General features: G+C 33.3%; 9 protein-coding genes, 2 long non-coding RNA genes, 2 other non-coding genes and 1 pseudogene across 38 annotated transcripts in view; 8 read left to right on the top strand and 6 right to left on the bottom strand.

Moving 5' to 3' along the window:
* MAG2 (RINT-1 / TIP-1 family) overlaps positions 1-72 on the bottom strand; it is a 4,417-nt gene extending 4,345 nt beyond the window's left edge. Inside the window, exon 1 of the mRNA XM_085723815.1 lies at positions 1-72. This exon is cut by the window's left edge and continues 351 nt beyond it. The gene's annotated coding sequence lies outside the window, so the exon portion shown is untranslated.
* A 17,427-nt stretch (positions 73-17,499) lies between these two features.
* On the bottom strand, positions 17,500-20,585 carry TMKL1 (transmembrane kinase-like 1). Its single transcript, XM_085723583.1, has 2 exons — positions 19,128-20,585; positions 17,500-18,260 (listed from the first exon to the last, which is right to left on the bottom strand). Exons 1-2 carry the CDS (start codon positions 20,530-20,532, stop codon positions 17,620-17,622), a joined length of 2,046 nt encoding a protein of 681 aa, XP_085579709.1. The 5' UTR covers positions 20,533-20,585; the 3' UTR covers positions 17,500-17,619.
* Positions 20,586-28,519: 7,934 nt separating this feature from the next.
* Positions 28,520-28,638, bottom strand: LOC146907321 (5S ribosomal RNA). Its single transcript, XR_015021022.1, has one exon. It is a non-coding gene; the product is annotated as a 5S ribosomal RNA (ribosomal RNA).
* A 2,887-nt stretch (positions 28,639-31,525) lies between these two features.
* On the bottom strand, positions 31,526-35,613 carry LOC146907322 (uncharacterized). The gene is made up of 4 exons (XM_085723584.1): positions 35,223-35,613; positions 32,953-33,014; positions 32,549-32,653; positions 31,526-31,828 (listed from the first exon to the last, which is right to left on the bottom strand). Exons 1-4 carry the CDS (start codon positions 35,437-35,439, stop codon positions 31,688-31,690), a joined length of 525 nt encoding a protein of 174 aa, XP_085579710.1. The 5' UTR covers positions 35,440-35,613; the 3' UTR covers positions 31,526-31,687.
* A 1,320-nt stretch (positions 35,614-36,933) lies between these two features.
* Positions 36,934-44,898, top strand: LOC146907323 (uncharacterized). The gene is made up of 2 exons (XR_015019964.1): positions 36,934-37,017; positions 43,479-44,898. It is a non-coding gene; the product is annotated as an uncharacterized LOC146907323 (long non-coding RNA).
* LOC146907324 (uncharacterized) lies at positions 38,239-42,090 on the bottom strand. 24 transcript variants are annotated; one of them, XM_085727984.1, is made up of 8 exons: positions 41,793-42,090; positions 40,823-40,897; positions 40,616-40,727; positions 40,455-40,526; positions 40,224-40,323; positions 39,593-39,927; positions 39,412-39,491; positions 38,239-39,064 (listed from the first exon to the last, which is right to left on the bottom strand). In XM_085727984.1, the coding sequence occupies exons 3-6, from the start codon at positions 40,640-40,642 to the stop codon at positions 39,902-39,904; spliced, it is 225 nt and encodes a 74-aa protein (XP_085584110.1). In that variant the 5' UTR covers positions 40,643-40,727; positions 40,823-40,897; positions 41,793-42,090; the 3' UTR covers positions 38,239-39,064; positions 39,412-39,491; positions 39,593-39,901. The 24 variants fall into 24 exon arrangements, with proteins under 24 accessions (XP_085584110.1, XP_085584103.1, XP_085584094.1 ...); XM_085727977.1 differs by having other exon boundaries at positions 40,197-40,323; XM_085727968.1 differs by having other exon boundaries at positions 40,138-40,323.
* Positions 44,899-47,208: 2,310 nt separating the features above from the next.
* On the top strand, positions 47,209-50,315 carry LOC146907325 (uncharacterized). Its single transcript, XM_085727993.1, has 6 exons — positions 47,209-47,342; positions 47,620-47,734; positions 47,896-48,065; positions 48,408-48,684; positions 48,778-48,941; positions 50,021-50,315. Exons 1-6 carry the CDS (start codon positions 47,273-47,275, stop codon positions 50,176-50,178), a joined length of 954 nt encoding a protein of 317 aa, XP_085584119.1. The 5' UTR covers positions 47,209-47,272; the 3' UTR covers positions 50,179-50,315.
* A 10,740-nt stretch (positions 50,316-61,055) lies between these two features.
* Positions 61,056-64,161, top strand: LOC146907326 (uncharacterized). Its single transcript, XM_085727992.1, has 6 exons — positions 61,056-61,189; positions 61,467-61,581; positions 61,737-61,906; positions 62,252-62,531; positions 62,625-62,788; positions 63,868-64,161. Exons 1-6 carry the CDS (start codon positions 61,114-61,116, stop codon positions 64,023-64,025), a joined length of 963 nt encoding a protein of 320 aa, XP_085584118.1. The 5' UTR covers positions 61,056-61,113; the 3' UTR covers positions 64,026-64,161.
* Positions 64,162-68,668: 4,507 nt separating this feature from the next.
* On the top strand, positions 68,669-69,776 carry LOC146907327 (uncharacterized). Its single transcript, XM_085727413.1, has one exon. It carries the CDS (start codon positions 68,827-68,829, stop codon positions 69,538-69,540), a length of 714 nt encoding a protein of 237 aa, XP_085583539.1. The 5' UTR covers positions 68,669-68,826; the 3' UTR covers positions 69,541-69,776.
* A 604-nt stretch (positions 69,777-70,380) lies between these two features.
* LOC146907328 (uncharacterized) lies at positions 70,381-97,512 on the top strand. Its single transcript, XR_015019648.1, has 3 exons — positions 70,381-70,753; positions 97,159-97,284; positions 97,406-97,512. It is a non-coding gene; the product is annotated as an uncharacterized LOC146907328 (long non-coding RNA).
* Positions 97,513-104,911: 7,399 nt separating this feature from the next.
* LOC146907329 (small nucleolar RNA R71) lies at positions 104,912-105,019 on the top strand. Its single transcript, XR_015020885.1, has one exon. It is a non-coding gene; the product is annotated as a small nucleolar RNA R71 (small nucleolar RNA).
* A 12,033-nt stretch (positions 105,020-117,052) lies between these two features.
* LOC146907330 (Leucine-rich repeat transmembrane protein kinase family protein) lies at positions 117,053-121,139 on the top strand. The gene is made up of 2 exons (XM_085725253.1): positions 117,053-120,186; positions 120,497-121,139. Exons 1-2 carry the CDS (start codon positions 117,279-117,281, stop codon positions 120,979-120,981), a joined length of 3,393 nt encoding a protein of 1,130 aa, XP_085581379.1. The 5' UTR covers positions 117,053-117,278; the 3' UTR covers positions 120,982-121,139.
* Positions 121,140-127,891: 6,752 nt separating this feature from the next.
* On the top strand, positions 127,892-128,195 carry LOC146907331 (auxin-induced protein 15A-like; annotated as a pseudogene).
* Positions 128,196-132,250: 4,055 nt separating this feature from the next.
* On the bottom strand, positions 132,251-137,048 carry ABI3 (AP2/B3-like transcriptional factor family protein). Of its 3 annotated transcripts, XM_085726585.1 has the most exons (7): positions 136,106-137,048; positions 134,373-135,622; positions 133,790-133,882; positions 133,600-133,700; positions 133,431-133,483; positions 133,269-133,345; positions 132,251-132,708 (listed from the first exon to the last, which is right to left on the bottom strand). In XM_085726585.1, exons 1-7 carry the CDS (start codon positions 136,227-136,229, stop codon positions 132,550-132,552), a joined length of 1,857 nt encoding a protein of 618 aa, XP_085582711.1. In that variant the 5' UTR covers positions 136,230-137,048; the 3' UTR covers positions 132,251-132,549. The 3 variants fall into 3 exon arrangements, with proteins under 3 accessions (XP_085582711.1, XP_085582708.1, XP_085582709.1); XM_085726582.1 differs by having other exon boundaries at positions 134,373-137,048; XM_085726583.1 differs by having other exon boundaries at positions 133,431-133,477; positions 134,373-137,047.
* Between the last annotated feature and the right edge of the window lie 6,499 nt (positions 137,049-143,547).

Here is a 143,547-nt window from a genome sequence, read left to right on the forward strand (position 1 = left end):
CAGTGTAGGAGGAAGATGAGTCTCCGGCGATGAAGTGGTTTTCGTTGTTTGGGTTGATCCAAAGCAGGTCCTAGTTTGTTTGTTTTTTATTTTTTTTATATATTTGTTTTCTATATTTCTGTATTACCTTTTATTTCTTTGTTGATTACTTGCTTAGCATATAACATTTGAGCAAGAGAAATGATATTTAACTTTATCTCTCATACTCATATTATTTTTTACTTTATCTCTCTGTTGTTTTGGTTTTCGTGCAAATACCTATTTTTTCTTTGTAAACTATCGTTGTCACATAAGTTGTCAACTAAATGGTTGTTCAAATAACACTCCTCTTTGAGTAAATAGGCAATTACCCCCGAAATTGTAACTTTCGTCAATTATCCTTTTGACATTAACAAAACTTCAATTACCCCCTTGAAATTGCACAACGTTAATTAATGTACTCCCTCCGTCAAATTTTTTTAATAGTCAACATGACGTTTTGCAAATACCCTATAATATTAAAATCCAATATAAATATTACAATTAACGGTTAACTTTAATACTTTAAACTCTATAATATTAACATCCAATATAAATATTACAATCCAATATTACAATTAACATTTGGATCCTTTATTACAATCCAATATTTTAGATAACAAAAACAAAACAATATAATAGTTCATAACCACTTTGCAATACTTTATTAGATATGGAAATCCAAACTCAATAATATCACGTTTGTGAATACAATGAGCACGTGACAATCAACATAAGCATTACCCCATGGAGCCTAACACTATTTGACAATATTGATGTGTTTGATACCTATGTTAGGAGTCATAAGCTAGAATTCCATAAAGAATTTCAATTCAGCATTGTTTTGATATAAAAAGAAGCGGTTCAAAATACTCATTAGGTAAGATTGCATACATGGATACAAAACGGGATTAGTCAGCTATATTATGACTCTACTTTGTAGTGTTCTTATGATGTGTTAGACATTTGATTATTATGTTATTAGGATGCATTTATTATGTTACTAGGCAGCAGTTACTATTAAGAAGTTATTGAATAAATAGGGAAATCAATTGAAAAATCAGTAGGCGTTTTATTTGGGACTAGATATTGGTTTGGGAGAGACCAAACTCTCGAATTCTTGGATGGAGAGACCCAAGACTCTCAATTTTTTAGGGAACCCGTTGCATCCAATATTCCTATTGTATCATCAATAAAAATAAGTTATTTCTGTTATATTTCTATGTTTGGTGTCAGTTTCTATCATGATAATTTAGAGAATGCGTCTTAAATAGCTTAAATATTAAAGCTAACTGTTAATTGGTTGCCTTTAATATCTTTTGAGTTAAGTATAAGAAAAAAAATATATAAATTTTCAAGTTCAAGGGGTATTTTGCACATAAGTGCAAAACTTCAGGGATGTATTTGCAAAACGTCATGTTGGCTAACAGAAGAATTTGACGGAGGAGGTAAATTGATTAACGTTGTGCAATTTCAAGGGGGTAATTGAAGTTTTGTTAATCTCAAGAGGATAATTTACTCATTAGCATTTTAACCGTGATTAATCTTCGTTTATAAATCTCTTCTTTTTTCTTTTAAGGTAGTTAAGAATCGAATTCATCATACTCCATCTGTTCCAATATGTGAGTTTTTTTTTATTTATTTCATACTTATTAAAAAAAATGTATCAGTGAAAGAGAAAAAAAATGATTTTGAGTGTATAATTACTAGATTTAATATGTTTTTTGTCCTCGTAAAATTTAACTTTTTGTTTTAATCCCCCTAAAATGTTTTGATTCCTAAAAGTTTTTCACCGCCACTTTGATCCATGTTTTAAGTTAACTCATGTGTATCGATTGAAATTTTGATTTTTTTTCGCAATCATGTTTAAAATATTTTAAGAATTCCTTCCAAAAAATTCAGAATATTTTTAACAACATGAATTAAGTATGAATTAAATATAAATCAAATGCATAATGACGGGTTTATAAGAGAGTCGAGGGTGGAATTGTAGTCATTGTCATCTTAGATGCTTTCTTTTTCGTAGATCTCAATATTATGTGTTTTATCACTGAATTTCACTATATAATGGTCGGTTGGTAAAAGGTTCTAATTGTATGTTTATTGCACTAATACCCAGGCTCGACCTTGGGGAGTGCAAGGAGCTCAACCAGGCCGGACCTCCAAGAGCTATGGGCCTAAAAAAAATAAGTTTAATACCCGCCCCCACTTAAATAAATAAAAAATATGTTACTTATGTTTCTTTCGTCGGTACACGTTTGAGTTTTTTAAACTCTAGCGCTCTTTTCTGGACATAAATTTGAGGCTATCAAACCACCCCCAATTTGTACAATCACTTAATCAGTCAATTTAGAAAGCAATTTCATTAAAAGAATCACAACAATCATTTCTTTTTCGCATAAAGGTGGAGTGACAAATTCAAACGACACTGTAAGGTAAATTTCACCTCTCTATCAGTTAATATTTTTTTTATTTCGTTTCATGTTTTGAAGTTCTTCTGATTCTGATTTTTTAATGAAGCTTAGCTACACAATAAAAATTGTGTTTTTATTTTACTGGGGGCTTATTTTTAAAAGAGTTGAGCCTCCTATTTCATAGGAATGACCCTGTTGATACCTAAGGTGAGTTGTCCTATAAAGTTGTCTGATTTTCGGCCAATATCGTTGGTTGGTTGGTTGGTTGGTTGTACAAAATATTGGCGAAAGTCATCGCTAAGTGTGATTTCTGAAGTTCAATCAGCTTTAGTTAAGGTTCGGCAAACCTGGATTATATTGTTATTGCAAATGAGGTGGTTGGTGATGATAAGAAAAGTTGACTTTGAAAAGGCATATGAAGAACCCCAAAACATTCTGAAGTTCATACGAAGAACACAACTCATATGAAAAACCAAGAAAAACATTATGAAGTTCATATTGAAGAACCCATGAACAATATGAAGTTCATACAAATAAACCAGGAACATTCTGAAGTTCAAAATGTTGTTCCAAAACTTTATGAAAAAGTTGCTAAGCACCAAAACATGTGGCAAAAGTCTATTGGAAGGGTCCTACCAACTACATGAGGTTCGAAACTCTATAAAAATGGTATAACTCTCACCTTGAAGACACACAACTTACAAGCATACTTATACAACTTATTAAAAATGTCTAATCTCTTCAAGTCACTAATTTTACAATCAACTCTCAAGATTCATTACATCTTAGAGTGTGTAACAGTTCTCTCTTGTCTTCTTAAATATAAGCTTCTTGTTCTTGTTCTTACAGACTCTCAAAACACCTTGTGTAGAAATTCTCAACTAGGTTTAAATTTATAAAGCGAGGTTGAGCGAAAGAAAAGTGTAAAGTTATGTGTAAGCCTGCTGAGGCTAGATAATACAGTTTGCAAGCTTGCTGAGGCTAAGATAATACAGGAGGCAAAGTCCCTAGTGGCAGAAGTGTAAGGTGTAGAAGTTGAGAAAGTTTTCTCAAATATCATTTTGAAAATCTCACAGTTGCGAGGACTAACCCATATTGGGTGAACCAGTATAATTCTCGTGTGTTAAGTTCTATACCCTTACTCTTTATCTTCAACATTAATGTTTGAATTCATTTTACACACCGTTATCACTTTGTTCATTATTTATTACATTAACACTTCTGAACGTACTTCAGAACGTTCTAAACTTAGCAAAGTTTTTATTTCTTTCAAGTATTAACTTGAGAATCATTTACCACAAGTGCATGTTAAATTTAAAAAGGGTTACAATTCAAACCCCCCTTACTTGTGCCTATTATTTCCACTTCACTCATCAAGAGAATCAAACATATGTTTCACAAATAAAGGTGTGCAAGTAAAATTGGAAACAACAAAGAACGAGAAGAACAAGATGATGAAAGCGGAATTGGAAACAAAAATGAAAAAAGATAGTTATGGATTTCTTCTCTGCAGAACGAAACAACACAAAAGAAAGAGAATAATTAAGGATTAAGGGTTATAACTTTTAGGGTTATTACTTTGTTGAATGAACAACACAAATTAACTAGGGATTAAACAAAATGGATGAAATATGAATAATGTAAAGCTAAACTAATTTCTTCATGTTTTTATAGTTTTTTTCGGTACTAATTTCATTTGGATTAATCATCAAAAGGGAAGAGAACAAATTGAACTGATTTGGATACAAAGTAATTGTAAGGTTGTTTTTGCTAAAGATAATAGGGGAAAAAAATAAAAGAGGGAAGATTGAAATGTATCCCTTTGAATTTAAAGTAACCAAAATGTATATATGTAACATAAAATGTATTGTTTGTGAAATTGAGAAGAACTCAATGTACTTGACACAAGATTAAACATGCATGCTAGCACCGACTATGTACAACAAGTCTTTGCACTCCTGAAAATTGGTGTAACATATATTGTGAAAATGAAGTCTTCATTGTAAGTAATCGTTATTTGTATTAGAAAATTGCTGTTCACACATTAGAGAAGGCTGAGACACACATGTAAAATACGCTTTTGCCCCTCGGCAGTTAACTGCCGAGGAATTTGAAATCCGGCTGCAGTTAACTACCGAGGAATTCCTCGGTAGTTAACTGCCGAGAAAAACTGTTTCATCAGATGAAACAGTCACCTGCTCCCCCTACACACTATTTTCATCATCTTCCATAAAACTTCTTTCAATCCACCCAAATCCAACATTTTTTTTCAATGAAATCTTGCTCAAAAATGATTCAAGCATCAAGCATAGGATGTATCAACACACTTTTGACGTAAAAAAACAGGTATTGAGCATTTTAATCGGTTTATTTTTTTATTATGCAATGGGTTTCTACGTCAGTTACGTAGAACCCTGTTATGGGGAATCTCGGTAGCTTACTGCCGAGGAAAACCTCGGTAGTTTAGTACCGAGGAAAACCTCGGTAGTTAAGTACCGAGGATTACATAGGCAAAAATTCTGGAGCGAAAAAATGGCAGCTACTGCCATTTTTTCAAATTTTTTTTTCTTTGATTTTTTTTTGTTTTTTTTGTTTTAGTTCATTATGGCATTGATGCTTATGCATTAGTTAGTTGTTAATTCATATTTATGTGTTGTTTAATTATAGTAATGACCGAGAACGCGAAAGATGTTTCGGGAGAGACAAAACGTAATTTTGTCCAAATTTCCGGAGATGTCAAGCCGCCTAAGGTTGAAGTCAAACCAAGCATTGAACAAGCTTCTAAATATGTTAGCCCCGGTGTCGTCCCACTTCAAGCCCACGAAGTGGACACGGCTAGGTTTTTTTCTGACGACATTAAGTTTCAAGATAGAGAAGAATTGCTTGGGTGGGTACGGTGTCAAGCAAATAAGGCGGGATTTACAATTGTTACACAAAGATCAAGCTTGATCCATCCAATATTGCGCCTAGTGTGTGAAAGGAGTGGAGCTCACAAAGTGCCTAAAAAAAACCAAAGCATGCGACAACGGGCTCAAGAAAATGCGGGTGCTTGTTCATGATTAGTGGATATCAAAGTACGCAAACAAAGGAATGGGGATTGAACATTCTTAATGGAGTTCACAACCATGCGATGGAGCCGGCTTTAGAAGGACACATTCTTGCCGGTAGATTAAAGGAGGATGACAAGAAGATTGTACATGACTTGACCAAGAGCAAGATGCTTCCAAGAAATATTTTGATACACTTGAAGAACAAAAGACCACATTGCATGACAAATGTGAAGCAAGTGTACAATGAACGTCAAAAAATATGGAAGGCAAATAGAGGTGACAAGAAGCCGTTGCAATATCTAATCTCGAAGTTGGAGGAGCACAACTATACTTATTACTCAAGAACACATGGTGAAAGTAATACAATCGAAGATATCTTTTGGGCTCATCCAACATCCGTTAAGTTGATTAACAATTTTCCAACGGTTTTGGTTATGGACTCCACCTACAAAACCAACTTGTATAAGATGCCAATGTTTGAGGTAGTTGGGGTAACTTCGACCGATTTGACATATTCGGTTGGGTTTGGATTCTTGATGCATGAGAAAGAGGAAAACTTTGTTTGGGTTTTAAAAATGTTGCGTAAACTTCTTACTTCAAAGATGAATATGCCTAAGGTGATTGTTACCGACAGAGATGGGTCTTTGATGAAAGCGGTTGGAATTGTTTTCCCGGAAAGTTATGGTATGAATTGTTACTTTCATGTGCAAGCAAATGTTAAACAAATGTGCGTCTTAGATTGTAAATATCCTATGGGAAAAAAGGATGGGAAAGAGGTGAGTAATCGCGATGTTGTCAAGAAGATCATGAGGGCATGGAAAGATATGGTTGAATCGTCCACTCAAGAGTTATATGAAAATGCATTAGTGGAGTTCCAAGATGCTTGTAGTGATTTCCCACCTTTCCTAGCCTATGCCATGACCACCTTGAATGACGTGAAGGAGAAAATAGTGAGGGTATGGACAGACCGTGTGTTGCATCTTGGTTGTAGATCCACCAATAGGGTAGAATCGGCTCATGCTTTGGTGAAGAAATATTTAGACAATAGTGTGGGTGATTTGGGTACTTGTTGGGAGAAAATACATACCATGTTGTTGCTTCAACACACTGCGATACAAACAGCCTTTGGTCAGAGCGTTACCGTGTTGGAACATAGATTCAAAGATGTCACTTTGTACTCCGGCTTAAGTGGTCATGTGTCTAGATATGCTTTGGACAACATTGCTATGGAAGAGTCACGTTGTAGGGAAACGTTGTGCATGAACAAGGAAATTTGTGGTTGTGTTCAAAGGACATCTTATGGCCTACCATGTGCATGCGAAATTGCAACTAAACTCCTTGATGAAAAGCCAATTTTATTGGATGAGATACACCACCATTGGCAAAGGTTACGCATGGGAGAAGAAAGTAATGAACTTGGTTTTTCGGTGGATGATGAGTTGAAGGGTATTGTAGAACGTCTCAAGAAACTCCCTTTCCAAATGAAGCTTGAAGTCAAGGAGGCTTTGCGGCAATTGGCATTTCCTGAAACCACCATGATGTCTCCACCACCACAAAAAGCAACAACCAAGGGAGCCAAGAAAAAAATGGACATTGCGAGGTCTAAAGGAAGAATTACATCCACTAGCCGGATCCCTTCTTCTTGGGAGGTTGTTGATTCCCAAAATCCGGATAGTCAACCGTCACCATCACCAACAACATCATCATATAAAAGGAAAAAAGGTGCTCGTCTTGGTAAAGCACCAATTTCCCCACTTCCACCACCTTCTCGGTATCCAAAGCCTAAGGTTATCCCGGTTATGAGGCCTATTGATTATATGCCACGCTTCATGCTTCCATTTATTGAAAAAGTGGTGGATGTTATTGGCGATGGACATTGTGGATTCCGGGCTATAGCCGAGTTCATGGACTTAACCGAACAAAATCATCTCATGATTCGTACACATCTTATTCAAGAATTAAAAGATCATAGAGATGATTATGTTGAAGTATTTGCGGGTGAGGATCGTTATAACTACATTTTAAATGGCTTACATCCTCCCGCAAATACAAAAAGTTGTGCACATCTTGTTGATAAGTGGTTGACTTTTCCGGACATGGGGCACATTGTTGCCAATTATTACAAAAGGTGTGTGGTTGTGTTGACAAATCTTGAACTTGGTAACTCGGAATCTTTTTTTCCACTAAGAGGGCCACCACCGCCAGGTAAGCAAAAAACTCCCATCATGTGCCTTGGGGTAATTCCTAATCACTTTGTGCTTATTTACTTGAGGAATGGTTGTCCACTACCTCCATCATCTACGGAGTGGCACAATCACAAGAAACAAGATGCGGTGACTTGGGAAGATGAGTATTTGGATCAACATGAGTTGTTCCGAAAGCTCATGGCTATTGAAAGTGGAAACAAACCGCCGAAACCACAAAAGGAATCAAACAAAGCGGCGCCTTTTGTTGGACACTCCCGAAAAACCAAAGCAACAATTTGAAGTTATTGCGGAAGATGAGGAAGATTTTATGTCACTTGATCTTCTCCAATCACTTGGCAATTAACTAGGGATTTTTTTGTCGGTGTTAGTCCTTTTTTTTGGTAGAAATTACACCGACGTATATTTTGGGGTCAAAATTGTAATGCCAATTTTTTGTGGCCAATATATAAGTAACATTATGTAAATGATATTGATATATATGATAATATGACTTTTATTGACTTGAAACTAGTGCAATACTTATTTATAGCTTATTAATGTTTACGCATTTGATTTATTCGTTATTACATTCCATTTAATTTTATTCTAATCTATGATTATTTTGTTAAAGCTTTTGTCAAGTGAAACATGTCAGAGGTTGCAAGAATTGAAGGTCGTGTTAGGTATTGCGCGTTTAAAAAGACGGTTAAGGTTATGATAACACCGACGGACTCTATTGATGATTTGAAGACACAACTTAACACTTATTTTGAGCATCTTGGTGAAAATCAATATACACGTCACTTGTCTGCTCTAATGCCAATGATAGACCTAGGAGAAGATAGAGATGAATTCGCATGGAAAACGGCAAGCTATATGCCTTGGCTTATTAAAGACGATAGCGACGTCGGATTTATGTTTAGGAATATGGTGGAAAATAATGTATTATATATATATATATATGTTCGTTCCATATGCAATTGTAATGAATGTAAGTAGGGATTTAATTTAATGATGTGTAATGATGTGTAATGACCTGTAATGTGTTGTTTGATTATGGACACTATGTTCCGTTTTGATGAATTTCAAACTTTTGTGTGGTTTGAACCAAATGTCGGTTTGATTTAATTATGGACATATGTAAAAGATATTGTATTTTTCTTGTTTATGACCGAGTTTCATTGTTGTATAATTTGAATTGCATATGGAAATGCTCTGGTAAAATTACAGGTAAAAACTGGCCGAAAAATGGCTTGGAAATGCTTAGCATTAATGCAGAACCTGCTGTCTGCATAAATGCTTTCCTCGGCAGTTAACTACCGAGGAATTCCTCGGCAGTTAACTGCAGCCGGATTTCAAATTCCTCGGTAGTTAACTGCCGAGGGGGCAAAAGCGTATTTTACATGTGTGTCCCAGCCTTCTCTAATGTGTGAACAACAATTTTCTTTGTATTATGGTTATGGTTGTGGAAATAAGTTTTAACCTTCATTGAAATTTTTATCCCAACATTTTCTTTCATTCATAAAAATTGTTTCTCTATTTTGAAATTGGTTGAGTCCCTTACTCGCAAAGTTGACATACAATATGATGATGAGAAATGATCATCACACATTGATATTTGAGAACATAAATTGTTGAAATCTAGTGGAACATGATTTATATAATGTAAGCGGATGAGCTCCATAGTGAACAACAACAAAATATGATCAAAATAAGCCTCCTTCATGGTATTTATATTGTTATTATTGTATGAGATATAACTGTTTATTTAAAAAAATATTTAAATATTATAAAAATGATAAAATTGTAAATACTAAAGAGTGAAATTGAAAGGAAAATCTAAACCAAAATCAAGTATTTCGTTTATAGCCTACACTAAGCAAGAGAGAGTAAAAAAAAACTAATATCCCACATTATGTAACCTGTGAATTTTTGCATAACTTACAAAGGCAAAACTAAAATCAACATAGGCCAACCTACTAAAAAAAGCCACCAGTATGCAACATCCTAGGAAAAAATAGATGTTAACCAACGTTAAACCATACCAAGTAACCATCTACGACGGTATGCTTTCAACCACCACCACTCATAAATATGACATGCAATTACATATGAGCAAACATAACATACACAAATTACAATGATGTACTGGCATGCACATTAAAATATACACAACATTAATGATGAACTTGCATATAAGTTTTCCCTTACATATAAGAACTGAAATATTAAAAATTGGGTTCATTTGTTAAAAAAAAACATTTGGCTCATTTTTTTTTCTTTCTGGTTGAGAACATTTGGCTCTTTTGTTCATAAGATTAATAGTCATACATACTAAAGAGATATACTAATCCATTAATTCATCCAACAATGTTAAATGTCAAACTCCTATGTCATTATTAATGTCAAAAACAATGAAAAAATCGCATAGAGATCAACTAGAACAAGACTTTTATAGAATGTGAAAAGAGAAAAGAATTTTATTTTAATTCATTCTAATAATGAAAAATGTATAGCATTCGTCATAAAATAAAGAAAAAAGTGGCGTTAACTAAAGAAAATTGAAAGAGAAAAAAAAGACAATATTCTTCATCAAATAAATAATATATCACAAATATAAAGCTAGACAATATTTGTGACATATTGTAATTAAACATTTCTGCGACATAAAAGAGATGTGCTTCTAAAACTGAATCAACTTGAAATTTAAGTTGATAAAACAAATGAGAGCAACAATGTCGAGACATCCAAATTGGCGCCAAACCATCAAACAATTCTCTGAGACATGTTCACCACATTGATTTTACTCAGATTTTGATGAACATTAACGGTCTGTTTGGAACGAGAGAAGTTGGTGCGAGAGAAACAGCTAAGAGAGAAATAGAAGAGAGATGGGGCTTTTCTTCAGTTTGGAACAACAGAGAACTTGTGCAGAGAGAGTAAAAACGTGTGGCCCCCACACATTTTCAAGTTCTCTCCGGACTGCGAAGAAAGGAGTAGAGAAAGAACATTTTCCACTTTTACCCTTTTCAACAAAAATGAAAATTGTTGTGTTTCATTGTATATCTTAACCACCGCCAGGCTTTCCTAACAATCGACTACCACCATAGCCATCACATCTTGAAAAGGAAGATGTGGAGAGGGGTGAATTCATTACAACAGATCTAGAAGACTTGTGGTGTGTCTTTGTTCAATGTTTTTTTATTAAGATTCTTAAGATTAAAAAAGATAATACCTGACGGTGGTGGTACTGGTGGACAAAGGCAAATAGATTTTGTTGCATATGCTGTGAAATGATAATTATGATGAATAAATATACAATAGTCACAGTTCTATCACAAGATAGTGAAAAAATTAGAAATCTCATAAAAAAGTAAACTCTTTACCTCTTCCTCTTATTTTTATTTTGACGTCACTGCCACCCTTTTTATACCATCTATATTTATATCTAATTTTGACACATATTTATATCTAATAAAATCAAATTATTGTAAATTTAACTATTTTAACGACCAAATTAAAATATTTTAGATATCGAAATAAGCAAGTAAATATAATTTTTAATTCTGTTTGAGAGTATATTAATTTCTTAATGAAGTTAAATTAAAATTAAACTACAGTACAAAATTAAACTCAATTATGATAAAATTGTATATTAATTAACTTTCTTAGTATAAAGGATATTTTGGTCTTTTCAAAAACCAAACACACTTCTCTCTTCTCTATTTCTTTCTTTTCTCTCTTGTAACAAACAACCTACTAAATCTCCTCTATTTCTCACCTCTTTCTCTCTTCTCATACTCTCTCTTACCTATTTCTCTCTTCACAACTTCTCTTCTAAACCAAACATACCGTAAGACTTTGTTGATGTTGATTCATTTTTTTAGGTTGTCGTTGGTTCAAGTTGTTCAGTAGACTTTTGGCCATTTGCATGATTAAATCCAAAATCTCTATGTAGCCTAAGAACAGTAGAATTCAAGGAAAAAACATTTGGAATTTACCATTCTTGTTATTGGTCTCATGCAGGCGATACCTTTAGCGGGGTGAACTCTTTCCTAGGCTTGTACTCTCGCTCCCTCCCATAAGGTTGTTTGAAGGTTCCTTTGTCTCTATTTGCCGGTGGATAATAATTCTTTCTGTCATAGTTATTGCCTTTTCTTTCCTTGGTGCCCCTGACTTTCTTTTCTGCATTGCTTTATTCTCTTTTTATGCAGCATTCTGCTCTTGCCATGATTTCCTCCATTGCGTCCGCTGGTTTTTGCGCCAGCGACACGTTGAATTATCCAGCCCCTAAACCGTTTTGGAACTCCCCAACGAATAGCTCTTGATTAGGATTGACAACTTTGATGGTGGCGTTATTGTATCTGGCGAGGTAGTCTCGTAATGATTCGTTTTCTCCTTGAAGTATGTTGAACAGACTAGTGGAGGTTACCTTACGATGTCTGTTTGCTGAGAATTGTTGAATGAGCTTCCTAGTCATGTCCTGGTATGACATGATGGAGAAATGAAGGAGGTTCATGTACCATCATAGTGCTGCTTCCTGAAGGGTTCCTGCGAGAAGTTTTTACATTGGATGTATTTTTGCCACATATCTAACATCCAAACCCCTAAATGGAGCAGACCCAAACTTACTTGTTTCAATCCACACAAGGCCTTTTTTAATTTGTAAACATGATTTGGAAATTCAAAAAATTTAAAACCAGGGGCTGGTCAACATACACCTCTTCTTGAATATAACCGTTAAGAAAAACGCTTTTATAATCAAAATTATATAAACAAACATAATAAAATTTAAAGAAACTCTAGAGCAAAATTAAACCGCATAGATTTGGATGAGTCATATTTTTTTAGGATAGTCATCCAAACTAAATTGCATGTGAATATTTTGTCAAGTCATAAGTTAATAAAAAAATTTAACATCAAGGACTAAATTGATAACAGAAGCGCACATTTAAAACTTTGTGACAGTGAGAAGCAGAGTTAGGAATCCATTTACTCATAAAAATACTATACATTAAAATAGAATCAAATCAAAATTTATTTATTTATTTCATTTCTTAAAAAAAGTGTACATTTATTTGATTTCCCATTTATTTACATAGATACTAGAAACACACGTAACCTTTTGTACCAAATAATAAAAAAGTAAAAAAAAAAACACCCAACATCTTTCTCTTTCTCTCAACAAAAATGGTGGATTCTGTAAGGAATGAGGCGGAGGCGGTGGCGGCAGCGAAGGAAAGCCGTAAGATCCGTCGGGAGAGGCTGAAACAAATTTTTCTTCTTTGCGTAGCTAATCTGAGTTTTATCGGGCCGGTGATAAGTTGTCAAAATCAGGCAACAAATGATCTCTTCTTTCAATCAGATTTTACTCAGATTTTGATGAGCATCAAGACCTTGTTGATGTTGATTCATTTTTTTAGGTTGTTGTTGGTTCATGTTGTTCAGTAGACTTTTGGCCATTTGCATGATTCAATGCAAAATCTCTATGCAGCCTAAGAACAGTTGAATTCAAGGAAACAACATTTGGTATTCACCATTATTATTATTGGTCTCATGCAGGTGATAGCATAAAAACTGCATATCCTACCCATGACATAACATTTAATGATGAATGAATGTTCATATTCATGATCAGATGATTAAAGAGTCTCTTTATAAGTACGGAAGACACCATGTTGTGATTGTGAACCACGACATAACCAAGGACAACAATGTTGTCTACAATCAATCATTATACCAAACCACGAACTCGATTGATTTCATTTTTTGTTATTAAAAACATAATTCGTAAAACATAGAGTACATGATGATGATTGTAGAATAATAGTGAGATGTGTTACACTTGACTTGATAATCGGTGTTGATGTTATGTTGTTGAGGACATGTATGTACGTGTGTATATATAAAGCTTATTATTATTATGATTATTATTCACTTGATGAGAATTATATATCACCTCCCATTAATTGGATTTTTGATTATAATTATAATTATTATTATTATGAGTTAATTTGCTACTAAATATTTTATCACAAAAAAATAATAATTTATTATTAGGTATATTATTTTTGTTAGAAATTTTACAAAATATTTTTAATTAAGCTATTTGACGAGGCGCCAATAACTTAACCAAATAGTTGTTAATTAACTTGTAAAAAATAAAGTTGTCTATTAAATGTGAAATCTTAAAAAACTGATTTTTTTATTTTTTATTTTTAGTTAATAGTTTTTTTTGACAAATTGTTTTGTTATTATATAATAGTACTCTAAGGTATTTATTTGTAGATATACCACAATAAAATAAGTTTTATTTATAGTTGAACAATTCCTATTTCAATATGATTTAACTAATTAATGATTCAAATAAAATTATAAAATGATAAAAATGTAAACACATCAATTTAAATGAAAGATCCTCTAAAAAGAACAGTTTAAATTAAGGATATTGTTGGAAGGAAAACATACCACACTTAAATTGTTGAACCTCTTTATATATAGTATAAATGTATAAGTATAGATAATGATAAAATCTTTAAAATATATTTTTATATCCTTCAAATAAAACTTAAGAGCGTTGTTACACGACACAACATCCTTGCCACATGAATTCACACGCACAATCATCTTTAAGTGATTCTCTCTTTTAATGAGTGTTGACTTACAATATTTAAAAATAAAATATAGTCTAGTTATTATACATACAACAAAGAAGGCAAACAATGATATTTAACCTTGTGAGTTGCAACACATACTCTACAATCTTACAATTAGTGGAGATCACCAACTCACATGCTGCATTGATGTGGAAAAGGTGTATGCAATTTATCATAAACAAACACATTTGGTAAGTTACGACAATCATTTGGATTAAAACCAGAATTAAAAGGGAACTCAAGTTGCGACAAACAACACCTTTATAATTTTTTTATCATGCACTTTACCTTTTTTCAAAACTTAAATATGTTAGGTTAAAACAATCTATTGAATGAATCAATTTTAGTATACTCTATATGATTTTCATCTACTTTAATAATAAGATTCTCAATTTATTTTAAAAAAATAAGAATTCTAAAAATTAATGGATGAAAAGCTCTATATTATACAATATATTACTGTTTTTAAAAAACCTATAGGTTTGGAAAATAAAAAATAATCTCATGTTCTTCAACGACCGGCTTTAATTTTTTTTTTTTATATTGTATTTACATGCAATAAATACGTATACATATTCATTAAATAATTAGGTTGAAATTTTTTAAATATTCTATTTCTATAAATATATTTCAAAACTTCAAAAACTATTTTAAAATAAGTATTTGGAAACTTTGTAACAACTTACAAGTATATTGTGGCATAAAATAACATTTAAGTTCTTGATCAATTAAGACAAACATTTATAATAATTGATGTTGTATGTTACCCAATTGTATAAGAAGTTCATATAAAATAAATTGTACAATCATGAAATTGTTAAATACATAAATATTGTATGAATAAATTTATATTTTTTTTTTGAAGGAATGAATAAATTTATATTGAGATCGTATGATCATATATACAATTTATAAATATTGCATGATCACAAAAATAAAAATATTGTATGATTATAAGTGTAACTAATTCATGAGAAATAATTGTATGAATTGCATAATCATAAATATTGTAAGAGTTAAATGAATTGAATTAAATAAAAAAATACCTTTTAATTTATGAACTTATGATTATTATATTAACAACAGTGAATTTATATAGAGCATGTGAGATACAATAAAAAAAAAAATTAATCACATAGCTTAATTGGTATGCAATGCCACTAGTTTAATTGGTTTGGGTGTTGAAACTTTCGATTTGTTAAGCAATTTCTTACACCCTAAATGTTAGTCTAAGGCTCTGTTTGGATTGATGGAATAGAATGGAGCGGAGCGGAATGGAATAGAGTGGAATGGAATGGAACAGAGCGGAAAGGAATAAAGTTACCATTCCATTGTTTGGATATTTTACAATGAAACAGAGTAGAGTTTCCACTCCATTGTTTGCTAAATCGACGGGATGGAATGGATTATAACTTTCTTCTTCCATTTTTACCCTTATCTAAAACCATTATTATTTTAAAAATAGAACTCATTGTCTATTTGATAACTCATTGTTAAGGGAATAACGTTAATTAAAAAAAACGTTAATTCAAGAAATTTTTATGCACTTAAATATATTACATGTTCGAGTTCGTTTCCCTTCTAATAAAAATGTAACTCACAGTTGGTTAGTCATATATAAGTTGAAATTTTGTTCCTTGTTGTGTTATCTGTGTATTATCAATCAAACGTTGGTACAAAAGAAACATGTGAACAAAAAAACATGAAGAGGACGGAAGTTGAAACACACGAAAAATAAATGTCAGAAAAAAGTAGAAGACGAAGATGTGGAAAGTGATGAAATAAAAATAGGGGTAAAATGGTAATAATTTAATTAAGAAAGTCAATTCCATTGCTTACCTCCCAAATTGGATGGAATGAGAAATAAGAAGAAATGGTGGTTTAGGATGGAATGGATTCCATCATATTCCATTCCACCTCATTAAAATTTTATCAATCCAAACAATGGAATATGACTTCATCCCACTCTATTCGATTCCATTCCACCACATTCCATCAATCCAAACATAGCCTAAAATGTTTTATACTTGTCTTTCAAGCATATATCACCATATTAGATAATTGTAAACTTTTTTAGTGACTAACATAGCACTATGACTATTTCTTACACTAGCATTGTATGCAAATTAGTTATAATAAGAAGTTGCAACTCTCCAACCATAAGTATGACAAGGAGCAACTCTCCAACCATCATCACTCCAAAGAATGACAAAGATACTCATATCCTTAGCAACATTCGAGTTGCAAACCAACCTAACATGGTTTGGTGAATTGTAATAGGTTGATCTCATGTTTCACCCCCCGTCATTAACTTGTTGATTATATATATGAATATGGTAAAGCTGGTCTGTAAGATATTTAGGAAAACATAAAAAGGGAACGGGGTGTAATTGTGTTGATCGATTAATTTTTTTCTAAAACATTGGTCAATTCCTTTCTCATATGGTAAATAAACTTGATACAAAACGTCATTTTGAAAAACATTTGAAGAAAATACAGAGAAAAGGTTGCTACATCTAGTCAAACCCCTACACACACACACACACACACACACACACACACACACACATATATATATATATATATATATATTTTTTTTTTTTTTCTTCATTTGAATGACTTAATCCATTACAACATGTTTTTCTCCGCCTCCAGGCTTCTGAAGTATTCTCTGACGCATTATGTATAGATCGTTCCACTAGAAACATTCTAGTTTTCTAGGTCTCACCACTTCTTGAACCTAACTTGTTGAAGAAACCAATATTTATCAATCTCTCATTTTAAACGAAGTTACTTGCCACTACTGGGGTGGACTACAAAATGTTGAGTTTGTGTCTGTTTTAACACAGTGATCTTAGATTCTAAGTCTTGCTGGAGAAGATATAATAATGAAATCATATAACAATTTAAGTATGTAAAAACATTGGTGAAAATAAAAGGGAACATCATTACAAAATCTGAATCTCTATTTACTTGAAGATGGTTATGACACAAGTGAATTGAAATTCATATAACATGAGCTACATAACTCATATTTGATTGCAACCAATTGGATTTTATAAGCTTTATCTAGACCATATCTCTAGCAAATGTCTTGAGGGTCTTTTCCTAATACTAAATTACCAAATTTGCATGATTGTATAAGTGATTATATTTGATTTTCAAAACATAGAAATAAAACTACAAAATACTTTACTAGATCATAATGCATTTACTTTCACATTCATGACGAAACAGAAAACACAACTTAAATAAAATTCCAATAGTTTTTGATTAAATAAGTTGAATTCAAAGCTCAAAACGGTGTAATACTTCCACTTCTTGTCTCAGTAGGACTGTATAAAGCAGACCTGTTCCTTGGTCTATTCTCCTCCAATTGCCTCACAACTTCTTCCATACTCGGTCTAACCGATGCCACAGGTGCACAACATCCCATTGCTAGCTTCAGTGCCTGAACCAAACCGTCTTCCATCGGACTTCTTATCCCTTTCAACAGTTCCACATCGAATACTTCCATTGTTGTCTCCTCCAGAACCGCTACTTTCACCATCGAAGGTAAATCCACGTACTCACCGCTTCTTCCGTTCTTACCAGGCTTCTTACCGATCAAGATTTCGAGAAGTAATATACCGAACGCGTAAACGTCGGTCCTCGAGTTACATTTCTTCATTCTTTGAAGCTCCGGTGCTTTGTAGCCGTCAGTCTTGGCAAGTGCCACCATCTCGTCAGCTATGGAAGGGATCATCAGTTTATCCAGGGCGAAATCGGAGACCCTGGCAACGAAGAAGTCGTCCACGAGAACATTCTTGGATCTTATGTTTGCGTGAGTTATAGGAGCATCGAGTCCTGTATGAAGATATGCTAGTCCTCTTGCTATACCTAATGCAATCTTGTGTCTCCTAGCCCAGTTCAGCACTGGTTTTCCTGCTTTAATTTCTGTAGAAAATCAAAATCATAACACAATGATCAATCACAAGCAACAGTGCTAATGTTCAAAATTTCAAATCACCAAAACCAAACAGATGTTTAAGTTCACTTGTTCAAATTTTGATTTTCATTTAAACCCTGTCTGTTGTCCAAGAAAACCTTGCGGCATAACGGTGGCACTATTGATGGCCTTCGTGTGTGTTAAGTTCGAGGCCACAAAGATTGATTTTAAATAAATTGATTCAATAAATTGATTATGCCTAAAATTGAGTTGAATGTAAAGTGATTTATGTTTGGATGCCTTCATGAAAAAGTGGATTGAACAATAACTTCAAACCTAAAATTCAATGGTAGAGGCAAAAGCTCAAAAATTCTAGCTTCAAGTTAAAATCAATTCTCAAGGTAAAATAAATTCTACTAGAGAACATTAAAACATGTCAAAATCAATTATACACTTCTAGAATAAACTTTGCTTCCTCCAACCAATCATACAGGCCACTGTCAAATTATATGCCTCAATTGCGGTCTTGTTCGTGGAGACATTAAAAATCACAACCGTCGTGGTCCTGGACTTCCTTTTAATAAATTCTGATCATGGCGGTTTAGGTATCTAGATTGCCATTGTAATTTCTTTTTCCTTAAGAAGAAAGATTATCGGAATTTTTACTCTAAATTTGATTTAAAGGGTTACAATAGTTTTCAGTTTGATGAAATCATAATTAATCAAATCAGACACTAACACACTACAAAAAGAATTTGAATATGAAATTATGATGACAGTTATAAATATAAAGTGCTATTTATATAAGCATGTGATTGAAATATAAAAATCAATAAAACCAAATGCATAAGGAGAGTGTTAAGTATTCAACAAACCATGCAAAAGATCATGAAGAGTTCTGAGAGGCAAATAATCATAAATAAGCAGCTTCTCCCCTCTTTTCCCTTGATAGAAAGCTCTCAAAGGAATCAAATTCTCATGTCGAATTTTCCCCAACTGTTTTATAACCGCCAAACACGAAGTCCTATCCTTGCAAGTACCTTCCCTCAACAACCTCAAAGCAATTGTTCCACCATCAGCAAGCTTAGCCTTATAAGCTGTTCCATAACACGTCTTCTCCATAACTTGACCGGTCGCATTCAACACATCATCAAGTGTCAAATTCTCACCACCAGGAAACAACATAAGCTTCCCTTCACCATTTCCACCAACCGAATTCCCACCACCGTTTTCTTCATCATCTTCTTCATCATTCAACTCATCTTCACTATCACCACTCCCCTTTTTCTTCTTGTTTTGCATATAACCAATCAACAATGAAGCCAAAACCACAGCACCTGTCATAAGACTGATAACAAGACCAGCAACAGCACCAGAACTCAATGAAGAATTCTTGCCACAACTTTGCAAAGGTGTACCACATAAATCAGGACTATTCCCTTCAAAAACATCAACACCGAATTTCGACGATTCTCCGAAAAATGGCACCACCCCACTAAAGTTATTATGAGAAAGATTCAATTTTTCTAACCTAAGTCCAACTAAACCATAAGGAATAACACCACTAAACATATTATTCCCTAAATCAAGCTGTTTTAAAGCACCAAAACTAGTAACAAAATCAGGAAAATTCCCAGAAAATTTATTCCCACCTAAATCAAGAAACTGCAAAAATTTACAAGATGAATCAGGTAATGCAGGTTCTGAAACAGACCCAGATAAAGAATTTCCATGAAGTTTAAGAGAAACAAGTTTATCACACAAATTCCATATAGAAGGTGGAAGAACACCATTCAAAAGATTATCACTCAAATCAAGTTCAGAGAGTGAAGAACCATAACCAAGTTCAAGAGGAACAGTACCAGTCAATGAGTTAATATTAAGGTAAAGACTTTGAAGCATAGGAAACTGACCAATCTCTCTAGGTAGAGAACCAGAGAGATTTGCAGAAGGTAGTTGAAGAGAAAACAAATGCAAAAAAGGGTTTTTGAAGAATGAAAGATTGTTCCATTGAGGTGAAGATAAATCAGTGCATGAAAGTGATGAACCGTTTGTGAAGACCCATTTGAGTCCTCTCCATTGACAAAGTGGGATTGAAGTGTTCCATGATGAGAGAACAAGGTTTTCAGTTTTGCCTTGAAGTGAAGGTTTGATTTTGAACAAGAGAAGTTCTATGTCAGAGGAAGTTGAAGGTGGTGTGGTTTTTGTTGAGGCTTTGTTGCAGAAGAAGAAGATGAAGAAGAGAAGGTAGAAAGAGGAAAGGTTTTTGAGAGAAGACATGAAGAGAGAGAGAGAGAGAGAGAGAGTAGTGTGAAGGAAGTGAAGTGAAGTGAGAAGTTTAAGAAAGAGGCTTTGTGTGTTTCTCTTTACTGGGAAAGCTGACAAAGTGTTGACTATGAATGAGTGTAACAAGGAATAAGGTTTTTTTTCAAAGTGTCTTTCACTTTGTTAATTCAACGGTTGGGATTTGATTGTACTACTCAATTGCAAGTTTACAAATAGAATGATAGAAATTTTGAATCATGAGCTTTATCTCATTTGGTGGACACACTCCATTTTTTCTAATCACATTACTTACTAACTAGTAATAAAAAATAACGAGAATGCTAATATGTGCCCTAACTATAAATACACAGAAATGAACTTTATGTAGTAATATTGTTTTATGTAAAAAGATGTTTATATCAATGTAAAATTGTTTCTTTTGAAATCGTTAACATGTGTCTTTAAAATGCAGATTAACAAGACTTTAGAAAATTAGATAATAAATAAGGTGTAATAATAATTTGTACCAAAAAGATTAAAATACTTAAGGATATTACAAGCAAAAGGCCAATAATTTTATTAAAAGTAACTAAATTTATTTGTTAGGCTAAAAAAATGACAATTACTCATTCAAAATTATAGATTAGAGACAAACATGAATTCAACATAACCGGAAAAGAAAATGATGAATAGAAAAATGCTATCAATAATGTGACAAAATCAAAGTGACTACAAATTTATATCTTGAAAAGGTGAAAATTTAATCATTGATTAAATAACGAATTAATTAGAATTGATATGTTATGTCAATATAAATCAAAGGAACACTTTATACTCAGCTACCCTCCATTGTGAATGATTTGATCAATAACATGCATATACAATTCAATGTTGCCTTAGACGATGCCTTCATCTGGACAAGTAATCAGAACGGCACTTACACTATAAAGAGTGGTTATTCTTGACTTCTCTCCCGCACAACTCTGATCATCACTGATAATTAACCCTTCTATTTCATGGTCTTAGATTTGGAAGTTACAATTTCCAGAGAAAATTAAATTTCTCATTTGGCTGACTTATCATAACTCTGTGCCTACGCAATCCCTGCTTAATCATATAAATATTACCCAGTCAGCTATTTGTTCTAGATTCGGCCTAGAGGGGGAGACTTTTCTTCATTGTGTGAGAGATTGTAATCTTTCTCTAAGCATATGGCACCACTTCGGATTTAACGATCCAAACTTCTTCTCTAACACGGTTGTGCATGATTGGCTTAAGGTTGGGTGCATGGGAGTAACTCTTTCTTGTTCGTTGCCACACTTTGGTGGACATGAAGAAATAGAAACTTCATATGCTTGAGTAATGAAAATTGGTCTCTCTTTCGTCTCGTTTCCAACATAAAGTGTATCGTAGACAATTTCAAGTTTGCTTCCCTTCTATTTCCAATGTTGTCTCCTCACATAGGCTCATCAAGGGGAACAACAACAACCTTACCGGCGTCATTCTCAATGTCGATGGTAGTTGCATGAGCTCCCCGATTAGAGCTGGCTATGGAGGAGTCTTACAAAATAATAAAGGTTTTTATTTATCAACTTTTCTGGTTTCATTCATGATCCATCTGATATATTGTGTGCCAAGTTATATGCAATCTACAAGGGACTCTTGCTGGCCAAATATTTGGAAATCACAATCTAGTTTGCTACTCTGATTTGCTTCACTGCATTAATCTCGTTAAAGGCCCCTTCTTCAATTCCATATTTATGGTGTGATTCAAGACATCAAGGCCCCTGCTTCATTGCATTTACCACACTCTTCGAGAAGAAACCAATGTGTAGATTTTATGGTTAAATTTGGAGCTATGGAGGCTGAAACCTTCTTTTCTAAAGAGTGGTTTTGGTTTTGTTGTTTTTCTTCCGCTTTTGTTTTTGATTTTAGCTTAGTACACACAAAAAAAAAAAAAAAAAATCAAAGGAACACTTTAAAGAATAAATGACTAAACAACACCACTCTTTTTTCACCAAAAAAAAAAAAAAACTAAACAACACCACGTTAAACTAACTAAATTGATTGGCTGTATATATATATGTGTGTGTAAAAAATCTAGAAAACTAAAATGAGACTGATAGAGTATATCATGTTTCATGACCATTATTCCACTAAATCAGACTCACATGTTATATCATAAGTTTCACATCATAACGAACATCTTTCTCATCCTCCCCGTTTTTTTTTCTTTTGCACTCATTTGCTGCTGGTAGAGTTAAGTCGGGGAACCAGACAATACGCAAAAGTTCTTTGACAAATGAGGATAAATCGAAGTGTAATTCTCATATGTGGGTAACGGAGTCCCACATTGGGTGATGCAGCAGGTTTTAAACAACATATAAATTAGAAAACACATGTTTTAAGCTAAGTGTTTGCATGAATATTGCAATATAATATGATCAATATTGCAATGTAGTGATCAATTTACATATGGTGATAATTGTGCAAACTTTTTTTACCCATACATGACGGTGATAATTGTGCAAACTTTTTTTACCCATACATGACACATAATTTACTTTTTCATTCAATTGAAGTAGTTAAGTTGCTAAGAGTTACACTTAATCCGTCCCAAATTATGTTGTTTTGGAAAAAAATTGTCCTAAATTTTACGTTTTATAATGATATCAATAAAGCATTTATGTTACTTTTTCTATTATATCATTAACTATTTATATTACTCTATCTTATTTCAATTCTTTAATTTATCTTTCTCATACTATTCTTTAAGGACAATTTTTGTAAAACTACTCATAATATCTTTATTTTTAAGGAACTACTCATAATATCTTTTTTCCATACAAAATTAATTACATTTATTATACGAGTGAAATTATAATTTGAGACGAAAGCAGTATATGTAACTCACTTTCTTTCATTTTTTTTATGGAATTTATGTAAATCACTATCACATAAATGTATTTTAATATAACAATTTAATTAGATATTTTTTTAAAATTTTTTAATTTTTTTTAAGTGTATAATTATTTTATAATTGTATTGATGTGTTGTCACTTCAATTAATGAATTTGAAAACAAATAAGTTGTCACATTTAGTTATTTGTTTGGTAAAAAATAGTTGATAACTGATAAACTACATTAAAACGAATAACAAATAATTAACTAATTGAATAAAGTAGATGGTTAAATTTATAGTGTTTGTAGAATTGACCGTTGTAATTTATACTTAACTTTTTTAATTAAAATAACAAGAGTAAAATTTGGGAGAGAAAAAATACAAGTTATAAATTACTTAAATTAGCTTATAAAAAGCACTATAAACTAATTAAAATAAAGTTATAAGCTATAAGCTAACTTACGAAACAAACCCTTAATTTCAAAATCCAATTACAAATTATTGAAAATTGTAGAAATTTAATTACAATTGTTTTATTTTATGTGCTTATTTGAGAACTCTCAAATACCTTTTTTTTTTCTTTTACAAAAGCAAAATTAAGCAATATGGCTGATAATTAAATTTGTAATTCAATATAGCAAAATTGATTTCGATTTTGGAGGAAAAAATTGTTTCTCTTGTAACAAAAGAAATATATTACTGATGTAAAAAAATACTACTGGTATAATCAAATCTAAACAACCCCTCTCACAAAAAAAAAAAAAAAAAAAAAACCTGAACATCCGTTTAATATGTAATCATGAAAAACAAACTATAATGGTTAACGAATCTCTGGACAATTTTTAAGCTATTGAAAAATGATGTTTTGGACAGTTGGGATATTCAATGATTTCCCTCTTTTGCTTTTAACAAGTCTTGTGTGATTATTTATTTGTTTTGTCTCTGCACGCTTACTTTTGTAAAATGGCCTACCAATTTAATATTGCACTTTGCAATCTTTGAGAATGAAGGTAACGTTTTCTATGGAGGAAGCCACTACCCTTCTTTGTCATCTTATGGTAAATATTGTGGTCCAGCAGTAATATATGGTACTTCCCTAAAAAAAAGCAGTAATATATGGTACTCTTAACAAAATTTAGTGATTGTATTTGTGCAACTTTGAGGAGTCCAATTGTGATAGTGGGTCTTCTTGGAACTTATAAGAACATAAGAGATTTGGATATATTGAATAAAGGAAAGATAAAGGAAACAACTTCACTCTTTTGTATTAGAGAAAAATAAGTGGAGAAAATATATTATTTGGAGCTCTGAAACAAACAATGAATCAATAATCAATGATGGTCAAAATATCACTACACTTATGAACCTCCTCTCTTATACATTTAATATTAGTCCATTGACGATCAATGTATTACTAGTCACTTATATCACACTTAAACCCAAAAATCTTCCCCAAAATGAGTCTTTCAAGTCATGACACAAAAAGTCAAGAGGATTTTTGATACAATAATATAATACACAATGATCCAGCTCTTACTCTCACACCAAGCCAAACTAGACTGTGATATCATGTGTTTGGGAGTCAAGGGAGTGTCTTGAATAAAAATAGTTAATGATCCAAGACCAACACGAGATTTGGACACCACATCTTCACCTAAAATTTTAAGTGATTAAGTGTATGAGTTACATCTATTTATATTCAACACTTAGTTCATTCATAATATATTTATGATTAATCACTTGACTCAACAATCTCCCATCAAGTGTAAGTCTCCTTTTGTTGGAAAGTCTAGGTGAGTGTCGGGAGCAACAAGTCAATAATCTAGGACCAACATGAGATGAGAACACCACATCTCCACTCAAACTCAACACATTAAGATATCAACTATATGTCTCTCATATCTTATATCAACATTTAGTCAATTCATAGTTAATATGAAACAAACCACTCACACTTGAGCCCGACAATCTCACAGTCAAATGTGAGTCTTCCACATCTTATACTTGCATCATTATTACAACCAACAAGTCACGCCTCTTAACTACATTTCCAGATAGAGCTTTGATAAACAGATCCAATTATCATAATCTCACTCCCCATCAAGTTGAATCAAACTTTGATATCACTTGTTAGAGTTTGGAGGATCGTCAAAAAAACAATAGACTAATTATCTAAGATTAGAAAGATACCAGAACACCACATGTCATCGGCCTTAAAACACAGGGCATATGAATAGCATCTCCTATGTTTTACCTTATCCATCGTCGATGCAAGACTAACCATTTGCACCTTAATCCAACACATTCAAATATAACTATAAGTTTGGTTAGATCGTGACTCTAAGTTGGTCGTTGACGCATTTAATAGTATGGACTTTTTGTGGGATCTTCATGTTTGATGAAATAATTGTCTTGTTCTTAAATTTATCAAATTTTGGTTTCTCACATTTCTAGGTAAGACAATTGTTGTGCCTATAAGTTTGATCCATTTAACATCTCTCCTCATTATTATATTTGGTGGGTTAATGTTCCTAGTTTTTTTTATAGGTTTGTTATAATTTGAAGGTTACAAACATCTATATCTATACCTATAATAAAAATCAAAGTTTTATAAAAGAAAACACCGTTTATAATCTACAAGTGTTAGCACACTAAAAAGAAAGGAAAAACATATATGTGGTAAATATAGTAAATGAATATGCAATGACTAACATAAGTCATGGTAAGAGATGTCTCACACGAATCAATAAATGGTTCAAAATTTTAGATTATTGTAGATGATTATTGCTGATTGAGGTGGCAGAAGAATGAGACATATCCTAGAAGTTTATTTGAGGGAAGAGACTTAAAGATAGATATAATATTAAAAAGATTTAGGAGAAGAAGAAGGCCAATAAACGTGCTTAAAAAAAACCAAAGAATTGTATTAAAAATTTATTCTAAGCATGAGATGTGCAAACAACAGAAATGAACATGTACAATACATCAAAACCAAAAGCCAAAACCAACAAAAGAATAAAAGCCATCAAAGATCAAAGCTAGTATAACATATCAATTGGTTAAGCTGCCATTGATTCAAATCATAAGAAAAATAATAAGGAATACGACCTACATCAAAAATTTAATGCAATCAATTGCTGGATAGTTGATTCTTCATGACCTAAAACCATGTTATCTTTTTTCTTCTTTCAAATACTTTAGGAACAAGTCATCCAAAGTACATGTAATAAAGCACAAAACTCCCTCCAACTTCCAAGAAGTCCATTGAATTGAAGAGCGTGTAAGTAAACTGATTATGTAACAAATAAGATATACCTAGCCACTTGAAAATTTCTACCCACATCTTTCCAAATACAAAACTATCAACAAGAATATTATGTTGAGCTCTCATCCTTCACACATACACCAACATAGTCAATCGATCTAGAATTAACAATACCACGAAGCGTCAAATTGTCCCTAATTGGAACCCTGTTTTTAAGCAAACACCAAACAAAAAGAAACATCTTCAATTAAACAATTTTGTTCCAAATTATCTCTATAGAACTCTTATTCTCATTAACCGTGGTATGAGTCAACAAAATATGCGTATTTGACGAAATGATATTCACTATCATCAAAATTCCATATCCACTTGTCTAAGAACACTAGTCTCCAAATAAAATTATGTAACAAGCTACTACACTCTCCCATCAATTTTTCTTCTCCCACAAAAAGAGTATGTTTCCACCACCATTGCCCCCACTTGTGCCTACACATTTTGCCACTGGCACATTTTTGTCTAAAGTTAAACACAAAAGTCTATTGAATCTCTCTCTAAGCAATCCCCAACAAGACATTATGCCAAAAAAGGTACATTTCTCATTATCGACCATCCGAAAAATAAAACCGTTGGATATGAGGGAAATGACAACGTTGGATATGTCGCATGACTTATTGAGTTTTTTTTTAATTGTGCACATTGAATGGATAGTTCGCGTTTCTCATAATAAACACGAGTTCTCATCGAATACCCTCGTTATATTGCATAAATCCATTCATTGTAGCAAGATTTTCATGATGAGGACGTATTTCTCGTATGAATATGAATTATATACTTATGCAAAGACTAAACTAAAAACACAACATTCAAACACTTTAAAAAAAAAAAGGATATATCCTTTTTTCACTTCTATTATGTTTTTAAAGGAAGGTTGTTTTATTGATGTTTTTGCATTTTCACAAAATAAAGTTGCACACAATAAAAAGTCAATGTCAATGAACTTGAAAATAGAATGCATAATTACAATTTAAATCAAAATATGAGAAATATTGATTGAGAAATCTTGCAACTCATGATCTTTTGTCCCTTTTTTCATCATTCATACTAGTATACTTTTTAGAAAGCCTAAGAAGAAGATACTAGTAGGAAACCTTTATAAGCGCCTATGGGCTCCTTTAAGTTCATAAAGTGAAGGCAGAGGATATAAATAACATTGAGCGGTCCATGTTTCATTCAATAATGATAAGCAATAACATAAGTACTTATTTTAATTGATCATGACTTACGCAAATGTTTATTACTAATTTACTATTCAATCTCACGCTAGAGAAAGAGGTTAATTATTCTCTTTCGTTAGTACTAGTCCTAAACTTCACTTTTTTGTACTTAATTACTTGTTGTTTTCTAGTCTTATTGTATTGTTTGAAACTTAGTGTTTGACTAATCAATCAGTTAGTTACTTTTTTATAGTTCTTATATGAGAAATGAATCGTCAACATCGGTATGGTTCTTCTTTACTTTGGCAAAATTAACAGTTTTACTTTTTTTTTTACTCATTAACATTGTAACATTTTTACTTAAGTGATCATTTTATCTAGGGTCTTGTTAACCAGTGCCCCCGGGGCACTGGTTAAGGAATCCAAAAGTAGAAAAATTGTCTTGGAAATATAAACTGTTACTTTTGACTAACTAATTATTACATCACTTTTTAATAAAATCTTACCTCTTTTAACTGCTTAACCAATGCCCCGGGGGCACTGGTTAACATTCTCCTTTTATCTTTAATCGCAAGGAATTACTACCATCTTAATCTTTTTTTTCAAATTTTTTTTTTTAAAGAGTTGCAACACAAGGACTTCCCAGGAGGTCACCCATCCTAGTACTACTCTCGCCCAAGCACGCTTAACTGCGGAGTTCTGATGGGATCCAGTGCATTAGTGCTGGTATGATCGCACCTAATCTTTTTTTTCAATTCATTTGATCTTTGAAATTGACAAAATTCTACAATGATATCTTTTTACCAATGTTATTATACATTGCTTTATCTGAGGTGCTATTTTTTGAGTGAATCATTATTTTAGTCTTTAAAATTATAAAGTACTCGATAAATTTGATTTTTGAAATTAATGAAATTTTCAAATATTCTCCAGATTACTAGCATTATTAGAGATGAATCCGTAAATTTTGGCTAGTCGCAAGAACATGTGTTATACATGTCGACAAATAGTCATTAAATAAAAATTCCACATCTAAAAGTTATAGTTGCTTTCTTTTTTTGTCTTCGTCTTGATACCCAAATATTTGTTTCTTCATTTTCTGTACTATAAAAAATATAACTCTATATACGTGTTTCGATACATAGATATATATCGAAACATAAATCATTTTATTTACAACTCACTTTTAACAAGAATAATTTTATAGAATTAATGCACTCAAAGCTTTTATTAAGATGAAACCAAACATATAGTCTTTAAAATTATAAAAGTCGGTCAATTTGATTTTCAAAATAAAATAAAAAATCAACAATAACTTTATAAATTAAAATATTCTATCACATTATCCCATTTGATTTTCTCAATGATTCACTCCAATATTTTATTTCTTTTATTTATATCAATGTTGTATATTAAGATCGTTTCTGCAAAAAATTCTGAACCCCAAATGATAATGTTGTTATCTTATAAACTTATAAGCATGTTAAAAAACAGTAAAGCCTTCAGAAATTCACAATTGAAGAAGTGAAAAGAGTACAGACAGCATTGTTAGGCATGGTGGAAACATACTTTTACATGCTGCAGAACATCTGAAGAATTTTTTGTTTGCAATTCACTCCTCAAACTTTTACTTATAGAATTTTTACACCCCTCTTTACGTCACTAAACCTTTCTGCATGCATCTACATGATGATGTTTTGGTAATGCTTGGGTTGAAAATGACAAAGACAAACAATGCTTGTTACGTTGGAATTGAAAATGACCAATGATGCTAGTTTCAAATATGGCGGCAAATGTAAAAGTAAAAGCAAAATTGCATCATAATAGTATGGAGATGGAGATATTTCGTGATGTGCATGTAAAAATCTTCGAGAGTAATTCAATTACCTTGGGCGCATTACATTCCTTAAGTTATGGGTATATTATAAGAAAAGTTACGGAAGATTTAGTACTAGAGAAGTTTGTTATTATGATGATAAACCAAGGTGTTGGTAAATTTACAATGATGAGAGGAGAAAAAAAATCTGGTCAGGTTGACCATTTACTAGTGTCAAATTTTTTAATTTTTTCTTCTTTCACTCGGATAGATCCTATTACCACTTGCCGATAAATTACCAAGCGCGCGTTTGGACATCTAGGATTTAGTCGTTTTGATGGCCGAAAAGTCATGGTGACTTTAGTGTATTTTGATGTATTTTATGAAAGAGAAGGATGAAAGAGAAATGATAGGCAAGATGAGAGAGAGGGAGGGAGGGAGGGAGAGCAATATAGGAGAGATATTGACAAAATCACGGCACCTTTCCTGTCTTAAAGGTAACTACTCTAAACATTTGTGTGGTCCACCGCATCCGCAGTTCGGTCACTACTACAAAATTCAACTTTTGGTGGAGGGAGATGGAGGGAGAGCAATATAGAAGAGATATTCACAAAATCAACGTATCTTTTCGTTCTAAAAGGAACGACTTTGGACATCTGCGTGGTCTACCACAACCGCAGTTCAGTCACTGCTACAAACTTCAGTTTTTCGGATAGGGTGAGGGAGAGAGGGAGAGGGAGAGAGAGCAATATAGAAGAGATATTGACAAAATCATGGTACCTTTCCCGTCTAAAAGTAACGATTCTAACCATTTGTGACTGCTACAAAGTTCATCTATTGGCTAAACATAAGTTTTCACCGTGATTTTTAACAAACACAAAAATGCTCTAATTAGACTTATTAGAGTTTAATCCAATCGTGTATATAGGATATCTAAGAAAATCTCTAACGTGAGACTTTAGCATATCCTTTAAAAATATGTAAAGTCAGTCGCTTGTAGTTTCTCACAATTGGAGCTGATCTAAGTGACAACAAGGATATCTTAAAATTAAGAAAATGCCATGTATATAAGCAATATCAAAATATAATTCCTTAACTTCAAAAAGTGAATTTATGCAGCAATCTAGATCTTAGCGCGACAACATAGCTGAAATATTAGTAGTTGCAATGATATTTTGCAGTTTGCACTTCCTTCTCACTTGGTTCCTCACCATGAAATGCTCTATGCAACCAATGGAATACACACACACTAGTGTGACATTTAGTTAGTGTAACAGTTTTTTGTTGAGGATTTAGATAGGGTAACATTGTTCAATTCTTATTTAACGGATACATATTTGGTTCAGATTCCGTGAAACGAATACTACCAAACCAAACCGACTATTTTTAATTGACTCGAGTGTTTTTTTCTTAAAAAAACTAAAACACACACCAAGGTTGCGTTTGATCTACTAAAAGGTAAGTATTGGACATAACAACACAAGACAAAAGAAAGTGTTGTTTCTTCTCAGTAGAAGCCAAAACTAAAACCAAACTCATTAAAAGATAATATTAAACAGAAATAAGTGCTCGACTGCTCGTTCCAAGCACCCGTGGAAAAACGGCGCTGGTTATTTAAAAATTCAAGATGAAACACTGTTAACTTTTATGTTCACAATAATAGTTTATCAAAATCTACCACACATAACTAAACAAAGCGATTAAAAAAAATGAAGCAAATGCAGATAAGCTGTATCTTACACCTGTGCAATAGAAAATGTCATTTGCACCCTGAGGCTTTGTTAAAGGCTATAATATGATCAAAGAAATGAAAAACAAAATCTGCACTCTGCACGTATGATGACAATTCCATTCTGTCAAAGTTTGTTTTGATTGTTTTTCCTTTGTCATCAAAACTAACAATATTACAACTTTACATCTAACATATGTATAATATGAAATTGATTGGTTCAAAAATAACTTACTCTGATATGCTACTTGTATTTATCCATTATCCTATTAGCCTCTTCCAAAGGATCATCCATAGGTTTGGTCGTAGTTCCTCCATTCCCGCTAGGTGGTTCTTGATCTTTATTGAATGCTAGGTATGCAAAGTATGCAAGTCCTATGGTAGCCTATGAACAAACAATGTACTTGTGTTAACCACAAAATATAGCATTGATGTTTAAAGCTTAGAACTATCCTAAAGTCTTAACCATTGGGAAACTTGTTGTCAATTACGGATTGCAGAAATTAGTGATTTGTTCAAATTTTTGAGACACTATAGTGCACAACTATAGCCGTTGTTTGACAATACTTTGTATTAAATAGCGTATTGCAGAATAGTGATTTGTTCAAATTATGCTATAATCATAGCTGCTGTTTGAAACAGTGGCTTTAAGTAAAAAAAATTCAACCCTACAAAAGGGAAAAGACATATTCTTTTCGATGCACAAGTTCCCTTTAATAACATAATATGGCCAGTACATGAATGAACATGGCAATTGGTTTCATATGAATATATACTGTTATGAATCATGGAATCCCAGGGATAAAGGTCATAATGATCAGCAAGAAAGATAGCATAGGTGTATTCATGTGGGAGATACCCATAGTGACTCATAGTAGAGTAAACTAGATTTGATAAAAGATGAAAGATAGTACAATAGTTGAGACTTATTTATAGGGGTGAGTTAGTCTAACTAACTCACAACTACCTAACTAACCAACTAACCATAGTTTACATATAACCTAACTATGGTTTATTCACTATACTCTAATATATACTATAGCAATACAAAATTTTAAAACAATAATCTGATATTTTAATATGATATGAAAAATGGATGACTTACCAAAATAAAGAAAGCTGTAGAGAGGAGAGACTTGAACACAAAAAGCAAAGCACTCAGAGCCACAAAAGTTACTGAAATCCTTGCTATTGGTCTTGGTACAGAATTCTAGCATCAGCAAAAAGAAGGGAAGAAAAGAGAAACATGAAAAACTAGAAGGTATTCTAGTACTTGTAAAAAACTTGAAAACAACAGGCAGTTTTTTCAATCGCGGATCACAGAAAATGGCGATTTGTTCAAATTCCGCTACACTGCAGTGCTATAACGCCACTGTTATAGCCACTATTCGACAAGACTTTGTACTAAATCACTTATTGCGGAACAACAGGAATTTGTTAAAATTCCGCTACCATATAGCACAAATATATGCTATTTGACAATGCCTGGAAATGGTAATTGTGACTTACAGGGACTAGATTTGTGCCTGCATCAATTCCATCCTTACCAACTCTCCATGCATTCTGCAGAACTATCTCGTAACCACAAAGATAATAAAAAATGAAAGAGCAATAGTTAGGCTTTCTGGACAGAATTTATACAGAACAACTCTTGAAAAATTAAGGCTTTGTTTGGGAGTTTGGAGGGGAAGGGAGGGGAGGACTTTGGGGGGTTGGAAATATATAGAAAAATGGACAAAAAGTTCACGTTTTTTGAAAGAACAGTTTTTTAGAGAATGATAAACTAATACTTATGATTAATATACTTTTAATTTTAAGAATATTATAACAACATAGATTGAATTTGAAAAATTCATATAAACCCTCCATAACCCCCCAAAACCCTCCCCCAATGCAATTTTTGAGTTCCCCCAAATGAGGGGGATTTTTTATTATGAGTAAAAAATTAACCTCCAAAGCCCTCTCCTCCCAATGTCTTCTATTTCTTCCACTTGCTCCTTCCTTTTTTCCAAAACCCTCCCCTCCCCTCCCCTCTAAACTCCCAAACAAAGCCTAAGTGTTCCCAATTATGAAGGACATAAAATTGACACAAATAGCAACATATGTCATTGTTCAACAAGTCTTAGGCCGTGTTTGGATAAACAACTTAACTAAGCGATTATCATATAAGAGTTTATATACAAGTTATTTCTGTAACAAAAGAAAAAATAAAGTCAAATTGTTCTCTTATAAGCTATAAGCTGTTTTCATAAGCTATCCTAGAGAGCTAATGAAAATAAGCTGAAAATAGCTCACAGAAATGTCATAAGTTTATTCTATAAGCTCTTCCAAACAGTCTTAAAGTGCTTACATCATTGGACAAGCTTAAAGATGTCAATCCAAATAAAACCTTAATCATACATGGTGTTTTCCTTTCAAAATAGGATGCCTCATCACAAATGCATAAACTCAAGACAAATTGTTAATCTCGTGATTGATCCCACATGAATTTCCAAAAGACAAAGCAATTATCAGGTTTAATCAAATACAGTAACCATCATGAAAGGATCATATCTTCCAAGTGGTCATCGACACACGAAAACTAGGTACATTTTAGGATTAAATTTAGATTTGAATATTCTCTGTGAAATTTTCACTTGGCATATACAAGGATGTGACACAAATGCATTCATCAAAGAAACATCAACGCCAGAAAATGGTTACTAGCCATCTTACATCCCAAAATAAACTTTTTCTTGAGATTTAAGAGTTTGATGCCATCTAGGTCAAGCAATCTTTAGCATTATTTTTTTCTCATTTTTATGCAAATGCATGAAATCAGAAAATAGAGCTTAAGATCCTAAACATAAAGACCTTAATCAAGGTACAACATATTTTAAAGGTTTTCGGTGACCTAACTCGCTAATCCAAGATCATGCTAATGTAATGTATTGAAGTGTCATTTGAGAAAAATCCAAATGAGTGTCACTTCTACAAATTGGTAAAGATGATGAAGCATATCCATTAACCAGTTCAATTTAGAATAAGAATTAACTAAGACTATTTAACTTCTTTTTTTTACGAAGGAAAACCCTAGCTATGTAGCACCGACACTTCATATTGGCAAATGAATCCCCTAGCTATGTAGTACCCACATATTATGCACCATGCAGGTGCCATAGGGATCCAAACCCGTCTACGTGTGAGTGTCGTGTCAGGTGTGTGTCGTTGCTTGCTTCACTGGGTTAAGCAAATTAGTTGAAGTTGTTACTAGGTGACTAGGAGAGCACCTATTCAATTAATATAGTTCCTTAATGTCCCTCTATGGATTGACTTATCTTCGAGCTTATGAAAAATAACTTATGCAAATACATAAACTTTTATGATTATTCATAAGTTCCCACTAACGAAAATTGTATCTTCATAAACTGGTTTTTCATAAACTACCTTTACAAATTTATGAATAATACATAAGAGTTTATTTATTTGCATAAGCTGTTTTGCGTTAAAAAATAAACCAATCCAAACAGACACTTAACACCAAACTATTCTTTACTTCAATAATATCGAAGTTTCTTCAATTTATCAATCACTTTTCAACTTTCCATAAAATTTATGCTAACATCAATACTAGAGTTTTCCACAGGAAAAAACAATTGCAAGGTATTATTAATAAGAACCCATTAACATCCCTTCACCTCTTTTAAACATTACAACCTAAATCTAATTAACCAAACTAAGAGAAATGCATCAATCCAAAATAACTTGTTTAAAAACAATAAATGAAAGTTGAGCCTAACCTTTAGATAAATTCGATTGTTCTGCAAAAACTACGAAATTGGAGCGAGGTTTTTGGCTTTTGGAAATCTTGAATTGAGTATTTGACAGTAAAGTTTGCTTCTTTAACTTCAAAACCGAATTGGGTGAACGAAATTGATGATGGGTAGGAGCCAAGTTTCGATTTTGAAAGCAACATGGAACAGAACTAAAGTTGTGAACAAAACCATTGGCAAACATTTTTGTTCTTTAAATGTACTAATCGAAGAGACTAAACAATGTTGTTTTGATTGGTTTTAGGTGCACGTGGGAATGGAAGAGGTATAGTATGAATGAAACACAGGAGAACAAACATTAGGATGAAGACAACAGAAACAGAGTCGCATGTCTTTGTTGCCTCAGAAAGCTGAGTTCAAAGTTATTGGGCCCTTAAGTTAGTCTTGTAGCCCAATAATGGCCCAAATTTTTCTGCATAATTGACTCTTTTTGAATTCTGCTCTTCTCCTTGCACTTTTTGTTCGCACCTAGATGTTTGGACAATTATACCCCTGCGTGAGTTAACTCACGCTGCGTGCCTTAACTCACGCACCTTATAACCTATGTGTGACTTAGGGATGGCAATTGGACCCAGGTCCAATGGGTACCCGCAAAAAATATCCGCAATGGATAGGGTAAAACCCTGCTTTCATGGGTATGGACATGGATCCGGGTAGTTACCCGCAAACTTAAAAAGGTACGGGCACGGGTATGGGCACTATACTACCCAGCCCCGCAACCCGCATATATGTATTTATATAATATAATAAATAATTTATATATATTAATTAATTAATTACAAAACTTAGAAGTCCCAATTTTTCTGAGACTCATTATAAATCATAAATTCCCAGAGACTCTTTTATGTTGGACAATTTAACGCACTTTGTTGTTTCTATGAGGCCTAAGACCTTGTGTAATTTTTACTACGAGGCATTTAGTTATTGTGTTTTTTCATCTTGAATAGCTTGCCTCTTTGTTCGATAGCTTGCTTACATGCCCTTCTATTTGAGATTTAGTTTAGGCTATGAATAAGTTGGTGACTGAATCTTGTGAGGATACATGAAAAAGCATAAGAAGAGCTCGACAAAAGGTGTGGTTTGGCATTTCTATTTCTTGACTTTTATTTGGGTGGATTTGCCTTTTAGTAATGAAGCAATGGATAAAAACAATTGTATTTGCTGAAATGTTTGAGAGCTATCCCTTGCTGTGAATGGGCATTTTGAGTGGTTTTCTTTTTTCATTAGTCATCGAGTTAACTGCCTTAAATTCCAAGAAAATTGGAAATGTTATTTTAATGCTATGCATCATCTCTTTTTTTTCCTTAGAAACGTTAATAATTTTTGTATGATTTAGTGATTTATAGAAAAAACAAATCCAGCTTTAAACTTTAATTTCTTTAGTTTGAATTTCACTTTATTTAGGACATTCAAATAATCATGTTCCTTATGGAATTCATCATAGGATTAGTGGCCCTTCATCAAGCCTGATGTATAATTCTTCAATAATTAATTTCTTCTTAATTAGTAAGTACTGTTTTATTCTATGGTGCTTGTTTAAATTCATTTTGATTTTGTTTTAATATTTAATATTTTTGCTTTGTAATTTAGCAATGGATATCATTGAGTTTGAAGAGTTGCTTGTTTAAATTCATTTTGATTTTGTTTTAATATTTAATATTTTTGCTTTGTAATTTAGCAATGGATATCATTGAGTTTAAAGAGCTGGAAGAAACAATAGTTCTGCAATGAGTTAAGAGTAGAAATGATGAAACAAAAGCATGTAAGTTTTCATTTTCTATCTAACTAGTTACAAACCCGTGCTTCGCACGGGTTGAGTAACGTATTTTGTAAAAAAATTGTTAAAAGGAAAAATAATCAAATTAAGGGAGATAGTTGCATTTTTCTAAGAGATTGTTGTTGTTTATAAATGTGAAAATCAAGCAAGCATATTACACAAACATTAAAAATGTGCACCTTTCAGATCAAAGATGAGTTTACCACCTACCACTAACACACATTCTCTGCAGAAGTTCAACCATTGGCCACCCAAATACTTTTCATAACTTGCTCTCTCCGCGATATTCAAATATATAACAAAAATGATTTTAATGAAAAGCTATTTGAAATAGCATTTTTTTTAGATATTTTTTCAAAACTTTAGTATAAAAAAAAAGTTATAACAAAATGATGAAATATTTAGAATGACATTTTAATATAATTTATTCAAACTAATTTTTCATTTGTAGCTTTCCTAGAAAATTTCTTGGTTAAAAATATTATAACAAAAACATATTACATTACAAAAATCTATTTTAAAAAAGCTATAATAAACGGGACCTTTATTTGGAATAGTTGGATTATGGTGCAGCAAATTAAGTATCAGTAAGTAAAAGATATGAAAAGGTAAATCCATATCATATGTAAAGCGAAAAGGTAAATCCATATTAAAGCCATAAAGCTGATTGCATTTTTCTGTGAAGTTAAATAGATAAAGCAATATATAATAGGGGCGGTATAGGGCGGTTCCTATATATCTAACTAACACAAAAATGACTAAGTTAAGCAAATTATGCCAAGAAAATCAACCACATAGGGAGGGAAATCCATATTCATGTCCAATATATGATGTTTACACTAATTTGTTTAGAGGAACCGTTCAAATGGATTGAGTGCCAGTGTAGTCATCACACCTGTCTTATGCAAACCCTTCCATGAACAATCATTAGTGTAATTTGTTGGACTTAGTTTAATAATATACTCATACTCATGTAGCAACGGGGATGATGTCGGTGCATGTGGAAACCCTCTATCAACACGAAAATTATTTACAATGGTTACCTAGACAGATAAAAATTCTAAAACACCAAGCAAAACTCAAATTATAAAACATCATAAATTTAGACATAACAGCTCTATGGTGACTTCATCTGCAAGTAACCAACACACAACGAACTCAACGGAAAAATGGAAATTAATATGGCAAAACTTCAAAAGAACAGTATACATGTAAATGGGTTAGTAGTTTATCTCATATTTACCAAAAATTTAAATAACCTGATTCTACACTTAAATTTCAGAATAGTCTACACCTGATTAGTTCAGAGAGTGCAGCAATAATTCAAAGACAGGTTCCATTACAATAAACCATGACACAACAGTGAACATGTGGTCAGTTTGAAACATAAACTACACATCCAAAACAATTCAACAAAGTGCAGCACCAACCCTGCACACCATGACCCTAAATATGATAGTAACTAATTTATCCTGCTCTTCACTGGACAACGAATGGGATGCAGGTTAACCTGATACATGTATCTCCTATTGGCACCGTCAATGGACTTCACAAACACGTGATGATTATTACACTGAAGTGGTGTATGCCTCACCAAAAGCAAAGTATTGTTCTTCTCTTCATAAATTTCAACTCACATCTCCACTCGCATCCGACATGATCAACAATAGTTAGCATACTATCTTCCAAGGGAAATGCATGCTGACACCACCAAGCTAGTTTCACCATTATAATCAATGAACGTTGGTGTAGCTGGAATGGAATTTGTTGGGTAGGAAATTTCGACCCCTTTCCTGTTTGTTATAGCCATAAGGAGTAGATTCGGATACGCATATGTCAGGCAAATCCAGGCACCCAGCTCTATTTTGTAGAACTCTCTGAGTCTTAACCAACCATGCCGAAAATAGACCTTCTCGTTTTTCTTATCAACCTGAATGACATTGATATTCTGGTTTGGATCTTTAACTATGACATAGTCATCAAGTGCAACTCCACATTCTTTGACAAAACAGTTGGCCATTCTAGCCTTGTTCTACGAAATGATATACTACCATGTCAAAAAAGCTAGCCTATATAGTAATAACAAATAAAATAGCTTGCCAAAACCAAGTTAAATAGATACACATGAAAAAATGAGGGTCGAGGGATACACCAAAACATATAAGCAAATTACATTTATTACTTGATGGGAAAGTAACTGTCACCTTAATATAAACCAAGAGTGGAATTTGGATAGTCGAAATCAAAATTAAAATCGAAACAACTGAAAGATAATTCATCACATCATTCATAAACTGACCTAAACTAATTTAGAAGACTTCAAGATGATAATATATCATTTATATGTATCTGCATATGAGAGAAAAGAAAACTACTCACAGTCTCAACTTCAAACTCAACCATTTATGTCTTAAGCTAGTAAAGGTCTTGTTTAACCAAGTCAATATCACCACCAAGTTCTGGTGCAAACCGGAAAAGGATATTAGTGTCATATAATATATCCAACATATCAGAACCAAAAAATAATAAAAAATTGACAATGTAGAGAGCAAGACAAAACCTTCCCGGAAGAACACAGTATCCTCAGCTTGCCCAATCATATGGTTATTCACAGAACTAAGATACTCTCCATCATCACATGGTCCACGAACAAATCACAGATAGATCATATTATTATCCCTCTCCTTAGTAACAGCAAGAATTAGACATTGCCATTCGACAAACCTGCGTGCTTTGCAAAGCACCCCACTCACCTCCAATTTTACATACCAGAGACTTGTGTACTTGCACAACTTCAAAATCACACTTTCAGACAAATCCACAATAATCAATGAAAGTGATCTCTGTTAGCTGATGAGACAATATTTTTTCACAGAAGCCTGACCATGGCAGGAGCTGCGTTGAAAATAATAAAAAAACCATTAACAGTTATGATGATGATTGTCAAGTACTTACTAACACAAAAAACATAGAAAAAGTAAGAGATTAGCCATCATAGATGTACACCAGTCTCATAACGCTCATAAATGAGAAAATTAGAAAAACTCAATTTTTCTAATTGAAAGAAAGAAAAAAAGGTGAGAGGCGAATTGAATAGAAACTAACAAATCTGCAAAGGTTTTGCAAAATGCCAAAGAGAAGACTAATATCGTGATGGTGTTTACAATTAGATGCAACAGATCCTTTCCGACCTCTAGTGCTTGGTTTTGAGCTTGATGTTGGCATGGCATCTTCATCATCGCTAAAGGAAACCGGACTATCAGCTCCAGCTGCACTTCTGCCTTGAAAACCCTGTACGGAATAAAGAAATAAGCTAAGAATGAAGGTCATGAATAATATCACCTGCCCAAAACCCTGCTTTTTACATAATTTTCAAATTGCAATAGCAAGTATCAATGTATAATATCATTTGCTGGGTTTACCTCAAAGGACTGAGCACCAAGAGTGAATTGTGAAGATTCCTTGGAGCGCGTAGATCGCTCCTTAACACGTTCCTAGAACAAAAAGAAGAACGATACCAGTCACTGATCATACTATTCTGTCCATAAAATAATTCTGATCACAATGCACACTAAAATCTTACCTTAATGAAACCAAGCCTTAATGTCATTTGTTGGCTTTACCACAAAGGACTGAGCACCAGGAGTGAACTGTGAATATTCCTTGGAGCGTGTCGATCACTCCTTAACACGTTCCTAGAACAAAAAGAACGTTACCAGTCATTGATCATACTTACGTGTATGTTCTGTCCATTAAATAATTCTGATGACAATGTACACTAAAATCTTACCTTAATGAAACCAAGCCTTAATGTCGCATAGTTCAACTTTGTCACAGATCCATAAAATTGCTTGAAAAATGATTTCTGAAATAAAATAGCTTCTAAACCCATGATTGTGATCACATTTTCAGAATACCTGATTCCCTTTTTATCAAAACAACACATTATGCAAAGAAACTCAAACTATTCTCTACAATTGATTTTTTTTCATAAGCAAGATTCAACAATCTAGATCAAACAACAGAAAATTAAATGGCATCTCCCAAGCACATAATTTTCATCTCATCTTAAATTTTAAGAGTGATCGACCAAAGAGATTAAAAATCGATCAAATTTTCAGCATGTATCCAACAAACAATTGATAATTTCTTGCTATAAAAACATCAACAACCTCATAAAAAATCTCATATTCAGGTCTCATCTAAATTTTTGTAAATTCATCGACCAAAGTAACCAAAATCCAAAATAATTCTCAATTCTGCACAAAGAAAACTCATCTGAAGTATCCAGCAAAAATTTGTACACAAAGAAAACTTATCACCGTTCTTAATTCTCAACAACAAACATATAATACTTAAAATATGTTCACCCCAGAAAGAAAAAAAGTTGAAAATCATAAATTCCAGACACATCCATTAAGGATTAGCAAATTACCTCCTTTTTATTCTAAGAACAACAATAAAAATTTCACTCTCACAACAAATTCATTGTTCCCTTTCTCTCATATTTTTAAACTCATAATTCATGTACACAAAACGGAATCAGGAACCAACAAAATAAAACCAAGAAATCAAAACCTCAACTATAATAAAAAAAAAAAAAAACCTTTTTGTGAAGACATGCAAGCAAAGTTCAAACATAACCCTAAGAATTTCTGGAAAAATACATGCAATAACAGATACATAACAATGATAAAATAGGAAACACAAAAATTTGACTGGATCATGATTTTCAATTGATCAAAGGATGAGGAAATTACCTTCCAAAACTGCACCACTACATGACTATGAAGAATCGCAGATCAACCAACAACAGCAGATCAAAGAACCCAACTCAAACCAATCTCAGAACCCTATCGCATTACTGTTCATCGATTTCAAAATCGAACTGCAGAGAGACACAATTGAAAGATGCAGTGCTTCAAATTGCTGCTTCGATTTGAATTTTGAAACAAATTCGATTTACTGTTCATGGGGTTTCTAAAGACTGGTATGTTTTGGTTTTACAGAGAACGCGTTTTTTGTGTTCTTTTAGAGAGAGAAATGAAACCACAATCTGAAGAAGGAAATGAAATCACCATATATATATATATATAGCCCAAATGTTAGTGGAAACAATGAGGTGTCACCAAAGAAATTTCATCAATTGAAAAATACCAAAATGCCCCTAAAGTGCCCAAAATGAGGGCAAAAATGGAATTATCTAGGGCTTGTTTTTTCTGGTATAAAACATTAGATACCTCTTTTTCTATTGTAAGATAAGCATAACTAACTCTTCATAAAAGCATCGAGAAAGAAAGGGGTTTGGTTTGTATGAATATGTTTAAAGAATGCATAGGGGTTTTAATTTTTCCTAATAAAGTCTTCTTTCCATATACTTGCTATACAACTTAGAAATTTTAAAAAGTTAAGTGTAGATGTGACTTGTGAGCATCTAGATGGTGAGTGCAAAAACTTCCAATAAAATAATACTGTTTTAAAAAAAACCATACACTTGCCTCTTCATTAAGATGTTATAGATTAAACTTCTCAATTTAAAGAAGATCTATCATTTTTTTTTCATATTGAGAGGTTCTAACTGTAAAAATGAAGAGGGTGATAGAAATTTAATGAATACCACAAAGAGGTTAAAAAGTGAACTTATATATCCACTTTGATGTAAATTTGATTAATATCTCTGAATATGTGAAAACAAAAGAATGAAGAGGTTAAAAAGTGACTAGCAATATGTTCATTATATTGCAGTTTGGAGTAATTAGTGTATATTTTACAGCATTTTATGAAGCCAGATCTTGATGAAATTTAATTTTTATTGTTTATATTTGTGTCTTAATACCCATGATGATGTTGGGGTTTTTTTTGGCAGTGATCTTCCTGCTGGTCAGTACCATCATCTAATGTTTCCTTTAGCATTACTTTAATTATGATGTTGTGATTTGGTCATTATTTGAAGAAAAAAAAATTCCAACTTTGTATGATAATATCTTTATGTATGATAATATCTTTAGTTTGAGTTTAACTTTTGTAAGATTTTAGTGGAAAAAAAACCAGATTAACATGATAATTTCTTGAGTTTGAGTTTAACCGTTGTATGATCTAGTGAAAAAATTCAGCTTTGCATGATACTTTCTCTAGTTTGAGTTTAAATATAACTTATGTATGATTTATAGAAAAGAAATCCAACTGTAAATTTTAATTTCTGGAGTTTGAATTTCAGTTTAAGTTTTGTGTAATTTAGTGATTTAGAGAGAAAAAAAAATCCAGTTTTATGTATGATTTAAAGAATACCATAAAATGATCTATAGCAGAAATTTGATGAATACCTTGGCATATCTAAAAATAATAGAATGAAGTGGTTGAATAGTGTAGTTGGTTCACATTTGTTGTTACTTTTAATCACCTTCTTTATCTAATAATCTCCCCTCTTTCTTCACAATAATGTGCAGGAAAAGGAAGCACAATGGGATCAAGGGAAAAGAGTAAGATACTGCAAAGCAATAAAAATCAAGTGGAAAGAAATGGAAAGGAAAAAAAGGAAACATGTTGAATCCAACGCAATGAAGATTATGGGAGAAGACTGAAGAGTAAAGATATGGCAAATCAATAAAAACAAAACAGTCTAGGCTTTAAGGGGGAAGCTACTTTATACACCTTGTTCCCTAGGCTTTACTCGCTCTCCAATTGTAAGGAGGCTATGGTGAGGGATGTCGTGATGGATCATGAAGGAGTGAGGGTGTGGAATATACCTTGGAGAAGACGACCTTTTGTGTGGGAGGCTAACCTTATTTGTAATTTAATGGTTTTTTTGGAGGATGTGGTCTTCAATGGGGATGCGGATAAATGGGTGTGGATTCCCAGTGAGGATGGGATGTTCTCGGTTAAATCCTCTTATATCATATTGGAAAATATCTTCCTAGTGGTGGACGAAGTGGAGGTTTCAAAGGAGGAGGTCTTTTCTTTAATTTGGAAGAGTCCGGCTCCGTCCAAAGTTGTGGTGTTCTCATGGTCCTTGCTCCTTGGTCGTATTCCGACAAGAGATAACCTTGCAATTCGCCATATTTTACAACCGGAAGCGTCTACCCTTTGTGTGTTATGTGGTAGGCTGGAGGAGACACCCTCTCATCTTTTCCTACATTGTGATTTTTCTTCACTTATTTGGCGTGGAATCTTGAATTGGCTGGACATTAACTTTATTATTCCGCATAATTTATTTTCTCATTTTGAATGTTGGAATGGTGAAGTGAAATCAAAGAGACTTGTTAAGGGGTTTTGTTTGATTTGGCACGCAACGATTTGGTTGATTTGGAAAGAACGAAATGCGAGGGTCTTCACGGATCAGAGAAAGGAAGCGGAGGAGCTACTGGAAGATATCAAAGCGGTCTCTTGGGTTTGGTCTTTGAGTAGGTTAAAGATAGCTTCTTTCCTCTTTTATGAATGGACTTGGAATCCTAAAGAGTGTTTAAATAGAAGATGATTGCCGCTGTTTTGGATCGGCTTTGGAGTTTCTGTTGTTTTGGGCATCAACCAGCTGGTGTGTGATTGTTGTTCTGTTGGTTTGCTGTTTTGCGAGGGGTTGGTATTTCAGGATTTTGGGTGTTTTTGGCCTTTGTTTTAGCCACTGCATGCTGTTGTTTTAATTTTCTGCTCTGTTTCTTGCTGCTGCACGCTCTTGTTATCAGCTAGCAGGGCCATCTTGTTGTAATACCTTGCCATATATATGCCGTTTCAAAAAAAAACAGTCTAGGCTTTAGTGTATAAAATAGTTTTTTTTCTTCAGGAACAACGGTACAAAAGAAATCTAACCGATTGTCAAGGAACATGACTACTATTCTTACAAACCATAATTTGTTTACTTTTTTTTGTTTATTTTGTACAACTAAATATATCATATTTATAATACTCCCTCCGGTCCTATTTATAAGCAACATTTGACTTTTTTGATTCATTGTATAAATGATGTATTTTATCTATATTCTAGACTAGATATATTAATTACTCAATGAATCTAAAATGTCAATTTTTTCTTATAAATAGAACCGAAGGGAGTATAACATATGTTATAGATACAACAGCAGCCTCTATAAAATAAGATAAATCCTGCACCGGACCATTTTCCCATTTTGAATAACCTCAAAAAACTAAAACCATCTAATCAACTGATTATTAAATTAAGCTCTATTATTATAGTCAGGCTATAGTTTTCATTGGGTCATCCCCTGTTAAAAACTACTCCCTCCTGTACTATTTATAAGCAACATTTGACTTTTTTGATTCATTTTATAAATGATGTATTTTATCTATATTCTAGACTAGATACATCAATGTAATTAAGCAAAAATTTAATCAAATATTAAATGCCACATAGGATGAATAGTTCTCCCCCAATAAGTGGAAAGGCACGTTTTGTGATTAGTCAATTACAATATGGAAGCCTAATACTAGATGGACAAATAATAAATGGATCGGATCAGAATTAGTATTCAATAAGTGGAACATTATGGTTTTTCCCTTTCACACCAATCAAAGCTAATGGATAAATTCACTAAAATGATAAAGTGATCTTCCACCTACATTTTTCATTCACAATACATATAATTAGGTAAAGTGTTAACTCTTTCCTTTCAATAAAAGAAGTCCTTGTAATCTGGAGTTCGAAGTTAATTATAATACGGTGTTAAAATATATATATATATATAGGGGAATGCTACAACACACCCACTCACTTTTGTGAAGGTGTGTTTTAGCATGATGCACCTTTTTCATTTAGACAAAATGACCCCTTAGTTTATTTTAAAAAAGACAAAATTAAGGGACACAATTGTAATTGACATTCAAATGATTATTTTTTATTTCTAAATTCCATATTCATCCAATTCTCTTTTTAAGTCCCACTGTTTTTCACTCTTCCCTCCCTCTTTTCACGTTTCCTTCCTGCACCCAGGAAACTTGCAACTGATTTTTTTTTTTTTTTTAATTATAGAAATTAAAGTAAAAACAGAAGAAGAGATTATGAAACAAATTCCATATTTATGGCATTAAATTTGGCTCAAAAACAATAAAATATGATAATGTTAACATTCGAATTTTCTCCTACCTATTGTTAATTAAGTGTTAGGGAATGTTCATTCTAGAGAGCAGACAGACCATACCAATTTGGAATCCATTCCACCCATTATTACTGTGGGAAACGAAGTGAGGAAGAAGAAAAAATTTGGACAATTTTGACTTAAATAAATAAATTAAATACCAATTACAAAACTACCCACTACTTAAAACAACTTTTAAAAAGGAAAAGTGGTTTTTTTGTCCATTTCATAAAGGTGCATCATGCTAAAACACACCTTCACAAAAGTGAGTGAGTGTGTTGTAGCATTCCCCTATATATATATATATATATATATATATATATATATGATTGGGTGGTACCATTAAAGGTGTTCCTAGTCTGTACTTGAAATTATTAAAAAAAAATTAATTTTTTTAAGATAATATCATTTGAAAATAAATAATTCTTTAAATTATTGAAAGGAGATAATTTGGTCGCAACAATAGAAAAGAAATGTAAATTTTCCGACAACTGTATTCTAATATTGCGACCAAATTAGAAAACCACATAATGATTTTCAAGAATTATTCATTTTTATCATTTTAAGATGCAAACTGGTATGTAAATCCAAATACATTTTAACACATTGTGAAAACCACACAATATAATCGCAGCATTAGAGTAAAGAAACCACACAATATATGTTTAAAGAAATGGTTTAGATGATATCATGAATATTAAAGGAGATAAAATAGTCGCAACATTAGAAAACCACGTAATTATGCAACGAATGGTAGCAGCATTCTTGGTTCTTTCCATGCTTTTATTCTTCATGAAATCATCTTTGTTGTGGTTAGTCTTTGTTTGAAAGAATGAGAGCAAATCCAATTATGGTCAAGTTCAAGGAAATGATTTAATTATCATTGAAGAAAAGAATATGTGATTCATTTGAAACAAGCAAAGAATTGTTCATTGTGTAATTCATTTGAAAATGTCAAGTATAATTAAGGTATGTGCAACCAAATACATAAATCACAAACAATCCCTTCCTTGTTGTAACATAAAGGTGAATAACTTATAGGGAATCAGTGAAGGTTATAAATTATAATCTTTGAGAAACCTCAAAATCCAGATAAAACCCTTCATTAATTAGTTATTTTTTCTTAAGGGTTCATTAACTAGTTCTTCATAGCAATGTTTACTGTATGTTCTACCAGGGATATGAATACTGTTTGTCCATTGTTGTCTACCACACCCATGAAAGGTGATTCATATAAACAACAGTTGGTAACACAAGTGTGTTTATTTACAAATATATGTCTATATATTTATTTATTAAAGATAAGATTGAAAACAAAAAGTAAGAATTGTTTCTTTTAGAAAACCATCTCTAGTTGGTGTGCTTGCCCTAAATACTAAATCGGAAAAGTTGAAATTATTTAATTGTTGTTAGATTAGATTAGATACATTAAAAGAAGGTGGATTCAATATACATATCATTTAACTGATATAGTGCTAGTTTATATTGATATCTTTTACAGGAAGGAAAGCTCCGCCAAGTCATTACACATTCAAAATACAGTCCTTCTCTTTGCTTTCTAAGGCCTCCATTGAAAAATGTGTCTCGGAAGAGTTTGAAGCTGGAGGTTACAAATGGTATGTAAATGTATTTAGGCCTTAAATAATGGTCAGCAAGAACACTTAGATATCTACTTGAATGTCTCATTCAATAAATTTGAGAGCTCGTTCACAATCATGATACAATTATTTTAGTAAAAAAAAAATGATAATATTATTAAACTTTCGTTCATGCGTAGGAGCTTGTCTATATACCCATCTGGGAACACAGAGAGGCATGGACATGGCCACGTTTCTATTTATTTGGCAATCATGGACCCAATTTCATTACCTATTGATTGGGAGATCAATGCCATTATAAACTTTTCAGCATATAATTTTATTGACGATGAATACGTTACAACTCAAGGTACAAATTTTAATTGAGAGTAATTGTAAACTTAATTTTAAAAAATTGCATTATATGTATGATATAAATTTTAAGGTTGGTTATATATTCTGTTAGGTTTGGTAACTACAAAAAAAAAAAAAATCTTGAAATCACAAAGTTTTTTTTTTTTACTAATTGAAATCACCAAGTTTGTGATTAAATATCATGAAATTTTTAATGTTTAACTTGACATGAGCTATTTTATAGGGATTGAAATCATATTTATTGCTATAATTTTTTAATATCTTTTCAGGCAAGTTTAGAAAATTAGAAAAATACCTTATCTTATACTACATTATAAATTAATTAACAAACATGCAGATGCATCTGTTAGGCGTTTTCATGTCCTGAAAACAGAGTGGGGTATTCCAAATTTCATCAGCATTGACACATTTAAAGACCCTACAAAAGGATATTTGTTGGATGATAATTGTGTTTTTGGAGCTGAGGTTTTCGTTGTGAAGACTGCCAATAAAGGCGATTGCTTATCCATAATAAATCCTGTCACTATTTCCCATAGCTGGAAATTTTGCAAATTTTCGTTTGCAAATTTAGACAAGTACGAGTCGGAATCCTTTGTAGCTGGAGACTATAAATGGTACTTAGATAAACTACTTCTAATTAACTTTCTTATTACTAGCTTGCTGTAGGAGTAACAAATTTTATGTTCTCTGGCTATTTTTTTTAACAGGAAGCTCCTTTTATACCCCAATGGAGTCGTTGAGGGAAAGGGTACCCATATTTCATTATTTTTAGCTCTGGATGTCTCAACTCTCCCATCTGACACTAAAATTCTCGTGGACTGCACTCTGCGCGCCAAAGACCAAATCTGTGGGAAACATGTTGAACGAAAGTGTAAGTCCATATATAGGTTATCTTCTGCGAAGCATGGATACGAACACAGACATCGGATACGACACATACACTTACACGCCGCCACCGCTAATAATTTGAGAAAATCACATAATTCAGTGTAATTATACGTGTCTTTGTCGTGTCGGTGTCGAACACGAGATGTGTGTCCGACACCGAAACACATATAACGCGAGGAGTGTTCGTGATAGGTTATCTTAAAAATTGCTGCTCCTGTGATAATCTCTTAATTTTTTTAATTAGTTTTCCAAAAATATGTGTTAGTACCCATCATATTGAATTACTGTCATACATTGGAATAAAAAGATACATTTGATTATTTGGTAAAAAAAAAAAAAAGATACATTTGATTAAGAAATAGGTTCTAAATTTTTTATTTTTTTTTGAGGGAAAATAGGTTCTGAATTACTAATGCATTGATATTACGCTACATATACATGTTTTTTAAAAGTATTTAACCATTAGTATATTCAAAGCATTCACTAGTGTACCAAAGAGTCTTAGGTCATTAGGAATGTAAAACTATAAAAGCATTCACTAGTGTACCAAAGCATTCACTTGGTTAAGCTTTTTGTTGCCGGAGCCTTGCGTTTATGGGTCAATTGATGTGAAAAACGTGAAGCTATTATTTCTAGCTTTATAAAAAACGTATGTTTGATGCACTCTAGACGTAGAAACAAACGGTCTTTGGACCACGGTGGGAGACTTATTCGGGCTATAGGAATATGTTATCATTGTTAGTAGAGAAGAACATAATGTCATATCGGGTTTTCGGGTTGAACAATTTGAGTGACAAAATAAATTTAGAATGAATAGAAAAATAAATTAAAATTTATTTACTACATTTATAATTTTCAGCATGTGTTCAAGTATATACTTGTCATTGTTGTTTTTTAAGTTGTAGATTTAGTTCTCTCAAAAAAAGTTGTAGATTTAGTGAATATTGCCTAAAACTTGTTATGTTTTCTAAGTTGTAGAATTAATCCTCTAAAAAGACGTTGTTGATTTAGTAAATATTGCCTAAAATTTGTCATTTTAACTCAATCTAATTCATATTGCAGTTAATCGCAAGTTCTCCAGCTCAGATTTAGTGTGGGGGTCCAGACAACTTGTGACATTGACTAAACTCAAAAACCTGAATAATGGAATTTTGGTGAATGATACTTGTATATTTGAAGTTGAATTTTTAGTTATTGGGCTACTTACACCCCAAAAATGATTGATGTCGATGATACATGCATTAAATGAGGTGTGATACGTTGTTAAAATTGTATGTCACTTTAGAAAAAAAAAATTGTTTTAAATTATATGTCGCTTTACAATACCAATGAAATATTAACATTACTTTTCCTATTATATCCTTAACTATTTATTACTCTCTCTTCTTTCAATTCCTTCAGTTATCTTTCACATATCATTTATTAGGGACAATTTTGTAAAACAACTCATAATATATCTTTCCCACACAATATTAATTACATTTCTTAATATGTGTGAAATGCTCAAAACGTCATACAATTTGGGACGAAGGGAGTAATATGACTAAGAGATGGACACCATCATTTTAGTTTGCTCAGGACACAAAAAATCTTAAGATCGACCATAAAATGATTTTTTTTGTTACAAAATTAGTTTGATCTTTTTTGACCATTATTTTCTCTCTCTCCTCTAAAAAATCTATTTTTGAGAAGCTACTCTTAACAGTTTTTAATTTGAAGTTGTTTTTTTTTTTTTTTTAGATTCTGATTTTTTAAAAAGTTGTAACAAACTTATGCAATACTCTTAAAAGTGATTTTTTTTCCTTGAAAAGGTTATATTAAACGACTTTTGTTGAAAAGAAAATGTATTTTCCAAAAAAAAATGGTTTTTATTGATGGATTAAAATGAGGGTATGATAGACGAATAAAACACCGAAAATCTACTTCCTTAATTTTATGTTATTATTCTAAAACAACAGTTAAAAAACTGAGGAGTAGTAATCAATAAGATACATTTAAAGAAAATATATACAATAGTTTTTTGTTTTTTGCAATACACTTATATATAATATGTGTGTGTGTGTGTGTCTGTTGAGAGACCTTATAAGGTAACTAGATCGTAAACCCAAGCTTCGCACGGGACAACGATGATCCCAACATGTATATATGAAAAATGCATGGTTAATTGACATAAAAAACAACAAAATATGGTAGTCAAAAAGAGATCGTACACGAAGCGTCATTAGAATAGATAATAAGTAGCAACAACATTAATTAGCAAACATGTTGTAATACTTCTTTGTACACTACATTTGAGGTTAGATTTGTATCTGAACCCTCATCACCAGTCCACAATATCTTTAGCCCTTTTCTTAATGTAACTTTGGACATAGCAACATATAATTGCCCATTCAAAAAGACCGACTGCGGAAGATAGACACCAACGTGACTAAGTGATTGTCCTTGACTTTTATTAATGGTCATAACAAATTAAACAACAATGGGATATTGTCGTTGTTGATATGAGCATTATACTTTAACTATAGATATTTGGCAATGATTATGAGGGACATTTTTTATATCAAAGTGCTGCTATCTTGGAATTTATAAAAAAAAGCTAGGCAACCTCCCTCTCGGCTAATAATGAATTTATCAACAAATAAAAAAAAACTCAGACTATTATACAAAAAAAGTGTACATACAAAAATAACAATATAATAGTGTGCATTTTGGAAGGATCAAGTTCAGGCTGATAAGTTTGCATATTCAACACAGCTCATAGACTTCTTGTACTCATCAGTACCATACATTGCTGTTTTAGAATGAAAATTAAAATTAGCACCATAAATTTTTTCTGTTGCAATCTGATCAGAATTTAGAAGTATGAGAATAATTAACTCTGATGACATTAATTCAAATATAAAAAATTGATACAACTGGATTAAAGCAAGTCTTGATATGGTTCTCAACCAATAACTAATGTCAACTGCAATTACATAAGAGTTTTCTTCTTAAACTATACAATTTCTTTTGTGGTAAAGAGAGAATGTTGTAACTTTAAATAATATGAAACTGGGAGGCATTATCTACGTAGAGCACACTAACATATAGTGTTTTTTCTTCCTCATTTTCCATGTCCATGGAAGCCACGATCTAAGCTTAGTACACTTCAGGTTATGAGGTTCTGTTCGTTCTCAAATGTCACACTACCTTCATAAAATAGTGCAGATAATGAGTAAACAACCATATAGAAGTGATGAAATACTCTTGTCTTGGTTGAAATCATTGGACCATAAGATAGAGAAATAAATACTTTGTAACCTCGTTATTATTCATTAAGATAACTACAAACTAACTGATCATCTATTTAATAATTTGATGAGAAAAATTTCTCCAATAGACTCTAATAGTGACCAAAACGCAAAGTAAAGGAAAACCGGTCCAAAAGCCTTGCGTTTATGGGTCAATTGATGTGAAAAACGTGAAGCTATTATTTCTAGCTTTATAAAAAACGTATGTTTGATGCACTCTAGACGTAGAAACAAATGGTCTTTGGACCACGGTGGGAGACTTATTTGGGCTATAGGAATATGTTATCATTGTTAGTAGAGAAGAACATAATGTCATGTCGGATTTTCGGGTTGAACAATTTGAGTGACAAAATAAATTTAGAATGAATTGAAAAATAAATTAAAATTTATTTACTACATTTATAATTTTCAGCATGTGTTGACGTATATACTTGTCATTGTTGTTTTTTAAGTTGTAGATTTAGTCCTCTCAAAAAAAGTTTGCCTAAAACTTGTTATGTTTTCTAAGTTGTAGAATCAATCCTCTAAAAAGAAGTTGTTGATTTAGTAAATATTGCCTAAAATTTGTCATTTTAACTCAATCTAATTCATATTGCAGTTAATCGCAAGTTCTCCAGCTCAGATTTAGTGTGGGGGTCCAGACAACTTGTGACATTGACTAAACTCAAAAACCTGAATAATGGAATTTTGGTGAATGATACTTGTATATTTGAAGTTGAATTTTTAGTTATTGAGCTACTTACACCCCGAAAATGATTGATGTGGATGATACATGCATTAAATGAGGTTGATACGTTGTTAAAATGTTCGCTTTTATTAATTGATTCAAGCAAGTTGATAATCAATTCACAATATTAAATATTGTAACGACGGGTTTCTTAACATGATTTAAGTTATCTATTTTTTAGATCATTTCATATTAACAAAAAAAATGAATTTAGTTATTTATTAGGATCGATGCTTCGTCAGTTTTCAGGAAAATTGTTTGTGATATTATTTGGGGTTGTTTATTGAGATGTTTCTTAGATTTATTTGTTGCACATGTGAGGAGGTGTCTTTGTTTATATTGACCGGTTGTGCACGTATCTCTGCTAGCGCTATTTTATTTTATTTTTGTAAATTTATAACTTATATCTTTTTATTTTCACTTTGACAACCCAAGTTTTTTGTTCAAGCTCTGACATTGTGCACAAACAAAACAAATCTAATAATATGACTAAGAGATGGACATCATCATTTTATTTTGCTCAGGACACAAAAAATCTTAAGATCGACCATAAAATGATTTTTTTTGTTACAAAATTAGTTCGATCTTTTGACCATTATTTTCTCTCTCTCTCTCTCTCTCTCTCTCTCTCTCTCTCTCTCTCTCTCTCTCTCTCTCTCCCCCCTTTAAAAAATCTATTTTTGAGAAGCTACTCTTAACAGTTTCTAATTTGAAGTTGTTTTTATTTTTTTTTAGATTCTGATTTTTTAAAAAGTTGTAACAAACTTATGCAATACTCTTAAAAGTGATTTTTTTTTTCTTAAAAAGGTTATATTAAACGGGCTTTTGTTGAAAAGAAAATGTATTTTTCAAAAAAAAATAGGAATTTATTGATGGATTAAAATGAGGGTATGATAGACGAATAAAACACCGAAAATCTACTTCCTTAATTTTATGTTATTATTCTAAAACAATAGTTAAAAAACTGAGGAGTAGTAATCAATAAGATACATTTAAAGAAAATATATACAATAGTTTTTTGTTTTTTGTCTTTTGCGATACACTTATATATAATATGTGTGTGTGTGTGTCTGTTGAGAGACCTTATAAGGTAATTGAGTGAACGTTGGGTTTTTGGTGTGAACTATGTGACTTAGTGAATGAATAAAGTGAACGTTGTTTAGCGTTGCGTCACTTTCTAGTGTGTCTACGTATGTTATTTGCAATAATGTAAATGGAAAAAAAAATAATCATGGAAATTTAATTGAAAATATAATTTTGATTTTAGGAATAAATTCAAATAGGTCGTGCAAATTGGTTGTTGTAAGGAGGGTAAAAGCTGGCTATAATTCCAAAAATTGGTTTATAATAAATTGTGATGGAATATTCCCTGAAAAAAAAAGTTGTGATGGAATATCTTGATCAATTAATGTGTTTTTTCAAAAAAGATATCTCCGTTATGAATTTAAATAAATTTACGATCTTTAACTTTTTTGACGGTTATGTTTGATCTTGTTTTCAATAAGATGATCTTTGTTCTTTTTGAGTCAAGGAAAATTCTATATAACATTAATATTTCCGTAAGAAAAAGCATTGCACATATTTTTTACATTATTTTTTTATCAATAATAATGTTTGTCAATTATTTGTGGCTTAATTGCACTTTTCCCCCTATCTTTTGTTAATTGTGCGATTTTGCACCCCCTCTTTTTTTTGAGCGATTTTGCACCCCATCTTTTTGCCTCCTTTTTGATTTTGCACCCCATCTTTGTGTTCAATTGCACTTTTGTCCCCTATCTTTTTGTTAATTGTGTGATTTTGCACCCCCTCTTCTTTTTTTTTGGATCGATTTTGCACCCTATCTTCTGTCCCTTTTCCCATCTTTTAATGATGATTTTGAACAAAACACGATTTGCAAAAGATGGGGTGCAAAATCGCTCATAAAAAAAGTGGGGGTGCAAAATCGCACAATTAGCAAAAGATTGGGGGGGGGGGGGGGGGGGGGGGGAGGTGCAATTAAGCCATTATTTTTTTGTTGAAAATAAAAAAGCATATTTTGCCCACAAAAAAAAAAGCATAGTTTGAATGCAGGTGTTAAAAAGTCTCGCAACGGATATTTTTTTTAATGTAGTAGTTAAAAGTCTCACATCCACGAACGGATGGATTCAAGGGCTATGTGTGGTTAAAGCCACACATATACTTTCTCTCTGTTTTATTTTTATTTTTATAATAAATAAAACACATGCATAATGCTCAATTTTATGTTATGCAATTGTGTTGAGCTTGCTCGAAGGTTTAACTACATCAACATTCCAAGGTTTCCATGTTACATTATTACACCAAAAGTTTGCCAAACGGAGTAAATATACAAAGTCGTACAACACGTCCTATAATATAACATAGGCATCTCTAATCTACATCAAGGCAAATCCATGAAATCACGATCATTCCAAGACTTTTTCTTTACCTTTTCCTTGCACAACCTGTGAACCTGAACAAATAAGGAGTTGGGTGAGACATAATGCCTCAGTGAGTTCTTTCTAGCCCTAGGCTAGTGATAACCTCGGGGGTACTATGGTTATCACGTGTCTACATTACAACCTGGCGGTTGATTATACGTGTGTGGTCATGAACCTTTGATGGTCGTGCAAGCTAAAACCCGTCATAGGTATCTCTTATCTTGTTATAGGCTTACTAATAACATACGTGCCATGATGGTCGAGGGTTCCTAAAAACCGATTTGCTAGATACGCTAAAAGTATCCAAGCCTACTCATGAAACAATCATGGCACAACCTATACCGGACGAATAGGGTAACCTAAGATCGTCCTTGGCATTCCTTCTTAACTTGTTTCACATCTAACATTATATAATAATCATGCATGAATACATTCATTTAAACTTTATGTTAGCGTTGAACATCAAACATTAACTTGATTCGTTTTACGGAGAGTCCCGGGTGGAGTAACCCCGAGTACACTCCCATCATGACCGATGTACGTACATCGGACTCCCTCAGTGTCGTGCGGGTCCCTTACGGCTTGAACCGTTCCCCTTGAGTCGAGAACCTCCCGTATCCCCCTGATGTGGATAACAAGAGACACGAACACCTACATCTTGTGTTAATCATAAACTTATGCATACATGAACGGTAAATCTATAACCACTTGAGTTAATTTCCTTAACTCGGATCCTTGATCGATCCCTTGGGGTATAACATGTAAGTTCTTGAGCGTAGAAAAGTATTCTTCGCACCTTGACATAAATATAATCAGGATCTAGTTCTCGACAACTACACCGAGGCTCTAGTTCATTCCCACGTTAGTTATTGCTTGCTACTCGTTCAACTCATGTCATAATTCTCTTACGCCATGCTTAATTATACAATACAAATACTTGTTAAATGATCAAGAAAACATTTTTAAAAATCATGCCTTGGAGTTATGTATTGAGGGGTTTATTACTGTAAAAGACTGCTCAAAGAAAAACTAGATCGAACGGTGGTAAAAGGGCCTGAAGCGAGCAAACAGGGTGTTGTCACCCTGCTACTCGCCATTGCGAGTTCACCTACTCGCGACTGCGAGTTCACTTACTCGCCACTGCGAGTTTGTTGCGAGTTGGGGGCGAGCAACACCCCCTTGCTGTTCCCAGCTCGCCTCGCAAGCAATTCTACTCGCCGTTGCGAGTTATGACAGTCCAGACCTGCAAAAATGGTGTTTTTGACCCAAAAACCTCAATACAAAACATCCGAAGACATATCATGGTACTAGAAGTCATATGGAACCTGTGAAACAGCCATTAAACAAGTATTCACAAGTATAAAGAGGCATAACATGAAAAGGGGTAACTTTCTACACATAAACCCTAGAAAAATATATAGTTTTTCCTTGCAAGCTTAAACACATCCCATGGTTAGGTACTAACTAAGAACTCACCTTAAAATAACTTGAAAATAGGCTCACAATCTCAAGACCTTGACAGCAATCTCTAAGAACCAAAACCCTAGAAAAGTGATAGATGTTTGGTGAAGCTTGCTTCCAACTTGTCATCAACAATTAACCAACTCTAACCTTGCTTAGATTCTAACTTCTTGAAGGATTTAGGAGAAGATTAAAGGAAGATCATGAGTAGAGAGGAGTAGAGAAGGATGCTTCAACATAACACTAACCAAAAACCATAAACACTAACCAACTCATGCTTGATTCCATAAAAGAGAAGAATGAATCAAAGATTATGAGTGAAGGTTGATGATGATGACCGATTTTCTAGAGAGAAGGGAGAGCAAAATTTCTTACAAACCCTAGTGAGAGAAAGTGAAGAGAATTGTGGGATAATTTTGGACTAAAGTCCTTAAATAGCCCCTCCATGCGCATTTACCATATTACCCTTAGTCTTAACGTGCTTACTCTATCGTTAACAGGTAAATTTTCGTATCAAGAAAAGTGGGATATTACATGAAGCATGTGATATCTAGTTGAGAATAATAATACTAAGTACTTTAGTTGCAAAATCTAAAATCTTCTATTCTTTGGTAGTAATGTACAAAGTGAGATTAAATACATATTCATATGATCATTTTTAAAAATATGTTTAGATTCTCGAAAAGGTTAAGCCGTTAATATTTGTTTGTTTGTCAAATGTCAAGTGTTGAACGTGTTTTTCAACTATGAAAGTTGTGAAGAGTAACCTATGTAACAAAATGGGTGATCAGTGGCTAAACGACTGTTTTGTAACTTATATAATAAAGAGATGTTATTTTAACAATTAGCATGGATGTCATTTTAGTTCATTTTCAACAAATATATAAGAGACGATTTTCATTGTAATGTATTGTATCAAACAATGTTACTTCTTATTTTTAATATAGTTTGCATTATTGTTTCTTTAAAATTTTAGCCCCACATGTACCAAATATCTAGATATGTCCCTGCTCACATCAGATAAAAATATCATGAACATGTGTTTATAAGTGGGACAATAATCACATCACAAGCTGGTTTTGTACAATTGTGTAAGACACAACCAGAATTTCTAAAATGATACCAAAGCCTGCTCCAAGATCTATTTAGTCACATGCTATCAAGTTTCTGATATCTAACCATCCACTGTTTATATCCACATATGCAAGATACCTTAGTGAATACCAGAGAAATTCAAACTAGAACTGTTGGAAGGAAGAAAGAGAAAAACTACTATAAGGATTGTAAGAGAACAAAAGATTAGATATCATATGTGCTCAAATGTGAAGACAATTCATCGAGTTTTTGTTGAATTCAAATGTGCGGTAAAGTTTTTAACGGTATTGAATGGTCAAATTGGAGCTTCAATTCTTGAGTTTGATTAAGAAGTGCTTTGGTTAGAGCTCTTTTCAACACACTCCTCTAACACTCACTTCATTGTTTGTTTAAATTTATGACTTTCACCACTTTATATGAGATTAAATTCCAAAGTATAAAAACTTAAATTGATTTTAGTAAGTGTTAGGAAGATTGTTGAAAAATATTGTTCCCAACACTCTCACATTGCCACACTTTATAAATAAATAGACTGACTTATAAAACACCTCAAGTTATATAAATAATTTTTAAAACGATCAAATAAGTCATAAATAGCTAAAACTTAGCACGGGCCAAACACACTTTATATAAAATAACTATAAACAAAAAACTGTTACTAAATTTTTTTTCCAAGTTGTCTAGTGATTAGAATTCAATTTAAAATAAGTGGGATGTCGGGGTTCGAATCCCGACCCCTACATATAACAATGCATATCCCTACCAACTGTGTTATGCTCAAGGGGACACCGTTACTATGTTATTTGGTATATATTTCTTTTTTGAAAGACTTATTTGAAATATTATTGTGCACCGATCTATTTTCCTTCCCCGGCAATACTATGCCTGAAAATGACAGCGTCGTGTACAAAGTGAAAGGCACTCTGTTGCAACCATTTTAATTTTTCATTTTCATCAATAATTAACTAACTTTCAATTTCAAACTATATATATGGTCTGATTTATTGCATCACAGTAGAATAATCGTAAGAATATACCAAGTTGGCTTGATGGTATTTTTTTTCCTTCTTCCACAATACTGTAATCATTGTTATCAAAAACCCGACTTAAGTCCCAAAATCCTAGTTTTTGCGACTTTGCGTAGCTTCAACGACTCAAATCATAGCAAAGTCCCAAAAACAGGCAAAATCCTATCAAAATCGCACAAAATCGCACAAAATCGTGAAATCCGTTCAAAATCGCAGGATTTTGATGGATTTTGAAGGATTTTGTTCATTTTTTGATAAGGGTCAATTTTTAATCCCATTCGTAAATTGACCCGATTTGAATCTATGACCCGGTTCTATAAATACCCTAAAGGCCAAAAAATTCCATTCTTTCACTTCCCCCACACTTGTGATCAAGTATGTATATGTATTATTAAGCCTTACTCACTTGTATTATTAAGCCAAATTTTTTAATAGCCTTACTCACTTGTGATCAAGTATTTTGTCACGTATATAGGATTTGTCTTTAAGTATTTTGTTTAGGTTGTTTAGCATTATTATGACTACTAAAGAATATTTGCATCTAGGCTTTGAGTCATTTATGTATATGTATTTTGTGGACTTTGAATTTTAGTCATTTATGACTATATGCAATTTATAACATATATTTAGCATTTGTTTAGGTAGAATCCTCGATTTCAATTGCGATTTTACAAGTCCCGACTTTGCTATCCTATATCGATTCTACAAAAGTCCTCGAGTAAAATCCTTCGACTTTGATTGCGATTTTACGAGTCCCGATTTTGCTACACCCTTTCGACTTGAAGTAAAGTCCCGATTTTGATAACCTTGACTGTAATCAAGCTATAAAGTCCAAGATACTTTACTAGATGTCAGATGTTCTCAACCATCATTTTTGTTCTTTTGCTTAGTTTTCCAGTTGTATAATTAAGCAGTTTTGATTTTAGGTTTTGTGTGACCAAATTAGTCAATTACAATATGGAAGCCTAATACTAGATGGACAAATAATAAATGGATCGGATCAGGATAGTATGCAATAAGTGGAACATTATGGTTTTTCCCTTTACACACCAATCCAAGCTAATGGATAAATTCACTAAAATGATAAAGTGATCTTCCACCTACATTTTTCATTCACAATACATATAATTTAGGTAAAGTGTTAACTCTTTCGTTTCAATAAAAGAAGTCCTTGTAATCTGGAGTTCGAAGTTAATTATAATCTGGTGTTAAGATATATATATATATATATATATATATATATATATATATATATATATATATATATATATATATATATGATTGGGTGGTACCATTAAAGGTGTTCCTAGTCTGTACTTGAAATTATTAAAAAAAATTAATTTTTTTAAAGATGATATCATTTGAAAATAAATAATTCTTTAAATTATTGAAAGAAGATAATTTGGCCGCAACAATAGAAAAGAAATGTAAATTTTCCGACAACTGTATTCTAATGTTGCGACCAAATTAGAAAACCACATAATCATTTTCAAGAATTATTCCTTTTTATCATTTTAAGATGCAAACTGGTATTTTTAACACATTGTGAAAACCACACAATATAATCGCAGCATTAGAGTAAAGAAACCACACAATATATGTTTAAAGAAATGGTTTGGGAAAATTTGGTCGAAACAATAGAGGGTTAGATGATATCATGAATATTAAAGGAGATAAAATAGTCGCAACATTAGAAAACCACGTAATTATGCAACGAATGGTAGCAACATTCTTGGTTCTTTCCATGCCTTTATTCTTCATGAAATCATCTTTGTTGTGGTTAGTAATTTGTTTGAAAGAATGAGAGCAAATCCAATTATGGTCAAGTTCAAGGAAATGATTTAATTATCATTGAAGAAAAGAATATGTGATTCATTTGAAACAAGCAAAGAATTGTTCATTGTGTAATTCATTTGAAACTGTCAAGTATAATTAAGGTATGTGCAACCAAATACATAAATCACAAACAATCCCTTCCTTGTTGTAACATAAAGGTGAATAACTTATAGGGAATCAATGAAGGTTATAAATTATAATCTTTGAGAAACCTCAAAATCCAGATAAAAACCTTCATTAATTAGTTATTTTTTCTTAAGGGTTCATTAATTAGTTCTTCATGGCAATGTCTACTCCATTTCCTACCAAGGATATGAATTGTGTTTGTCCATTGTTGTCTACCACACCCATGAAAGGTGATTCATATAAACAACAGTTGGTAACACAAGTGTGTTTATTTACAAATATATGTCTATATATTTATTTATTAAAGATAAGATTGACAATAAAAAGTAAGAATTGTTTCTTTCAGAAAACCATCTCTAGTTGGTGTGCTTGCCCTAAATACTAAATCGAAAAAGTTGAAATTATTTCATTGTTGTTAGATTAGATTAGATACATTAAAAGAAGGTGGATTCAATATACATATCATTTAACTGATATAGTGATAGTTTATATTGATATCTTTTACAGGAAGGAAAGCTCCGCCAAGTCATTACACATTCAAAATACAGTCCTTCTCTTTGCTTTCAAAGGCCTCCATTGAAAAATGTGTCTCGGAAGAGTTTGAAGCTGGAGGTTACAAATGGTATGTAAATGTAATTAGGCCTTAAATAATGGTCAGCAAGAACACTTAGATATTGTCTCATTCAATAAATTTGAGAGCTCGTTCACAATCATGATACAATTATTTTAGTAAAAAAAAATAAATGATAATATTATTAAACTTTCGTTCATGCGTAGGAGCTTGTCTATATACCCATCTGGGAACACAGAGAGGAATGGACATGGCCACGTTTCTATTTATTTGGCAATCATGGACCCAATTTCATTACCTATTGATTGGGAGATCAATGCCATTATAAACTTTTCAGCATATAATTTTATTGACGATGAATACGTTACAACTCAAGGTACAAATTTTAATTGAGAGTAATTGTAAACTTAATTTTCAAAAATTGCATTATATGTATGATATAAATTTTAAGGTTGGTTATATATTCTGTTAGGTTTGGTAACTACAAAAAAAAAAATCTTGAAATCACAAAGTTTTTTTTTTTTTTTTTACTAATTGAAATCACCAAAATTAGTGATTAAATATCATGAAATTTTTAATGTTTAACTTGACATGAGCTATTTTATAGGGATTAAAATCATATTTATTGCTATAATTTTTTAATATCTTTTTAGGCAAGTTTAGAAAATTAGAAAAATACCTTATCTTATACTACATTATAAATTAATTAACAAACATGCAGATGCATCTGTTAGGCGTTTTCATGTCCTGAAAACAGAGTGGGGTATTCCAAATTTCATCAACATTGACACATTTAAAGACCCTACAAAAGGATATTTGTTGGATGATAATTGTGTTTTTGGAGCTGAGGTTTTCGTTGTGAAGAAGACTGCCAATAAAGGCGATTGCTTATCCTTAATAAATCCTGTCACTATTTCCCATAGCTGGAAATTTTGCAAATTTTCGTTTGCAAATTTAGACAAGTACGAGTCGGAATCCTTTGTAGCTGGAGACTATAAATGGTACTTAGATAAACTACTTCTAATTAATTTTCTTATTACTAGCTTGTTGTAGGAGTAACAAATTTTATGTTCTCTGGCTATTTTTTTTAACAGGAAGCTCCGTTTATACCCCAATGGAGTCGTTGAGGGAAAGGGTACCCATATTTCATTATTTTTAGCTCTGGATGTCTCAACTCTCCCATCTGACACTAAAATTCTCGTGGACTACACTCTGCGCGCCAAAGACCAAATCTGTGGGAAACATGTTGAACGAAAGTGTAAGTCCATATATAGGTTATCTTCTGCGAAGCATGGATACGAACACAAACATTGGATACGACACATACACTTACACGCCGCCACCGCTAATAATTGTAGAAAATCTTATAATTCAGTGTAATTATACGTGTCTTTGTCGTGTCGGTGTCAAACACGAGACGTGTGTCCGACACCGAAACACACATAACGCGAGGAGTGTTCGTGATAGGTTATCTTAAAAATTGCTGCTCCTGTGATAATCTCTTAATTTTTTTAATTAGTTTTCCAAAAATATGTGTTAGTACCCATCATATTGAATTACTATCATACATTGGAATAAAAAGATACATTTGATTATTTGGTCAAAAAAAAAAAAAGATACATTTGATTAAGAAATAGGTTCTGAATTTTTTTTTTTTTTTTGAGGGAAAATAGGTTCTGAATTACTAATGCATTGATATTACGCTACATATACATGTTTTTTAAAAGTATTTAACCATTAGTATATTCAAAGCATTCACTAGTGTACCAAAGAGTCTTAGGTCATTAGGAATGTAAAACTATAAAAGCATTCACTAGTGTACCAAAGCATTCACTTGGTTAAGCTTTTTGTTGCCGGAGCCTTGCGTTTATGGGTCAATTGATGTGAAAAACGTGAAGCTATTATTTCTAGCTTTATAAAAAACGTATGTTTGATGCACTCTAGACGTAGAAACAAACGGTCTTTGGACCACGGTGGGAGACTTATTCGGGCTATAGGAATATGTTATCATTGTTAGTAGAGAAGAACATAATGTCATATCGGGTTTTCGGGTTGAACAATTTGAGTGACAAAATAAATTTAGAATGAATAGAAAAATAAATTAAAATTTATTTACTACATTTATAATTTTCAGCATGTGTTCAAGTATATACTTGTCATTGTTGTTTTTTAAGTTGTAGATTTAGTTCTCTCAAAAAAAGTTGTAGATTTAGTGAATATTGCCTAAAACTTGTTATGTTTTCTAAGTTGTAGAATTAATCCTCTAAAAAGAAGTTGTTGATTTAGTAAATATTGCCTAAAATTTGTCATTTTAACTCAATCTAATTCATATTGCAGTTAATCGCAAGTTCTCCAGCTCAGATTTAGTGTGGGGGTCCAGACAACTTGTGACATTGACTAAACTCAAAAACCTGAATAATGGAATTTTGGTGAATGATACTTGTATATTTGAAGTTGAATTTTTAGTTATTGGGCTACTTACACCCCGAAAATGATTGATGTCGATGATACATGCATTAAATGAGGTGTGATACGTTGTTAAAATTGTATGTCACTTTAGAAAAAAAAATTGTTTTAAATTATATGTCGCTTTACAATACCAACGAAATATTAACATTACTTTTCCTATTATATCCTTAACTATTTATTACTCTCTCTTCTTTCAATTCCTTCAGTTATCTTTCACATATCATTTATTAGGGACAATTTTGTAAAACAACTCATAATATATCTTTCCCACACAATATTAATTACATTTCTTAATATGTGTGAAATGCTCAAAACGTCATACAATTTGGGACGAAGGGAGTAATATGACTAAGAGATGGACACCATCATTTTAGTTTGCTCAGGACACAAAAAATCTTAAGATCGACCATAAAATGATTTTTTTTTGTTACAAAATTAGTTTGATCTTTTTTGACCATTATTTTCTCTCTCTCTCCTCTAAAAAATCTATTTTTGAGAAGCTACTCTTAACAGTTTTTAATTTGAAGTTTTTTTTTTTTTTTTTTTTTTTTTTAGATTCTGATTTTTTAAAAAGTTGTAACAAACTTATGCAATACTCTTAAAAGTGATTTTTTTTCCTTAAAAAGGTTATATTAAACGACTTTTGTTGAAAAGAAAATGTATTTTCCAAAAAAAAATGGTTTTTATTGATGGATTAAAATGAGGGTATGATAGACGAATAAAACACCGAAAATCTACTTCCTTAATTTTATGTTATTATTCTAAAACAACAGTTAAAAAACTGAGGAGTAGTAATCAATAAGATACATTTAAAGAAAATATATACAATAGTTTTTTGTTTTTTGCAATACACTTATATATAATATGTGTGTGTGTGTGTCTGTTGAGAGACCTTATAAGGTAACTAGATCGTAAACCCGTGCTTCGCACGGGACAACGATGATCCCAACATGTATATATGAAAAATGCATGGTTAATTGACATAAAAAACAACAAAATATGGTAGTCAAAAAGAGATCGTACACGAAGCGTCATTAGAATAGATAATAAGTAGCAACAACATTAATTAGCGAACATGTTGTAATACTTCTTTGTACACTACATTTGAGGTTAGATTTGTATCTGAACCCTCATCACCAGTCCACAATATCTTTAGCCCTTTTCTTAATGTAACTTTGGACATAGCAACATATAATTGCCCATTCAAAAAGACCGACTGCGGAAGATAGACACCAACGTGACTAAGTGATTGTCCCTGACTTTTATTAATGGTCATAACAAATTAAACAACAATGGGATATTGTCGTTGTTGATATGAGCATTATACTTTAACTATAGATATTTGGCAATGATTATGAGGGACATTTTTTATATCAAAGTGCTGCTATCTTGGAATTTATAAAAAAAAGCTAGGCAACCTCCCTCTCGGCTAATAATGAATTTATCAACAAATAAAAAAAAACTCAGACTATTATACAAAAAAAGTGTACATACAAAAATAACAATATAATAGTGTGCATTTTGGAAGGATCAAGTTCAGGCTGATAAGTTTGCATATTCAACACAGCTCATAGACTTCTTGTACTCATCAGTACCATACATTGCTGTTCTAGAATGAAAATTAAAATTAGCACCATAAATTTTTTCTGTTGCAATCTGATCAGAATTTAGAAGTATGAGAATAATTAACTCTGATGACATTAATTCAAATATAAAAAATTGATACTACTGGATTAAAGCAAGTCTTGATATGGTTCTCAACCAATAACTAATGTCAACTGCAATTACATAAGAGTTTTCTTCTTAAACTATACAATTTCTTTTGTGGTAAAGAGAGAATGTTGTAACTTTAAATAATATGAAACTGGGAGGCATTATCTACGTAGAGCACACTAACATATAGTGTTTTTTCTTCCTCATTTTCCATGTCCATGGAAGCCACGATCTAAGCTTAGTACACTTCAGGTTCTGAGGTTCTGTTCGTTCTCAAATGTCACACTACCTTCATAAAATAGTGCAGATAATGAGTAAACAACCATATAGAAGTGATGAAATACTCGTGTCTTGGTTGAAATCATTGGACCATAAGATAGAGAAATAAATACTTTGTAACCTCGTTATTATTCATTAAGATAACTACAAACTAACTGATCATCTATTTAATAATTTGATGAGAAAAATTTCTCCAATAGACTCTAATAGTGACCAAAACGCAAAGTAAAGGAAAACCGGTCCAAAAGCCTTGCGTTTATGGGTCAATTGATGTGAAAAACGTGAAGCTATTATTTCTAGCTTTATAAAAAACGTATGTTTGATGCACTCTAGACGTAGAAACAAATGGTCTTTGGACCACGGTGGGAGACTTATTTGGGCTATAGGAATATGTTATCATTGTTAGTAGAGAAGAACATAATGTCATGTCGGATTTTCGAGTTGAACAATTTGAGTGACAAAATAAATTTAGAATGAATTGAAAAATAAATTAAAATTTATTTACTACATTTATAATTTTCAGCATGTGTTGACGTATATACTTGTCATTGTTGTTTTTTAAGTTGAAGATTTAGTCCTCTCAAAAAAAGTTTGCCTAAAACTTGTTATGTTTTCTAAGTCGTAGAATTAATCCTCTAAAAAGAAGTTGTTGATTTAGTAAATATTTCCTAAAATTTGTCATTTTAACTCAATCTAATTCATATTGCAGTTAATCGCAAGTTCTCCAGCTCAGATTTAGTGTGGGGGTCCAGACAACTTGTGACATTGACTAAACTCAAAAACCTGAATAATGGAATTTTGGTGAATGATACTTGTATATTTGAAGTTGAATTTTTAGTTATTGGGCTACTTACACCCCGAAAATGATTGATGTGGATGATACATGCATTAAATGAGGTTGATACGTTGTTAAAATGTTCGCTTTTATTAATTGATTCAACAATCTTCCTAACACTCCTCTAATTTTGCATCCTAAAAAATAAATATCTGTGGGTTGAATTTGATGTGAAATTTTAATTGTTACAAGCCCTATAGTGTAAATTAATTAAGATTGTATACCTAAATATAATTAAATAAAAATTAAAAGTTACCTTATTAAAATTGTTTTTTTCTTATAGAAAAACTGACTCATTTATTTGACATTTAATGTTACATTTGTATATTACATTTTGATTGGTTGATATCTTGAAAGGGTAAATACCCCCTAAACAAGAGAGGGTAATCTAGGCCTCACCATTTTTGAGAAGCTACTCTTAACAGTTTCTCATTTGAAGTTGTTTTTAATTTTTTTTTTTAGATTCTGATTTTTTAAAAAGTTGTAACAAACTTATGCAATACTCTTAAAAGTGATTTTTTTTTCTTAAAAAGGTTATATTAAACGAGCTTTTGTTGAAAAGTAAATGTGTTTTCCAAAAAAATAAGAATTTTTTGATGGATTAAAATGAGGGTATGATAGACGAATAAAACACCGAAAATCTACTTCCTTAATTTTATGTTATTATTATTTTTTTTTTGGTGGTGGCCGGGGTTTAAACCCCGGACCTTGCATATTTTATGCATTGTCCATACCAACTGAGCTGAGCTCACGAGGACTTATGTTATTATTCTAAAACAACAGTTAAAAAACTAAGGAGTGGTAATCAATAAGATACATTTAAAGAAAATATATACAATAGTTTTTTGTTTTTTGTTTTTCATTTTCTAATCGGATAATTGGGTGCGTTTATTTTAGAAATAAAAAAAATCACTTTTGTCATTTTAAAATGTTTGTTTAGAATATTTTTTAAAATAACTTTCATAAAATATATTTTTTACTATAACATGCAAAGTTATTTGACTTTTTCCAAAACTTTTTTTTTTTGGTGGCCGGGGGTTCGAACCCCGGACCTTGCATATATTATGCATTGTACAAACCAATTGATTTATTCTCTGGAGGACCAAAACCTTTTTTAAACAAGGAGGTAAAATATGAAGGGTTTGTCTAACATGTGCAACATTGCACATGTTAAAACAACTAATAATAGTAACTTTTTTTTTGGAAAACAACAAGTATTTATTCTAAAGTTTTATATTAAATACTATTAAATATACAAGTTTCAATACAAAATTTCTATTTTAAACTTCTTAACATGTGCAACTTTGCACATGATAGAAAAAACCAAATATGAATTATTTTTAAAAAGTTATTTTATGGGTTGTAAACAAACAGAAATGGATTTAAATTCTTTGTAAATATTTTTAATAATTAATACAAAATATTTTTTGAAAAGCTTAAACAAACACACCAAATATCTTTTATGTCAAACTTTTGTCAAAAAAAAAAAAATATCTTTTATGTCAAACTGTTAGATAGAAATTTCTGAGAAATACAGCGGACCATGTATTTTACACGTTTTTCATTTTATTTGGGTACAAACACTACACGTTTTCAAAATGTTGAAAGTAAGGAAAGTTCAAAATGAAAAGCTCGAAATGTTTGGGACTTCCGTCATCGTTCATATCCACATCCATGTTGATTTATACAAACTACATACATACATAATCCAACAAGTTGCCAACAAGGAAGTAATAAGTTATCATTAATTACCAACACATTTCCTTACGTGGAAACTAATTATATTCTTCACCATATGTAGCATATGTTAGTTATCATTAATTTCATAATCCAACAATTTGCCAACAAAGTAAGTTAAGTTATCATTCTAAAAAACAAGAGTAAGTTAAGTAGTTAGTTATCATAAACTACATATATCATCATCATCATCATCACCATATTTTTCTCGTTGTCACAATTTCCATTATTATTTTCCTTTCCATTCCATTGTTCTTCTGAAAATGATGCAAGTGCAAGTTCCTGTGACTCACATAATCAACCATCTCTTCAATTTTCTTCATAACCAACCTTCTTCAATAGCTCTCAATCTCTGCAAATATTGCGCTCTTTTTCTCGCTCTACTCGCAACCTTTCACACCATTTTCATCATCAAATTCCCCAAAAAAACTCCTTCTATTCCTCCTCTCATTACTGAAGATGATTTCAGCGACAGCGATGACGAAACTTGCTCGTTGTTGTCCACGTCATCCAAATCCGAAGACGATGAAGAAGAAGATGAAAATAGATCCAGTGAATATTTCCGATTAAAAGGGTCCGGAAACGGTGACGAATTTCTACGCAGTTGTCGTCGTAGCATTACCGATATATTTTCGCTATCGGAAATCGCCAACAGCAAAAGCGTTGTGAAGCTTTGGGATACAATAGGGTTTGGATTAGGATTTGGATTTGACGATTTTGATTCCTCTGTGGTGTCTGTATACGGCGGTGCTGACGAGAAACAAAGCGTGTTATCGTCGGCGATGATGGTTTCCGCCGGAGAAAACGCGTCAGAGAATTTGGCATTGAGGATTTGGGATACGAGACTCCGGAGACGGATGCCGACGGTGGTCACGGAGTGGGTGCCCGACAACAGGAACGACAGTGGAATTGTTTTCGGCGGTCTGGAGAAGGTTTACGTTAGAGATGACGGACGTTATGAGTTGGCAATACTATGATGCCACCGTTAGAAGGTGTAACGAAATCTCAATGAGATTTGTGGTGGCCAAATTCCTAAATTCTAAAATAGGAAACTATTAATGGTGGATTCTAGGGTGAGGGTCCAATTAGGTCCCTCAGCGGTGAACCACGAGAAAAACACCAATAGATTAAATAAGTGGTTCAGATTTATTTAAATTAAAAGTGGGAACATGTAGAACTGCTCACATTCAATCATGTCCTGTAATAGTTTCAACCTGTGAAGCCCGGATACGAGATACGATATGGATACGATACTGCACCGATACGTCAATACGGAAAAATTTCAAAAATCAAGATACGATATGGCTGGGATACGTTAATAAAAAAATTTATATAATTAAATGTAAAATATAATTATAACTATTTTTTTTAATATGCAAATATATTAACAAACAAAAGAAATCACTCATAGGCTTGTAGCACATCAACATAAATATAAATATAAATAATATTGACGATTAAGAGAGTGATGATTAGTCAATTACATACATAATATATCCCAAAAAGAGCACCATCAGTGTTATACTATAACTGTTAGTGTTATACCTTATCGATCCAAAAAAGAAGCACTATATCCAAAAAAGAACACATCGGTACTCAACGGTTAAGTTATTTTAGTTAACGTTAATTGGGAAATATTGGGGCAGGTATCGGTGCATGATAATTATCGGATACTCTCCTGATACGTATCGGGAAGTATTGGATAATTATTTTTTTAAAAAATAAAATTTAATCTTCGGATACTCTCTTGATACCTAAGTATCGGGCAGGTATCGGTGCAGATACGTCATCCATTTTGAAGTATCGGGGCTTCACAGATTTCAAACGAGTTACAATTCGTGTTTTAATTCTTCCTCAATAATCAGTTTCCTCTCCAAAATCAGTTACCACTCTTACACTCAAACCATCAAAATTAGAAAATCAAGTCATAAACCCTAAAATTAACTAATTTCTTCTTCTTCTTCTTCACTAACAAACCGTAATTTCCCCCTTTCAGTCAAAATCAGAAGGTAAAGTAGAAATCAAATATCATCAAATTGAAAGCATTTGCAACCACCCCAACAATCTGTGAATCGTTTAATTTTATGATCACGTTGTTTCCCTCACTTCACTTCACGCCGCAATTGTGCTAAGAATCTGTGGCGGAAAGGAAGAACGATCAGTTCCATTTTTCTTTCTCGTTGGCCACCGGTGAGTTTACCTTTTCCTTATCTTCATATATGGTTTTGAATTTGGTTTTATAATGTGAGGGAGAGATCGAGCACGAAATTGGGTTTCCTTTTACCCATTTCTAGTTTTAATTTCTGACCATGTTGGTTTTTGGTTCCTTGTAATTTATGGTTTAGATTCCTTTTGTGTTCAATTTTGCCTTTGAAATTTGTTAGAGTTTTTGCTTCAGACCTTTACATTGGATTAGGTTCGTGAAAGGTGCAAGTTACAACAAGCTCACAAGTAGCCATCTCTAATGTCTATTCAATTAATTTAGCATGCTTCTTTTACACTGTTCACGTTTGTTGTATGGACAAATTTTTTTTCCAAGGTCCATGACTACAACTCTTTGTTTGTTTTAAAGAAATTTATTTTCTCATGAACTAGGTATAACAAATTTAAAGAGACGCTACATAGACTAACATAATCGAAGCATCATAAACACTAAAGAGATCATAGACCATGTAAGATGCAATACATAGTGTTGTTGTTACTTGTGGCTGTTTTGGTTTTAGTTCAGCAATGGAAAGGGATTTCATATTTAAAGAAAGTTGGAGGGTTAATACCTTTACGAGATGAATTGACTATCTACTCTAGAATATTTTGCAAGTTTGATTGCATCAGCATTCATACATACATATATATTTACACACACACACACACTATATGGACTTGATTTTTGTGGGACTTCAAGGGCTCAGTAGATTAGTTTGTTTGTGTTGATTGATTGAGCAGCCAATGGTTTGTGGATGGTATTTGTTCACAACTTTCTAGAATGTGTCTTTACTGATACAAGATAGTAGATACGACATTGATATGTAGACACCATTAATAAATTGTGAAAGTGAACTATTTGAATATAACCATGTGCGTCGATGTCGACACTGACATGTCTCAGACATTGTACACAACTTCAATTTGAAGTGTTGGTGTTTTTTTTTTTTTGACAGAACTGAAGTGTTGTTGTTACATATATATCTCGGTACTGCTTGCAGAATCATGTCCTTCACATGGGAGTTTTTCGGGTTGTTTTGTTTGTGTTCCTTTAGCTTTTTAGAGTTGTTGGAGTTCTTAAGCGTCGCTATTGATGCATGTCCTTTATTTTTTTTTTCTGGTGTATCTTTCTCTATGTTAACAGGGTGAATGCATTGGTTTCATAGTCTCATGTTCATCTTGTTCTTGAGTTTTTATAATAAAATTCATTTCTGTTAGGAAAAAACACACTAAAGAGCCAGAAATATAGGTGAAAATAAGAAGTTATATGGATATAGAGATTTAGAAGCCATACATCACAATGCACTTTGTTAAACTCTACTTTAAAATGTTCCCTCATATACAGACTCATCTTAGATAGTGACAATTTAGCCTAAATTGAGATAAGTTACAAATAGGTTCATGTGCATAAGTAACTTTCTGTTGGGTCAAAGTTAGAGGAGGAAAAATGTCAAATGCATATACATTGATGCTACATGTTCCAAAACTTTGTTGCATGAATATCACAGACTCGTTGCATGGCTAATGGCAACCAATCATATTTTTCTTTGTCTAACAATATTTTACATACATAAATTATTTAAATTCAAACTCTTGCACTAACTCTTGCACTGGTGTCATTATTGTGTCGAGTTCCATTATACTCACATCATTTTACTCGCACCAAAGATAAGTACTATTGAACATTCTACACTTAATTTTTGTTGCAAGTATTTCTTAATATTTACTCATTTGCTTTAAAATTAGATTTGTTATTAAGTGCTTAATAAATGTATTTTGTAGATTTATTATTATTATTATTTTAATCTTCTAATTTTATTAAGCAAAACTTGGTGAAAAAGACACCACAGTTTGCAAGAAAAAGAACAAGAGGTGCCATAATAGCAGAACACCTTGATAACAATGAGGAAAAAAGACAGTAAACTAGGTTACTACCCCAAAAGAACTCCACACTCTTAAGTTACTAACACATTTCATGCCACACACACAGACATAAATAACGCACACCACCACTAGCCCTCCTAGATAGCACTAAAATCTAAGCCTCTAAGTCCTACTGTCACTGCATAAAACATCTAACGGCAGACCTCCACAATTACTACCTCCCTCCCGCACCTCCTGAAATGTAAACAGCCCCAAACAGCACCTAAAAAACACAGACCGGCTTGTGTCTCCACCTTTTTAACACCAAAAGCAGTCCTTCGGATTCCAACACCATTCGTAGAACAAACGCGCCTGAGTCTTCAGCCGAGTTAGACCCCACCGCCAAGATACGACCTTTATTTCCTCCACTATAATTTCACCATTGTTGAAGATCCTATTATTTCTCGCTTTCCATAGATTTATTATTAAACGCAATCTAAGACATCTTATCATGCATACACTTAGTTCATACATATTTCTTACTGTACCTTGAGACTCATGCCTCTTACTTACATTACTTATCTTAATGATTCTACAAGTCTCTCATCTCTTTTCAAAGTCTTACGAAACCTTTCTATCTCTTCACAATCTCATTGCACCCGAAATCATGGGTAACTCATATAACTTGGTATAGAGAATGAATTCCAATTATGCCGATACACATGTGTTATACCCTAATTTTGGACCTAAAAATACTAGCTCCATTCTTCTTTCCTTGCATTTCAAGTCATTTGAACTGTCTCTGATCAATTACATCTTTCTCTGCATTTTATTTCAATATTACTTGCAAAATTCACATGAAAGGGCATTTTAGTCATTTCCTATGTTAAAATTTCTTTCAGTCTTTTAAAAATTGTTTGAGTCCTTTCAAATGGTTTGAATAAGTCTTCATTTCAATTCTATGTCAAAATCCATTGCAAAAATTGCATTTGAAGTCATTTTGAGTGAGTTTAGCCCCTAGGGGTATTTTAGTCTTTTCATGTGTTAAAACCCTGTTTAAATTCTAAAAATTGTTTCTGAGTCTTTTCATTTGGTTTAAATAAGTTCTTGCTTTAGTTCTCTGTTAAAAAATCATTTTAAAAATTTGCATTTGCGTCATTTTAGGTCGATTTAGTCCCTAGGGGCATTTTGGTCAATTCACATAAAATTTTTGATTCATTTTAATTTGCTTTGTTGTTTTTAATCGTCTCGCTTTACGTTAATTTTCAATTTACTTTTCAATTCAATTTTAGTTTTAATTTTCATTTTGGTCCTTGTACTTTTGTTATTTGCATTTTAATCCTTTTTCAAGTTTGTTAGAGTCAAAGTCAATGTTAGTTACAAGTCCAGTCCACGTGGCATTCCCTCATTGGTTCAACATCCCTTTCATCACCTATAAATAGATGAGTCATGGTCAAGGATCAATTAACTAATCATTTTTTTTACACTAATCATTTTCACAAATACACAAAAAAATCATAAACTTCATAATTATTTTCTCTCTATTTTTCCCTCTCTTCTAACTAACTTTCCACCACCCTAACAAATTTTCTCCACCACTCTAACCACCATAACCAACTTCCACCACCATCTTCAACAACCATAACCACCACCTTCAACCTCCACAACCACCATAACAACCTCCATAACCTCCCAAATTCATCACAAATTCACCAATTCCACCAATTTTCACCTACTTACAAAAATTGCACAATCAAAAACCGCAATTCATTGCAAATCCTCACAAGAATCACAAGTAACTTTTCAGCCTTCATTCTCGCCGTAAATCGACTCAAGCTTTCAAATCGCGTATTCAACCGATCCAAACAAACAGTTCAACAACAACGAACCTATCATCAATGGAAAGGGATCGAAATCCAGCCACAACAGTTCGAAACCGTTCGTGTTCAAGCAAGCATCTTAGTCTGGTAACAAATCGGATTCAAGTGTGAACGCGCGAAGCTCCGGACGGTGACGAATCCAGAAGAAGCAAGAAGACGAATCGGTTAACCAGATCTCCGAAGAAGATGATGATGTTCGATCAGCAACCACCGCATCAACAAGGTAAACGAGGCTACACAAGTATCAAAAGAGATGAAGTTGAATTGGACATCGAATCTGGAGAAACCCTCTACCCAGGTCTCTCTCTCTCGGCGAAAAAATCAACTCCGTTGGGGTTTCATTCGCAAAGTCTACGGAATCCTCTCCGATCTAATCCTAGGGTTTGCTTCCTTCAATCTTTTGTTTTGAATTGCTTTGAATCTACCTGTGACGTGTTTATCCTGCTTCTGTTTGTGAACAATGTGTTTGAAATGGCTTTCTAAGATCAGATTGATGCCTTGTTTTTTTCATTTGAGATGGTTCTGAATTTTGGACGAAGCTTACACTTGTGTTTTCGCGTAGCCTTGCATCATCCTCATCCATGCTTTGTTCGTCCTGGTTAGAAGAGTGTTGTTTGTTCTAAGATTTAGATAGATTTGAGAGAAGAGAGGATTAGAGGGAGTTTTAACGTGTTTGAGAAACAAAGAAAAAGTGTGGAACGATTGGGAAGACGAGGAAGAAGGGGTTATAACCCGTTTTTGCTCCATAACCCGAACCCAACCCGTTTTCCTTTGGGCCTATTAGCTTATCTTGTTTTCTGCATCTCTACAACTTTACTTGTTAAATCCCTATGTGTGCTTCTGCACCCCCCTGTTTGATTGAATCTTGCACTAGAATCTTTCTAAAATTTGCAATGCCTATTTCTTCTTAATTCTAATTGTCTTTAGTATTAATACATGATTAGTTTGGATCTAAAACATGTGAAAATATATTGATTTCTTTGTTAATTCATTGATTCTCTTTTTTTTTTTTGTTAAAGTGTTGAGAAAAATTCCAAACTAATCATGTATTTCTTGCATAGTCCTTTCTTGTGTGTGTTTCTTGAATTTGTGCATATTAACTTTTACCTCCAAAATGTGGAAAATACATGTGATTTTCATTCTTGTTCGTTTGTTAAGTTTGTACTTGAATCTTGATAAAAAATGTAGAAATAAAGTGATGAATACACCTAAAATCTTGCTATGATTGCTTGGCTTGATTGTTTTCACTTAATTTCCATGTTATGGCTGAAGGAAAAATGCTCTATAAAATTGCCATAATATGGGAATTATAGGTCCTACACTTGCCACTATCTTGTAGTGAACTTTTAGGTGTATTTAGCATCTTTTCTTTGTTAATTCTAGTTACGTGTTTAATAGCCTTTTGATTGCTTATAATCATCATGATATTTCTCTATATTGTGTTTCTAACCTTTCATTTCTTGTTCTATAAGTACTTCATAAGCATCCCCATCTCATCTCATATTCACCTTTATTTTCTTGCAATTTAATTTTTTGCCAAGAACTAGTATGTAAATTTAGGTATTTTGTAATATTACTTTTAATTCCTTGCAAGACCATAGAATGTATCTAGGCCAATGATGTAATAAGGACAATGGACTCTAATAATGTACACCGACACAAGCACCGACACATGCACACACATCACATAGATATTTTAGATGTATGGCTAGGATATGCATGTTTAGATGTATGTTTAGGATTGTATGTTTAGATGAATGCTTAGGATTTACACTTAGAAAAATCAATCTTCCAAAAAAAACTTGAACAACATCACTTGAAAACCTTTTCCAAAAAATATAGGAGTCAAAACTCCTTTGCATTTTCTCTTTATTTTCTTAATCAAATTTCAATGGAAATTAATCATACTTTGACTTTCTTTTGAAAAATAACTAATTCAACCTCACAATTTCACAATCTTATGCCCTTGAGGCCTCTCTCTCTCATTCTTCAAAATTCCATTTTTTAAACTTAAAATCAACCAACAAAAACAAAAATATTTTTGAGAGAGAACTACGGTGGATTTGATCCCTTAAAAGGGTACGTAGGCAAGGAATCAAAATTCCTTCAATTCAAATAAAATAAAAATTCAAACACATTCTTCTCCCTCCAATTCTTCACTTAGAATACTCTTAGGCTTAATATCATCTTTCAAAATAGCATTTAAAAATAAAGCGCCCGCGTAGAAAGTAAAGACGGTTCCTATAGGATACTATAGTCGTTATGGGTGCCTAACACCTTCCCGTAGCGAAAACAACTCCCGGACCTCGATTCTCAAGGGTTTTGCTTACTTTTTCCCTTCCCAAGAAAAAATAAGATATCACCGGTTAAAAAGGTTCAAACGTAATCAATGTTTGACACCCGAAAACCAAGATAAAACAACATGACATCCATTAATCAGTTTCGTAGTTTACATGCTCTTAAAACTTCCGACTTAGTCCATTTGCACTTGAGTATTCTAAACAAACCTTAGTTTCTATACTATCATACATACTCTCAAGTGTCACATCTTGTTAGATAATAACGATACTTGTTTTAACATTCTGCTTCAAGGAATTTTCTAAACATTGGTATACGGGTTCTTGGAACAAATTGGTGCGTAATCTTTTAAAATAATTTTGCGAAACTGAATCCGTAACAGTACTGTAGAACCATAGGACGAATCACTATATTTTGAAAAAAAAAAATTTACATCTCGTCCCAAGCTCACCAATGACGAGTTGGTCCTAAAGTCTGCACGTCTTATATGAGTTTACACGCTTACGACGTGGGTCATCAATTTTAGCAATATAAAAATATCATTTTTAAAATAAACTTCGTGTCCAAGTCCCCTACTACCTTTCTTAATTCTACAAGTTATTAAAAATCATAGCTTGACATATCATAGCAAGTATCGTCATCACTTAACAAGCATGACATAAGAGAGTATGAATCTCATCATGCATAACTCGAGAATCGTATCCCCTTTTTTTAATAAAATTCTTAAACTTCAACAGTGGATTTCTTGTTATCATCATGCATTGCTCTGGAGATTTCTTGTTATCAGTCAACTGTATATATTGCTGCAATTTATGCTAGTACTTATTATGTGAAGCGTCGACAACTTTGGGCTTATCTTACTCATTTACAAGGCTGTTTCCAAGGGCCGTGGCTATTTATGGGAGATTTTATTGCTATTTTGGGTGCCCATGAGAAAAGGGGAAGGCGCCTGCCCCCTCCTTTATCTTGTGGGGATTTTTTGAACTGGACTAATGCTAATATTCTTTCTCACTTGCCAACTTTGGGTTCTTTTTACACTTGGTCTAATGGTAGATTTGGTGATGATAATGTTGCTCTAAGACTCGACAGGGCGGTTTGTAATGAAGATTGGGTTAATTTTTGGCGCAGTTCTAATTGTTCAGCTCTTGTCCGTCATCAATCTGATCACAATCCTATTTTGTTATTGATGTTTGTAGTTTTTGCATCAAACAAGATAAATAAGTGCGTTATCACAAGGGTTAATTTTGTTATTGATGTTTGTTATTGACGTGGGTTAATTTTGTTATTGATGTTTGTGTATCGTCTCCACAGGGAATAGTGCGTTATCAATGACAGTTTAACATCAATTATCATTCAAAGTATTAAGAGTACTTGTTTGTTTGAAATGTGATTAGCTAAACTAATTTGCAAAAAGTAAAAGTTGAGATAAATAAGGATTGAAACTTGTTAGGAGTATCGTTCCTTAACCAAGCGTCACACGTAACCTAATGATCCATACGAATTCTAGTTTTATAAACAACATTATCACAATCAATTCTAAAATATCCTTCGTGTCCAAAGTGATATAATTAACTCTAAGGTATCGTTTAAACATTCGTGTCCAAATCCCTTAAACGATAACAAAGTCGATCAAATAACCTAATCGACTGTGTCCAGCCTGATTAAGTATCCGAAAGCATTTAACTCTTGATTATGGTGATTATCACAAGATTAACAAAGATGTCAAGTAAGTTAACCTAAGATATATTGCTACTCTAGCTCTAGATTCAAGAGTTTGTGTCCAAAGCATCTTGAATCTCATTGAAAGCATTAACACAAGAATAACAACAATATTGAATATAAATTGCTAGAACCATATATTGCAAGATCAAAAGATTACATGTTTAGCAAGGATCAAGTACCTCTCATCCCAAAAAAGGGTATTTAGCTACACATCATCATGGAAGCCTTGCAAGAATGGATTGAAAAGGAAGGAACCATTACACTTGTGATGTCTCAACAAAGGAATAAAGATCCAACTTCCAAAACCACTCTCACTCTATATGATCTACCCTGTTTCTCTCTATAAAATATCTAAAACTAAAACCTAAGAGAAAAACTAAGAAAATATCAAGCCAAGATCCTCTTCAAAGAGTAGCAAGTGGCTATATAAAGACTTCTGCCCTGCCTGAACTCGCAGCTGCGAGCTACAACACTCGCAATTGCGAGTTGCTTCTCTGGACCAATGATATGCTGCCATGTCATAAATGAGGAGGTCAAACCGCCCTAACTCGCAGCTTCGAGTAAGGGAGCTCGCAGTTGCGAGTTGCTCGTATTGGCACTCGCAGTTGCGAGTTTGAGTGCGAGTTGCTAAGCCTCCTGGATCAGCTTCTTCCCAAATAGTACTTTTCATGATTTTTGGTCTTTGATCAGTGTCTTGAGGCTAATTCCTGCACAAAAGAGTAGAATAAGATATATAAAGCGTAATAAGGCATTTAACACTTATTTCTCGGCTTTTCCTTCAATAACTTGTAAAACAAGTAACAAAAAGTGCATGAAATACAACATGAATTTAACACTTCTTGGCAGTTATCAAACTCTCCCCAACTTAACCCTTTGTTTGTCCTCAAACAAAAGATTGAAAATCAAACAAGTAAATGACAAGACACAAGTACAACAGGCTTTGGAAACATCTTCAGATGAATGATTTAAAAGTGAATGCGCGGGCAAGTCTAAGTTTCCAACTAATCTAAAATTCTACTACTAACATGGGATGAGTCCTAAGTACAAAGTTCATGTCAAATATTTCAAAACAATAATACATTTATTTAAGAACCACACCTACACTTCTTTGAAAGTAGATAAACAATTGAAAACATATAAATGAGGGTTATGAACACACATCCGGAAATCAAGTTAACATTCCAATCAAGTTATGTGTCCATCCAAATATCATTTCAAAAGGCATAAAAACATGGATCAAAAGGTCTTTGAGGGTTATAACTTGGCTTGGCTACAAAAGAAATGTCATATGTGGGGCAATTGAAATCAAAAAGCCTATCAAAGAGGAACATTCCTTGTATTAACCATTAAAATTCACAATCTTATCTACCAATCATTACAAACCCTTGGTGCTTAAACATGACAAACTTTGATCTTGACAACTTATTTTCTTTTTGGATTTTTCTTTCTTTTTCTCTTTTTCTTTTTCTTTTCATGTACACATTGTTTTTCTTTTCTTTTTGTATTTACAACAACATGTTGTCTTGATCAAAGATAAAATTACATCATTATACTTGACATAAGATTTACATCTACCTTCTCTCCCCAACTTGAATCAAAATACACCCTATTTGAATGTTCCCTTACTCTAAGGCAAAAGGGACAATTAAACAATGAAATTTTAGGGTTCAACAATTAAAAACATATCAGAGTCCTAAAGTGCGTCAAAGATGAACTGAATTTTGAAAAATTTAAAGGCAACTTCATCAAGCATTATGCTTATGAATTGACAGTTCATAATTGATGACTCCGATTTATTTGGCTCAAGTGGGTTAGCAAGTACTCGCTCTACTCACAAGGTAGGCTATTTGTGGTCAAGTATGTTTCACTCATTAACAAAAATGTGCCTTGATCACTTCCATGCCTTCACACAATTAAAAACAATTATTGGATTTAAAATAACACAATTGAGTTAAACAATGAATCCGGTCTCCTTGCATATGTACAAACACTTAAGGTTTCCTCACTTTTAGGCTAGAACTAAGTGGTTCACAAATAAATAAATTATTGCGAAAAACTAAATGAAATGAAATTTGTACAAAGTACTCGTTCCATATTCGAGTAAAAACCTAGAAAAGCTGGAAACTTGTACCTTGGCCTTGCGTTTTAATCACAACTATGAATCATTATCAATCATCTGAGATTTGAAATTAAGCAAGGGTGATACGCAAGAAACTTCCACAGTTTTTTTTTAAATTAAAACCAAATGAAGTACTTGAAAAATGCTAACACATTATTATACTACAAAATAAAATTAAACCATACTAATATAAATACGAACATCATAATACTAATTAAAACGAAACAAAAGTTACCATACATCAATAACCAAAATACTTAACAAAGTACTGACTAAGTAACAAAATACAAGTTCATGTGCTAAAATAAAAATAACCAACAAAATATTGTTCAAAGCTAACAAAAGAGAAAGCAAAATAAAATAAGGAAGACAGCAAGAATTGATCGAAAGCTTGATAAAATATCACTCAAAAAGGACTAGCTTTCAAATCTTTTCTTCCCCCTCAAGACTGCATGTCATCATCATCTGACCCATGGGGGGTTGAAGTAGCACTGTGGACCAGCTCTGGATCATCCTGCTCATTACCATCACCACCAACATCTTCCTCCATGTTCGCATCCTCATGACCTGCAAAGTAATTACCCCTCCATAGGGACCTGGCATGCCCTCAGGCCAATTCACGTAACTCTGAAAAGCAGGAGGTGTCATAAACTGGTCCATGATCTCTGGAGGGTACCCGAACTGCTGCTGCATCAGATACTGAGACTGCTGGAAGTACATATTAGCTCGGTTGGTGGCTTCCAGCATCTTCCAAGTGTGCATGTTACTCTGATGTTCCCACTGAGCAAAGCCGGCTAAATCAAAATCAGCAGAGGGCTGCTCGGATTGTGAGGGAGGTGCCCTAGAAGATGAAGCTTGCTTACCCTTACCCTTATCCTTCTTAGATTCACCCATGATGTAACGGGTAATGAAGGCATCATCAATGGGGTTTTTGATTATTTCATGATAATCAGAGGGCATCCGCATGTGGGTGTCTTTGATTAGACGCATGATTAAACCAGGAAAGGAGAGGCGGGTTTTTGGCTCACCATGGCCTTGAAGCACGACCAACTTCAGTTGCCAAGCAATGGTTCGGGCTATGTCTACCTTGATGCCTTTGAGAATATAATAAATTAGTGGGCAAACATCAACGGTGCAATCGGCCATATGACTATTGGGCTTGACATTGTGTAATAGGAACCGAAAGATAAGTTTGGCCGGTGGTTTCATGAGTTTGTATTGGGCAATGTTCTCTCTCCCCGCATCACTTTTGTCATAGGTTTCCACCTCTAACATTATGAACTTTTTAATTTCATCGTGGTGCTCATCAAGGAGAAAATGGCCTAGGTTTTGCTTGTTATGGAAATCATCAATCCCATTCTCAGTCTCAACATCTAGGTCGAAAGGATTTCCTAGGAATGTGTTTATGGCATCACGATCAAACTTGATTGTCCTACCCCTCACAATGGTTTCAAAAGTGAAAGGGTCGGTTTGAGGGTTTTGAGGAAGGGCATTGGCATATAATTCTCTCACCAATTCAGCATTGATTTTTGTAATTGGGTTAAGAAGTCTGGTCCACCCTTGGTCAAGGAAAAGTTTATGAAAGTGGCCATATGGTCCCTCGGGTTTGATTTGAACTACCCTTTCCATCCACAAGGACTGTTTTAGCAGTGCATTGTACCTATTTTGGTGGTACCTAGACAGGAATTTCTCCCTATCATAGGACTGGTTTTGGGGTGGGGGTTGAGGTACGGATGACTCGCCTTGCTTTCTCTTACCCGTATTAACTCTTTTAGGTGCCATGCCTGCAAAACAAGCAGAAAAATACCATACAACATAGAATATACAATTAAAACCAGTATGGAACAAAATAAAACAAATGCAGGTTCAAAGAGTTGAAAATCACAGAAACATGCAGCAAGTTCTGCTGCAACTCACAGTTGCGAGCAGATGCACTCGCAGTTACGAGTTCAGGTTGCTACTCGCAGATGCGAGTTAATTCACTCGCAGTTGCGAGTTGCCCAGAAATTGGCAAAACTTGAATTTTTTTTCAAACTTTGTTCAGTACCAATGTGTTCTAACCCTCAACAAAACATTTACGACCCCTGTATTGATAATTAGATGAAATAAAACATGCATTGGTTCATAAAATCGAATTTGTCCCACAAAACCCTCATTTTATTTTTTTAAAAAATTTACAAAAGAGTTATTAACAGATGTGGCTTAGAGTGAAAAACATTACAAACTATGCAAGATTCTATTTCATCACAATAATATGGGTGACATTTGTACAGATTCAGAATTCCCAAAACAATCTTCTACCCTAGGGTTTATGTGCATTCACGTATTTACTGTTAAAAGGTACAAGCAACAAACCTGAAATTGAAAAGAATACAAGTGCAGAAATGAATTGGAAGATGAAATTTGACTTGCTTTGGACTTGATTGAAACTTTGAATGATTTGGGGTTTGTGTTGACAAGGGTTTGTGTTGAGAGAAGAAAGTTTTGAATTTTTTTTTTTTGTGGTGAGAGAAACAAAACTGAAAAAATGAAGAGATAATGAGTGGGTGAGGGGAGTTATTGCTAGTTAGTGGCATTGATTTTCGTAACTGGCCAAAACTGCAGCTACTCGCAGGTGCGAGCAGAGTTACTCGCAGATGCGAGTGTTTTGGTGGTCAACTTGGTCAAAACCCACTCAGCTCGCAGTTGCGAGCTATTTTACTCGCAGTTGCGAGTAATTATGGTTCAGACTTTTGCCCTCTGTTTGGCTTCTGTTTTTGGATGTTTTGATGCATGCACATGACTCTAATATCTAATTATGTATTAAAAACACAATAAATAGACTTACAAAGTTGGGTTGCCTCCCAACAAGCGCTTGTTTAAGGTCGTTAGCTCGACGCCTTTTTCGTTAGGGTGGCCAAAATGAGACGGATAACACATCATCTTTCGAAACCCTACGTTTTGGTAGGAATTTCATGAACTTTAGGAACAAATGACTTGGAGTCCATGACCTCCCTAGCTTTGGTTTATTGAACAAGGTGCAAATTTGATCATTTACCCGATCAATTTCTACCTTGTTCACTTTCTTCCTCCTTACTTCCATTAAGTCTTCCTTGATTAGTAACCGTTCCTTTTTCTCAACCACCATTACTTCTTCAATATCAACAGTTGTAAATTCCTCATTTTGAACAACAACTTCTTCAACAATCTCTCCAACTTTCTCAAACATATTTGGATTATTTTCTTGTTGTCCAAGAGTGGATTGATTGTTGGCTTGGTTATCCATGATTTGTGCTTGAATCAACTCAATTTGAAGTGATAAAGTCTTCAATCTTTGGTTGGTATCTTGCATGTTTATCATGGATTGTTGCATGAAGATATTCAAAGTATTTTCTATCACCGAATATCTTTCATCTTCATAAGAATGTTGCGGATATTGTTGATAGGATTCATACTCGGGTGGAGTATATAAGTTGCTATAACCATGATCAGCCATGATTGTGGCTAGGTGATGATCCTAAAACGGAAACAACTAACAAGAAACTTTTCTGTGTTTATCAACAAGGGGTTAGTACAAACAACTATCAAGAAATGAAAACTATTTACGGATTATGTACGAATGCTTAAAATGATAAATCATTCATTCTATCTATGATAACTAAACACCATTCCCCAGCAACGGCGCCATTTTGATGTTTGTAATTTTTGCATCAAACAAGATAAGTATTTGTGTATCGTCTCCATAGGGAATAGTGCGTTATCAATGACAGTTTAACATCAATTATCATTCAAAGTATTAAGAGTACTTGTTTGTTTGAAATGTGATTAGCTAAAATAATTTGCAAAAAGTAAAAGTTGAGATAAATAAGGATTGAAACTTGTTAGGAGTAGCGTTCCTTAACCAAGCGTCACACGTAACCTAATGATCCATACGAATTCTAGCTTTATAAACAACATTATCACAATCAATTCTAAACTATCCTTCGTGTCCAAAGTGATATAATTAACTCTAAGGTATCGTTTAAACATTCGTGTCCAAATCCCTTAAACGATAACAAAGTCGATCAAATAACCTAATCGACCGTGTCCAGCCTGATTAAGTATCCAAAAGCATTTAACTCTTGATTATGGTGATTATCACAAGATTAACAAAGATGTCAAGTAAGTTAAACTAAGATATATTGCTACTCTAGCTCTAGATTCAAGAGTTTGTGTCCAAAGCATCTTGAATCTCATTGAAAGCATTAACACAAGAATAACAACAATATTGAATATAAATTGCTAGAACCATATATTGCAATATCAAAAGATTACATGTTTAGCAAGGATCAAGTACCTCTCATCCCAACAAAGGGTATTTAGCTACACATCATCATGGAAGCCTTGCAAGGATGGATTGAAAAGGAAGGAACCATTACACTTGTGATGTCTCAACAAAGGAATGAAGATCCAACTTCCAAAACCACTCTCACTCTATATTATCTACCCTATTTCTCTCTATAAAATATCTAAAACTAAAACCTAAGAGAAAAACTAAGAAAATATCAAGCCAAGATCCTCTTCAAAGAGTAGCAAGTGGCTATATAAAGACTTCTGCCCTGCCTGAACTCGCAGCTGCAAGCTACAACACTCGCAATTGCGAGTTGCTTCTCTGGACCAATGATATGCTGCCACGTCATAAATGAGGAGGTCAAACCGCCCTAACTCGCAGCTGCGAGTAAGGGAGCTCGCAGTTGCGAGTTGCTCGCATTGGCACTCGCAGTTGCGAGTTTGAGTGCGAGTTGCTAAGCCTCCTGGATCAACTTCTGCCCAAATAGTACTTTTTCATGATTTTTGGTCTTTGATCAGTGTCTTGAGGCAAATTCCTGCACAAAAGAGTAGAATAAGATATATAAAGCGTAATAAGGAATTTAACACTTATTTCTCGGCTTTTCCTTCAATAACTTGTAAAACAAGTAACAAAAAGTTCATGAAATACAACATGAATTTAACACTTCTTGGCACTTATCAATTATCTCTTGTTTACTCCACGGTGAAGCATGCATCGCCCTTTAAATTTTTTAAGGCATGGACAACGCATGAAGGTTGTAGGCAGCTGGTGATTGATTCTTGGTCGAAAGATGTGCGTGGTCAAGGCATGGTTCGGTTACATTCTAAATTAAAAAATGTGAAAAATGCTTTCAAGATTTGGAACCGGACAATTTTTGGGGATGTCGACAGACAAGTCAAGTTGGCTATGGATGAAGTTAATCAGATACAACAGTTGATTGATACTGGAGGTTTTTCTGACAATCTTTATCTTCAGGACTTGGAGGCGCAATTGTTACTGACAAAAGCTCTTAATATTCAGGAACAATTATGGATAGAGAAGGCTCGTCATCAGCAGTTTGTTAGTGGTGACCGTAACACTGCCTACTTTCATATGGTTTCTAAAATCCGGGCATCGACAAAATCTATTTCTCTCTTACAGGATGGTGATAATGTTATAACTGATCCCATTGCTATCGAATTGCATATTCTTTCTTATTTTCAGACAATTTTTAGCATGGACAACAATTGTGCTCAAAATACTCTGGTGGATGAAACCATCCCTTCTCTGGTTTCCGGTGTGGATAATAATATGCTTTTGAGTCTTCCTTCTCATGAGGAAATTCGAGAGGCGGTGTTTGCTCTTAATGCGGATGGCGCACTGGGTCCGGATGGATTTGGTGGACATTTTTATCAAACTTTTTGGGACATTGTCGGTATAGATGTGATTAATTCGGTGCATGAATTTTTCTTAGGTGGTGCTCTACCTCCTAACATTAATTCCAATATGATTGTGTTGATTCCCAAAATTCCAGGGGCTAAGACTATGGGTGACTATAGGCCTATAGCTTTGGCGAACTTCAAGTTTAAAATTGTTACTAAAATTGTGGCGGATAGGCTTGCCGGCATCACTTCTCGGATAATTTCTATTGAACAAAGGGGATTCGTCCGTGACCGTAACATTTCTGAGTGCATTATTTTGGCATCTGAGGCAATAAACTCGCTAGACAAAAGGCAATACGGTGGCAATATTGCACTCAAGGTTGACATTTCCAAGGCCTTTGACACTTTGGATTGGAATTTTTTGATCTTGGTGTTACATAATTTTGGTTTCGCTGATATTTTCATCAACTGGATTCTTGTTATTTTACAATCTGCGAGGTTATCTATTTTGGTCAACGGAAAGGCAGTGGGTTTTTTCTCTTGCTCCCGTGGGGTGCGCCAAGGAGATCCACTATCTCCTCTTTTATTTTGTCTTGCAGAGGAGGTCCTTAGTAGAGCTATTTCGGCTTCTACAGCTAGGGGGCGGCTTATCCCTATGTCTTTCTGTCGAGGAACTGTGGTTCCGACACATGTGTTGTATGCTGATGATATTTTGATTTTTTGTACAGGGCTGAAGAGTAATGTTCGGGAGCTTCTTAGTATTTTCAAAAGATACTCAGAGGTCTCGGGGCAAATTATCAACAATGCAAAAAGTCGTTTCTTCACAGGAAATATGTCTGGATCTCGGACAAACATGATTGCGACTATGTTGGGCTTCTCTTTGGGCGCGGTTCCTTTTCAGTATCTTGGCTGCCCCATCTTTAAAGGAAAACCTAAGGTAATTCACTTCCGTATGATTACAGACAGGATAAAAAATAAATTAGCTACTTGGAAGGGAAGAATTCTTTCATTTATGGGCAGTGTGCAACTTGTGAAATCAGTCATTCATGGAATGATTGTGTACTCTTTTCATGTCTATCTTTGGCCTCGAAGGCTGCTCCGGTTACTTGATTCTTGGATAAAAAATTTTATCTGGAGTGGTGATGTCCTTACAAAAAAAGTGTGCACGGTTTCGTGGAAAGTTATGTGTCGTCCGTGGGATGAAGGTGGGTTAGACATCAAACCTACGCATTTGATTAATGAAGCTTTAATTCTGAAACTTTCTTGGGATCTAATTGCAAGGGAGTCACAGTGGTCTAATTTATTTAAAAGGCGTTATTTCAAAAATGGTCAACCTTCCATGTGTTATTACAAATCCTCGGTTTGGTCGGGTATTAAAATTCATATTGGTACCGTCTTGAGGAATTCTTTATGGATTGTGGGAACGGGAAATAATATTCATTTCTGGACGGATAATTGGTTAGGTGAACCTCTTGTGGATTTGTTGAGTATTTCTGCTGGTTTACACAGACAGTTGAAAGGTACGGTGTCGGAAGTTATTGTAGATGGATCCTGGACTTTGCCTGCAGTGATTGCTGATTTTGGGGACATTAAACAGCGTTTAGAGGCTGTTGTTATTCCTCGTACAGAGCTCGATGATGTGCTGGTTTGGAAACATTCATTAAATGGAACATTGACTTCAAAGTTGGCTTGTGCTTATTTGCGGCCGCAAGCTACAACCATGCCTTGGGCGGCCTCCATTTGGAATGCTGCTATACCTCCTTAACATTCTTTCATTTATTGGAGGCTTTGGCATAGGAAGATGCCCACGGATGATAATCTTCGATCCCGTGGCTGCGTTGTTGTGTCGGTTTGCAGTTTATGCATGAAAACATCAGAATGTTCGGATCACCTTTTTCTTCAATGTGATTTTGCTTCAAGGCTTTGGGACTGGATTGGGGGTAAACTTCATTGTGTCATTGACTCCTCATCGGTAGATTCTCTTCTTCATTGTCGGCCAGCTAGATGTTCATCTCAAGTGTCGGACATTTTCCTAGCAGCGATCTTGCAGACTCTTCATACGATTTGGTGGGCTCGTAACGCGGTGAGATTTTCAAATGTGCTACCATCTTTTCATTCAGCCAAAGTCCGTATTCATTCATTTATCGCAATGTCAGGTAATATTTCAAAAGGTAAGTGTATGTTCTCGAATTTTCCTTTTCTTGATTCATTTGCGGTTTCACCTAATTGCCGAATTGTCAAGGACATAATTTCGGTCTTATGGAAGGCTCCTACATCTCCTTGGCTGAAGGTTAATACAGACGGATCAGTTATAGGTGGCCATGCGGCTTGTGGGGGGCTGTTTCGTGATTCTTTGGGTACCTTTTGAGGTGCATTTTATTGTAATATTGGCATGCAGACAGTATTTTATGCAGAGGTTTTAGGCATCATTCTTGCTTTTGAGTATGCTGCCCAGAAAGCTTGGAGTAATATATGGCTAGAGAGTGACTCCACTAGTGCTCTTCTTATTTTCTCTAAGCCTTTGTTGGTTCCTATTATGTTACGGAATCGTTGATATAATGCTCGTCATCTTGGTATTCATATCATCGCTTCACATATATCTCGTTCCCTTGCTCCAGGGACACTGAACTTGATTCTTCAAAACATTATATTCGGATATGGCTCAAATGTTGTTACCTTTTCCTGTATGGTACTTCTTCTTCGAATACCGGTTAATTCACTTGATCACTCGATCTTTACTTTGAGTCACAAGAAGGAACCTTTCGACTCCTACGTGAATCTCTCTTGTCATTGTACAAACTCTCCCTAACTAACTATCAGCTCTTGCACGTACTCGTCATCACCAAATAGGTAACTGGATTACTTCATTTGTGGTGACTCTAGTCTTTCTTACCTTACCTAGGTGAAGGCACATCCTTTAATACTTTTACCATAACCAATACCGACTGTATTATTACACCAAACATTCTTTACGAAGATTCTTACTAGCAAATGTAACACCCTAATTCCCGACGATAATTTTACATAATAATAATCATGGTTTTAAGTAAAAAGGGTGTCACACACATTCATTAATCTTACTATGTAATAAAATGATAAAGAATCAGATACAACAGCGGAAGATCCTTCATAAAAATTTCAATATTATAAAATATCTTGTCTTCAAAATTATTTAAGAAAAATAGCATAAAACATCAAAGTGCTTAAACTTCATAATTCAGGGACATTCAACGTTTAACCCAACCCAGTGTTACAGATCAGAGCACGTATTTATTCGACTACTTTATATCACAAATAATAACTACATGAGTATATCCCCGTTACCACCTTCTGAGCGTCCCGCAAAGCTAAAACTCCTTGTCCTGAGTGTCTGTACCCCAAGGATACAGACACCAAAACACACAAACAACAACAAAGGGGTGAGAATTCACAACATAACATATAATTGGGGTACATGAATAATAAAGCAGATAATCTTATCATCATTGGTCCTTCATTCACATCGTCATCAATTATTCATCATATCATCATCAATCATTCCTCATGATACTCATACAATTTATTTCATAAACATCATTAACACATACATCTTATGCACACCTTTAACACATACCATATTCACATCATTAGCACATATCACAGTTCACCTATCATGACCTATATGCAACGTACTTCATTCCTAGACCTACATGCATGCCGGTACCGGATCCTATCGTCATAATAATGTAGTTCAGAGATGTGTTACTGAAACATACATTTCGTCATTCGTCATTCGTCATTCGTCATTATGCAGTATGATATGATGCATGAAGACTCACCAAACATCATTTAGAAAGACACATAAACAACACATCATCTTTACGTCATAGTCATTCGTCATTTTTCATCATTCGTCATTATTCAATTTCGTCATTCTTCGTCTTTCGTCATTTTAACAATCATAACGTCGTTATACATCATCATTAACACATTATCGTTAATTAACATCATATGTTCATCTGATTATATCTAACTCATTCTCTTATTAGAACTCATGTCATGTTTAGAACCTACACTCATCCTTGGTTTCTTCTACATTCTTTGCACCATTTACTCCTAGTAACCTACCTTATCCTTCATCCTAGGTCTTTATGATTTTTACTACTCCCTCGTCTTTCCTCCTAATAACTTCTGTCCATACAACTAGACTTATTAAGTCATAAGACCCTATCATCAGTTATTAAATTCATCATTATTATCGTCTATTACCTTAGTCCTCTAACATTATACACTAATTTTACTTGGTTTGTACCTTTAAAAGTATAGTTTAAATCATTAGACTCAATCTTTATTCTAAGTTTCTTCTTTATCTTTGTCTCTTGTTTATGAACTATTCCTAAAACAATCATCTTTTCTTATCTTATCCCTTACCTTCCTTCTCATTCATCTTACTCTCCTCTATTAGGTTCATATCCTGACTCACCGCTCTTACTACCCCTCACGCTGTTCATTTCATTTGTTCACAACTTCCTATCTCAGTTTACATTTCATCCTAATAACCCCAACATTGTAATCAATTCTCTAAATTCATCCTCGTTATTTCTACTGTTATGATCTTGTATCATAAATCATAAGTAACTCGATATTTATCACATCTTTCACCACATCTCTTTATTTAACCTACTCCTCTCTAATCCTCATTCACCTACGCCTCATCGTGTCTTTATCTTTACCCTTTTACCTTGACTCCTTTCCGCATCAACCAGACAACTTTCCTAAGTTCACACTCTTCATAAAGCCTCGTCGCTATATTCATCCCTTACTATAATTTACTATCATTTTCATATTTATTAGTTCATGAATAACCCTCTTACATCTCCCTCTACTTTCCCGTTAAGTCTTTCATAAGCATCTTTATTTACGTCGTTCATCATCATCATTCGACATTTATACTATCATCATACCTCATCATCTTATAACGTGAATATCGCATCCATCGGTTAACATCATATGTACATATTAGTTTACATTTTTGTCAAACCAACATCATATTTAGATCCCACCTCCATTCTTAATTTACCCTCGTTCTCTTCATCTTTTACTTCTATAGATACATTATATCCTTCATTCTCATTCTTTACGACTTTCACTATTCCATTCCCCACATAATGGTTTTCATCTATGCGACTAACTTATTCAGTTTTCAAGATCTCATCGTCATGTATTAGTTCATCTTTACTGTCGTCTACTACCTTAGACTTCTATCTTAGTATTCTTGGTTTGCTATAGTTCTTGATTTTCTAATTATTCTTATCTTCACCTTTATTCTCCTCTAATACTCTTGATACTGGTCTTATTTTGAATATATTATAGCTTATGAAACTACTCTCATGACCCTTAATTAAACCCCTCTCATCTAAGGATCACTTCTTTTTATTTTAACTTATGTTTTGATAGCAAAACTTTTTGACACTTGCTGTCAAAATCGCCTCATGATATGTGAAATCGCTTCATGATTATGACAATATCAGACATACTGAAATTACAGATTTCTGTCAAAATCGCCTCATGATCATGGGAATCGCTTCATGTTTTCGACAGCATCAGACATGCTGTAATCACAGATTTTTCTGCGATTTTCTGCCAAGGGAGCCTCCTTGGCTCCGTTTTTCTATCCTAAATTCACCAAAAACATCCCTAATCTTCACCCTATTATTACTCTATCATTAGAACATTAATTCTTCATTAACCTACCGGATTATCCACTCTTTTAAGGCTAAAAACTCCATTCAAAACCTAAACTAGTTCTCCCTCAATTCTCATCTTTCAACATCGTATTTTAATTCATTCATCTTCGTTATCTCATTCAAATTTACACAATAACAGCAACAACATATTAAAATTTAATACAACAATCCCATCATAGATTAAGATACCCTAAAGTGCAAAGAATCTCCCCCTTACCTCGAATATTCGAAGTCACAGCTTTCCGGCTCTCTTCTCCGAAACTAGGGTTTTCTCCTCCTCTTCTCTCTTATTCTCTTGCTTCTACGTTTCAGCAAAAGAAAGACCTCTGATTGTTAATTCTCTATTTATACTTGGGCTAGCCTCGTACTATTATTCTTTCTATTTTATTTTCCATTATTTTTACTTCTCCCTCCCCCGCTTAATTAAAACTTCTATTCTACACCTTCCGCCGCCTCTATATTACTTTATTTATTTTTCGCTTTCATCATAATAATCCTCTTAGCACGTCATTAATCATCATAAATCTATTTCTTCATATCTAACATAATATTCTAGCATCATAACACCATTATAATAAACAAAATCAAGAATTCTTCTAATTAACTTCATTAAATCAATACATGTAATTTTCGGGGTGTTACAGCAAACTCCTGGCTCCTTGGATACCATCAAAACTTAACGATTAACTTTCGTTGCGCTACTCTGATTCCCACCGGTTGGCTTTAACCAATACTCTAATCCGTTGAGACGAGTGAAACCTCACACTCCTTCTATCATTTCATTAATATCTTCTTGAACTCTTCTCAAGACTTTCTATGTTGCAATCAACTCTGCAACCTTGATCTACCCTTTGCTTGTAAGATTAAATCTCAAGGTAAACTTACCTCTTGACATATCAATGCCATACTTACACTTGTTCTCGTGCAATCTTAACTCATAGAGCACATCTTTGTATTCTCGCATACTATATTTTGCTTAATCATACTAATGCTTACTCGTTCTCTCTTTTAAGAAAACTTCATAAATTAACACACGGGTTATTGGCGTTGATGATTCTCCATCATTTATAAAAACATAATGAATCTGGGTCCAAGTCGTTAACCTAAAGCCACGGAATGAGTCGACAACACAACCATGTCATCAAATTTTGGTTCCAGTGAGTTTAGCCCTCTCTACGCGAGTCGTAACAGACCGGTACCTGCAGAATTTCATTTAAATTCAAAATGTCAACTTCAATCACCCATATGCGTATATCTTTCTAAAATCATGTAAACTTTATGATTCAACATCCTAACGAGCCTTAGCAAGTCAATCAAGCAAAACATAGGTTCGAAGGATACTCATAACTCCGTAAAATCTGAGAACTTTGTGATTTCACATAACTCTTCACCACTTTAACTCCTTACTTCATGTCTTCATATCCGTAACATCCATTCCAAATACCGAAACCTCTAAACTCTTGGTCTAAGCTCCTTCTTAACTCTTGACACATTAACTTCCAAAGTTACCTTAAACCGAATCGATTTTGTTAATAGTTGCTCATGTCTTTTCCTTTGGAAACCTTAGGATGTGATATGCATTCGTTACCTGGTGATATAAAGGGTGTTTATTGCATAAAATATTGTGAAGATAACTCCCCAATAGTTGTTACAGACCATAGAGACAAACTGACAGTTTTCGGAAAAACTGAAAATTTCGGCCCAGGTTTGCTATCAGCGAATGTTTCTGGAGAAATTTCGCTATTAGCGAAATTTTCGCTGTTGGCGAGTTTCTTCAGCTCAGTCTTCCAGAAAACATCTTTTCCATGAAAATATTATTTCTCAAGTAACCCAATGCACATCAGTCATTCCCAAAATCATAAAAACATTTTATAACATATGCATGGCAAGCATCAACATCATTCGATGCAATTCTCAGCACGTTAGAAATTAATGCCTTAGTCGTTCTAACTCTTAACCTAAATCCTTAACTTTTCCACTACAAATGGCTTAATATATTTCTCTGTCGTCTCAATTAGCATCCAACATTAAAACCTTATCCATACTACTATCCCTAAGAGCTTACCAATTTTCTTCATCTTATGTCGGCTTCTCCTATTCCTATAGCCTTATATTTACATTCCATAATAAAATTCCTTTCTATAACACTATCCCGTTCCAACAACGACTCTTATCGTAGCTCCGGGTCATACTTAGATATTTCCCAATTCTTCACTTACGGGTATACAAAGTATCATCAACATCTCACCCAAGTTGTCGGAACATTCCATCTTAACATGGCCTTGCATTCCCGGAGGACTTGCACTTCTACTTGCTTAGTTCACCGGCTACCTACTGACACGATCAAACTCTTACTATAACTCGCTTTGAGTTCTCACTTCTTAGTTCAACTTCATCACATACTTCATTCCTCCTAGGTCCTATACGGCCCTCAGGCATCCTTCCTAACTGTCGAATGTTAAATTGAGTTGATCGGGCTCATCTAACAACAACAATCAGAACATTTACCCGGATCCCAATGGTCCCCCTACTTTAGTTGTAACTTAATGACCCAAGGCATGATCTGAATCGACCTGCTCTGATACCTAATGTAACACCCATACTAGACGTATCTAGAAAGTTTAGCATGAGCGTTATCTATAGTACTGGATACATTAAAATTTACAACAATAATTACTTCGAATGAATAATAAATACAAGAATACGCGTTCATGCAAAACAATACAATACATCTCATCTAATGCATAGTGAATACATCCTTGAAAATTCATATTCCCTTTTCAGCGGTACGAACGAGCATCTGCTGAAATATCCATCCGGCTACTAGCTTGCATTCCAACCTGTTTATCTGAAATAAATAAGGATTGGGATGATACATAATGTCTCAGTGAGTTCTACCTAATCTTAGGCTATAGGTAACCTCGGGGGAAAAACCTACGGTCACCACGTGTCTACAATACAACCTGACGGTTGATTATACGTGTATGGGACTTGCATACTTAGACGGTCGTGCATTCTAGGGTCGTCATTGTCTCATCTTAACTTGTTATAGATCTTGCTATCACTATACGTGTCATGGCGGTTAAAGGGGAACTAATACCGTAATGCCAAGGTACGCTTTACGCATCGAGGCCTACACATACTATAATCATGACACGATTCTAAACCGGACGATTAGGGAAAACCTAAGATCGTCATCAGCATAACCTTCTCTACATGCTCTATTGCATAAATACGTTGAGTCTAACAACATATCATTTTGCTATCATACTAGTCCCTGACGATCTACGTCAAGGCTTCGCTAGTTCTTGATGATCTACGTCAAGGCTCTATAACATAACATAAACATTTCTAACTTCATATGAAAATCAAGTTCATTCATTAAGTTAGAGGTTAGCGTTGAACAATAACAACATTATCTGAGTTCATTTTACGGAGAGCCCCGGGGTGGAGTAAACCCGAGCACAATCCCTATCTAACCGATGAAAACCTATCTAAGGTAGTATCGGAACTCCCTCAGTGACGCACGGTTTCCTTACGGCTAATCCTGTTTCACCTAGTGGAAACCCCCTGAGCCAACTTAGTGTGGAACATAAGGGACACGACACCTACATCATTATTAAAGTCTTGGTCTGCACATGCATGAAGGATAAACTTATACATGCTATCTCTTTTACCTCAGATCCCTAAACAATCTCACTAGAGGTAAACTATATGCTTGCTAAACTTCCTATATGAATAGATATCTAATCGTTCACATCTTAGTATAAATAAATTCATGCTAAACTATCTAGTTCTCGAAAAGCTATGTCGAGGCTCTACTTTTGATCCCTTTCCTAGTTCATTTCTACCTGAGTATTCGGCTAAAACTCTCTATCCCAACTTTGCCATTCATGTTAAGATTGCCATGATTTTCTTTTCAAGAATCAATTGATGTTATGTGCATCGTTTAGATGTTGTTTTGGGGTTATAAAGTTGTATATTGATGAAAGAAAGAGTTCGGATTGCACCATCGGCCCTAAAATAGGCCAACCAGCCAAAAGAAAGTAGGCCAAAATAGAGAATTTTGCTATTAGCTAACTTTTTCTGAGCAGGTTCTGGAAATTTAGCTATTAGCGAAAATTGAGCAAATAGCGACTTTCATCTGGGTAACTTCGCTATTAGCGAAAATTGAGCTAATAGCGAGTTTCTTTCGGTCTGTGGTGCAAATTTTTCAATTTTGACCCAAAACTCGTCCAATTTGATCCTGCAATGCACCATAAACATCCAGCAACATATAAAGACATTCATAAACATATTTCATGACAATTTAACATCTAATCAACAAGAATTGGAAAAAAGGGGCATTAGGGTTCTAAACCCCTAATTAACATAATTCATTCATTCTTTCAAGAATTTACACAACCCAAAGGTGGTAAACTATCTATAGAATTCACCTAAACAAGTTTCTTACAATTCGTTCAAGCTTCAAGCTCAAACCCTAGCTTGTGATTCATTCTTGATCCTTAACTTTTCATCCAATCCATGCTTTAATCTCTTCCTCCACTAGTTTCTTGCTTGCTAAGTCACCAAAAACCATGCTTGATCACATTAGAAGGAAGTTTGGAAGATTATGGTAGAGAGAGAGGCGTGGCTAGAGAGAAGGAGGAGAGAAATTCTTTCTCTCAAAACCTAGAGAGAGAAAGTGAAGTGAAAAATGGTAGGAAAATGGCCTTTTTGGCCTTATATAGCCCTTGCGGCTTAATTGCGTCTGGCCTGGCACTGATACATAACCTCATACTTGACTGATATCGTTTGATAATCATTCCCCGTTACTTATTTTTCAGGAACATTTGTCCTCTGACACGTTTGACTGATAATGTTCCATTAGCTGACGAGCGGGATGTTACACTTACAAATTCTACCACCTAAACAAAATGCTTTCATTTGTGGAGTGGGTTTAATAGAAACTGTATGTATATGAGGTCTTAGTTTGCGTGAATATTTTTATGCTATTTGAAAAAAAATAAGGTTCATATAGGATTAACTTATGACAATGGTTGTATTTAAGAAGTTGAGTAAATTTATTTGTAAATTTTTGTTTTGAAAATAACATGGATGCCATAATATGTGTAGGCAATAGAAAAGGAGCATCAATACATTTAACTATTCGAAAGGTGACATTCTTGTTTGAACATATTTGAGATGGAAAATAATGTTGAAGAGAATATGCAGATGGATGAATCTGTTGCATCTGTGGAGGTATAAGAAATACCAATATTATTGTATTTTCTTCTTCGTATAGTATAAAAAATTTGTTAAATACCAATATTATTGTATTTTGTTTTTGGTACTTATATTGAAGCTTTGTTTGTTGTGGCAGGGACTAGAAGGCTTGTCAGATGGGGTAAGTGATGAAGCAACATTTGAGACTGTTGACGATGATGCTGGTAGTGTTGAGGCTGGGGAAGGTACCGAAGAAATTACATAATTTACCTAACTATTTAAGCTTAAACCTAAACCTAAAAATTGCTTATTACAGTAACCTAAACCTAGCCTCCCGTTGTGTTGAATCTCTGCCGCCTGCATGCCTTTTGTTGCTTTTTATTATCCATCTTTCTGCTTCTAGGTAACTATTTCTTGAATCTCGTACTTCTAAAGTGATGACAATTTGACCATGGCCCGATGGGTACTCGCAAAATACTACGATTCATACTATTTTATGAGTTGATTTGAACTCTTTTGGATCATAGTTTTATTTCAATTGTGGTGTTTTTTTTTTATTGTCTTTGCGTAGTTAAAGTGGGGGTATGGGTGCGGGTATGTTCACTTAGGTGCCCACAAGGGTACGGGTATTTTTTACAAACGCGGGTATGAGGATGGGTAATATAGCACACTGCCCATTGGGTACCCATTGCCATCCCTAGCTTGACTTAAGTCACGCACCACTGGCATGTGCGCGAGTTAACTCACGCACGTTGGCCGATGGTCAGAATTGAAGAACAAACGTTTTTTTTGTCTTTGGTCAGTGGCATACCCCAATTTTTGACCTAAGGGTCCTACATTCATACACCGACAAGTGTCCTTTGACCCTGATTAAGTCTTTGACTTTTCAGAGAAAAATTCGGCAAAAAGGCATTCCAAAATACCTCATTTTTGATTCCGTGTCGGGCCCTCTTAATTCTTTATTTTATTTTTTAATCTTAATTTCCATCTTTTATTTTTTTTAATTAACCTTAATTAATGTTAATCTTCTATTATTATTTTTATTACTATTTGTTTTTTTTTTTCTATTTTTAACTCATTATTATTTTAGTCATTGTCCTATTTCTTTTTTATTTTATTATTATCCTTTTGTCCATAAGTCCAAAAAGCAGTCCCAATTCGGAACCAGGCTGTCACGCGCTCATTCCATTCATCCTCATCCTCATCCACGCACATCTGCATCCAAATCCAGCACCGGTTTCCTTTCATTCCTCTCCAAGTCACAAATTTTCTGCAAAGTTTTAACAAACCCTAGTATCAATCCTTCACTATAAATAACATCTGCAGTCACAACACAAGGGGGGGCGATAGCAGTTTTTCTTTGGCACATTCATTTTCGTTTTTTCCTTCAAACAATAGGTTCAAACCAACATATTTCACTCATCCATATTCTATATACATGCTTTTTTTTTTTTATTACTTCCCTGAACCTTTTCATATCATTATTATTCACGCTATGAATTTCAACACACACATATTCCACTCTTTTTTCTTTCTTTCTTACATTCATACTCCATATAAATGATTTTTTTTATTACTTCCTTATGATCAATTCTCTCTTTTAATTTGTTTGCTTTTCCTATTATTTTTTTCAATTCAAAATCCAACCGGTCCTTACCCTTTTGTTTACCTTTTTTTTTTCTTTCTTTCTTTTCCTTTTTTATTTGTTGTCTAGCTCATGTTGCTGCCTTAACCATGAATCAAATTTGCATGGTTTTCTTTGGTGTGTTTTGTTGGAAATGAAGATGAAAACCGAAAATACTTATTTATAGAGGTCTCTAGACGTTGTGGACCACAAAAAATATTGGTGCATTGTGGTCCATACAAAAGAATCCTATACTGAGGGATTTCAGATTACATAATCCGAATTTCACATACACCCTATAAAATTGATTTGAATTCAGATGATTTTAGCATCTAAATGAACACCTTTGGCGTAAAGTAACACACAATGAAAATTTATATAATATATATTATTTAAAACATAATAAAACATCTTAGTTGAACAACATCTAACTAACATGTAATTAAATAATGCATAACACATCATCACAGTCCATTTAAACTAATCTCTTCGTCTGTTGCGTCCATTAGTACCCTGAATTCTTCGTAGTTCCTTGGCCGAATCAAACTTTGACGAATATGTTCAACAGATCTGACCAACAAAGCGTGCAACTCAATCAACCCTCTAGTACTGAACTAACCAAAGATGGAGAACATGGTTCTCATGTCGTCGTCGTTCATGAGCTTCATCCGGCTGAACCGCACACTCCCAGCTGAGTCGGTCGACGGACGTCGATACTCAACACCATCCACCCTCCGTGTGTCCCTGTAGTTGAGTTCGAGGTTGATTTGATTTAGCTGACTCTTCAACTCGGAGGGGGTTACATCATTGGGAATCCTGAACAAATGAGGTGGTTTTCCCCCATTGTAGTAAAATGCAGCTAGCTTGCTGTTCGGATCAAAGATAGAGTTTTCCATGATTTTTTTTTTGGTGTGATTTCTAGTTATGAACTGATAGAGCCAAACCGCAAGTGCACGGCCTATCGAAGTAATAGTAGTAAGAAGAGTATCGTTCCGCTAGGGAGTTGTGAATTCAATTAACTTTTAGAGAATGATTAGAAGATAGAGAAGTTTATAAAAAAGGGGGTTTAATTGCTGAAAGTAAATAACAATAATATAAAAGAGCCTTGGGATTATTGGTTTGCCATAATAATAAATCCTTCACTAGACAAGACTTAAACATCTAATTTCATGGTTTACACACTAACTTCTAAAGACCGGTTTCCCTTAGCCCCTCACATTTCCGATGAAAGTCCGGTGAGAGTTTACTTCTAGCAACCAAGCCTATTTCGCTGACATGATTACTAGAAGATGCATAGAGGATTGAAACTACTCTTTGTCTCAATAATTGCAAAGACTATTTCACTGTTTTGCAATTATTGTCTAGATTCACTTGTTCTAACATCGAGACTCCGCTCTCGCTTTATGAATTGATGTTTGGGTTGATGGATTAACGATTATCAAACCCTCCGCTTTCGCTTCCACAGTTTGATAATTGTTAATCCACGTTAAGACGGTGAATCTAGATTAGAAATTAGGGTTACATAGAAATTAGGGTTTAGGCTTGTTTTGTTTAGGATTGAGTCATTAGACTCCCCAACAATCCCAAGACGAAGAAGTCTACTCACTCATGTTCATCATAGACATGGGGGAAGAAGAGAGAAAAAACAGTAAAATAAATTGCAAAGAAAGTAAAAGAGAAATAAAGACTTTTTATTAAAATAATACTTGAAATAAACAAAGTAAAGGTCAATGTTTTATGGTGGAGAGCTACTCTATTTATAGCTTTACAATCGACTTAGAAACTAAGCAACTAAAGGGATAAAACGGTAAAGCTGCAACAGGGTAACTTGGGCCCGAAGAAAAGCAGCAAAAGAGTGTTCTGGGGACGGGCACGGCCGTGCCACATGTTGGCACGGGCCGTGCCAAGCTTCTGACTTTGAGGGAACATATTTTTGTCCCGTATCTTCGTATTCTTGCTCTGTATTTGCTCCAGTCCTCTTTCTTTCGCTCCAAGGCACCTTCCACCATATATTCATTCCTAAAATAAAATAAAAGACAATTTAAAGTAAAATATTCTAAAAGGAAATAAATTATAATAAAACTAAATCAAATCTTATTTAAAACTAAACTAAATAAAGCATTAAAATAAACTAATCTATGACTCATCAAACTCCCCCACACTTGAATCTTTGCTTGTCCTCAAGCAAAAGGCAACAGACATAGCAGCATCAAAAGATTATTTTGGCAATATTAAGAACACATGTCTCAAAAGAAAGGCTTTGCTTCAAGTACACTAATTACAATTTCAAATACTTCTCATGAACCTATTCTACCCAACATCAAGTCTCAAGTGAGTGTGTGTGTGCAGTCCAACCCTTTTCTTGCTCCTGTATAAGACAGATATTATGAGGAATAGGTTATATCCTTAATGCTAAAGTAACCGAGAAAAGTCCTTTCTTCATTTCATATAAGAGTGATGGGAATTTAAGTTTAAAATTAAAGATTAACAATTAAGCACAAGGGGCTGCAGATACTTAGGGGCTATCTATCCTCGTAGGAAGTCTTCTCGGATGTAATTGTCCTTTCCCCCTAGATTCAAAATCACCCTAAGTAGTGCTGCAAAATTTTCTTTTATTTCATCTCCACGTAGGAAGTCTTCTCGGATGTAATTGTCCTTTCCCCCTAGCATTGATGAATTTGTTTCACTTTAAGTTCAAATTAGGGAGTCACCACCACAATTAGGAAGTTAGGGATTGTCCTTTCCCCCACATGTTGGTGCCATTCTCCCGCCCCATTTAACATTAACAAATTAATAAGAATATAACAATTAAGAACAATTTGATTAATTTCCCACACAAACTTATACTACTTTTACTCTTAAGACTTTAAAGGGTCTAAGTTAACACTAAAGATAGAACGTGTTCCTTAAAATACCTATTCATACATTTGCTCAAGGATTGCAACCGGGTGCTTTTCTCATTGGAGAATTTCACAATAAAACAAGACATGGGTATAGCAAGTACAAAAGAAACACAAGAAACTACTTTTATGTACAAGAAACAACAATTAGAGAAGAGACAAAACAAAAAATTTTATGCCATATTTTACATTAAAAACAAGCTACTAGTCATGCCTCTTGCTATAAAAACAAAACAAAAGAATAAAGTTCAAGGGAGTTTGGGAACACTACGACTCTAGACACTTTATTAGGCCCCCCCACACTTAGGGGAAGCATTGTCCTCAATGATTCAAAAAGAAAAATAAAAGAAGAAGAAGAAGAAGAAGAAGAAGAAGAAGAAGAAGAAGAAGAAGAAGAAGAAGAAGAAGAAGAAGAAGAAGAAGAAGAAGAAGAAGTAGTAGTAGTAGTAGTAGAAGAAGAAGAAGAGTAGAGGAAGAGGAAAGCTCACAATTTTATTGAAGTCCATAGTGGACTTTGGATGTGAAGGTGTTGCATCATGTTTCGGAGCATTTGATTGTTTTCTTCATTTATTCTATTGCTCCTTTGGACATTGTTCCTTTCAACACCTTATCTTTGATGCTCGGTGCTTATTCTTTGAACTTTGGTTTGCATCCATGCCCGCCGTTCATCATTATAACTTCCACCAACTTCTTGTTCATGGTGCAAGTTTGCACCTACCTCCTCTTTATTACCATCATCATCACCATCATTATGTACCTGTGGGTTAGTACCAACATAAAGCAAATTTTCCACCACCTCCAGAATAGTTAAGTCCGGATTAGGTAGAATAATCAAACAATAAGCTCTAATAATTCTCCATTCATATTGGTAATTATGAGTAGGGCCATGGGTTCTAAGGAAGGAGAAAGTAGTATATAAGTCTAGATAATAGTTCCCCTCTATCCTCTTGATCCCTTGATTTACACTCACCCCAAACTTCCTAGCAATAAAAGTGATGATTCCACCTACCATTATATCACCCTTATCGTCCGGTTTCGTTTTAACAATTGAAACAAGATAATCAAGCAAATAATAGTAAATGTTAATATGATGGTTATAAAGCATAGCCCACAACATAAACAGCTCTCATCATTCCCTACCTCTTTCCTACTCTATACGGTGCAAGCCATAACCCTTTGAAGGTACCTAAGCACAGGGTTGTGTTATTCAACAACCTAATCACATGTTCATCTATTTCTAGTCTATCCATAACATTATCATCAGGGTACCTGCAAGGAGAGATATTTCTAGAGATTTAGAGATTTATACCTATTTAATTGCTCAGAATCCTTGAATTGGATCCCATGATTGCGGGCTGATGATTGCTTCTTGCTTGCACCACCTCCAGAGGCTTCAATCTTCTTACTTTCTTCATTGATGTCATTGACCTTAACTTGACTTGGTGTGGATTTTGGGTGAAGGTTAGGGTTAGGCAAGGTTTTGGTTGGGAAGAGTTGGTTTAGTGATGGGGTTGTGGTTTAAGTGAAGTTTAAGAGTTGAATGATGGAGATTAGTGAAGAAGTTTTGGTTTTTGGGTTATGGTTTAATGGTGTATGAATTTGGTTTAGAGGGTTATGGATAAAGGATGAAAGAGATTATTTTGAATGAGGGAAAAAAATAATTTTTTTTTTTAATTTTTTTTAAATTTTTTTTTTAATTTTTTTTTTTTTTTTGCTGAAAAGTTGGCACGGCCGTGCCACCACCGGCACGGGCCGTGCCAAGCTTCTGGAGGAGAGAAGGAATTTTTTTTTTTTTTGAAAAACTTTTTTTTTTTTTTTGTTTCAGGTCAATGACTTCAACTTTCTTTCACTTTTTTGTATCATATTGGACAAATACCTACAAAATAAATTAAAATAACACAAAACAAACAAAAATAAAAGCAATAAAAATCATGGGTTGCCTCCCACGAAGCGCTTGTTTAGAGTCACTAGCTTGACGGTTAGAAGGTGGTTTATCTATCCTATACCCAATCTCTCAGAAAGGGATAATGGCAACAAACTAACATGCTCTCCCAAATCACACATGGCTTTCTCAAATGTTTTATATCCTATGACACAAGGTATGGAAAATCTCTCTGGATCCTTAAGTTTAGGTGGCAATTTGTTTGGAAGTATTTCAATAAAATTTCTAAACTGCTCATCTAACTTGGATTTAGCAAACTCTTGTGTTAAATGAATTTTAGGCTCATGAGATGGTGAAACAAATGGCTTGTCATTCTCTCCTATAGCTTTCTCACTTTGAGGCTCATCACTTCCTATCTCTTCTTCATTGCTATGAATTTTACCAACGGGGTCCTCTAATTGGTTACCATCCCTAAAAATAATAGCACTTATATGGTCTTTGGGGTTGGTTTCAATTTGGCCTAGAAGGACTTCGGAGGTTTGAGAGGGATTAGCCACCTGTTGGGGTACTTGAGAAGTCTGAGTCTCTATCATCTTACTGTGAGTAACTATGGAGTCTATGTTCGATGTATGTTTGGCAAGAGAGTCCTTCAAAAATTCAGTTTGATTTTTAAGCTCTTGGAGCTGCTTGGATTGATCAATAACACATTTTTCTAGTAAAATTTCCAAGCTGGATTTTTGAGGAACTCCTTGGTTGTTTGCATAACCGGGTGGTGTTGTTTGTTGTCCAAAAAGATTTTGAGGGGTTTGAAAAAAAATTTGATTGCTTTTAAACCCTTGATTATATTGAGCATAGTTTACTTGCTCAGGACTTCTAACAACACTACCTAGTTGGCAATCAATGCCAATATGGCCAAATACACCACAAACTTCACAAAGAGGTGATACAGGGGGAGGTGTGACAGCACTAGTATTTATTTTATCAAATTTTTGTGTGAGTGCGTCAACTTTAGCAGCTAGATGATCAAGGGAAGAATTTTCATACATACCTACCTCTTTCTGAGAGGGTGAAGGAGCAACATTAGTGGTGTCCCTTCCGTAGGTCCACTGATAGTGGTTTTGTGCCATGTCCTCGATCAAAGCATATGCTTCTGTGTATGTTTTGTTCATCAAAGCTCCACCTGCAGCTGCATCAACATAAATTTTCGTGGGATACAAAAGGCCATTATAAAAAGTGTGCATAGTAAGCCAATTTTCTAAACCATGATGGGGACAAAGTCTAAGCATTTCTTTGAAACGCTCCCACGCATTGTAAAGAGATTCTCCATCTTTTTGAGTGAATTGTATGATTTGTTTTCTTAAGTGAACAATTTTAGAATGAGGAAAGAATTGGGCAAGAAAGTCTTGCTTCATTTGATGCCATGAAGTGATAGAACCAAGTTTCAATGAATTAAACCAAGCACTAGCTTTTCCCCCTAAGGAAAAAGGAAAGTAGTGCAGCCTTACGACCTCTTGGTTTGCATTCACAGTTCCACTGAGTCTTAAAAAAATTGAAATATGAAGATTCGGATCCTCAGTGGGTGATCCGAAAAATTGATTTTGCTGCACTAACTCAATAAGTGCAGGTTCTATTTCAAAATTGTCATCAACCGTTGGGTACACAATAGCATCGTATGACTCATTTGAAGATGGGATTGCATACTCTATGAGAGTGCATTCCTTAGCCATATCGTTATTATCTTCCCAAGAAGTTAAAGGCAAAAGAAGAAATAGAAAAAGATATTTTTTTTAATATATAAAATAAAAAAAGATAAAGAGAAAGATTTTTTTTTTTGAAGTAAATAAAATAAAATAGAATCAAATAAAGATTTTTTTTTTTGAAAGAAACAATAAAATAAAATAAAATAAAACAACGAAAAAGTTTTTTTTTTTTAGTCTAATCACTATTAAAAAGTTAATCAAATTTCAACAACTCCCCGGCAACGGCGACAAAAACTTGATAGAGCCAAACCGCAAGTGCACGGCCTATCGAAGTAATAGTAGTAAGAAGAGTATCGTTCCGCTAGGGAGTTGTGAATTCAATTAACTTTTAGAGAATGATTAGAAGATAGAGAAGTTTATAAAAAAGGGGGTTTAATTGCTGAAAGTAAATAACAATAATATAAAAGAGCCTTGGGATTATTGGTTTGCCATAATAATAAATCCTTCACTAGACAAGACTTAAACATCTAATTTCATGGTTTACACACTAACTTCTAAAGACCGGTTTCCCTTAGCCCCTCACATTTCCGATGAAAGTCCGGTGAGAGTTTACTTCTAGCAACCAAGCCTATTTCGCTGACATGATTACTAGAAGATGCATAGAGGATTGAAACTACTCTTTGTCTCAATAATTGCAAAGACTATTTCACTGTTTTGCAATTATTGTCTAGATTCACTTGTTCTAACATCGAGACTCCGCTCTCGCTTTATGAATTGATGTTTGGGATGATGGATTAACGATTATCAAACCCTCCGCTTTCGCTTCCACAGTTTGATAATTGTTAATCCACGTTAAGACGGTGAATCTAGATTAGAAATTAGGGTTACATAGAAATTAGGGTTTAGGCTTGTTTTGTTTAGGATTGAGTCATTAGACTCCCCAACAATCCCAAGACGAAGAAGTCTACTCACTCATGTTCATCGTAGACATGGGGGAAGAAGAGAGAAAAAACAGTAAAATAAATTGCAAAGAAAGTAAAAGAGAAATAAAGACTTTTTATTAAAATAATACTTGAAATAAACAAAGTAAAGGTCAATGTTTTATGGTGGAGAGCTACTCTATTTATAGCTTTACAATCGACTTAGAAACTAAGCAACTAAAGGGATAAAACGGTAAAGCTGCAACAGGGTAACTTGGGCCCGAAGAAAAGCAGCAAAAGAGTGTTCTGGGGACGGGCACGGCCGTGCCACATGTTGGCACGGGCCGTGCCAAGCTTCTGACTTTGAGGGAACATATTTTTGTCCCGTATCTTCGTATTCTTGCGCTGTATTTGCTCCAGTCCTCTTTCTTTCGCTCCAAGGCACCTTCCACCATATATTCATTCCTAAAATAAAATAAAAGACAATTTAAAGTAAAATATTCTAAAAGGAAATAAATTATAATAAAACTAAATCAAATCTTATTTAAAACTAAACTAAATAAAGCATTAAAATAAACTAATCTATGACTCATCATGAACACAAAGTCGCCTATTTATAGAGGTACATGGGCGTCCTGGACCACATAAATTGTCGTTGCAATGTGGACCACATGAAAAAAATCATGTTCCAGATTGTATAATCCGAAATGTCCCTCACCCCACAAAAGGTGCGCAGCTTCCTTCAGTTTGGCCCTATATCGTAAAAATTCGGATTACACAATCCAGAAACCATGGGAGCTGTCCGGATTATGTAATCCGAACTGTGTTAGTTTGTTTTCGACGGTGGTCTGCACCACAAAAAACACATTTTCAAAGGTTTTTACCAGCATTAATGGCTGGTAAAACTCCTTTGAACACATTTTTTGAACATTTTTTGACCAAAATTAATGGCTAGGCAAATTGTTTTCCTATAAATAGCTTCCAAAACCTTCACATTTCTCACACCATTCCTCAAACTCTCTCATCCTCTCCTCATGTTCATTATATGCAAAATGTGTTTCCATCGTTGGCCTTTTATAAAAAGAGGCTACTTTGGAAACTCAGGGATTATATGGTCAACGGGGAAGGCAACGCGCTGCATAGAAACACGATTTGTCTGGGAGTCAGGTTGATCTGTCTTAGTGCAAGGTTGACCATCAAGGTCTCTTTTGCCCTAGACAAGAAACTTACCTTACCTCAGTCCCCTTCTCCCCCTCCCTCGGACCAACCTTCTTGGGAGGTTGGTTTTCTTGTGGTTTTTTTTTCTTCCGTAGATTTAGTTTTACCCAACTGTAATGTAAATGTATGAATAATTATATTAATAAAATGAGATGTTTGTGTATTATTTTTGTTCGTATTTTTGTGTTTTTTTTTTTTGCATTTATTCTATGAATTTAACATCTAAATAATATAAAATAAATCAAAGTGTAAGCAACGTGTGAAATTTTGGTAAAAATGTTTTCCAGATTATATAATCTGGAAATTTCGGAAATTAATTATTATCCAGATTATATAATTCGGAAGGGTTTTTTGTAATTTTGCAGGGTGCGCGAACTTAAGAGGGTGGGAAAAGTAATAGTCTTCCTTTATTCAAGCTAGTGGGTTGGGGAGTTTGGCTCGTTTCAGATAGTGTTCATTGGGGAGTTAGGCCACTTGATTGCTTGTTGGACTATCATAGCATCTATTAAACCACATGCTTGAATCAATACTATTACTTTTTTTTTATACCATATGTTTCTCCCATGTCCTATTTTTTTCTTTGAAAATACCCTTTGTTCAGATTATATAATATGAACTATGTTTTGGATCATATAATCCGGGCTGTTCTAAATTGAAGGCATGAATGAAAATTTGCTCATGTCCATCCAAAACTTGTAAATATACAGTTTGGATTACAGAAACTGAAACCTTTCAAAGTTGTTTGGACAATATAATCTGAAATGTGTAAAACTCCAAGAAGACCATTTGATGAATATTGTAGTGTATAAATTAACACAGTTTAGATTATATAAATTGAACTGTAACAGCACAGAGACATATTATGTGTTGTTTAACTTACATATAGTTTGGCAAAATGAAGAAACCATATTGATTTTAACATGCATACAAGCAAATTATAAGGAAAAAAAATCAATGAAAGCATATGAAACAACACACATGTAAAATAAAATATAAATAGTGTCACAAATATGCAAAGGTTACAACCAGAAGATTCCAGCAAAAATTAAAAGACATAAATTATCCAAATGTTACGACACAATGAAACTATTGGGTAGCATGGTCACCCTACCTCTCGTAACACGACTACAACGATAGATTGACCCTCCCTGAATCTTTTCAGCACCGCATGGAAACTCTCCCATGCCTTACTTCCTTGCTCCACCACACCGCCACCCATGATGCTTAAGACATGGTTTCAGATACGACATAAACGTCCATTCATGTCTAACCACTTGCGGTCTCCCTGCTCCTAAAAAACAACCCCATCAACGACCTCCTCCTTAGGTGGCATCGAGATATGAAAATTATTCGACAGAGGTATGATGCATAGATGTGAAATGGTAGTGAACTCTCTCATGTATCCAACTGTTGGCTCTACACCAGTTGGGGCAGGCATGCCCAAATCCTGCTCAGACAACACATAATCAAGATATTGTACGACGTAGCTTTGACTGATCTCATGTCGGGTCTTCGTGGGATGTGCAAAGTCATGTGGATGTATGAGGACGATGTGGACGTAACCAACTGGCACAACACCCGCTTCGTCAGATATCAGTGCCTGTGAGGTTCGTATCTGAGCCATCTAGAGTAAAGACTTATTCAATAGAGCATACAGTCTCGTGGTGGCCTTGATACGAGTTCATAACAACAGAGCTATGATCTATGTGATCCAGATGCGATCTTGTGTGATCTATGACATCATGCCACACGAGGTGTCGATCTCCCTGTATCCAACCCAATAATCCCCCCCGATTGCCAGAAAATGCTGAAATATAATAGAAGATTTCAACTAAGATAATAATATAGTCAAGTGCCATTACTTTAAAGAGTTTAGTCAAATGCCCAACATTCATGGAAGATCTGGGTAGCCTAAAAGAGAAGGTGGAAAATTTGAAGAGTGCTTCTTTTCCAAACATGGTTAGTTTATGATAATAATTTTATTTATTTATTTTAATTTGTGAAGATGAAATTGATAACAAAGTGAATAAATGTGAGACTTTGAATGAATGGAGGATATGTTGCATACAAAATGTGCATTCATTCACACCTCACATTGAATAGTGAAATGAAAAAAGAAGTAAGAAGTTTTGTAAATATGGAGAGTTAGTTTGAGATTTTCTATAGGACAACAACCTTATTATTTTGGTTGTATTTGGTATTTGAGCAGTTGAATTTGAGACAATTTACAATTTTTTCTTGCAAAAATTGTACAAGAGCTTGCAATTTTCTTATAAATTTTTTATTGTGAGCTATCTTTTGTTTTTTCTTTATATTTTTATTGTTTGTGATATTCTCTAGTTCCTATTGAACAAACCTAACTCACAAAAATGGCTTGTAAAATGAAGATGTGTCTAATTATGTACGAGTTAGAATTGAACATCTTGAATGTGATTTGAGTGACATGATAAATATTAAATAAGCTTTAAATTGATCTTAAAATTTGGATTATGAAATGAGAGATGTCTCTCATTTTTAAACTCATTTTCAAGTTATATTCATTAATGTAAGATTCTTAACACCATGAGCAAATCTCCCTACAGGCCAATATATTTTCTTTCACAAAACTCAAACCAAATACATACTTAAAGAAAATCAAACTCCCAGTTACGTATACTATAAGAATATTAATGCAGTCTTATAATTTTAAAGGAGATCCCTTATATATATATATATATATATATATATATATGGGTTATGTTACAAGCCACCCTTTGGTGGTGTCTTTTATCAAGTCACACCTTAAGGTGTGATTTTCACTTTTTAGTTATAACTTTGCTAAAAGACACCTTCATAAAAGTAAGTTGGTGTCTTTTCGCAAATGCTCATAGAGTAACTTGATAAAAGACACCTTCACAAAAGGTGTCTTCTATCATAACCCTATATATATATATATATATATATATATATATATATATATATATATATATATATATATATATATATATAGAGGACATATCTAGTGAGAATGCCTTTTTAATGTGAGAATGGTGAGAATAATTAACAACCCTTAGATTAACCTTGATTGGCTGAGATTAAACGCCTCATTTTAACAACACATATGTCTCTCTCTACACTATCATATCTTTTAAACCTAGTTAGTTCTTCCTTGCAGCTTCATCTTCATCAACTCACGACATCTCTAGCAATTAACTTGTCTCTGGAAAGTGGAATCTATGAATCTCATTTCATATATAAATAATTTTTTTCAACAAGCATCTATATCCAGTAATTTCCAATTCATTTTTTGTTGAAATTTTAACTTTCACCAAATTTTCTCCGTATCGGCTTCTCTCAAATTAGTGCACAAAATCTTCTCCCTAATTTTAATTTGAGGAATAAAATGAAGCTTTGGAAAATCAGCAAAACATTAAGAAAGGAATGAGCTTTTGAAAATCAATTCTATCTCAAACAAAAAATTGATGTGTACTGCACAAAACTCAAAATTATAATTTATGGATTTTCAATTGGATTCAATTGTAAATTAGGTTTTGCCTCAATTTACTATCGAAGCACCGGTCAGACAATATACGGATAATGCCGGAAACAATGAAGGTAATGATTTGGGAGACGTGAGAGATAGAGATCTGAAGGTTGAAGAAGATGAGAAGTTGAAGGGTTGAGGATAACATGTGGAAAGGAATATGTGTTATCCAAAATAAGTTTTTTAATCTAGACCAATTATTTTGATCTTGATGGCTGAGATTCATTCTCACCATTCTCACATAAAAAAGGCATTCTCACTAGATATGTCCTCTATATATATATATATATATATATATATATATATATATATATATATATATATATATATATATATAGTGGCGTTGCCAGGACCTTGGATCAAGGGATTCGATTTTTTTGTTGTTGAGCAAAGACAATATTAATGCATTTCATTTATAAGCAAAGAGTACAATATTCAATTTACATATTGGATCCTTATAATAATATTATATTCAAAGAATTACATTGTATTCAATTTACATATTGTACTAAAAACATTCCAAACATACTCTACGGATGTCTCCTACCGGGTTTAATGTTCTAAAATTGTTGAATAATCAACTCATCATCAATGTTGCCGAACACATATCTCTCGTATAAATTCGTGAGACAATTGTTTATTAATTCTTATTAAAAAAAATGGTCATTAATTCATCTCCATTTTATTATTCAATTTAGTTTTCACAATATTCATAGCAAAAGAGGTCCCTATGAAGTTTCATGTTAATTGAAGGAAATAACAAACTCCAGGTTTCCAGCACATATCATACAAACAAAACTAATCTTTTATGAATCACTCCAAGAATCAGATAAAGATTGCAGTGCATAATTTCATAAACTTGCTTCAAACAAGGACTTCTTTTTTAAGTTGCCTACGATGCATTCTTGATAATTAATGGCATTTTCACACATAAACATCATAAGATCAGTCCATAGAATTCATCAGTGTAATCAACAAAACAACAACTCAATTTTGACTATATAAAACAACCATTGCATATCCACAAAAATCAACATATTGATAATTTATTACAACTCTAATCAATTTCACAACACATATCATTAGGACCCCAAATTGCATATAGGTTAGAGAGAAGTTAACATGTGTAAATGAATGAAGAGAAAGTTGTTAGGGTTTTTGGCTAGCTGGTGCAAAAAAAAAAAAATGAGGAGGTTCAAAATGCAAAAACAATAGGGATATATGTGAAAAAAAAATTTAATTTGAGGGTTGGCAAGTGCATCCCTTCACCACAATGTGGCTCCGCCACTGTTATATTTCAAAAATAATTAGAGAATAAGAAATTATTATTAATACAAGTAACACTAATAATCACTTTACAACTATATCAGGTAGGATTTGAATCATGATCCTTTAAATTACAAAAGCCAAAACTCTTAACACATCGAGCTCACACCTCATGTACAATTGAAATATTCTTTTGGTAAAAAGAATAAAGAGTATTGTCACAAGATTGTACCATTCCCTATAATAATTAGAATAGCTTTTAGGAACAAAGGAGTTGATTCTCATCTTGTAGACTGTGTTTACAGGTATTGCCTTCAGCTTCTTAATGATTTTGGCCATGACTGCCTGTTTTAGAGTCCATCAACAATGATCATTAAGGTAAAAGGTGAGGTGAATAGTGGAACGAATACATATCCAAATCTGCCTAAATTATATCACCAAGAAAAGAGGATTCCCTTATAATACCATTGTTAATTATCAACAGGTTTATAAGTAGGATTGGTTGTTGTGTTTTCAAGGAAAATGGAGTATGGTTTGGATACTTAATTAAGTAAGGGCATTAGATATAAATTTACATAGGAAATAGAAAGAATATTTCATATTCCTAATAAAAAATAAACCCTTAGCATGGAGAGAAATTCTTAGGTGGTCCAGGACCAAGAAATTTTCTTTGGTCACAACCAAAGAAAGAAGAGAGAGAAGAGAGAAGAGAGAAAATAGAAAGTATTTGTTTATCTGTGAAGAGAGAGAAGACAAAAACTCTATGTGACCAAACCAAATTTCTTGGTCCTGGTTCACACAAGAGTTTCTCTAACATGGAGGTGCCATCGTTCAATTTTACTCATGGCTGTAAATATTGAGAGAGAAAAAAAAAATGGAAAGTTGTGATGAATGGTGGATTTTTTAAGTTATTAAAAACCACAAGGCAGGGGACAACAACCATACCCTGGTTAGGTAAAATTACTTGGCTAATTAACCAAAATATTCTAAAATATGAGGCATATTTAGAGGAGAAAAATCTTCATTTCTAAAAAAAAAGTGGAGTATTTTAATACTATAGTTTTGGGTGAATAAATATCCAATATTGATTTTGAAAATATGTTTTTTTTTTATATACAATAAATTATTCTTTAAAAAATACCTAAAATTATAGAATGAAGCTTTTAATTTCTTTTGAGAAATGGAGGGAAGCTCTTTAATAACAAAACACATATCAACATTTTCTTAGATTTTTAACAAGAAAAGCATAAAAATAATAATATGTTTGTTGTGCAAATAATAGAATTATTATTTTTTGTACAAACCTAATCTTCCTAAGCTTCATTAGCTAATTTGAGTAAAAAAAAATTCAATTAGCTAAAAGGTAGTAAAATGTAATTTTATGCAACTATGAGAAGCTAAGGTGTTGATATTTGGACGTGCTTACGAGATGAAGATGACAATTTCATTCAGGCTCGAGTAACCCATTTTTCCCCACATTTAGACTTGCATGAAGGAGTCCTCTGAGTTTAACTTAATTTGTAGGGATATTGCATTATATATGTAGTGGTCAAAGTTTGAACACCGAATTTTTCACTTATTCACTTCAAAAGATGAATTTCTAACAAATAGACTTCTTAAAAAAAAATTGCATAAAAGTGAAGCAAAACGACTTTGCGAAGTTCTTAGGTGAGCTATGGAGTTGTGCATGACAACATTGATTTTGCATCGGATTCCAAATTAACTATGTATAATATTTTATTTTTCGTTGTCAAGTAATATAGGGTCTAGAAAATTCACCTCTTAAGTGGAGATCAGAGTTTGAGATTCTAACCATAACCCATGCATATAATGCAATTTTCCTACTAACCAAACTAAACTCATAATAACAACGATGTATAATATTTTTTTTGGACAAAAACGGAGTATGATTTTAATAAGTATATAGTTGACGAGTTTGATAAATCGCGCTAACCTTCTGGCAAATTTTATTCAAAACTCCACCATACTGTATTTCAGATAAGATACAAGTTCATGTAGTTGCTCACAAGTTAGCTAGAGTAGTAATTTTTTTTTAGGGAGTTGGCTAGAATAGTTATAGCTGATTCTCAGAACTTTGATATTATCCCACATTGTATCATGCATGATATTGCAAGTAAAATGTCATAAGCTTGATTGCACAAAAAAAAAAAAAAAATCAGCTAAAAAGCATTAGCATAATTAATATTCTTTGGACATGTAGTAAATAAGAATCAATAATATGTCAATATTTTAATGATTATTCATACACTAGGAACACTAAATTCATGCACCAGTATCTTTGTAGACTAATTTGTTGAACATATTAGTCAATCGAGGACTAAAATCCACATATATGCATTCACTTAGCGTAGGTAATTTGTGATGAAATTTAGATTAGAAAGACAAATTATCCTAGGTACTAGTATTATTTTGTAATGGTAAATTGAACCATTAAATATGATTTCATGTGACAATTTTTTATATTGACGCAGATGCTTACAAAGCAATTCTAATAATCCTCAAGCAGCTATATCTAGGGGAATCTGCTTTGAATGAAAACTTTGAAAACAATGGCAAAATGCCAGAAAGCAATGCAACCAACCACTCTTTCAAATTAAAGAAGCACCTCGATTATCAACACAAATAAATATATAAATGGGGGGTGCAGACCATATTAGTGACTATTTTGAGGAAAACAATGCAATAACACATGGGGGGGTATGAGCTAGTTTTAGTGTCAAACAAGGTATACATGATTCAATGTTGCAGAAAATATATATAAGTTTATGGCAAAAGAACAGAACCCCGAGGTAGAGGAGGTGGTGGTGTTGGTTTTCACTCCAAAATCTTATTAAAAGAAAAAATGTATTGTCTTCTTTTCTTGCTTCTCAACAAAGCAAGTACTCCATGATCTCATGTCATGTCATGTGTCCTATTCTTAAAATTTGTTTTGCTCCTAAATTAGTTTAATTAGTGCATATTTAGTATCATATTGGGATATTGGGTTAGACAAAATCACAATAACACCGTAATTTTTGACCACTTAAAAGATTTCACAAAGTCTAGTTTTTGTAAAAGCTCGGTTGATAATGCTTTCTTTTTGTTAAGCTCAACTGATGATGTTAAAATTGTTAGATAGGATGCATTCGTTCAGATTCAAATCTGAAACCTCACAATGTGTGAGTTTTAGTGATGTCAATCACCTTGTCTATAAAGAAAAAAATATTATGGCAACTCGTCGTAAAATGGGAGGGTAAAAAAGATGTTCTATATTTGTAATATTTTCGGTTCATTCATTACAAGACATGTCATTTCTAATAATTTTTTAATTGATTGTAATTGATGATTATTTTTGGAGTAAATTACATTCCCCTTCCCTCAAAGATGCTTGAATTACACTCCCCTCCCCTCTTATGTTAAAATATACACTCCCCTCCCCTCTTATTCAAAACATATTAGAAAAATTTTCACTTCCCTCCCCTAAGAGAAGCTTGAATTACATTCCCCTCCCCTCTTATGTTAAAATCTACACTTTACTCTCTCAATATATTTTTTTTATTTCTAATAATCTAGCAAAAAAAAATAATTTAACACACTTCAAAAAATAGTATTGAGGGTCTATTTTAATATAATAAAAAATTGAATACATATTTTTCAATTTTTATTCACAATTTCATTAACATTTAGTTTTAAACCCTATTATAAAATATGAAACAACCCAAAATAAAATTAAAACATGTGAATAAATTACTAAAGACAATAAAGCATGGTTATTTAAAAGTTAATTTTACACTCTAAATTATTAAATCAATAGAAAAATATTTAAATTTAATTATCATTGATATTTAAATTATAAAGAAATGAATTAATTTTTCTTAATTGGTGGTTCAAAATTAATATATATATAAAAATATTTATTTATGTTAAAATAGATTAAAGTGTAGTGCATATTTAATTATTAAGGGAGAGGGCTGTAATTCAAGCATCTTATAAGGGAGGGGAGTATAAATTTTATTTTTCAAGGGAGGGGAGTGTATATTTTAACATAAGAGGGGAGGAGAGTCTAATTCAAGCATCTTTGAGGGGAGGGGAGTGTAATTTACTCTTATTTTTAAAGATGTAACTTTTGAAAGCTTTATAGGGTCTTCTAGTCTGTTTAAAAGTCTATTTCAATTGATCTTCTTTAAATAAGTAATGTGATCAAAGTTTAAATAAACCAATGAACTAATAAATCAATAAGATTTTTTTTGAGGGAATAAATCAATAAGATTATACCCTCTTTTGATATTTAAAATGAATTTTTGAAGAATTTGACAATATATTATATCACATTTATATTCTAGTTTATAATAATACATTTAAATTAAATTAATGTATACTAAAAAGGTTAAATTACTGAAAAGTTTAACAAATTTATAATTTAATATAATAATATTAAATAATTTTTTTGAGGGAATAATATTAAATATTTTTTTTGACAAAACAAATAATATTAAATAATATTATTCATATTTACTTAAGTGGGCCGATCTGATTGACTTAATAGACTTTTATTTTTATTTTTTATTGTATGTGACCCTATCTATTTAATGAATATTTTTTATTTTTTATTTTAACCTAACGTAGGTTAAACTGTAAGTCCTTTTGCCGATGTAGGCCGACCCGACCTTTTACCATCCCTATTCACCGTGATTCTCAGCATGCATGTAATGATAGAAAAAAAATGTAACAAATACTTTATTTAAATTCTAAAGAAACGAATAGTGTGTGTGAGAGAGAGAGAGAGAAATATTTCAAACAAGAGTATGAATGAGACTGACATGAGAGACACAATCAATATAATAGTCACCCCAGTTCAAGAAAGTAGCTTGAGATAGAGACACAAACAATGAAAAACCAAGAGTTGATATATACCTATAGACATGGTTGAGTTTTTCATGCAAAATTGCTAATGCCAATGCAAAATTGCTAAGTCATCTTGAGTTTACCACAACCAAATGTCTTCTCAACCTTTCATCACAAACCACCATCTTCTCCTCCTCCTCTTCACACTCCTCCCATTTTCCTTTGCTTCCACCAATGAAGTCACTATCTTACTTTCATGGACTCACACTTCCACCAAACTCCCTTCATCTTTTTCCAACTGGAACCCTTTGGACTCAAATCCATGCAAATGGTCATTCATAACATGCTCATCACAAAACTTTGTAACTGAAATCAACATCCAAAATGTTCAACTAGCCCTTCCTTTTCCTTCTAATATCTCTTCACTTTCCAACCTTCAAAAGCTAGTCATTTCAGGTGCCAACCTCACTGGAACTGTTCCCTCTGAAATTGGTAACTGTCTTAACCTTATTACCATTGATCTTAGCTCAAATAGTCTTGTTGGTGAAATTCCTTCAACTATAGGAAACCTAAAAAATCTCCAAAACTTGATTTTAAACTCTAACCAATTGACAGGTTCAATACCAATTGAACTTGGTGATTGTGTTAATCTCAAAAACCTTGACATTTTTGATAATAACCTTAGTGGAAACCTTCCTATTGAACTAGGGAAACTTTCAAATCTTGAAGTTATAAGAGCTGGTGGGAACAAAGATATTGTAGGGAAGATTCCAGAAGAATTAGGGGAATGCAAGAATTTGACTGTTTTAGGACTTGCTGACACTAAAATTTCAGGTTCATTACCTAATTCATTAGGTAAATTAACCATGCTTCAAACAATATCTATTTATAGTACTTTAATTTCTGGTGAAATTCCTCATGAAATTGGTAACTGTTCTGAGCTAGTGAACTTGTTTTTGTATGAGAATGATCTTTCTGGTGAGATTCCTTTTGAGATAGGTAAGCTTGTGAAACTTGAAAAGATTTTGCTATGGCAAAATAGTTTTGTTGGTAGCATACCTGAGGAAATTGGAAACTGTAGTAGTTTGAAGATTCTTGATTTTTCTTTGAATTATTTTTCTGGTGGAATACCGAAGAGTTTAGGAAAATTATCGAATCTTGAAGAGCTTATGTTGAGTAACAATAATATTTCTGGTTCGATACCAGCTTCAATTTCGAATCTTACAAATTTGATACAGTTGCAGTTAGATACAAATGAGATATCAGGTTTGATTCCAGTTGAGATTGGAAAGTTGACGAAGCTAACGGTTTTTTTCGCTTGGCAGAACAAACTTGAAGGTAGAATTCCATCAGAGTTAGGAGATTGTATAAGCCTTGAGGCTTTGGATTTGTCTTATAACTCACTCAGTGATAGTTTACCTTCAGGTCTTTTTAAGCTTCAAAACTTAACAAAGCTTTTATTGATTTCTAATGATATCTCTGGCTCTATTCCTCATGAGATTGGTAACTGTAGTTCTCTGATTCGACTCCGGCTTTTAGATAACAGAATCAGTGGTGAGATACCAAGAGAAATAGGGTTTCTTAACAACCTTAATTTCCTTGATCTTTCTGAAAATCATCTTAGTGGTTCGGTGCCGTTAGAGATTGGAAACTGTAAAGAACTTCAAATGCTGAATCTAAGTAACAACTCTCTTTCTGGTGATTTGCATAGTTTCTTGTCTTCTCTTACAATGCTAGAGGTTCTGGATGCTTCAATGAATAATTTTTCTGGTGAGGTTCCTATGAGTATTGGTCAATTAACTTCACTTCTTAGAGTTATTTTGAGCAAGAACGCTTTCTCTGGATCGATTCCTTCGTCACTTGGGAAATGCTCAGGTATTCAACTTCTTGACCTTAGCAGCAACATGTTATCGGGAAGCATACCTCGAGAATTGTTTCAAATTGAAGCACTTGATATTGCTTTAAATTTGAGTCATAATGCATTATCTGGAGTCATTCCGGAAGAGATTTCGGCTCTTAACAAGTTGTCTGTGCTTGACCTTTCACATAACAATCTTGAAGGTGACTTGATGGCATTTTCAGGCCTTGAAAATCTTGTTTCTTTGAACATTTCATACAACAAATTCACTGGTTATTTACCAGATAGCAAGTTGTTTCATCAGCTAGCAGCAACAGATTTAGTTGGAAATCAAGGTTTGTGTCCTAATGGTCATGATTCATGTTTCATCGGAAATGCTGCAATGACAAAGATGTTAAATGGCTCTAATTCTAAGAGGTCAGAGATAATTAAAGTGGCCATTGTATTGCTCAGTTCTTTGACTGTTTTAATGGCAATCTTTGGAGTTGTTACAGTCTTTCGAGCGAGGAAACTCGTTCGAGACGACAATGATTCTGAGATGGGAGGAGGAGGAGGTGATTCATGGCCATGGCAGTTCACACCATTCCAAAAGGTAAACTTTTGTGTGGAGCAAATCCTAAAATGTTTGGTGGAATCCAATGTAATTGGAAAAGGGTGTTCAGGGATCGTTTATCGTGCAGAGATGGAAAACGGCGATGTCATTGCTGTCAAAAGGCTGTGGCCAACAACAACGGCAGCCACCGCCACTGCTGCAAGATATAATCATAGTCAAAGTGACAAGTTAGCAGTTAACGGAGGAGTTCGCGATTCCTTTTCAGCCGAGGTAAAAACTCTCGGCTCAATTCGTCACAAGAACATTGTTAGGTTCTTGGGATGCTGTTGGAACAGAAACACAAGACTTCTTATGTATGACTACATGCCAAATGGGAGTCTTGGAAGTTTACTTCATGAAGGAAGCGGTAATTGCTTGGAGTGGCACGTTAGATTCAAGATAATACTAGGAGCAGCTCAAGGTGTGGCTTATTTGCACCATGATTGTGCTCCTCCTATTGTTCACAGAGATATTAAGGCCAACAACATCCTCATAGGTCTTGAATTTGAACCATACATAGCTGATTTTGGACTTGCAAAGCTTGTCGATGATGGAGATTTTGCACGATCTTCGAGTACACTAGCTGGTTCTTATGGTTACATAGCTCCTGGTTAGTACTACTCTTCCAAAAACATCAAATTCTACTATTCACTTTTATTTATATATCCAAATGTGGCCAATGCAACTGCAATCGCGGTCATTTGCATAAACAATCACTTGATAAGCGCTTATGCTAAAATTCTAGCGTTTACTTAAGTTGTTTATCCAATCAAAGCTTAGGCGAGGGGAGAATCTATCCTCATAATCAAGTACCAAACTAAATAAAGGTTTCACATGCATGTTTTTGTATTTAGTTGATATTTTTCTAAATGTTCTTTTAACTCACGGTTACTTGTTTTTCTGCATGCTAAAATTTGAAGAGTATGGATACATGATGAAGATTACCGAGAAAAGTGACGTATACAGCTATGGTATAGTTGTATTAGAAGTACTAACAGGTAAACAACCAATTGATCCAACAATACCTGATGGACTTCACATTGTTGATTGGGTTAGACAGAAAAGAGGTGGAGTTGAAGTGCTAGATGAAAGCTTAAGAGCAAGGCCAGAATCTGAAATTGAAGAAATGTTGCAGACTTTAGGCGTTGCATTGCTATGTGTAACTCCAAGTCCAGATGATAGACCAACAATGAAAGATGTGGTTGCAATGATGAAAGAGATTAAACAGGAGAGAGATGAATGTGTGAAAATTTTTGATGGATCTTCTACAAATGATCAACATGAAAGTAATCGTTCGAATGAAGAACAAGTCGAAGGGATGAAACGTTCATGTCCAACATCAAGCAGCAGCAACACAAATATGAAATTGCATTACTCTCCTAATAGTTCTACAATACTAAAGTAACTTTGAAATAGTTAATAAGAACAATATGACTAGGGAATTAGAATTTCTTAGCATGAGTGATTTGGTTTCTATTTGATTTTAATTGCTTCAGCTTCATAATTATGGTTTGATTGTGTATAAGGATATTTTAGTTTTAATAATTGTGAGATTTGAAGTAATCTTTCTTCGTTACTTTTCCTTTTCTTGCAAACTATATCAAGGAGGATATATAAACCTTTATGATCTCGTTATATATGTAAGAGTGCAGTTGGCTCAAGTGCCAAGATATATCTTAACTTCATAAGGGGTTTGATCCATATACTATTTAAATCAACCATAGGCTATAGTAAACAAAACTTCGAAGTAAAAACTGATAGAATGATGTAGGATGAAGATTTTCAGCTGAACAACTTTATATCTGTTTGATTTCCATTTTGGAGTTAGATAGGTTAGTGAAATACTTGTCATGGATTTGAAATTAAGTTTGGGATTGCTCTTTGGAATTAGCAACATTCTAAGTTTAGGGTGGGGTACTAGTAGAACTTGGTTATCAAAAGAAAAAATGAAAAAGAAAAATGTAGATAAAACATCAAAATGATGGTCTACAAAATAAAAATAAAAATAAAGAGACTTGAACAAAAGTTTGGTCACTTAAAAAAAAAAATAATAAGTTGTTCTACTAGTGCCCAAATTCTTTGAACTGCCTACATAAATGAAAGCTAGTACCTCATAACAATGGTTGTGACACAATTTGTGAATGAAGTTACAGGTTTGGATAACAAAAGATCTGCAAAATATTTCAAATAGGGAATCCTTAGGAACTAATTCCAAAGTGCTTGTTAGCCTACTTTCCAAAATATATCCTAATCTAACCTCACTCACGCTATAACCTTGAAAAGTCCTCTGTATGTGTGTGTGATGATATATACCTTGAATGTCTATTTAGAATTGCTTCAATCTCATAGCAAGGTACAATCACACAATGACTGGGGTATGGCAAATGCCTTGACCAACCCCACTGGATTTAGGAGACACATACGTGTATCTTGGAATTGTATGTGGCTGAAAGTAAGAGTATCCTCTCTAAGTTTGATCCGCTTGCATGAAGGTGGTAAGCTAGTCAAGTTTGATAGTGGGAGGAATGACAATCTGAGCAAAGCCTTCGGAAAGGTATGTTTTATTCTTTTAAATTCATGTGAATTCTAACTTCTTACTATTGTGTTGCTTTAGGACAAACAACAGTTTAAGTTTGAGGTTGTGATGACAGAGCATCATATGACATTTTGGCTATGTTTTTAGTACTTTTTCTTTGCATTTGAAGACGAATAACATGAGATTTAGAGAAGTTGTCAATGGTTTGAAGAACATATTGTATTGTTTTCACTCCAGTCGTTGTAATTTTGTTTTATCTTAGATCATGTAACTCCATAGGTGTTTTGTAGTGAGGAATCATGTAAATCAAAAAATCATGACATCACGTGAGGGATCAAGGATGAAGAATTGAAGATCAAGGGTTCTTAGAAGGTTATTGAAGACAATACAAAGTGAAGAAATTCATTTCAAGTTCCTAGGAGTTTTCATACGGAAGAACGATCGAAAATGGGACGAAAACGCAAGAAATCGCACCTGAGGGGCTACCTTAGGCGCCCCTGCGCCAGTACCATTTGCCTCTGCGCCTGGGATATCATTCTTTGCTGCCCTAGGTGCCCCTGCGCCCTGTGCTATGCGCCCAGAAGTGGGTAAAAACTGCTTTTTGCTTGTTTATCAAGCTGGATCGGCGGATAAATCCCATTTTTCTTATCTTAATCCCTAATTAACCTCATGCCGTAAATAGAGACCCTTGCACACTATTTTATTCATTAAGAAACTTTGACGGTGAAGGCAAGGGCCAAGCATCAGAGTTCTAAGGCAGGGATTCCTTCTTCTTTTGTTCTCTCTAGGATATGTTTTTCTATTGTTTTCATATGAAGTATGTTGCCATGAGCAACTAAACCTTTTGAATTGGGTTCCACGATGAACCCCTTCTTATTTGTTGGAATTCATTAATAAAGTTTTCATTCAGTTTATGCTAAGATTTAAATTAGATTATGCTCGTTCATTAATGTTTCATCAATTGGTTAACTACGAGTGTAACCTTGAGAATTGATTTTTAGGATTAAAGTAGGAACTGAAAACCCGAAATTTTATCAGTTCATTGGCTTTTCTAATTACTACTTCTTATAGAGGCTAGGAAGTTAAAGTTTGAGATCTTTCCGTCATTACTCATTTCTTTAGAAAAACTTAGTACATGAAGGGGGGATTCATTAATTCAATGATGCACCGCATAAGTTGTTTGGTTTCTTAAAAGATAATTTCAATAAAGACGAAGGGGGGATTCAAGGAAACCCTAATCGCCGTTAATCATCTGAATCACAAAAACCTAATCTTGCATTGGGCAGGGCAATTAAACTCTGCAATTTTATTCATTTTTATTTCTTTCGCTTTTGAAATAAGTTTTATTAATTACTAAGTTAAACGATAATCCCTGTGGAGAATGATAAACTTACTACTTTATTACTTGTTACGATTTGGTGCACTTGACAATTTCATCCATCAACAACCCCACAAAATTGGTTTGTGAGGTGAGGATTGCCCCCACTTATAAACACTTATTCAGGGCATCTCTCAACCGATGTAGGACTCTTCAACATTGAGCTCCTATGCGTTCCATTGCCTCAAAGCGTAATCAACTTCTTTATAGCTAGCTGGCCCTTCCTATGTGCCAGGACCTCATCTAAACTTGATAGGCGCATCTACCTATCTCGCCATCAGTTATTAACATATCCTCATATATGCACGAGTCATTCCTACTTACAAGGGACTAACTTAAACCAGATAGGAATCCCCGCCTATCAGGGGGGATGGCACCTCGATATTCGAATTAACCTATAACAAACTAAATCAAAGCTGATAAGAGAAGATAACAAACAAAGAGATTATCACCAGATTCACTACTATAAATAGGGGGTCTCTCTCCATGGTATGATCATGGTATCTCACTTATACTCATTGAATAACCACTTTGATACCTATTAGCAGCCAATCTTACTTGGACGTCAGAGTGTGATTTGCAAGCATATCCCTCCTCTTTGGAGAAAGAGAGCACGACCAGTCACAGAAGATTCACTCACCGACAAAGAAAACACACATCCTACTCATGAGGTAAACCACACTTATGCATACATAAACGTACACAATTGGGGTAAAATTAGAGGAAAAACAATAATGAATTGTGTCTTATAAAAATATATAGTTAATTTGTTTTCTATAATTTTCTAAAATGACATTCATTTATTCAGAGATGATAATATATATATATATATATATATATATATATATATATATATATAGAGTTAGGATCCGTTGACACCAGGTGTCAACGAATTCGTTGACACCAAATCTCAACCGTCAATTTAATTTCATCAAAGGCTTATATATTTCTATTTTGTGTGTACTGTTTCTCACAATCGCATAATATTTTTCTTTTCAATCATTGAAAAACTGAAATTGAAAACGGCATCATGATACTCTTTATTATCTTCTACAAATTGTAATTCTCAGCTGCACATCCATTGATATTTATTTAATGTTTGCATCTCTATAATCTATTTCCTCTTGTTAATTCAACGTTTTGAATTGCAGACAAAAGTAGTTTAAACAATGATGGACTTTGTAATTTAGAGCATTATGGAGAACATCAATTTTTCAACAAAATACCATAAATAATTGAGTTTACTAACATCACGTCCATTTATAAATCGATGAAGAACCTTCATTCTCATGATAATTTGTTTGTCCTTGAAATCAATCATTTCCAGCAAAAAATATTACAATTAAAGAGCTAAGATTGGTTTACCATAAAAGAAATAAAGAAAAAGATTCACCTACACCAAAAGAATTGAAGACTTCTTAGGGTCTTAAATGAGTAATTATGAACCTTTGATTAAATTTAAATGGAGGGTTGAGATTTGGTGTCAACGAATTCGTTGACACCTGGTGTCAACGGATCCTAACTCATATATATATATATATATATATATATATATATATATATATATATAGAGAGAGAGAGAGAGAGAGAGAGAGAGAGAGAGAGAGAGAGAGAGAGAGAGAGAGAGAGAGAGAGAGAGAGAGAGATCCATTGACTCCAAGAGTAAGTATGAATTGTTACTCCACATCTTAACCATTGATTTTAATTTTAATTGATGGTTGAGATTAATTACTATTATTCTCTAACATAAGGTTTTAGTGCTCCTTCTTCCTAAACAACCCAACACCTATACGGCAATCTCTGTTCTCAAATAAATGGATTACTCTTTGGAACGTGTGGTGTGCAGGTGATTTTTACCTTCAACCTCTTGGATCTGGCATAGAAGATCATGCAATTCGGTGATACGATACCGTTATGATTTTATTCCATAATTTTCTTGCATGTTAAAATTCTATATTATCAATATGAATAAGCGAATACAAAGAACATTTATTCAATTAAATCATAAATCATATATTTCTTGATGGCAGGTGGTTTGGATTTTAATTTAAAAGAAAAAGTTTCCGATTGCATAGTCCATTTATTTGGATTGTTTTCACCGGTGTATTCTCATGGGTTATTTAGGAAGGAGTAGTAAAACCTTATGTCAGGGATTAGTAGTGATTAATCATAACCATCAATTAAAATAAAAATCAATGGTCTAGATTTGGAGTAACTCTTTGTACTTACTCTTGGAGTCAATGGATCCCACCTCATATATATATATATATATGGGTTATGTTACAAGCCACCCTTTGGTGGTGTCTTTTATCAAGTCACACCTTAAGGTGTGATTTTCACTTTTTAGTTATAACTTTGATAAAAGACACCTTCTTAAAAGTAAGTTGGTGTCTTTTCGCAAATGCTCATAGAGTAACTTGATAAAAGACACCTTCACAAAAGGTGTCTTCTATCATAACCCTATATATATATATATATATATATATATATATATATATATATATATATATATATATATATATATATATATATATATATATATATATCGTACATTTGGACATGAGATAACCAATCATGAACAATCTTTGAAATATTTTCCAATTTTGAAATATGAGATAACCAATAAAAAATAAGATTGACGTGTTTTCTCCATTTGGTCATGATGTATCCAATAGGACGCGAGTTTTGACGTGTTTTCCTTTTATTGTATGAGAGTGTCTTGTAAAGGGATTTATATATATCCTCAATGATGTAGGCTCAGGGAGATACAAGTTGTTGAGCTGATTAAAAAGAGATCAGGCATGCCTTTATCATCATCATCATCCTTTAGTATGATTTCAGATATCTATATACACCATATTTTAATTAAGTTTATTTTTGATGTTGGTTATATATAGTCGTCATATTTGTCCTATTATCGTCTAAATAGAAGTATAAAGAGTCATATATATATATATATATATATGGGGTTGTTAACTTGCACCCACCTAAAAACACTAAGGTGCAAGTTAACAAGCTGCACCTACCAGTGATTATCACGTACATTGAGCTTTTTTAGGTAGGTTGAAGAACTCTTCATCTGTCATTTGATTTAATTCATTTACTTTTCCAAAACATTCTAAATACATATGTTTCTTATATTTTTAATTTATACAATTGTTCTTGGCTATTTCGTGACAACAATAATGTGGTTCAACTCTTATATTGTTAGTAGATATAGCTGAATTTGCCACCTCTTTTTCACTCAAACATGTGCGTTCCTCCCACAAATCAAGTAAGTCACCTTGTGTTATTTTGAAATGTATTTTGAAGGAGTAGTATTTTTTTTTATTTTAGTGAGGTTTGTGGTTGGAGTTCTTTAAGCCTTTTATTGAATATTTTGTTTGGTTTCATACTATTTTTTTCAATTTTTTTTTTGTTTTTATTTTTTGGAAAATGTATTATGTATATATATAGAGACCATAAGGAAAGGAGTTTGATTTATTAAAATATGAAGAGGAAATCACAAACACGAGAACGAGTAGCCGAGTAGTTTGGAAAAGAAAGTTAGCATTAGTATTAGAAAGAAAGAAAGAAAAAAAAATCAACAATATGAAAACCACAAACAAAGAAAAAGGCAAGACAATGATCTGTATGACTTGGATAATTTTAATGAGGATCAGAAGTATGGTTCATCCAAGAAGTTGTGTATGAGGTAACCAATGAGAAACAATCTTTAACATATCTTTTTTATTTTGAAATATGAGATAACCAGTAGAAAATAAACTTTGAGATGTTTTCCTTTTACGATAAAAGGAAAACACGTCAAAGTTTATTTCCCAATAGCTATATATCATATGTCAAAACAGATAAATATGTTAAAGGTTGTTCCTCATTGGTTTCTTCGTGTCCAATCTCCTTTAATATAAGAAAGGAATATGCTGTGGAAAATATATTATTACCCCATCCTTATTGTCTGCCACGTCAAAGAATCAAGGGTAAATAAAGTCTAAAATTTACTTTAGCTGACTAAATGACCTCACTTAACTATTATGATGTCAATCTAACTACAAAATGCTTAAAGTTAGGTTCATTTGCCCCTCAAAATTTGATTCCCATTATATTATAACTAAATAAGATAGATTCGGTTGACATAGAAATGAAAAAGTTGTCATTTGAAAGTACTTTTGTTTTGCTCACTATTTCCAATGTCATCAGTACAGCTATTACCTCATGAGAAAACTTTTTTTTACTTTAAACAAAACACTACATCCAATGACTGTTGAAAACTTGTCAAATCACTAAAAAAATATGGGGGGAAAATCCATTAATTTTACAGTCCAACATACACCGTAACACATAGCGTTTATTCTTGCATCCATAATTTTAGGACCATCACAGAATCATTCACATCCCAAAACATTAACATACATACACAACAATGGGCTTTCGTCTACCTAGTATCATTAAAAGGGCATCATCTTCAAAAGGCGTGAACGTGCCAAAAGGATATCTAGCGGTGTACGTAGGAGAGAAAACAATCCGATTTGTGATCCCTGTATCAAACTTGAACCAAACTTCATCCCAAGAATTGCTAAGCCAAGCTGAGAAACAATTTGGATATGACCATCCAATGGGAGGTATCACTATTCCTTGCTGAGACGAAGTTTTCTTAGAAATCACTTCTAACAATTTGGATATGACCATCAATTTTGTGTGTATTTAAGTTGAATTTGTAGTTGTGATGATATAAAAATTATCCGATCTTTTTAAAAATATAATATAATTAAGATACTAAAAGATATAGTCCAAAATCTCATATAAATAAAAGGCTTAAACGCACTTTTCACCCCCTAACTTTGCATAAGTTGCAATTTTGGCCCCTTATTAAAAAAAATAGCAATTTTGGCCCCTTTCGTCCAAAAACTGCTGAGAAGACGACACGTGTCCCCAAAAAGGGGCCATAATTGCAATTTTTTCTAAAGATAAGGGGTCAAAAAGCATATTTCCCTAAACATGGGGGGTCACTTTTGCCATTTTTTTTAATAGGGGACCAAAATTGCAACTTATGCAAAGTTAGGTGGTGAAAAGTGCGTTTAAGCCTAAATAAAATGATGTGGGAAACGTAATCGGTAATATTTCCTTCCATTCCTTTGTTTGTTATTATAAATAAAATAGACGAAGTCAAATAGGTACATGTATGACTGAGGAATGAGGATCGTACTTACATATACGGCTTCATCATTCATTACCTTATCGACATCAACAATCCAACAATACTCTACTTCTTTACGTCACGGACACGTTATAGACCTTTTTGGTATCCTATTTTTTTCTATTAAAAAATATGACTTTTCTATCTGTTTATCATTATTATTTCATGTTTGCTACATGCAACCTTCAACTTATGATTGTCTTTTTTTACTGGAATCCAACAAATATTAAGCGGACAAAAACACAAAAAAATAAACAAATATTAAGTGGAATAATAAATAAAATACATCTTTTTAGATTAAACTTTTGTTTTTTAATTTTACCCTTTCATTTAAACAATTTTATTACTTTTTTCATCTTCGTATCAATATATAAAGGTAATACACTTTTTTAGGTTGAATTTTTTCTTTTCAATTTTACCCATTCATTTAAACAATTTTTCATTTATCAATTAAAAATTAGTTAAATCTCATTCAAATAGGAACAATCAACAACAATAAAAGGAACAATTCACAACAATAGACTGCTTCAGCTTTCTTGTTCGCCAAGTTTGAAATGCTTATATATGAGGTGTTTCTTCGGTCTTAGAGAGAGGTGAAAGTGAGTCAAACTAGAGTTTATCGAAAGAGAGAATTTTAAGAAGATCAAAAGCTGAGAATTGAGTACTTTTGAATTATAGTCTAGGGTTGGGAAGCATTATGAACACCTTGATGAATGAAATCATAGAGTCATTTGTTCAAGGGAAGACCAGAAAATGGTAGAAATAAACCTCAATAGGGTTAGCCTAATGGTGTTGGTTTGGAATCTTGGAGTATGCACCTCTTAAGGTCTCATGTTCGATTTTCCCCGATGCCAATTTCAGTGGGTTAGTCCATACGAAGTTTTGCTTTGGCTTTAAATGTTCTCCTCGCAAGGGAATGATGGGATCATACAGTTCAGATTAGTCGGTCCTTAGGCTGAATATTGAGTTTTTTTTTTTTATAATGAAGTTAAGGTTTATTGTTGAAGCCTAATTTCTCTTAAATTTATGTATCTATTTATATGAAACTCGTTGATAATGAATTGAAGAACTGCATTTTTTCACATATGTAGGTCAATCTGGACCGAACTTAGTAAACAAATATTGTGATGATCATTCACTTTGGTGATTGGTTGCTACAATTTTTCCTACACACATCATAGCATTGGTGCGATTTTATTCAAATTCACCCCACAATTTATTCAACTGGTGCTTTCATTTTATGCTTTTTCTATCAAAATAATATTATTATATTGCAAATGACAATTTATAAGTGTAAACGGTTTTTTTAAAGAAAAAAATAGAAGAAAAAGGAACCATGTTTCAATCAAATAACACAAAAACAGGGGTATGTCTCAAAAATTGAAGCATGAGGTAAAAGGATGATGTTGTGATTTTAGTGGCTATTAGATATCTATGGCAAGTGTACTAAATTTATTACAAGTAATAAAGAGTAAGTAAGATTGCTTCTATAGGAATTATCGTTTCAACTTGGCAACTAATGTTATTTATTAGATCAGAAAATAAAAACAATTAAATTAAATAAAGCAGGTAAATTAGGGGGGTTTTGCAAGTTTGATTTAATTGCGCAAAAAGGGAGTGAGTTAGTAATATGGTTTGATTGCAGAATGTTAGCGGTTGTTAGGATTCTTTGAATCCCCTCTATTACCTTGTTGGATTAAATCATACAATCTTCATTCAGTTATATAACAATAGTTCTATTTAAGTTATGAGTTCGTGGGGTAGTATGTACCTCTAGCTGTCAAGTTTCTCATGTTGATCACTCTAAGGTTATACGCAATATGGTAAAGGGTGTAGGTTGTCAGGCCTACAAGTGTCAGCAAGTGTACGAACATAATATAGAGTAAGGTTTTACTCTCTCTCAGAGATAATTGCAACATAGATGAATTGGCATTCCTAAATTGTCATCTAAAGGCTTCGACTTCGTATATGGATCTTAGAAGTTCATAACATATTCAATATTATCTTAGTAGTTCTACAAACGGACAACCCTATCTCGTTTACGTTATCAAGGGAAAATAATAAGATTACTATGAAACATTTAGAAGAGTGTGTTTGATCTGTTTCTAAGTTCAGTCATAGGTGCTAGGCATATCACACTCCTTAGTGATAGTGAAAGCATTAAGACTTTTGCATAATAAAATTAAATAGAGATTATAACATAACTGAATAAAAGAAATAGATTAAAAAAATCCAACAATTAAATAGTGATTCATCTCAGAATTCTACCCCATTAGGTTTAGTTACTCATGGTAACTAAAGACAATATTACAAAAGAATAAAACATATTATAGAGACTAAAGTGAGGAAAGAGACTCCTTCCTTGAAACTCATATTGCTTGTATTCCTCTTGAACCGCTACGTTATGAATGAAAATTTGTGAATGAGATGAGTTATATTTATAGGTTGATTTCCATGTGGGTTTGGATTGAAAAATTGGGATTTTTCTTCAAACTCGCATGAGAAAAACAATTTTTCGCCCAGAGGCGCACGCCCCTCGCGCGTGGGGTGGTGTGCCTCATGCGCTAGTGCAACAATTTCACACTCGGGGCACGCCAGTAGCAACCGACAGTGTGTTTTTGCCTTTTTATTGGTCTTTTTGAATGTTTAAGGGTTGCAATGCAGGTGTCGCAAAATGCTTTTTTTCTTGTAGTGACTTGGAATAGAATTTCTCCTATTTGTAATGTCTGAAAATGTCATAAGTTTATGGGCCTATTTGTTATTGATATTAAAAAAATAAACTTTTCTTTGTATTTCTTAAAATGTTTTTTTTTTTGAAATTTATTCATAACTCCTACTTCCTCCGTCCCTATATGTAAGCACCCTTTTATTAGAGGCAAAAGGTGCATACATATAGGGACGGAGGGAGTAGAAGTTATTCCAACTCATTTGTTATAATTTAAAAAAGTTTTTCACATTGACTAATATAAATATTCATCGTTAGAAATTTTACATAGTAAAAATCACGTATTTTTTCAAAAATGATTTTTTTGAAAAGCTATTTGAAATAGCTTCTTATTTTGTAACAATATGATGCAATATTTAGAATGAGATTTTTGAAATAGCTTCTTATTTTGTAAAAATATGATGCAATATTTAGAATGAGATTTTCAGATAAACTATTCAAATGAATTTTCGTTTCAAGGTTTTCCTATAAAATTCTTTGTTAATTTGGAGTGTTTGATCTTGTTAATTTAATTTTTTCTACTATAATATTTTAGAAAGGGTTTCAAATAAAAAATTTGTTCAAATATACAACTTATCTTAAAATGTCATTCTAAATTTTATGTGTGATTTTTTTATATAAAAACTAATATTCGTAATTTATGCGCATTAACCCAATAAAAAGACCGGACAGACCCACATAGTGTCCACTAATATATATAAAATTCTTACATCTATTGTAAGGTATTTTTTTACAATAGCCTACAGAATTACTCAAAAATAATTATAAGATTTTTCTCTTGACAAATTAATAAAATATGCAATTCTTTAACAATTTTTATATAAAAAAATCTCAAGATCAATACACGAAAATATTCTTTATTGTTTCATCTGCACCATGATTTTCTATGAACTTCAAAATCGATGTTACAAATGGAGACAGCTCAAGTACAACCCTTACAAAGTTTAAATACACATATCCACATACATCATTTTCACACAACAATTTGCAATTGAATTCCAAACAAATAATACTACAGATCCTTATAAGCCTCGCATGTTCAGCTCATAGTCTCTTATTGACTCTACTCTACTATATTTAAATATATATTATTATGCATCTTACTATATCTTACATATATATTAATTAATTGATATCTTTTCATTTTTTTCGCTTTGGTGAAGATGGCATGCCATTATTATCCACTGCAGTTCCAACTGAATTTGATGCATTATTCCCATGCTGGTTTTTCTGTGATTTTCCTGATTTTTTTGCCTCTGGTTTTGTTCCTTGTTGCCTCACTTTAACTCCCCTTATCATCTGTATCACAAATTATATTCCCACAAATTAATTCTCAACTTTTTAATTTTAAAAGAAAAATATATCATATAATAAAGTTCTACGGAAATTCCATCCAATGATGATGCATTTGCTCAAGCCAAGCAATTCAGACGGTTGGATTGATAACGATAAACGTGAGCCCTCGAGAATGATGAACATGATGCCTTGTCTCAATCCAAGGGTCAATTTAGACGGTTGGATTGAGAACAGACAACTCAAGTTCTAGTGAGACCTCAAGCAATGGTTAATTGGTTCAATCGATTCAGCAATGGTTGAACCAGATAGCAATTATTAAATAAAAAAGTGAAAAAAAATTAACATATGTTAAATATAAAAATCGGTTGAACCAACCATGGTTTAATCCGAGGATTCACAATTCAATTAGTTGAACCGGTTGGTTTGGTATGATTTTTAATACTTTTCCGTGGCAACAAAGTAATGATTTTTTTAGATGAAATTAAGTTCCAAGCTTATCTCTCAGGAAATCTGAATCCATAAAAATTAAGTAAGAAAAAAACATTATAAGAGAAGGCTCTTACAAATTTGCCACACTTCACATCAGAATATATCACTATGAAATCTCCTTCTTGGAGTCCATTAGCCTTCACAAAGTCACCTACAAAATGAAAAGAAATATATTGTGAAAAACAAACAAATACAAAAAAAGCACTAAAGACCAATGAATAAGAAGAATGACTCACCAGTGTTCTCTAGCAAGTACATCCTGCTTTTGTTGTTTGGCCAATATCTGATGCTCCAAGAAGAAATAATCGAAAAGAGAAAATTTTAGTCTCGATGTATCATCATCATAATTTATAAACATAAAAAACAAAATGATGAAGTTAAATTTGTTCATGAAAATTTGCTTACCTATATCGCATATTCCAAACACGAGAAGTTCCAATGTCTTCCATTGTAATCGAAATTCCATCTCTTGCCTCCAATTCTGGCAAATGTGTTTCTGCCTCTTTCTGATGTTTTTGCAATAAAATTATGCATCAATAATCTATTTTCTTATAAAATGTAATTAATAATAGAAAAATAGAAAATCAATAATTACTTTTGGCAAAACAATTCTCCCCAGACTTCCCACATCACTTTGCTTCAAAACCTTTTGTAGAAGGAACCTCAAATTCTTTTCAGGCTTCCAACCCTATCAATCAAATACATCAACACATTATTCATAAAGCAAGATAGCTGTGTTTAAAGTCACACATTTTTAATAATCTGACAATTATAATTGATTGATCAGATAATGGTTATAAGTTGAAGTTACAATAATGTTGCAAACCATTATACTACGATATCCGCAGACAAATGGATAAATATGACCACAATTGTGGTTGCAAACCACAATTGTGGTTACAATAATGTTGCAAACCATTAATCTCCGATGTCTGCAGACAAATGGATAAATATGACCACAATTGTGGTTGCTATGCCGTTGCAGAGACCTCTAAAGCCATTATATTGCAGCCACAATTGCGGTAGTTGACCATAGTTTAAAACTTATACAATAAATCAAGTTCAATAACAACTGATTTTGCATTTACATGCATTTCTAATAATCACACATCATAGATCATATACATAATCAAAACATATAATATAACAATAATTTGATAATGTTGAAGTCCACAAACCTGTCTCCTATCGGGTGCACTTCGGCCCTGGTGAGAATTCTGTGTCTGTATGGTGGGGCGATCACGATCTACTGCAGGCTGCGTCGGCTCAGCCGGAACAACAGGAGCCAAGGAAGCTGCTGTCCCACCAGTCATAGTCTGCCAATACATCCAGTTACCTGGATTTGTATGAGAACCACCAGCAGCAACATTGGTGCAATTATCACCAGCACCTAATCTTGCAAGTGGATCAGAACCTTGAATATTCTGATGATGGTTATTATTATGATGCCTATGATGAGACATAAACCGCCGTTGCCGAGCCATCCTCTTCTTTCTAGCTTCTTTTGTAGCAGAAGGACCTAACCTCATCAACCTATCACCAGGACCAGGAAACAACTGATAAGAATTATATTGATTTCCATAACCTCCAAAATTCATACCATGAGGTTGTAGCACATTGTTGTTGTTTTCCACAAATGATTGATTGTAGTTTGGTGCAACATTGAATTGAGAAGCACCCCATGAATGATTTGATTCCAACATGTGATAGTCATTAGTAGCAGCAGGTTGGTAAGGGTTAATGTTATTTGAAACAGAACCATTTGTGTAAGGATCAGCAACAAATCCAACTCCAACTCCAACCATTGGTTGTGAAAATTGTTGTGGAGGTACAATGAGAGGTGTTTGATCTAGCCATGATGTTTGGTTGAAACACGCGTTCGATTCAGGTGCAAAAGTGTTTGCTGTGTTTTGGTTCTGACATGGATCTTGAAACTGTTGTTGTTGAGGAACAAGATTTGAAGGTATTATTGTGTTAATGTTGGTGTTTTCTTTGAGCCTTTTGTTTTGAAGATGACTAGTTTGAACCCATTCAAGAATAAGCTTCAACAATTGTTTCATCCCTTCTTTTCCACCACCTAATCTCTTAGCAGCACTTTCGATTGTCGATTTCTTAAGCTTCACATTCCTCAAATCATTCGCCGAGACACTATCTTTATTCGATTTAAGCCACTCCAAGAAAACCATACTCATTTCATCACTTACACCATCACATGCACCTAATTCATCTCCTTGAATACTCTCTTCCCCATTTACACCGTCACACACAAAAACATCGTCGTTATTCTCCTCGATATTCACTTGTTGCGGTTTATTTTCCCTATCATCGTGCACTATCATCGGAACTTGTTGATGTTGTTGTTGTTGTTGATATCCGTCTTGCACTTGAACTTGTTGCTCTTGTGTGAAATCCACTAAAGGGCTTTCATCTTCATTTTGAAAAATCGAAGCAGGGTCAAAAAATTCATTAGCTTCTAAAAGCTCCATGTAACCAAAAGTATCCATAATGTTAACATCATCCATGCAATCACCACCACCAACAACAACATCATTATTCGAAACACCAAGATCTTGTTGCTGTTGTTGAGAAATCTCCATAGAAGCAGTTGATGACAAAGTTGTTGGAGGATGACCATGATGATAATCTAATGGATGACCATGTTTTTGATGCATGTTACTATAACCTTGATGATCTACTTCAACATCTGATTTCAAAACAGCCCAAGAAGCTGCAGAGGAAGAAGAAGCTGAGGAAGAAGAAGAGGTAGTAGTTGTTGTAGTTGAAGTACATGCAATGGTTTTCAATGGTGTTGAAGATGATGAAGATGAAGATGATGATGACATGCATGGAAAATCAGGTAAAGGTGGAAAATCAGCATAGAACATAGATGCATCATCATTCATATTCATACCTAAAAGATCACCATCTTGATCATTTGTAGTATTATTAAGCCAATTTTCTTCTGCTAAATTTCCAAAACCAACTTGTTCTGTTTCATTCACCAACTTTGCATGCAGATCTAAACCACACTCCATAACAAGATCTAACTAATCTTTCAAAAACTTTGAAGTTTGAAAACCCTTTTGTTCAAGTATTCTTCTGGTGTATTTTTTTCTGATATGGTGCAAGAAATATGGTACTGTTTGAGGAGAGAGAAAGTAGAAAGAGAGAAAAAAAAAATGGATAATTTTGTTTATGTACTTGTCAAGTACAAAAGGAAAAGATCTGTTTAAGGAAGCAAAAGAAGATAAGATTCTTTCAAATCTTATGAATGGATTATGCAACAGAAAACATCTGATTCTACTCAACAAAAACACATACCAAGAGAGAGGATATCATTATCAACAACTTGCATATATTTAATATTGAAACCCTCTCTTACCTTCAAAGAAAGCGACTTTCACTATTCCAAAAGTAGGGTTTTTATTGATTTTTTATTCTCAATTGGGTCATTATCATCATCCTAAATAAACAACCCTATACAAAAACAATAACAAAACAAACTAGGGTTTTGAAAGAACACAAAGAACTTGGATGAAGAAATTGAAAGGACTAAACTTGATTTCTTTGATAAACAAAAAAAATCAAAACTTAAGAGAGTGAAGCAGAAAGAAAGATTAAAATTCTTTGTTCACAAACCCAGAAAACCAATCAAAAAAATTTCAGAGAAAGACCACCCACATGCTTAAACTGATTGAAAACTTGGTCTTTTTTGGAGAAAAAAAAAACCAACCATGTGTGTGTATTCTGGTTTGTTCTAGGAAGTTACATAATTTTTTTGCTTTTGTTAATTGATTTTATTTTCTCTTTCTTAGATAAGTTCAAAATGGGTTTTGGGTGGTTTCACACACACACAAAAACAAAAGGTTATGTAAGAGAGAGAGAGAATAAGTGGTTTTTTGAGAGAAAAGGTAGTTTTGGTTTTGGAATCAATAAAACAAAATTTCTTGCCGCTAGTTTTGTCAAATGAGGTTACTCCGGAATTTGTGCTATAGACATTCGTATCATTCTCAGTGGTGGTACTAAACGGTGCCACAGTCTTTATTAGAAAGTAAGACCATCCACAATGGTAGGGTCTTAACTATTTAAGACCCGGTACCTAATAGGTACTCCCATTGTGGAGAAATTTTTTGGGGGTCTTCTAAGACCCAGGGTCTCACTTAAGACATCAATGCTTAAGTGGGTCTCACATTACTTTTGCTTAAAATAATCAATGTCATTGTACTATTGTTTTTCAATTGCAATTTACCTTGATTTTTTAATGTTATTGGTGGGTCATATTTAGACCTTTTGTTGGAGGATCTCCATGTGGTTGAGTACCTATTAGATACTATTATTAAAAAATAATAAAAAAGTGATGTGCCGATGTGGGACCCATTTAAGACCTCAAAGTTGAGGGTCTCCATTGTGGATGCTCTAAGGTCTTCTGCTGCACAAAGAAAAATTTAATTTTTAGGTGACCTTAGATTAATATTTTCGTTTTGTATTCTTTTTGTTAAATTCCATTAAGATTCAATTACAACTCTTCAATTTATCATATCATATTTGAGTATTTTAAAATCAAAAGAGCTATGCAATTTTTTTTTCCTTTTGTGTTGGGACACTGTAATTACATCTTCGTCACTTACAAGTTTCGTCATAGTTTCATGGTGATACACTATTAACATACTCCCTCCGGTCACTATTATAAGCAAATTTTGACTTTTTAGATTCATTCAATAAATGATGTATGTGGTCTATATTGTAGACCACATACATCATTTATTGAATGAATCTAAAAAGTAGAAATTTGCTTATAATAGTGACCGGAGGGAGTAAGTCTTTGTTTGCTCTGCTTTCTTCTTCTCTTCATCAAGTTTTATCTCATTAAATTTTTCTGATAAAATTTTTAAGGAGACAAAAAGTTATTTCTGCACCGTTGTTGTCTACTCCCTCCGGTTCTATTTACAAGCGACAATTTACTTTTTAGATACATTAAATAATTTATGTATTTGGTTTAGATTCTTGACTAGATTCAATGTATCTAAAAAGTCAATTTTCTCTTGTAAATGGGACCGGAGGGGGTATTTGAGTTTTGGTCTCGACCCCAATTTATTTTATTAATCTTTTTTTATTTAAATAAATTTTTAACCAAGATACTTGAGATTTCTGATTATCATGTGAGTTTTTTCACTCTCATTCTTTGCCTAAAAATCATAATAATAAAACTATTTAAAACATAAGACATATCAAGAATATATCAAACAATATAAAAGATGAGTGAAAAAGAAAAAAATGAATACCCTCAAATTCATCAATAAAAGCACTTACAAATATCCAGAGACCGAACAACACACGCGGAATTCACGCACCTAAAAACCACCTCCACAAAACGAACCAAACAAAAAATGATAATCAAACATCATTTAGTGGCAAGAACGATTCAATTAAGTATCAAGAATATTTGTCCACTAATCCTAACTTAATAGATGAATAAATTCTAAAATTGTTATGTCGAATGTCATGATCGAAATTCGAACCTTAAATTCTACACTTATGTGTGTGAATTTCTAATGACTATTATCAGTTCGTTTATCTACCAAAAAAAAATGTCAACAATACTTGGCAATTCTTAAAAAATACACCCTCTGGTCACTAATATAAGCAAAAATTTACTTTCTAGATTCATTCAATTAATGATGTATGTAGTCTTTATTATAGGCTACATACATAATTTATTGAATGAACTTAGAAAGTGGATTTTTGCTTATATTAGTGACCGGAGGGTGTATATCATATAAAAAAAAGTGTCAACAGACAATTCTTAAAAAAAATTATATCATATCCAAAACAAAATTAAAAACGTCATTGATTACAAAAGATTCATGATTAAAAAACCCACGATTTTAACTTTAGCGTTGAAATTTGTTAAAAAAATACAACACTTGGATAATCATTAAAAAATAAAAATTATACAATTTTCCCATAACTTAATTTCATATAACACTTTCGTTCTTTATCTTTTTTTTCTTTGATTTAATCTTTTACACTATAAAATGTCAACATTATTATCCTTTTTTATTAAAAAAAAAATCAAAAACTCATTGATGACAAAAATCTAAGTAAGCACGACCCTCCATTCCATATATAAAGAACCGCATCCATGATATTAATTTAATCTCATTTACAATTTGTTTCACCTCCAGAGACTTTGAAGACAAATATGATTCTATTTATCGCTTTCCAAATCTTTCAAATTGTCGGATACCAAATTAGAGTTATCTCTTTTGGGTGTTTCTTATTAGGAGAGGAAGAAGAGAAGTTATCAAATAGGGGTGGCTATATTTTCGGGAAAATTACTCTCGTTTCCACCCATTTAAAAATAGGTTTAATTACATATTTGGTTCCGTATTTAATTTTAGAGTTTCTCTTTGATCCCCTATTTAATAAAAGTTCCACTGTGGTCCTTTATTTACATCTCTGTTTATCAAATTGGTCTTTTCTGTTAGTTTTTAACCCTAAATGTCTAAGGTGAACAACATTATAGGTGGTCTATCATAGACCTTATTAATATTGTTTTTTTCTTTTGAAGAATACCTTATTAATATTGTTAATTTAAACTGTTTGATCTTTTTTTTTTTTAAATAGAGAATCGTTGGATTTTAAAGGCATGTGAGATTTAATAATGAACCATCAACACCTAATTTTATTTATACTTATTCATCTTCTTTCTCCCCATTGTTCATCACCTTCCCCATCTTCACAGCACCTTCATCAGAAAACCAAAAGAGAAAAAACACATAATTTTTTCATATTCCTAATTATAATCAACTTTTATCATTTCTTTTATTCATTCCTTCTCAATTGATTTACTTCAACCCAAATCCTTAACCCCTCTTTTTGTTCATCCATTCCCAATTAATTTATCAATGTAAATTATACAATTCTTAATAGGGTTTGCAATCCGTTTGAGCTTACCACATCAATTAATTAGAATGGTCTGTTTATCATCATCAGCATCAAATTTTTCGGAGCCCTAAAATTTAAAACATCCATCCCCTTCTTCTTTTCATTCCTGCATGTTTAATTCATTTTCGAGTTTCACGAGAATCCCTCCTCCATCCCAGATTTGGAAAAATAAAAAAATGAAGAGAGAGGCCATGGGAGATGAAGGAGACGAGAGAAGGCTTCATAAACAAAGGGACAATCAAGCAGCAAAGCAACATCAGAATAATTAAAATAAAAATTATAGAATTTCGGAGTGAAATAAGGGTTAAGGGTTGAAATGAATTTGGGGATGAAAGGGAGGAGAGGAAGCTCACCAAACCGACAAAAATATTTGTGTTTTTTTTTTTTATTACATAAGTTATTTTTCATAAGCTCAAAATAAGCTCAAACCAAACGGGGCCTAAATGTGTAATTTAGCCTTAAAAATACTATATCAAACCCATCCAACAAACTTGCACATACGAAACAAATGAGCTACTATCACAAGGATCTGCGGGCACCACACACAAGTGGATGCTTCTCATTCAAACAACACTCTTAGTTAAGTTACCGCGAGTAGAAAGCTTCCTTAAAATTAATTGCCATGAAATTTTTTATATATTTTGTGGTGAAAAACCAGTCTAAATTCCTCTCAACCCCCTCCTATTTGTCGTGTTCAAAGTGATAGGAGGAAGAATTTTACCACATAGGGCCACATACAACGATTTAACTGAGAACACATTTGAGGAATCAACCACCCAATTTCATTTATCCCTTCCACTATGAATCAATGTACAAGATAATAAGAGATCTTAAAGCTCTTTAAAAGCTTGCTCTTTACGGGAAAAAAAATAGTATTAATTCCGTTAAGATTAAACTACAATTCTTCCACCATTGTATCATATTTGATTAATTTAAAATCAAAAGAGCTATGCAATTTTTTTTTGTTGGCAAGTTGTAATTGATTACATCTTTGTCACAAGTTTTGTCCTAGTTTCATGGCGATACACTATTAGCACAAATTAGTTTTACGCTCTTTACTTTTGTTTGCTATGCATTCTTCTTCTTTTTACCAAGTTTTATCTCAAGATTTTTAATGAAAGAAAACTGTCCATGATCTTGTTGTCTATTTGAGTTTTGGCCGACCCGGATTTATTTTTATTAATCTTCTTTTATTTGAATAAATTTTTAGTGTCAAGAATAATTCAGATATTTTGATTATCATGTAGGTTTTGCACTCTAATTATTTGCCTAAAAAACATAATAATGAATTTATTTAAAACACAAGACATATCAAGAATATATTAACAATACAAAAGATAAGTGAAAAAGAAAAAATGAATAACCACAAATTCATCAATAAAAGCACCAACAAACATCCAGAGACCACTGAAACACACACGCGAAATTCACGGGCCTAAAAACAACATCCACAAAATGAGCCAAACCAAAAATGATACAATCAAACATCATTTAGTGGCAAGAACGATTCAATTAAGTATCAACAGTAATTGTCCACAAATCCTAATACAATTGATAAAAAAAATTAAAATTGCTAGGTCAAACGTTGTGATCAAGGTTCGAACCTCAAATTCTACACTTATGTGTATGAGTTTTCAATGAATTTTATCAATTCGTTTATCTACCAAAAAAAATATCAACAATACTTGACAATTCTTTAAAAACATTATATCATATCCAAGACAAAATTAAAAACATCATTGATTACAAAAGATTCACGATTAAATAAACTCACGATTTTAACTTTAGCGTTGAAATTTTTAAAATAATATACAACACTTGGATAGTTATTAAAAAAACAAAATTACATAATTTGTCCCTTAACTTAATTTCAGTAAGACTTTCGTCACTTATCTTTTTCTTCTTCGTCTTATGATTTAATCCTTTAAGTTATAAAATATTGACATTGTTATCCTTTTTATATTAAAAAAAAAATCAAAAGATCATTGATGACAAAATCTAGCATGTGTCATAGTGTGTCGACAGGTAGTAATATTTATAAAAGTTCGTCTCCACCTGGATTTTCTTGTTTAAACTTGACTTCTACGATTATGTTTAGGAGAAATATATAAAAAGGGGAGTTTTGCAATTGGCAAATTGGTTGGTTTGAATTCCTTAAGAGAAAGAGAAAGCGACTAGGTCATGTTAAATTTTCTTTTCCAAATTGTTGGTAACTACAAACTACGAAGCCAATGTGATTGATTACTTGATTTTAAGACATTTGAACAAAGTAGCCAAGTTAACGTCTTGGTCACTAACTCTCTTCAATGGCCACTACTCCCTAATGTCTTCGGTGAGCCTATAACCCTTGATGGTTCAAGAACGCCAAATTAAGTAAATGATAAGAGATGACGTGTTATCACAACCCCAAACTTAAATTGTTGCTTGTCCTCAAGTAACGAAAGAAAAACATAATTTATTCTTTGCATTTGTTTCCAGGAAAAACATACCTTTCCAGGAGTTGTGCTTAGGAATCATTCATCACATTTATAGAGCAGCAACTAACTTACCACAGTACATTCAAGCGGGTCTGACTTGGTGAAAGGAACCTATATTCTCAGCCATACTCTTTTCTATGATACACGTATGTATCTCCTAAACCAATAGGGCTGGTCACGGAATTTGCCCACTCCAGTCGTCACATGAATGTACCTTGATATAAATTTGAAACAATGCTAAACAGACAGTCAAGTTAAAGTTATTCACACACTTGGAGGACTTTGAGTGTTATAACTTGGCTTAGTGTAAGAGTTGAAGGTGAGAAAAACACAAGAAGGGGTGGGGGTTGAATTGTGTTTGTTTTTTCTTTTTCTTCTCCTAAAACTGAATTCACTGATCAGAAGCTGATAGAGTTCAGGTTCTGATGCAATGTTAGAGACTAAATGCAACGGTTAAGAAGAAGAAGAAGACACAAAGCAATTATAGTAGTTCCTTCCACAATCCGGAAGTAGCCCACTCCCCCTTGCACTTCCAAGGAGAGTTCACTAATATCAATATCTGATTACAATTACTCAAGCACAATAGCAAGAGACTTCAAACTAACTCAAACACAAAAGCAAGAGGTTTCCTATGCTTAAGCACAACTGCATGAGACTTCATATGCTCAAACACAAAAGCAAGAGACTTCTAATCAAACAGAATTACACAGAAAATGTTTGAGGTTGAACATTTGATATACAATCAATGGTGTTCACAATACAAATCAGATAAGACTCTTAAGACACTAAAATTTCTAAGATATGAAAGTTGTTAAGGAATTATAAGTGAACTTTGATGTGAAACAATTTCAGCAGAGGTTTGGCACTTGTAAAATTGTTGTGAGAGTTTTGCCAATCTTCAGGTCTTCACTCCTTTATATAGAGGTGT

Source organism: Medicago sativa, chromosome 7 (assembly GCF_051527215.1).
Source record: "Medicago sativa cultivar Bolivia chromosome 7, Bolivia_mono, whole genome shotgun sequence".
NCBI lineage: Eukaryota > Viridiplantae > Streptophyta > Magnoliopsida > Fabales > Fabaceae > Medicago > Medicago sativa.

Coding starts and splice junctions, on each gene's coding strand:
- ABI3 (XM_085726582.1), bottom strand. CDS start 136,229: ATGGAGTGTGGTTTAGATCTGCATGCAAAGTTGGTGAATGAAACAGAA. Junction 133,484..133,599: donor GTTTGGAATATGCGATATAG/GTAAGCAAATTT, acceptor TTCTTCTTGGAG/CATCAGATATTGGCCAAACA. Junction 132,709..133,268: donor ATGTGAAGTGTGGCAAATTT/GTAAGAGCCTTC, acceptor TTTGTGATACAG/ATGATAAGGGGAGTTAAAGT.
- LOC146907322 (XM_085723584.1), bottom strand. CDS start 35,439: ATGTTTGCCAATGGTTTTGTTCACAACTTTAGTTCTGTTCCATGTTGC. Junction 33,015..35,222: donor ACAATCGAATTTATCTAAAG/GTTAGGCTCAAC, acceptor GTTACGAGATAG/TTCTGCAGAATGCATGGAGA. Junction 31,829..32,548: donor CTACAGCTTTCTTTATTTTG/GTAAGTCATCCA, acceptor GTTTGTTCATAG/GCTACCATAGGACTTGCATA.
- LOC146907327 (XM_085727413.1), top strand. CDS start 68,827: ATGATGCAAGTGCAAGTTCCTGTGACTCACATAATCAACCATCTCTTC.
- LOC146907324 (XM_085727973.1), bottom strand. CDS start 40,642: ATGACATTAAGGCTTGGTTTCATTAAG. Junction 40,324..40,454: donor TTGGTGCTCAGTCCTTTGAG/GTAAACCCAGCA, acceptor TATTCCGTACAG/GGTTTTCAAGGCAGAAGTGC. Junction 39,928..40,137: donor TGCAAAACCTTTGCAGATTT/GTTAGTTTCTAT, acceptor TTTTCAACGCAG/CTCCTGCCATGGTCAGGCTT.
- LOC146907326 (XM_085727992.1), top strand. CDS start 61,114: ATGGCAATGTCTACTCCATTTCCTACCAAGGATATGAATTGTGTTTGT. Junction 62,532..62,624: donor GTAGCTGGAGACTATAAATG/GTACTTAGATAA, acceptor TTTTTTTAACAG/GAAGCTCCGTTTATACCCCA. Junction 62,789..63,867: donor GAAACATGTTGAACGAAAGT/GTAAGTCCATAT, acceptor TTCATATTGCAG/TTAATCGCAAGTTCTCCAGC.
- LOC146907325 (XM_085727993.1), top strand. CDS start 47,273: ATGTTTACTGTATGTTCTACCAGGGATATGAATACTGTTTGTCCATTG. Junction 47,343..47,619: donor GTCTACCACACCCATGAAAG/GTGATTCATATA, acceptor TATCTTTTACAG/GAAGGAAAGCTCCGCCAAGT. Junction 48,685..48,777: donor GTAGCTGGAGACTATAAATG/GTACTTAGATAA, acceptor TTTTTTTAACAG/GAAGCTCCTTTTATACCCCA.
- LOC146907330 (XM_085725253.1), top strand. CDS start 117,279: ATGTCTTCTCAACCTTTCATCACAAACCACCATCTTCTCCTCCTCCTC. Junction 120,187..120,496: donor TTATGGTTACATAGCTCCTG/GTTAGTACTACT, acceptor TAAAATTTGAAG/AGTATGGATACATGATGAAG.
- TMKL1 (XM_085723583.1), bottom strand. CDS start 20,532: ATGTCTTCTCTCAAAAACCTTTCCTCTTTCTACCTTCTCTTCTTCATC. Junction 18,261..19,127: donor TCTTCATGATCTTTTGCATG/GTTTGTTGAATA, acceptor GATTTTCTACAG/AAATTAAAGCAGGAAAACCA.